This window comes from Fusarium subglutinans (assembly GCF_013396075.1).
Source record: "Fusarium subglutinans strain NRRL 66333 chromosome Unknown NRRL66333_c0000040, whole genome shotgun sequence".
Taxonomy (NCBI): domain Eukaryota; kingdom Fungi; phylum Ascomycota; class Sordariomycetes; order Hypocreales; family Nectriaceae; genus Fusarium; species Fusarium subglutinans.
Genome location: NW_023502103.1, coordinates 1 through 135,662, shown reverse-complemented (window position 1 = coordinate 135,662; position 135,662 = coordinate 1). Strand labels below are relative to the sequence as shown.

Genomic DNA, 135,662 nt, shown 5'->3' with positions numbered 1-135,662 from the left:
ACTCATCGCAATACCTCGCGTTCTTTAACTTTACGCCCTTCCTTACGGTTTCTTTCCTCAACCCTCGCCACATCACAGCATGTAATGCCATGATATTTTTATCCTTATCTCAGCTATTGCCCCTTGTTCAAAGCTACGTTCAAGGCTAGCAATAGTGACCGCCAACTCGAAACCGCAACCGTCTGCAAAAGCAACAATTTAGCCATCATGGACCGATTCCGAAATACTGCGGGCGAATATGAGGACTCGGCCATCATGGACGATTTAAAGGCTGTTGGATATCAGGAAGTTACTAGATCACAGGAAATCCAGGCTCGGTCGCCATTGACGAAAACGCGGTCCATGTCCGATGGGGGAGGAACCCCCTCTCTCCTCTCTCCCTCACCACGCATCGTCGAGGCATCTCGACGGACCTCAAAAGACGACACTAGTATCCCGACTCCTCAGCCAGTGACGCCCCGACGCCCCAACTTCTCCAACCGTGGCTTTTCCATACAGATGCCTCCTCGAGAATTTACTCCACCAGCCGCGAACTCATACGTCAAACCCGCACCTTTATCACCTAAACTGGACCACTCCCAAATATACGCATCTCCTACCAATATACTTCCTCGTCGCTCCCGTGGTCTCGACTTCTCTCGCGCTGCTACCAGTCTACACCACTCGACTCTCGCCGAACAGTCTTCTCCCGACTCATCGCCCACCGCTGGTGGCCGGGCAATGAACATACCGAGCCGAAGAAGTCATTATGCAGGCCCAGAACAAACATCGACGTCTTTGTGGTCCGTCATGGGCAATCAGGAAAAGATGCACATCAGCAGCTCGCTTGGGAGCCAGGCGATTGGCTCTGATTCGTCAAGTACTTCTGATGACGATGAGCTGATGGACGAGGATATGGACGAGACCTACGTAACAACTCCGCAAGTCCGTAAGATTGGTTCAATTCTCGGTCCCCAAGGGTCTGGTGGGACCTTTGGATCCCCTGCAATGAGCAGCCTCATGAGTTTCCAACAGCGACAAAGACCCCGCAAACAAGCCAAGAAGAAGGCTCGTGGGCCCTTGGGACTGGGATTCAGTGGTGCATCTCTATCCAAGTCACCACCAACTAATTCTTCTCGAGCTCGTCGCGAGAGCATCAGTTGGCAGGCTAATCAATTGCATATTTCTGGTGCAGATTCCGATGAGACACGAGCGATGGGCGACGTGGATGGGCTTGGAGATGGGCAGCGCAATGTCATTCGGAGGGTAGTAACAAGACGGGGAAATCTTTTGGCAAGTCACTTATATGCTTTAATACGAGCGTGCAACTAATACTGTGCAGCCCAAGACAAAAGGATTCGCACGCATTCGTGCTGCGCTCATGGAAGAAAGCACCCCCGCTGAGTCTGAGTTTCGTCGAGAGGCCGAAGTCGTTAAACAGGTTCGTGATTGCGATATGGAGCTTGAGCCCAGGATCCCACAATCGAACTTGGAATCAACTCAATCAACAACAGCGCCCTCTTCGCCCAACTTGACACAGCAAGAAGGCCTGAACGACGTACCCGAGGATGATATCATGGGCGACATATCCATGGGTCTCTCTAGCAGTTTTAAGCAACATGCTATCAAGAACTCCAAAGGTAAGACGTTTTGGGACACCTTTTCTGAGTCTAGCAGCACCGGCGGCGCCAGAACCACACCGCCTCCTGCCGCCTTTCTCCCTCGAGGCTCATCCTCGGGTATCAGCGAAGACGTGGCGATGGACTCACCGTCAGTTGGTGGAGCTACTGTAAGTGCACCCTTGTCTGGCCAAAAGAAACAACAAACTGATGTCTTGGGCCCTGCAGAATGGTGGCACTCAACCACCAACTGCTGCAGAAATAACTCGAAGGATTAACAGTAAACGTCGCCGGGACGATGATTTTGATCCTGTTAGCTTCAAACGTCGAGCTGTCAGCCCTGGGATGAGCGTTCACAATTCACCCGTCATGCAGAGTCCACTCCAACGAGACGGTATGTCGTGGGGTTCTCGTCCCGGTAGTAACGGCGGCGATAAGGCCGGTAGTAGTGCACCAAGCGAAGCCGGCAGCACGCCAGGAAACCTATCCGGTAGTAGCTCTGCGGCAGGACGGCTTAACAGCAAAGGCCGAGTTGGTTTCCAAGGAATGATTGATACTCACGACGGGATCATGCGTATGAGTATAGAGTAGCCTATTTCTTTCTGTTGGGAATATTGGAGTGCCTCGAAGGAATCGAGTCTTTGCACCATGGAACGAAAAGCATATGGAGGCGTTATGAGCTATGGCGTTATTTGGGAATGGATTGGTATGGGGTCTTCAAACATCAAATCTCTGGAAGCGAGTTTTATTTCTAATACCCTCATCTCGAGCGAAAATATTACGTATCATCAATGTCTCTGATTATATAAATGCCGTCTCTGTAATAGACAGGCCCTAACGCCTAAGAAGAAGCCTTTCTCAGATCACTCCTTAATTATCCATCATAACAAATCCCAACGCCATCTATGCCAATTCGCTTGTACCAAATATGATGCCATTACTCCACGCCAACTCCCTCCTCTGGAACAGTGAGCGTGCCAAGTTTATCGTCAAGCCAACGAGCTAGCTCAGTGGCATGACGGCGAAGTGCAGTTACTGCAGCGGCAGAGCCTGCGTTGCTCTCGAGACTAGCTGTTGTCTGTCCACCAGTGCTCAGAATACTGTCTGCTCCATCTGGACTGCCAACATGAGAGGACTCGCCAGTGGGAACATGGAGATCATGCACATTGGGCACACCATGCTCTGTGGCATCTGGGTTGGCGGGTCCGACGCAGACGAAGAGAAGACCGCACTTTAGCCTACGGATCACGACAGTCCCGCTCGTGAGTTGAACCGTGACAGTAGCAGGCTTGATGCCACGTCCCTTGCCAGACTTATGTGAGTCGAGCTGCTGGCTTTGTGATAATCGATCTGTATCATCCTCAAGGTCATCCTCTTCAGGTGGCGAGCTTCCGATCGGATCGGGTGTGCGAGAGCCGGGTAGAGACGCAGCGAGGGCAGGGGCCGAGGTGGAGTGTATGGCGAGGAGGGATGCGGCAACGGTAGCATGTGTTCGAAGAGCGGCTACAGGATGAGGGCTTGCGTGTGCGAGAAGCTTGCCGTGGGGGCTTGTGAGAAGAAGCGTGGGAAGCTGGGAAGTTCGGTTCGCGTTGAGGAACGCCGTAAGGCGCTTTGTGAGGAGAAGAGGAGGCGTTGGGTGGGAGATGGACATCGTGATTGAACGATTGGCGATTGATAAGTTGATAGCCTCTGCGGACTTTTCCGAGTGCAGAAATTGACGTGATTCTTCGATAGGATATGGAGACAGAGTCAGATTATTATAAAAGAACGAGAAAAAGACCCGTTCGTTGCTTGGAAGAAAAGAAGAGTCAAGCCTTGATGCGTGTTAAGGTGGAATGGGGAAACGACGCAGGTCCAGGCCAGGTTCAACTTGTTCAAGCCTTGTTGATGGCGGGGCCCGAAGTGCTTGTGACTGGGTTTATCTTATTGGCTCTGAAAATTGACATGCAGTCGTGTAAGATCATTGGCTCTTTGATTGCTGGTCTTTAATTTGAGGTCCATGACAAAGAAGAGCATGATTATTGTGAGGCACCCAAAGAGATTATCCGGGTTTCTAAGAGTACGAGTGATAACAAATAAAATATTGCGATGAGAGCCTGCTACACTTATTTCTGCTTACTGACACTCGCTCTCTGAAGCAGGTCATCCTCAACATCCACGTAGAGTCTCCCCTCCTCTGTCTCTTGCTTCCACTGTCCATATGCGAGCTCCACCATCTGCGCAACCTCTGCCATTCGAACCCAAGGCTCATCTCTCTGTGCAGGATTGTAACCCAGCATTACCATGATCATGGCGCGCAATGGTTTGGTGTAACGAGCTCGTGCAAGGTACGAATGAATGTTGATGGTGAACTCGGAGCAATTATGCCAAGCTGGACAATCGGGCCATCCCGAGACCTCTTCCTTACACTCCGTCTGACCTATATGCTCACAACCACCAAGAACGCAGTCACATCCTTTTGCAGTGGCCTCTTGCTCCAGACAGCCACCGTCTTCGCAGAAAGCGACATGTGAACAACCGCATTCCTCACAGTAGTAAGTTGGAGCCTGCCCAGTCATCATGGTGAAAACCGTCGCACCAATAGACCACATCTCATCTCCGAGGGTATAGGGTCGATCTCCCTATAACATGTGAGTTAGTGGTAAGTTATTGATCAGCATTGGGTACCAACCTCGTTCGGAATCGACGCTGGGGAGACACGATAGTCGGATCGAGTATCCTCTAGTCGCCACATCCCCGCCTTTGTAGCTAAGGCCATCCCATTCGAATCTGAGTGAATAGTGTCAGGATTGAATTGATCATCCACAATGTGACATGTGACAGCTGCGTTGCTAAAATCGCCTAATTTGCATTGGCCATAGGTCTCATTGCCTCGAGGATGCTGAAGCCAGACATTCATAGGCTCGATGCAACGATGCAGAATTGGGAACCAATCGGTGTTGACAGAAACCCATTCCCTGACCATGTGACGACCAAGTTGCTCTGGTCGGTAAATAAGTCGTTTACCGTCATGGAGATAAGTCACTGCGCGAACCAGAGAACGAAGAACGTGCCAGCAGAGAGATTCCGGTAGATAGAACTCAGGACTTTTGCAGGGATAATGGCGGAACAGAGCGCTGAGGTTACCAGCATCACCAAAGTCCCAGACAAGCATCTGGACATTGTTTTCCGGGACAATGTCAGAGGTTTGTGACCTGTTGAAAGGCCAATTTTCTATGACACCAACGATGGAAATGAGGTTTTCGTGATTGAGGATCTGGCGGATAGTGTAGGCTTGATTATGCGTCGAAAGAAGTGTGTTGAGAGCTTCAGCCTCTCGATGTGCCTTCGTGACATCGACAGTACCATTAGGCTTCACTCCGAAAGGGCTGCTAGGACTGGCGAGATACTTCTCTCGCCGCGGGTCCCCTTTTCTCGTGACGATCCAGACGTTCTTCTGGACCTTCTCGACGAGCTCAAATGTTGGTTTCTCAACCTTTGTGCTGGGACTACCGAACATCCTAATATCAGGATTCGACGAGTATTCGCAAGTCATGATGATGGCAGAGACGGCGTGTTCACTCGAGGCAAGAGAAAGATGTAGTAGTTGAGGGGCTCAAGATATTCCTGAGAGAAAATGTTTCTCTTGTCATGACCTCTGCCGCCGTTTCTGGAACGGACAGACAACAAAGAACCCAGCTCCGCCACATGTTGGATGAAGCCAATGAATGCCTCATTTCTTTGTTCTGAGTGAATGCGAGGCTATTTGCGCTATCCAAACAAAGAGACGCCTGATTTTGTCACTTATTAACTCATGTGAGTAGCCGGGAGTAGCACATAGTCTCATGTATAGGACCATTCGTTGCTCGCACGACCCTCTTAGAGTTGTTTCGAACAAAGAAAAGGTGGGAGTGAAAGTTTGTAACGTCATAGGTGAATACTCAGCTCACAATGGCCAACTGCCGTCGATTGCGTTATTTCTCGATATTTGAGGCAGCCAGCAGCCGGCAATCAGTAATTGTCATTGTGGTCGCGGTGGAAGCAACCGAGGCAAGCTGCAGTAGTTCTTTGATCATATGAGGCACCTCGTCTCGTCAACTCATGCGACGCCAGTGAGTGATTGTGAGTTTATGGTGTTCCTCGGAAATGAAGATTTACAAGCGGGTTTCCAAAATGCCGAAGACCCAAGATTGCCACCAAGTTAGCTCTGGACTTTGTGTGCAACTGTCTCAGTGCTTATGACATGGATTGACGCGGGGGAGGCAACCCGACCACTATTAGCATGTTTCACCCATTCGAGGGACCCGAGAGAATTGGGGGATTTGTTGCGATGCAACCACGCTGAAACTCGATAATTCGGGAGCACCGATCCAGGTTTCATTTGATGATAATGTGCTGTTCTTGTTCTTGTCTGTTCTGGTTACACAGCTTTGTTGTTATCCAGAATTATTACCGCTGAGCATGGCGGCTAATTCGCTGTTAGTGTCTGGCGGGATGGGATTGGTCGCGCCGTCTTCTTGGGCAGTCAAAATTCCAGTTGGCGGTTGGAGGATAGGTAAAGAAAACCAGCCACTGAAACAAGAGAGATGAGCGAACACCAGCGGCAATGCCCAGTCTTCCCCATCCAAGGCCCGACAGAGACAGAGGCAATAGGCTCATAACCACTGAGTTCTTGTTGATAGTGGCCTTCTTCCTCGCCGCAGCATCCCCACAGCCAATCATTGGTCTCGATGAACCCTCAAGATAATGCTCAACGTTTGGCGTTTGGTACCTGCAGGTAATGGCGCCACTAAAGACCAGGGTTCTCGTAGCGTTACACTTGCTGTAGACGTTGATCTCCGCTCCTTCCTGTTTGAAGTCAAGTCAATGCTGGATAATAATGCGATTTAACTGCTACCTTATTAGCCCGGGGCGGCACTTCCCTCTCATTTGAAACATCCTTCCCATTTCCGCCGTGTCTCATTGTTCCAGACTCTCTTTCATTCATCTTCCAGCCTCCTACTGCTATTGTATTGTACAGTAATTGTTCTTGCCACAGCTTTGACGGCTCTTTTCTTGGCTTCAGTACAATCTCTTTTGTGTCGGTTGCGTCAATCTTTCATTCCATTGTCTCGAATCTCAAACAATATATCGTCATTCAACCACCGAGAACAGCCGTCCTCATATGGCTATTGTTCTCTACGTTTATTGAACCTCTACCAATTTCACTCATCCCTTAAAGATACCTTCTTGAATATTTCGCTTGTTGAACAACAAAACCTATCTATCTAATCGAAAGTATATACAACATTATCAACGACAGCCATGTGTTCAACTTTACACTAAACCCTCACTTATCGCGCACCGGTTGCAGCACGAAATTATCACGATCGCTTATTTTGAGTTTATTTTTCGACGTTCTTGCTTCTGTTTCATTTGTGACAGCGGTGTATTCGGTCTTCGCTGGCGAAGGAACCCGATAATCCGTCACTCGACAGCCTTTATACCCATCGACGACCTCTGTTTTCGAAATAGCTTCTCAAGACTCTCACAGTTCTCATCATGGCTTGCTGCGGAAACCGAAAGAAGCAGGTTGTGGGGATTGCTGACCAGAAATGGGAATATATCAATCTTCGCGACTTTAAAAGCCGTGGATGCGGAACTATATTCGCTTATATCTACCTGTGGCTTATGCTTCTCGTTTCAGTTGCTGTCTATGTTGTTGACAGTTTTACTGCCGTCAACCTACTCGTGTTCGATCGTTGGTCTTCAAAGATCGATCCTGCCATCTCTTTCGACGTTACGAAATGGATCTTCTCTATTTGCATTATTCTCTCATTCATCAACCTGGCTTACGAGGGTTTCCGCGCCTTTCGGGTTATCAGACGAGGCAATGTTGCGGAATCCTATCTTGACAGCTTAGCTGTTCGATGGGAATCAATTCGACTTGGTTCGCAAGGTTGGAAAAGATTCCTAGTCTTTGCTGAACTCACAAAAAGTAAAGAAGGCGCACAATACATTGCCCTTTTCACATATTTCAACTTTCAAGGTAAGCTTACACGCCAACTTGTCAGTCACTCTTTACTAATTTCTATAGCCTGGATCCGAGTCATCATCTGCTCAGGTCCTCGTCAGGTCCTCAATGCTTTCACACTCAAGTCAGTGTATGAGGCGCAATTGACGCCTACAGCAGACAATGTGGGCGACTCCATTACTGGATTCTTCGAGAAGATCAAGATCCTTGCCGAAGAAGATTATCAACAGGCACTTATTCTTTCAGGAATGTGTTTTACTCTAATTATCTGGGTATTTTCTGCGCTTTTCCTTCTCGCTGCCGTTCTGTTTTGGTTATTCTTTCTGTACCATTGGATTCCTGCGGCCGACGGTGGTCTTTCTGGATACTGCGAGCGAAAGGTCACCAAAGCATTGATGAAAATTGTCACAAAGACCGTCAACAAAGCTCTAGCTAGGGAGGAGGCCAGCCGCTTCAAGGCTGAAATCAAGGCGGCCAAGAAGAATGGAGAGAAGCCTCACCTTGACCGAGCTGCCACCCTACCAACTTTGCCAAACGTCGGCCCAGTCACCAAGATGGACCACCCGCCAATGCTCAATCGTAACGACACCATGATGACACTGCCGCCTTACACTTCACGCCCCGGTACGCCAGGTGGCATGGAGAACACACCCCCAGCTTTAGAACGAACTTTGCCATCTAGACAGGGCACTACGGCCTCTATCGCGAGCTACGCATCCCGAGCCACTTATAGATCTGGAGGTGGATATGGACGCATTGCATCCCCCGTGCCTGATGTGCCTCCCATTAACTACCAGGGACAGACTCAACCCCGATCTATCACTGACAGGCATGAAAATTTTGGGCCTTATCCTCCAAATCAAATGGCGATGGATTCAATGACAACTCTTCCTGGGCGATTTACAGAGAGTCCTGGTCCAATAAACTCTGACATGGCGCCTTTCTTCCCTCCCCCGACTCGCGCTCCCAGCGCTCGCCCTATGGATACCTTTTCGCAGCCCATGGGAACATATCCTTCGGCTCAGGCACCCCAGTACCAAGCTTACAATCCTGGAGGTCACATGAGCACAGCATCATCTGTGAACTCACATCAGGGCGGAGCCGCAATGCAGCGGCCCTTCAATCCCCCAGTACGAAGTGCTACAGGGCCGATGCCTTTCCGGGGACCTCCGCAAAGGAACTTGACGAACCCAATGCCACCTCGCGCAGCATCTGCGAGACCCGAAAGGGCTCCTCCGTATAACTATGACGTTGAATCTCAAAGACCAGGTGGTTGGTAAATGATTATATCAAATATGTTGGATTATTAATGAATCACGAATCAATAATATCATGTTCACAGGTGGACTTTTTGCATAAGAATCCTGAATAGAAGTGAAAGATGACCATATTTGACATGTTGCAGGGAGTGGCGTTGCCATGCTGACTTAGGCGTTCTGATTACTTATTATTCGTGCTAATGTCGCGAGCAATCCTGCAGTGTGGTCAACTACGCCCTTAAGAGAGAAAAGTCTGTGGCTGATGACTTGTCGATAACATGAAGTCAATCTTGGTTGCTGACATACACCGATGACAGAGAAATGACTAACGTTAAGTCAGAAAGTTTTAAGGTGGCATGACGAAACTATTTCTTCTGAACATTCTCTTTCACAGTCTTGCGCTGAGCTTACAATACGCATTTTCAAGTCATTTACTACAATTATACGGATCCTTTGTCAATAACAACATGCCCTCGGCGACATCAGAATGGCACGATGGCGAACTAGCCGTGCAAAAGCAACTCAAAGTCCCTACAAGAAGAAACCCAACATTTCCAGGTTTAGCACCCCAGTATGGCATGCGAGTGATGCAGTCGCCCTTGGTAGCCCTCGGAACGCTAGATAGCGAGGGTCGCCCATGGACTACAGTATGGGGTGGAGACCGGGGCTTTGCAAGACCAGTAGCTGAAGGCGTACTCGCGTTCAACAGCTCGGTTGATACTCGCCATGATCCTGTTTTTAGAGCTCTATGGGACGGGATTGACGATGACGGGGTGAAAGAAGGTACCATTAACAGGCCGAATGGAGGCGAAGGAAAGGGAATGTCAGGATTATCCATCGACTTGGAGACCAGAGATCGCGTGAAGCTAGTAGGAAACATGATTGCTGGTGCCACAGTAGAGGAAGGCAAAGCAGTACAGATGGCCATGGCTGTGACTGAGAGTCTGGGTAACTGTCCGAAATATCTCAACAAAAAGGATATTGTGCCTAATGAGATGGCACCAGAGCTTGTTTCGGACAAGCTGCCCTTGTCACAGGAGGCCCTAGAACTGATTGCAGGGGCAGACATGTTCTTCTTGTCGAGCACAAATGGGGTCACAATGGACACAAATCATCGTGGAGGAAGTCCTGGATTCATGAGGATTATCAAAAATGAAGAGGATGGGCTGGACCTGATATATCCAGAGTGTGAGTTTTACATCCCCCTGTTCATGAACAAAGCTAATGAAGTATCAGTCTCGGGCAATAGACTATATCAGACACTCGGAAACTTCAGAGTGAATCCACTGGTTGGCATCGCTATTCCGGATTATAAAACAGCCAACGTTCTTTACGCCACAGGCAGCGCATCAACACTTGTTGGTGATGAGGCTTCTTCTTATCTTGCAAGAACAAAACTTGCGGTCAAGATCTCAGTTACTGCTGCAAAGTTCGTCAAGTCGGGACTGCCTTTCCGAGGTGCACTGGGCGAATACTCGCCTTACAACCCTCCTGTCCGTCACTTGCTCTCAGAACACGATGCGCATATTGTCGAGGCCTCATCAAATGGTATCACGGCAAGCTTGACTAAGCGTGAAGTTCTTGCGCCATCCATCGACCGATACACCTTTGAGCTATCTTCAGCAAAACCTATCAATGCATGGCACGCAGGACAGTATATCACCCTGGACTTTGAGCAAGAAGTCTCGAGTGGCTACAGTCATATGGCTGATCACGATCCTCAAAGCATTAACGATGACTATGTCCGAACGTTTACTGTGTCAAGCCCACCAGAAAACAATAAAGAGGTACAAATCACAACGAGGAAACATGGTCCGGTAACGAACTTCCTGAGAAAGCACAACCCTCGTGTGCCTTTGGAGATACCAGTGATTGGCTTTGGCGGCGAAGAGGGTTTCCGCATCCCTTTGGAACCGGAAGGCCCGCAATCTGTCTTTATCGCAGCTGGTGTAGGAATTACGCCTGTCCTCGCACAGGCACCAGCTGTACTTCAACACAAAGCTCCATTTGCGCTGCTCTGGACTCTACGCTACGAGGACTTACCACTCGCGAGTGACACGTTCTCAAGAATTCCAGGGCTGTCAAATGTGACTACGCTCTTCGTCACTGGTCAGCTGGACAAGGTGGACTTGTTAGAGGAGGCTGAGCGGGCTGGGACACGGGTAGTAAAACGGCGAATAGGCGCTGATGATGTCGAGAGGTTCAAGGGCCAAAGCGCTCGTTTCTTTCTGTGCACAGCGCCAGCCCTGCTAGCTGCTCTGGAAGGCTGGTTGCTGGGAGAGAAGGTTGTCTGGGAGGACTTTGGATATTGAGGATAGTGGCATACAAATTGAAGTACTTTCCTGGTTCCGGCTCATTTGTTTCCTTGGGCACATGTCTCACACCTCGGCCCGCCGGAGGTTCATGTTAGCCTACGGCGGTGCAAAGGACTGTAGAAGAAGTACCGTAAGGTCAAACCCCATGTTCCCTGAAGCTTGCCTCTTGTTGCGGGGAGCGTTCCACTGCCGAGTTAGTCAAGTCTGGGGTTGAGGAGAAGAGCTGAGCTTCTTGAATTGGATTTGATCTCCATCAGCCTCTCATTGAGAGCATAGACCTAGCAAAGCAGATCAACGCCGCGTATGCCACATCATCAAATGAAAGCGAAACTGGGCTGTCTTACGAGAATCTCCTGAATCGAGAATAAATTGGCAAAGGCTACTTCCGTAGTCATCTGATCTAATGAACTCGTTTCCCCGCAAACATGTTCGGGAATCGGGAGTGCGGAACCGCATTATTTGTCTATGGCGGAGAGACTTGTAAATCCAATATTATTAAGCTCAAGTGGAATATTTGGCTTTTCCTTGATCTGGTAAACAGTGGTGGAGGTCTCGGGGTCCGAAAGAGACATATCCCTTGTTCATCTCGTCAACTTGGGCATGAACTAAGGCCAAAGCTTGTAGTGGATTGATCAAACCCATAACATTGTGAGAATGTTCCCAAGTGCAGAACTCTACAGCCTCTTATGTATGAGAAAACTCAGGTTGTAATATGTTGTCACGGTGTATTTCAACTCTTCTCGCATACTGTAACCACGAGGGTTCTCATAGCCCTTGGAAAAGCCGCCACAAACCAAGTGATCCTGAAATTGAAAACTTCTACTATAAATTGCCCCAATTATCAACACCCAAGCCTGTGGATCTCCTCTTTTTGAAGGTCCCGAAGTCATATTCTCCCAGAAACAACAGGCTCCAAGTCAATGCCCCATGTCTCGACTATGTCCAGATGAATGGGGTTTTCCCAAAAAGAATAGCGAGATACATCTATTTTCTCGGATAAAAAATTGACGATGATGACACCGAGTTTCCGAGGATTTGCAAGCTGGTCCGCTGTCGGCGCAGGAAATGCATCTCTCACCTAAAACGGACAGGCTAAAGGCAGCACTATCGTGGCAGAAACAGCTTCAAGCCGGGGGCAGTGGGCCTCTTTCAACTCCCTCCAAAGTATCAATTGGTCCGCTAAGTAGCTCAGAGACATGCGAGTTTTCTCGGCGTCTGACTAGCAACGAGGCGAGCTGTTGTCTGTAACCGTCTGGCTAAAAGAGAAAATACCTGGTGTTAATATGAGTTCTCGGTGTAGAATATTATTGCCCGTGACTTTCGACAGTTCGTTCAGCTGTGGGTTTCAAAAAGATCGAGTGTAAGTTAGAACTTGGCTGAAGGCATAAGAAGTCAAATTTGATTTTACTGCTTCTATCATTTATTGTCAATGAGGCTGACTGGTGGTTCGATGTCAATCAAATAGAGAAGAACTATCTACTTTAGTAGCTAATGTCGTAGGAGTTTCTCCTACTTCTCCGCCAAAGGGCACGATATGTACGTAAATTATGCATATTTTTAGGAGACCATGATCTGATTGCCTCTTGAAAGTCACAGCATGCAAATTGGCTGTGCTAAATCCGAGAAGCGGTGCATTTTTGAATCACGAGTCAATATTAGAGGCCGTAGAGAATGGTGGAGAAACCTCGTTTGTAGTTCCAAGCACATCCATGTTATATGTCCAAGGGATGAGCGTGGAGTCAACTGCTGCAATAAAGCTTTGACTACAATTATAATGAGTTGCTGTTTGAGAGATTTAATGGATAATCCTCAATGTTGATCGGGGCGAGTTCAAGACACCGCCGGCTCAATTTACTAAAGTTCACACAGTTATGCCAATCATTTATGTAATTTGTCAATCAAGAAACCTTCAGCGTAGGAGTTTCTGACAATCAAAGATAGCTAGAATCACCCCGCATTTCCTAACAGGGATTGGAAAAAAGTGATTGTCGTCGGTATGCACTCTGATTGATGCATGGTGCTTACAAAGACGTCTTCGTGGCAGAGCAATGAAATCAGACTGGAAGACAGGCCAATCTCTGAGAATGGCAAATTCCGTCAGTTGTAAAAGGAGCAGATCTTCATGGCCAGCCGAGATATCTTGCTTTGAGTTTGGTCTGCATGCTGAAGTTTGCGGAAACTTATGATTTGTAGCTGTACGCCGAGTTGATAACCATGTTGATTTATGTATTGAAAACCCCAGCAGCAGCACAGCTCCAGAGACCAATTCGATGAGCTTCGGGTTCAAGACAGACCAAGGCCGACAATGTAACTTTACAGGGAATCTATTGGTGCTACCGTAGAGCTTAGGTTCATGTCCCTCTGTCCCTGTATCACGTTCCCTCGAGCCGGCTTGGTGGAGTGGCTCAGATCGCCGTCGTCATACCCCGCCACTAAGAGTTGGAACGGGAATGATTTAGTGAGTAATCAAGACTTCCTTTGAAGCGAGCAAGGCCAAGCATGGTGAAGATTAGGGAGAGAGAAAACCTCAAAGAGTTCGATGGTAAGGGAATCGTGACATAATTGGAGTTCCAGTGTTGCAGATGATGGGAATTGGGAACGAGCCAGTGGGGGGAACTAGGTAACCATTCCAGGAGCCATCAGGTGTAAAATCTTCAACAGCCAAAGCAAAACAAAAGGAACACAATAAAAGCAGTGGCTTTATTGCACTCTGCTGAGGTCGATGGCGTGCGAATGGTGCGTCAAAGGCCTGGACTTTCGTATTTTGTGGGTGCTTGTGCGTTCAGTACGGAGTACCTCTCATGGGGGTTTAGTTGAGTTAACTGTCCAAGATTGGTGAGTGGGGTGTTCGCGTGGCTTTGGATTCTTTAGCAGGCCTGAAACTGACCTACCACATTGCTCAGCACAGGAGTCTATTCCCTCTGTAGTCCCACATTTTCCCTTGCTAAGGCAATGGATCTCGGCGCATGCGCAGCCCAGCACTTGCCCACCATCTTTTGCCTATGCCTGCCTGCCCTGCCTGGAGATTTGAATCCAATTCTCGCAGAAGGGCCGTAATAAGGAAAACCTTCTTTCTTCTACTTCTACTTTAACTTCCCTCTTTCATCTTCTTCTCTATTCCCGCCTAGACGAACACTCACTCGTTCACTTACTCGGACCCTCTCTACACGCCAACAGCATCAGCCCAATAAGCGATAATACCTGCGAAACTCTTACTGTATCATCATAATACGTGCAATACTTGCTGATTTCGGAACCCCCGCCATCGCCGCCTGCCTATCCATTTCGCCAGACTTGCGCAGTATTAAGTCAACAACAATCGCAAAGTTGCCACATCTCTGTTTCGACCATCTTCTGATCGCCCCGACGACTTCAATCACAGCGACTGGTCGGATCTGCCCACTTTCAACGAGTCGGTCGTAATTCGGTCTCTGCGCCGATACTGCCGTGTCCCTCGCTTCCGTTCGCCGTCAACTACCGGCGCCGGCCGCTGTTGTTCATCGGATCGCGAAACCCCTCGTTCCGCTCAACTCGCCACTCTCATCTCAGAAACCGATATTCACTACACAACAATAGTCGAAATGGCTTGCGACTACCAATACGTTAAGGAGCACACGAGGGAGGATTACGTCTTTCCCTCGCACCGCTTCCAACGGTCATGCCCTCCGGACAAAACTCCGCTATGTCTCGTTGCTTGCGGCTCTTTCAGCCCAATCACGTATCTCCAGTAAGCTTACCCTCATGATTATGGCTCTTTTGGCAGGGCATCCGATCAAGGTCGATGCTCTCGATAATTGGGCAATGATGAAATGTACCAGTATTTGGACAAGCATTCGCTAACTTTTGAGCAGCCTTCGGATGTTCCCCATGGCTCGGGACCATGCTCACAATGAGAGTAGGTTGCGCGCTCATTGCTTCTAAAGCCTCGCTGACGTTATCAGATTTCGAAGTTGTTGCAGGTTTTTTGAGTCCTGGTATGCGAAAATCCTACCTTATGAAACATGCCTGAACTAACCGGATATCAGTCAGCGATGCCTACAAAAAGAAGGGCCTAGCTCCTGCTCATCATCGGATTGAGATGTGTAGGCTTGCGACGGAAAACAGCTCTAAGTGGCTAATGGTCGACCCTTGGGAAGCTGAGAGCCCAACTTACATCCCAACCGCCAAAGTGCTTGATCACTTTGACTATGAGATCAACGAGGTCATGGGCGGTGTTGAATGCACCGACGGAACTCGAAAGCGTTGCCGCATCGTGCTTCTTGCTGGCCTCGATCTCATCCAGACCATGTCGACTCCTGGTGTGTGGGACGAGCGTGACCTTGACCACATCCTGGGCAACTATGGCGTATTTGCTTTGGAGCGTACAGGAACTGAAATTGATTCAACCCTGGCGAATCTGAAGCAATGGGAGAAGAACATCCACATAATTCGTCAGGTAGGGTGTTCAAATCATTGTGTCAGTATTGTGATACTAACGATAGTACAGGTCGTCACCAATGACATCAGTAGCACCAAGATTCGTCTATTGCTCAAACGCAACATGTCGATTGACTACTTGATCCCTGATCTTGTAGTGAGCTACATTTTCGAGAATAATCTTTATCGCGATCTCGATATGCCTGACTCGAAGGGCAAGGAGAACGCCGTCACGAATGGGCCCAATGCCGGCACCAGCACTGGTTGATTGTCTCAGTCCTTACGGTAAACGATATAACCAGTATCCCACCCAGACATCGATCCCGATACCGCTGCCGAGTTTTGAGCACGGTAATCGAATCATTGAGAGCTCACCACATAAAGACCAGAGCCCAGGCTGTGAGCGAGAACAGCTTCTGATCTGATGTTCGAGTCGTTGCGATTTTCAGGGTCAAAGGATCAATGTTAGTCATCGCAATGGGCCACAATAGTTGAGTTGCCCTAAATGCCTCGAGTGTGGGATTGAGAAGGCGTGGTGATGAGGAGGTGGACTTTTCACTTTCCTTAATGACAGGACGTCGCTCTTGACGCAACCTGCTTTGTATCAGCGGTTGGATAGAGCGCACTTTTGAGCGGAGATATTTCCATCAATTGAGGCATACAAAGACGGGGCATCCCGCTATCTTGGATCCAATCTGTTACTATCCATGCCTAGCAACTCGCCGGGTTCGTCGGAGGTCTCCGACTATTGATATGCACGTGTCCTTGAGATTGAGGACGAATTGTAGGTCTTTAATTGGAGTTACCTCGGCCCGCTTCGATAGTCGTTGTTGCCTTGGGTTAAAAAGAGCCTTAAGTTTAAGCTTGTTGGCAAGCCATGATTTTATAGAGAACCAGTCGAATAGTCGGCATATGGAGTTTTAGCTGGATAGATACCCGTTCATTTGATTAGGACCAGTGATTCAATTTATTGTTTTTCAATGGCTGTGGCCTGAAACCTGAGTGATTTCAATTGGACGAATAATAAATCAACTGCCGCAATTCTATGAACCGCCAAGTCTTCCGTCCTTTAACGGACGGAAGATAGCTCTCTGAGACAATATCTCCGGCTCCTTCTTTCTCCGGCAAGATTGCACGAGGACAAAGTCAACCAATGAATGCTTCCAATCTGTTGATGATTTACAGGGGCCAAGACGAAAGAGCAACAAGGCCTCCAAAGCTACAAAAGGGACCTGCAAAAAAGGGCAAAGCGTGAACCCCCCCGCGGTCGCGCAACCGACGCTGACTGGCCACCTCCGATTTGGCGCATAGATAAACGTGCCAGATCGATAGGGCATTTGGAGGCTTGGCGGCGATACTGGACAGTTATGGCCATGGCAAATTATAGGGATAGACCTTTTGCCAAGGGGAGAGAACTCAGCGCGGAATCGATTTCGGTGACCTTTTGGGTCTTTTGCGCCGGGGCCAAATTGGAGTAGAACCAGGATAGGTAGGTGACCCAAGTCTTGGACTCTGGAGGCTATCATGAATACAAATAGCTGAGAGCGGCCCTGTCGATCATTTTTCGAGAGCAGGGCAGTTCAAGTGTGTCTCTACTCATCTTCATCATGAAACTTCAATACCTCGTCTCTTCCCTCATCAGCCCTCTTGCTGCGGCGTTGACCATTGCTGAGATCAATGGCAACAGCTATCTCTCTTCCTACGCTGGCAAGAATGTGACTGGTGTAGAGGGCCTCGTCACGGCTGTTGGCAGCTCTGGCTTTTATTTGCGATCAACCAAGCCTGATCGTAACTCAGCTACTTCCGAGGGACTGTATATCTTTGGCAAGTCGGCTGTGAGCAGCGTCTCCGTGGGAGATGTCGTCACACTCGATGGCCTCGTTGAGGAGTACAGGTGAGTTTCGGCAACTCAAGGATGGAGCATTGCTAACCTAGTCAGGTCCAACAAAGACTATATCTATCTCACTGAGATCTCTTCTCCCAAGAACATTGTTGTCAAGTCCTCTGACAACAAATTCAAGCCCAAGGTTATTGGCAAGGATACCGGTAACCCTCCAGGAAAACAATTCTCCAAGCTTGACGACGGCAATGTTTTTGCTGTTCCTAACAACGAGTCACTTATCTCGGTGTCTAACCCCAAGCTGCAGCCTAACACATACGGTCTTGACTTTTGGGAGAGTCTTGTTGGTGAGCTTGTCACTGTCCCTAAGGCGTATGCTCTCAGCCGGCCCAACAGCTTTGGAGATTTCTGGGTCAGGGGCAACTGGAAGGTTTCTGGTCTGAACAAGCACGGTGGTCTTACTATGGTCGGCAACGGTATGTAAAGCCTCAATCTGAAGTGCTTTCTTGACTAACAGTATAGATGCTAACCCTGAGGCCATCATCATCGGCTCACCTCTCGATGGCACCAAGAACCCGAGTGACACTAAACTCGGCGACTATGTTGGTGACATCACTGGCGTGGTCTCCTACGCCTTTGGCTTCTATCGCATTCTTCCCCTGACTGCCACCAAGGTCAGCAAGCCTTCCAACGCTGAACACCCTGCCGTCAGCTTCACCAGCAAGGGATCTTGCAAGGGCATCACAGTTGCAGACTACAACACTGAGAACCTCAACCCTGCTTCTGCTCACTTGCCTCTCGTCATCAAGCAGATCGTTGAGAAGCTGCGAACTCCTGACCTGCTTTTCCTCCAAGAAGTTCAGGACAACAGCGGTGCTACCAATGATGGTGTCGTTTCCGCTAACCAGACTCTCGCTGCTCTGGCCGATGGTATCGAGGATTCTAGTGGTGTTGTTTACGAATGGGCCGAGGTCGAGCCTGATAATAACGAGGACGGTGGCCAGCCTGGTGGTAATATTCGCCAAGCTTATCTCTACCGTCCTGATAGAGTTGAGCTCGTCAAGCCCAATCAAGGTGGCCCTAACGACGTCAACGCCGTTGTTGATGGTCCCTCGCTCAAGTTCAACCCTGGACGCATTGACCCTGCCAACCCCGCGTGGGATGATAGCCGCAAGCCTCTCGTAGCCGAGTGGAAGCCTGTCAAGGGTACAAAGAAGTCTTTCTTTACTGTCAACGTCCACTTTGGTAGCAAGGGTGGCTCAACTTCCCTACATGGCGATGCTCGCACTCCCGTGAACAAGGGTGTCGAGAAACGCACCAAGCAATCCGAGATCACTGCTGTAAGGATGAATCCCATTATACATGAGACCCAACTGACAACGTGTAGAACTTTATTGCAGAGATCCTCAAGAAGGACAAAAAGGCACACGTTATTGCCGCTGGTGACTTTAACGAATTTGCCACCGTTGCACCACTTCAGACTTTCGCCAAGACATCTAGTCTTGTTGATGTTGATGAGGCTGCCAAGATCCCTGAGACAGAGCGATACACATATCTGTTCGACAGCAATTGCCAGGCTCTGGATCATATGTATATCAGCAAGGAGTTGCGCAGGAGCATCAAGTATGAGCATCTGCATATCAACACTTGGCAGAACACGGCTGGCGAGGTCAGCGATCACGACCCTAGCGTCGCTATGTTCGATCTGTGCTAGATGAAATGATAAAGCATATGATTATATAAATAGGCAGTTAAATCCGCTTGCATCATCCATAAACATAGATTTTGCCCAATGAGTGTATAATAGCCATGGGCTTTGACTAGTCATCACCACTGTCTTCGCCGTCGTTAGACTCTCCTTCTCCTTCTCCTTCATCCTCATCTTCATCACTGTCGTCATCTTGGCCAGGGTCCGGCATAACGATGCTATTCAAAAATGAAACCTGAGCTTGTCAGCTTGTTAATCAATGAGATTGACACATGTCTTACGTATCCAACCATAGGGCGTATAATCTCGCTGATCTTCTCTTGCGCATCATCCTGGTAGAAGATATTGTCGTCTATCTGTGTTCCAACAGTAAAGTTCCTCAACTTCAGCAGCGCAATATCACGATGTTCTGCCGTAAAGCCTTTTGGCTTAGTTTTAAGGGCATTCTCTTTGTTCTTCTCCGCAAAAGCAAGTAGCGCTGCGTTAGGATCGGATTTGTTGGCAGCTTTTGGCAAGAATGTGCGCTTAAAGGCCTCGTCGTTGAGTGCGCGGCGCCATCGATCGGGTCGTTCGTCAATACTGGCGCGGAGTTTCTGCATTTGGTCGCCGCTGGGACACCATAACCCACCACCGATGAAAGATCTTTTGGGCTCGCAGTGGATGTAGTAACAGGCGTACGGGCCTTTGCGACCTGTTCGAGACCACGCAGCGGAGAAGTGAGGCTATAATTTTAGCTTCCATACGTATTTTGGGTCAATTGGGCTCGTACCTTGTATGGTGTAGGATCTTTACTGAAGCGAATGTCTCTATGGATTCGAAAAATGACGTCTTTGATGGGAAGCTCGGGAATCGTTTCATCGGCTGATATAACGGTTTCGGATGCGCACTCAACAAAGGAGTTCCAATCCTTCAAAGCGCGACGATACTCTCCATCATGCGCTATGCATGTCAGTAATGATTTGGCAGTAAGTGAAGGATGGCTTCTTACACTTCAGCCAAGGTCTCTGGTTGTGGGCTTTAAGGTCTCGCAAGAACAACATGGTATTCTTGTGTAATTTGAAGTCTTCATATTCTATACCATCTGTGTCTCTCAACTTCTCCAATGGAATAATAGTAACTTTTGGAGGCGCATCCTCGTCATCTTCGTCATCATCGTCCTCTTCTTCTTCTTCTGGCTCCTGCACTAGCTCATCTTCGTACGGTTCCTCGGATTCTTCTTTTTTAGGCTGCTTCTTTGGTGGTCTTCCACGCTTCTTTGGTGGTGGCGCATCACTCTCTTCCGTACCCTCACTGCCTTCGAAGTATTGACTTTGAGTGGTGGAGACTCTCCGCGAGCTTCGCCGACTGCTGGTTATTTCCTCTGCGGAACGTTTTCGAGGTGGCATATTGCAAATGCTGTGATTTCCACAATGAAAGAGTTGAATGACAGAAAGTGCCACTAGTGGTGTCAATAGATGTTCTTAGACAAGGAAAGGAAGGTAATGTCGTCATTCCCATTGTCGCGCCTGCCGACGCGGTTCGAGACGCGGGTTCACGTGAGTCTATGCAGGAGTCACGTGTCAATAGTAGGATGCGTCCGTCCATGATGTGCCCGTCGACTACTCGTTCTTGTTCCCTCACGTCAACGACCTTGGAACCACTGTTGAAGCACAGATAGGCAGGTAATTATCTATATCCCTGCCAACAAAAGTCATTTGAAACTTGAAAACAAGCAATTTTTCAATTTAGACACTATATCATCTTCATTTTCGGCCCAATGAATGGCCTCTGCTGCTATATCATACAGGGCATATCTCATTAAGTTTCGTAAACCAAATGACGAGCCATCTCTACGTCAATTTTGGCTTCTTATATCCTGGCCCTGCTTCATGTCAACAGTGCATCCATATCGCTCAATCTCTTCCTGGTCCCCTGATCGCCCCAAGTCGGTCCTTGCACGCAAACAGTTTCTCCAGAAAGCTGATATCTCCAAGTTTCTCAATAAGCCACATGTCGGTATCCTCCTGGTTACCCTGTTCCTCTGGTTTGGCAGTCATTTCGATCAGGATCGCACACATACGGGCTGCAGCCTTGAGGCGCTCCCAGCACTGGCTCTCCATGGCAACCTCTTCCTCTGGTAGGTAGATGATCTTGCCGACCTTGAAGAGCCTTCTAGACCACAGGCAATCAAACAACCCCTTCTTCGTTTCATCCGTAAGCTTTTCCTCGTACTTCTTCCAAGCTTCGATGGGAATAAGAGACCTCTCTTGCTCCGTTTGGGCAATTGCTATGCTTAGACGCTTCAGTGCCTTTTCATGTTGTTCTGGTGTTGGCACTTGGTGCATTTGACCCAGCATCTCGAGAAGCTTTGGTTTGAAGTCTTTCCACTGGTGTTCCTCGATGCCCTCAGCGGCTGCGACAACTTCGAGAATATCCGACCTACAATATGCAGGCAAAGTCTCCGTGTCTGCATCATTCATGTACGTATCTTCTCGATCTTGTGAAGGCCGCTCGGCAACAAAGTCATGGCGCTTTTGCCCCTCAACTGTACTCTGTTCCCCGTTCATCTCTTCTCTTTTATCTTGAGACGAGGTAGCGCTAGAATCAACATGCATAGGACCAAGCACACTGGCGCTGTCATCGTTGACCGTATCCTCAGGACTGGGGAGCTCAGTGGGAATATTGTCTCTTGACTGATGTACAGTACTGAAAACTGCAGGCCCGGAGACATCGCTTTTGTTCTTGCTCGTGTTTAGCTTGATCCGTTTTCTTGGGCTGTCATCAGTTGCTGACGGGGTCTTGTTCGCAGCCTCTGCCTCAAGGCGTTTCTGGGCGTTGTTCGTAGGGCTTTCCGGTGGAGTGGCATTGGATCTCTTTCTATTGGATCTCTTCTTTTTGCGACTTCGGCTCTTCTGTTCACTGAAGACGGTGCCGATGATCTCGATAAACTCCTCGGCAGTGGCTGCAGCATCCAGCTGAGGGCGCTTCTCAGTAATATCGTGGCTCGACGGGAAGAAGGCAACGTGCGTCTTGGGTTCAGTTCCATCAGTGAACTTTAGATTATATTTCGCTCGGGTTTTGGCGGTAGTCAAACCGTGGCCGCTAGCCATAGCGATCGATTCGATGAAGGTGATGAGGCTGCTACGCAGGTGTACAAACTCGGTTTTCGCGTCACGGCCCTTCGCGCCAGCTTCAGAGAAAAGATCTTCTAGCGACTTCATGAAGTCGTTACCTGGGATCGCCATCGTCAGGAGCGTGTATGGTAAGTTATGGAAATTATTCTTAGGGGATCCCTTCGAAGCCGTGTATAGATGGTGTTCGAATGAATGGTTCAATACAAAGGAAGTTTACAGCGTGCTGCAGAAAAACAAATGCATCAGGAATGCGTTATCGAGAAAAGGCAAAAATAGAGAAACACTGTCAATACAGCCATGCGTCGTCGTTTTGTTATTGTTAAGGTGCCTGGCACTGCACTGTTCGTCATACCAGTGACAACTTGGACTCTTCACAAGCACAGCACGTAACAGAAACTGATATCCGAAAAGATATAATTGGTGAATTAGATAAATGAAAGTGTAAGACTTGATGCGCGAATCCTCCATTAAACACAATATGCTCTGGCGATGTTGGGTCCTCTCACGCTTAATACACCATGATCACTGCAGGGATAATTAAGGTTCTTCACGAAAAGGTTTGGCCAATATGTGATTCACTACTCCGTACCTGCCTTAGGTATTTTGCCATTGGCATATTGATATTAACCTTAGCTGCTTGGCTTAATTCTTTGACAAAGCGCTCTGGGTATTGACATATTAGGGATATGCGAGGAGACTGTAAACGACCAAGGGAAGAGTCATGGTAAAGGTCAAGTCAAACCTCATACTACTTGCAGGCTAGATCGAAAGTGATGAGACCCTTCAGAGGCCATGTAGCTTTACATCGTGTCGCCCTTTGACCCACCAAGTTTTGTATTGATAGACACCAAACTTGTCATTCACTTCTGGATTTCGTTCGACATGGATGGACTAGGCGCGCACGATTATTACTCAACGGCAGATAGGACACAAAGTTGGCTGAAAATCATGATATTGCGCTATCTACTTTACATCCTGCGCATCCCAGCTCCAACCAAACACCGAAACAAGGAGTTCATTTATGTTCTTTTCCCAAATGTCAGTCTATGCATTTAAAGCTCATCATGGATGTTGTCATCCTGCTCGCCACCAGCGCCACCAGCGCCCTGGTACATCTTGGAGGTGATAGGGTAAGCGACGTTGGAAAGCTTCTCCTTCTGCTCCTCGAAGTCCTCAGCGGTAGCGTCAGCACCGTGCTCATCGAGCCACTCGTTGGTCTCCTTGACGGCCTCGAGGATCTGTAAAAGTTAGTATATGCATTTCTAGTGTGCCTAGTAAAAGAACTTACAGTCTCCTTGTCCTCCTCCTCAATCTTGCCACCGAGACCCTCCTCGTCGTTGACCTGGTTCTTGAGGGAGAAAGCGTAGTTCTCAAGGCCGTTTCGGGCCTCAATGCGCTCACGGGTAGCCTTGTCCTCCTCGGCGTACTTCTCAGCCTCAGCGACCATGCGCTCGATCTCCTCAGGGGTAAGACGGCCCTTGTCATTGGTGATGGTGATGGACTCCTGCTTGCCGGTGCCCTTGTCGTGGGCAGAGACCTTGAGGATACCGTTGGCGTCGAGCTCGAAGGAGACCTCGATCTGAGGGACGCCGCGAGGAGCGGGAGGAATACCGGTAAGCTCGAACTTGCCGAGGATGTTGTTATCCTTGGTAAGAGATCGCTCACCCTCAAAGACCTGGATCAGGACCACGGGCTGGTTATCAGCAGCGGTAGAGAAGATCTGGCTCTTGCGGGTAGGGATAGCGGTGTTACGGGGAATCAGCTTAGTCATGACACCACCAGTGGTCTCGATACCAAGGGTCAAGGGGTTGACATCCATGAGGACGACACCGGAAGTACCCTCCTCACCGGAAAGGACTCCGGCCTGGACGGCGGCACCGAATGCAACAGCCTCATCGGGGTTGATGCCCTTGGAAGCCTTCTTGTTGAAGAAGTCCTCAATGAGCTGCTGAACCTTGGGGATACGCGTGGAGCCACCGACGAGAACGATGTCGTCAACGTCGGACTTCTTGAGCTTGGCATCCTTGAGAACCTGCTCAACAGGCTTCATGGTCTTCTTGAAGAGGTCAATGTTGAGCTCCTCGAACTTGGCCTGGGTAAGGGTCTCGGAGAAGTCCTTGCCGTTGTGGAAAGCTTCGATCTCAATGCGGGTGCTCTTCTGAGAAGACAGAGTACGCTTGGCCTTCTCGGCCTCACGCTTGAGCTTACCCATGGCCTTGAGGTCCTTGGTAATGTCGACGTTGTTCTTCTGGTTGTACTGCTTGGCGAAGTAGTTGATAACTCGCTGATCGAAATCCTCACCACCGAGATGGGTGTCACCAGCGGTAGCCAGGACCTCGAAGATACCGTCATCAATGGAGAGAAGGGAGACATCGAAGGTACCACCACCGAGATCGTAGACGATGATCTGTCGCTCACCGTCGGTCTTGTCAAGACCGTAGGCGATAGCGGCGGCGGTGGGCTCGTTGACGATTCGGAGAACGTTGAGACCGGCAATGATACCGGCATCCTTGGTGGCCTGTCGCTGGTTGTCCTGTGAAGGGTTAGCTGGCTGGTCAGCTCGAAAGAGGAGAAAGTCAAACTTACGTTGAAGTAGGCAGGGACGGTAACGACGGCGTGGGTGACCTTCTTACCGAGGTAGCCCTCAGCGACCTCCTTCATCTTGCCAAGAACCATAGCAGAGATCTCCTCAGGAGTGAACTGCTTCTTGGCGCCATCAACCTCGACCTGGACGACGGGACGGTCATCACGGTTGACGACCTTGAAGGGGAAGTGCTTGATATCACCCTGGAGGGTCTTCTCGGAGTACTTGCGGCCAATAAGGCGCCTAAGCAGTTAGCATTGTGCCGTGCAATCAGAAGAATATAGGTATGCATACTTGATATCGTAGATGGTGTTCGTGGGGTTAGCGGCGGCCTGGTTCTTGGCGGCGTCTCCAACTAAACGCTCGTCCTCGGTGAAGGCGACGTAAGAGGGAGTGATTCGGTTACCCTGATCGTTGACGAGAATCTCGACCTTGCCCTTCTGCATCACACCGACACAGCTGTATGTGGTTCCAAGATCCTGAGCCAGTTAGCGGGGTCATGATGAGCGCACAAGAAGCGGTAAACGTACAATACCGATGACGGTGCCGTAGTTATCGACCTCGTCGGCCTGAACAGTCTGGACGAAGGCCAGAGGAGAGAAGAGGAGGGCGATCCAACAAAGGAGTCCCAGGCCAAGGGCCATCGAGCTCCTTGAACGAGCCATGATGAGCTCTCTGTAGTTGCTCTGCTTTTGAAAGCGCAACAAGACTCTGAAATGGAAAATGAAAAGAAAAGTGATCAATCAATTGTAAAGCAGAGGCTTCTGAGTCTCGAGCCTTGCACACAAATTGTTTGGTATGGAGGAGAGAGGGGGTATCTTTGAATGGTTGAAGGAAGAAAAGGAAAGCCCGACAACTTTATTAAGTAAGGTGCTTGTCTACCAAAAAAACAACTGTCCACTATCAACGAAAAGGCCAGATTTACAGGATACTTCACCATGGAACCAATTTTCCCCACACGTGACAGGGGTCTCAAGGTATACACTGTGCAAGCCGCCATTTCAGAGTTCTCTTGAACAAGTTTATTGGAGGGTTTTAGGGCAAGGCTGTTGACCCTGGCACCTTAAACACCGAGCGCCTCAATCTACAGGGACAGTGTGTCATTGCTGGCCTCCGCGCAAGACGCCACTTGTGTATCACTATTCTAGCATTGAAGTTATTTGTAAAGAAGGTGTTGGAACAAAGGATTGCGTGGGTTTTCTATAGGTTTCTACGCATCGTGAGTCATGCGAGTCCTCTGCCTGGTTTGATTCTACCGAATGTGACAAAGATCGAGGTGAACCTTGTAGGCTGAGATGCTTCTTTGCTCAAAAGTACAGTTGGCTTCTTAACTTTGCTTCGAGAATATTCTCAGCAGAACCTGGTCCTGGTTCGGAGCCTTGCTCCGAAGGTGTCCTTTTGGATGAGTGTGACAATGACGGAGGATCCTCATATCCCTTAATATCGCCAATCGCTAACGCAGGCACCATCGACGAGCTATCAAGAAGTATCCCTAAGTGCATTATGGTTATCCGCATCAATGGTATTGCCCAAGTGGTTGTACGTGATAGACCACGTTGTAACTTTTCCCCAAGTGAATGATTCCTTGAGCCATGATTGGGTGAGCCAAAGTTACCCCGCCACCCTAGACAGTCATCAACCATCATGGATGGACTTTCATAATCCCTTTGGATTACACGATGCTTTCTCCCTTTTCCAACTTTAGGCTGTTTTATGCTCTTATGATAAGATAGGCAAAGGTGAGACGTATACTTCGATTAACATTTATCCTTCCTTCGAATTTCCAATGCGAGGCCCATTGGATTCTATTGGACTATGAGTCTGAAGTTTTTGTGGTCAGAATTACACATAGAAAGGTGCTAATATGATTCTTTGCATCCCTTCCCGGTCTTCCCAAATGGCCACCTGAAGAAGAAGAAGAAGAAAAGAACTTAGCAATAAGGAGCCAAGAGGAAGACACAACGGTAGTCAGCTTAGCCCACGTCTCTGATGACAGTACTACAAAATCGAGGGGTTATACCTACATAGGTATTATGTACAACATAGATACCAAATAGAGTAAAGAAAGCACCGTTCTCATTCAGTTGAAGCTTCTACAAAATGAGATACATATTTTCCAAGACGTTACATAAGATATTTGCTTGGCCATCCCTTCTAGGGTGATATTTCTAGGTATTTCTGTCTCCACAAGCTCCCTTTAAAGTCCCAGTAGATGGAATGACGCTTGCGAAGTGATGCACATGTTAACAGACACACTGGCTGGAATTAGAGCCTATGGTTACTAGAAAAGACAATTTACAGCGACTTAAATAAGCTCTTTGCCTCTCACAGATAGCCAGTTCCATCCACAGAATGATAAACAATGAGCTGGTGAGCCCGGTTAGTTGAACAATAGCGGCTAACACTAGGTATTTACAATTTGTTGGAGCTCGGAATTTAGGATAGATATTTCAAGTAAGCAGGACTGGAGTCCCTGGGCTAGTGCTTCCCATAGTAATTCCTTGCCTTCCATTCCAGCGCTCTTTCGACTGAGCCTGGCCTCCGGATTTGTTCTCATCCTGGAGTTTGAGCTTCTCATGACACTTCTTTAGAGCGGATGGGGATAGAGAAGTTACCTTAGGGGGGGGGGTTGGATATCTACGAAATGGAGGAAAGACTGTCCAAGTTATTTTATTACCCTGGACATCCTGCTATATGAGGCTAACATGATATTATTGACCGAAAATAACCACGACAGTCTTTTCTGTCTACTAACCGATGTCCAAAAACACCCCTCTCCCGCGTAGGTAGCTTGATAAACTGCACCATGTCAAATTCACAGTTTGAAGCACGTTTCACCTTCTATAAGGAGTCCATTCAGGATCTGGTCGAGCATGAGCTCCGAGAGTCAGGTTAGATCTGGGCCACGTAGTTCCCCTGCAATCGCTTGAGTGATACATTCCTTTATTAGTCTGCTGAGATCACCAAATTCATATCCCCACTAGTTACCCTATAACATAGGTAACCGTTAACAGAAGGTTTTCTGATGCTTGTTGTGATAGCTATTCCGGGATATACATTGAATAACAATAGGTTGTTTATCTATAGTCTGCTATAAGCTTAGGTAAAATAGGTAAGACTAAATAAACTTAAAGAGTTCAATAGGTGAATATAACCCTTGTGTAGAGAGGCTGTGTGCTGAGGCATAAGAAGCCCGACCCAAGAATTCTTACTCGGTTCGAGAAGGGTTCAACTAGGCTCCCCGATTGTTAGTGACCTATAGACCTAAAGAGTTGCCAAGAATGCAGATACAAAGGTTAGCAGTCTACCGCGAAGTGTCGAAAGAGCCTGAGCAAAGGAGAGGGCGTCGCCATGTACAGAATCCCCTTACACAAATGGGCAGACTGAACCGAGGGAGGCGCTTGAAGAAACAAGGAAGAAAAAAAAAAGAAAAGGGCTAGCCATATAAAGGTGGCCCGTGTGAACTGTGATTCAAAAGGTGGCAGTTTGACAAGCATTTAGAATTGCCATTTCTCTACACCATGTAACATGAATGTGTTGAGTGTATTACGAAATAAGAAAAAGAGCTGGAAACCGACAAGGTTCAACATGTAGATCTTCGTGAAATTGTGTAGTGGTTCCCCTATGGTAGTACTCAATTTTGCTGGCTCATTAAATTGTAGGATATAGAAGAGAAAAGTCGTTGATCTTGCCCAGGTTGTTAAAAATCTGAGCGTCTCGATCAATGGCTGTCAGCAACCCAGGCACACTTCCAACAGTGCCAAAAGGTCATAACTATAGGTGTAAGAAGGGGCAAACAGATATTGGGGGGGCTCTTTTCTCGGTATTTGTGTTTGAAAAGTTGGAGCTACAGTTAAATATGGCCTTTGTTACTCCTCGCTTGTGCATGGAAAAATTTCCGATGTCAAATACAGTCTACATCAACTTCTTTCCCAACTCATCAGGAATTCTATAAATTTCCCCAGTCTTGTCATCCTGAAGCCAATGTTGTTCTGGAAGAATCGTTGGATTGGGATCTTTAATCGGCTGGATCAAGGTTCGATGCTCATGGTAGTGGATGGACCGCGTACGCTTGGGTTCGTAAATTGTATGAACATGAGGCCTAATATGCTCATGAACAACCGGGTCTTGATTGTGAACCGTTCTGTCAAAGTCGATGCTGTTCTGGAGGTGAAAGTTGGTCTCGTTATTGGTACCGGCGCGGACTTCCTCGTTGATACGATCAAACTCGGCGTTCCTAGGGTGAATAGCCTCCAGGTTCTGGCGAATATTGGCTTCTTGACTTGAGTTTGACTCGAGGTTGACGTCTGATTCTTGGGATAAGGGCTTGATGTGAGTCGCTGCATGTTTGGGCCCTTCTTCACCAATTGCCAATTGTGAGAGCTTTGTTTGAGCAGGATTGGTGTCTTCGTCAAGGTCGAATGGAGTTAAAGGGTCGATATCTATCTCAGGAAGTGTTGGCTCATTCGGAGAAACGGTCAGCCGAGACAACCTCGCTTCAAGTTCATCTGTATTCTCTGCTTGGCTTGGCCTCGCTGTCTGGTATGTAGTGCCCTGGGAGTGTTTTGGCTCTGTCGAATACCGCTGGGATTCACGATAGGATGCATCTTCAGCAGTTTCATCCCCACCACAGCCAGTGGCATCTTCGGGCTCTACACTGGGGCGAGGCCGCTCTAGTCTAGGAGTTCTAGGCGTTGGATCTGCTTTCAACGGTTGAATTGCTGGATGAGCTAGAAAGTCGTCTGTGTTCGGGTCTCCAACCGTAGGCTGTACCTGTGAAGCATCAGGGCCGTTATGCCTCTCAGTCTTTAAACTCCTGCTTAGTAGACTGAGAGATTTCCGATGCCGGGGCTGAGGGTTCCTATTCGACTCAGTCAAGCTGTCCCTGTTGCTTGCTGAGTGCGATTCTGAACCATCGGAAGTGCCAGCTCCATGGAAAAGACGAGATGCCCTCTTCTTGATGGCATTTTTAAGGCGGCCCGCCATGAGACCGGCGCGTTAAAATAGACGTGCCCAACAACAACGGGACAAAAGATAAGTGACAGAAACAGGAACAAGGGTTGGAGAAATCTGAAGTGTATTAGTGATATTACCCATAGTTTACAAGCGTGGTCTCTACGACCTGTGATGAAATGTGACTGTTGTGATGTGATTCGATTCAGAGACACCACATTTCATCATCGAGATATGAAGCATCGTGGTTACAGCATCTTTACGTCACATCACCTTATTTGGCCATTGGCCGAATCGCGAAGTCGGCCGGGATCTACGGACAGGATCTGGTGGAAGTTTGCGTGCGTGTGTGAGTTGAGGCACGATGACGCCGTCCATTTGCAGATTGGCAATGCTAAGCTTCACTAGCGCGCTGTAGGCTCGATCTTGTCTCAGCTCTGCTTGGCAGAACCTGCTCATCATTTCCTGTTATCTCACCCATTCCGTAGACTTTCGGAGAAATTGGACGAGGTTATCACCAATTTCGACACGTCAATGCTCCCCGGTTGCGGATCATCTGCTCCTACCGGCTGCGGCTCAACACGCCATCGACTCGGAAGTGTGAGACATGCATTGAGCCTCTCCCTTGTCTGCTCATATCGTTCTTCGATCATGACGTCGATGAAGGCCTCTTTCAGCTGTAGTCGAGCTGCAGGTGTCAGGCCGCACTGACTCTGGAGCTATCGCTTCCGTTGACGTGGAGGTAGCCGTGGGGATCAAGATACGCGCCAAATGAAGATCGCGGGATGACATGGAAGGCTTGAGGTCATCATCATTGGAGCTTCGATGCGATCCTCCACAATCTCGATAGCTCGGAGCTCACGTTGGAACTCACCGTTGGCTAAGGCCTTGAGATGACGTCCATGATGCTGCCCATAATGAAGAGGCGGGTAGTTCGGGCAACGAGACGACGCAAAGAGTATTCAAGTATATAAGCTTAAACATATCTCGACTTCTTTGGCAATATTCTCATTCTCATCAGCATCATCAGCAGCTTATAAGCCACAGCGAAACAATCATCAACCAGCAATTACCCCTGAATCCCATACACTTATAACCCACAACCCAAATTATACACAATGGAGAAAGCAAAGCAGGCCGTTTCTAGCTTCCTTTCCAACGACGGAAAGCATAGAACTACTGTCGACGAAGATGTTAAGCCTCACGTCACCCAGGAGCACGTTATGCCTCATCAGCATGAACAAGTGACCACTGCCCTTGACAAGGAGGTTCATCAAGAGCATCATCATACGACTGTTCAGCCTATCACTCACAAGGAGACTCTGTAAGTGAATTTCCCGCCCCCATATATTCGTAACTGCTAACAAACTCAGTCCCGAGCAGCATCATCACAACCTTGTCCCTGTAGAGCACAAGACTTTCCACCACGGCAATGAGCAAGACACTCGGGCTACACTCGACCGAGAAGCTGCTAAATACAGAGACACCACCGAGACTCACAGTACCACTCACTCCACTGAGACTGCTCCCGTTCTCACTGGCGAACGAAGTAAGTCACCCAAATTTCATGTCAGCCTGCGGCAAAGCTAACAACGACAATCACAGTTCATCACCATGTCCACGAGCATGTACAGCCCGTAATTAATAAAGAGACTGTCCAGCCGCACGTCGTTCATACCACGATACCCATTCAGTGCGTTACATATGGTGATCGTGATGAGGACACTGAGCTAATTTGATCGGCAGCGAAACCCATCACGCAGCACCCGTTCATCATGGAACTTCTACTCTACCAACTAAAACTCTGGAAGAGTTTACTCAGGAGCGTGGTGGTCTGAAGGAGCGAGCAGCTCAGAAGCTCACCGAGTTTGAGGGGTGTCCCAAGCCATACCGACGAGAGCTCCAGGGCGAACAACTGGAAGGTGATAAATCCATGCACCTCCACGGCCATGGAGACAACTACGGTGAAAACCAGGCTTTTGCTGGCCGAGAGGGCCAGAGTATGGGACGTAACACTGAAGGGCTGGCCGCTGGTGCAGCAGCTGGCGCCGGGGCAGCTGCAGCTTCTCGCAAGCACCGACACGGTATTGGCCACAAGGAACGCCGTGGATCTGCCTCTAGCAGCAGCTCAATGAGCTCTAGTGACGAGGAGTCCCGTGGTTTGGGCAAGTCGTCCAAGACCAAGCACCGTGGTCTTGGTAGCTCAACTGGAACCGGTGTCGGAGCTGGTGCTGCAGCCGCCGCTGCTGGCGCTGCTCATTCTCATCACCAAAACCGCGAAGGTGCTGCAGCTGCTCCCTCTACACTTGAGGGTAACCGGGTCATTGGCAGTAACACTAACACTGCCGGTCTTAACAAGCCTCACACCGGCGAGTATGATCAGGTCAAGACCGGAGGTCTTCACAACGATCCTTTGAACAATCAACACGTAAGTCATCTCAACAGTCATGATTTGGAAAAAAACTAACATGCATAGTCCCGTGGCGACTCTGGCGTTGGTATGCAGACTGGCAAGAAGCCTTCTCTGATCGATCGTCTCAACCCAATGAAGGATGCTGACGGTGATGGAAAGAAGGGACTCTTGGACTAAAGCCTTTGCTCAGTGCTCGGAGGAAGGTGTAAACCGACTGTACGATTAGTGATACATGATTAGTTATGCATGACGCATTCTAGTTTAACTTAATTGTTCTGCATTTACTAAGGTTTCTCAAGCTCCTTCGAAGTATCATGCCATATAGTGTACTTTAGTCTCCATAAAATTGCCTTCTGTCAATTTCTTTGAATGTGATTGATATAACAAGATTTCCTGCAGATGCCCTTGGCACTCGGTAACTTACATACCTAGCTTTTCTACAACGTGGATTATTGATTCGTTGTTCATCATCCCGCACGTTCCCCATGTATGACGTAACCTGTTATCTAAACCCGTATATGGGTGTGAAACTGTCAGTAAACTTTGTTAATGGCAGGATATGTAACTACTGATTGCGATGAACACTGTACGTCCCGGAGATGGTGCAGAAAATATGGACGTCATAACTTGACAACTTATTGCCTGTCAAGAATGGTACCGGCTTCGTTAGCATGCTGATGAATAAGAACTCAACCCAGTATGGATGATCGCAGCTGAGCAATAGGAGAACACTACTCTTACTGAGCATTATTGAGCCCTAGGGAGTAAAAGGCTTTAGAATTTGACTTGGCAACTAATTTAAAAAGGGAAAAGTCCCAATAAGTCTATTAGTATCTTGCAAAGGTTCATCCTCAAGTTATCTAAGTCTTTTGACCACTTAGAATAGAGGTCTAATATTTCCCTGGACTCCCTAATAGTTGATTGCAGGATTCACTGCGACTTCGCTTTCAAGACATTAAACGTACAATCAGTAGTATCTTTTCTCAAACTTTATATGAATATTACTACTCTAATAAACCAGCAGCGACAGTTTCACCTCCACTTCGAATCACAACTCTTTGCCCTGACTCAAGAGGAACCTTGGCCGCCAGTTTGATAACTACTCTCGCGACACCACCAGGCTGCACAACTCTGGGTTTCTTCTTGACAATTGCCCCAGTGGCCTTGTCCAAGGTTGCTGTGATCGAAACGATCTGTCCAGCTGAATGCAGCCGTCCCCGATGGAGATCAACAGGCATGGGCATGAGATGCTCAAACGCCATGGCTTTCATGGTGAAAGTATCACCACAGCTGATAGGATCTTTGGTGTGGCATAGCATATCGCCAACTCGAATGTGAATGGGGTCGATGTTAGTCAAAGCAACACTGACACTTTGTCCAGCAACAGCCCAGTCTTGCATGTCCGAATCCACCATTATTGACTTGACATATGCTTCTTCTCCACTTGGCTGCACTAATAGAGCATCGCCAATCTGAACAGAGCCAGAGTCAACTCGACCAGCAATAGTCGTTGTGCCAAGCTGCGATCTGAAGACCTCAGAAATAGCCATTCGGAACGGGTTCCTCAGAGCGCGTGTTGTTGATGGCTCTGAGTTTTCAAGAGCCTCAATCAGGGTAGGGCCGGTGTACCAAGATGCAGCTTTGTCTTCTGTTCGACGAACAAGATTGTCGCCATTAAGACCAGAAATAGGGATGAAATCAATGTTTTTGGGTTGGAAGCCAAGACCAGCAAGAAATGCATTGACCTGCTGGGCAATTTCGTCAAAACGCTCCTGTGACCAGCCAACCATGTCCAGCTTGTTGACGGCAATGACAAGCCTCTGAACACCCAGACTTCGTAGGAGAAACACATGTTCTCGGGTCTGCCCCTTAAGCCCCTTTTCGTAGGCTCCTGTATTGGCGTCAATGACCAAGATAGCAAAGTCAGCTTGACTGGCACCTGCGATCATGTTGGGTACAAAATCCCTGTGGCCAGGTGCATCAAGAATAGTGAAGCTGGTCTTCTCTGTCTCAAAATGGTTTGTTGCAATGTCGATAGTGACACCTCGTTCTCGCTCCTCACTTCTTTGGTCCATTACCCATGCCAGGGCAAAAGACTGTTTGCCAGACTTTTCAGCCTGCTTTCGGTATCGATCAATAGTGTGCTTCTCAACAAACTTAAGTTCCAGTAACAAGCGGCCCATCAGTGTACTCTTGCCAGCATCAACATGCCCTATTCGGTCAGCAGAGAACATAGGAGAAGAAAAGTAAACTTACCGACTACAACAAAACTGATACTTCTCTTGTTGGAACTATTTTCATATTCCTTCAAAACATCAAGCCCCTTACTTTTAGGGGGCGGAGCCTCAACAACATTCAACTCCGCAACGTCCTTTTCGACTAGAGAAACGTCCCTGTCTTTCTCCTTTTGGGCCTTTTTAGGAGCCTTGGCCACTGGCTTTTTCCCCGCTGAATGGAATTAGATTAGCCGATTATTTCGTCCTTGCAAAACTCGAACCTTTCGCCTGGGCTGCAAGCACCACGTCATCGGGACTGGGTTCGGCGAAAGCTTCGGCGACATAAATGGGAGACGATGTATATGGCATAGCAAAAATCTCGTCAGGCTTTGGGACTTTGGACGGAGCAGATCCAAAGAGCGTCCTGGCAAAGGCGGATGGGGCAGCCCGAGGCATCATGACTGGAAGGTCTTCGTCCATAAGCCATCCCTTGGGAGTAGAATCGATATCTTTCTGGTTGTCGGTGATAGTTGCAACCTCAGTTGATTCCTCTTGGGGTGGCGATTTGACTTGAAGCGTAGTTTCAGGAACCTTGCGAACTTGGCCCAAGATTGGCTGGTTCTCTTTCTGTGGCTCATTGATGGAAAGTCTTTCCAGACCCTTTCCGGCTCGTTCCAGCTCTTTTTTCTCTTCGGTCTTCTTCTTCCTAGCGGCCGCAAGAGCTTGAAGCTTTGACATCTTGGGAGGCCCCTCGCCACCTCCCAATAAGCCACCACGAGGACGCTCTGGCTCAATAAAGACAGCCCGACGCTCTTCAGGTATGCTCATCCATGGCATGTCGTCAAAATGCCATGCCGGAACTCCTAGAGCGGGCGGAAGATCCATGATAGACGTATGCCCGGTTGGCAGACGTCCGTGGTCTGCTCCAGTCCCAAAAAGGCGTTGCGAAGCAGAAAAAAAGACTGACATACCTTCTGGCGCTTTCTTTGCTGGTTTGGGGGCCGGAGCAATGAATGTCTTCATTAAATATGTGACTGATTTGTCGATATCGTAGTAATAGTGCCACAAAGCTTCTTCGATTTGTGCTTTTGTCACTTTATTGGCTTCAGTGCCCAGAGCCCGACGAACCTCTGCTGTTCCCTCCTCCATGGCCTGGCGATCTTCTGGACTGAGCTCGTCTTCTGCTTCATCTTCATAGTCATCTCCGTCGAATTCGGATACTATGTCGTTTGCATTGAAAGTGTGGACGATTCGATGGCGCGACATCTTGTCTAGCTGGGCTGGTAAGGCAAAAGATGGGTTCGGTTGGAAGATGTGGTCTGGCTCAGTTGCTCGAGGGTATTGTTAGAGGGAAGAGTCTGAGGACGGAGAACAGATGATATCGGGGGCTTTTATAGCCAGAAAAGAAAAAGGAGAAAGTGGAATTTGAAGCACTCGCAAGCAGACTTCTCGATCTGCTTCGGAGAGTTTGTGTTCCCAGATTAACTTAGGATAAGGTCTGATTGTGTTTTAATGATGCATCAACGATTGGCACAAGCTGGTAGTGGGGTTCACGCTACCACGACTTATGATCTCACTAAACCAACTGCTGGAAGCCTACCTAAGGTTGTGGCGGGGTCAACGCCTTGAGCCCCTTGTTCGGACTATCTTGTTTCCCCGCGCCGCGCATCGGTGTGCAAGGCACCCAAATCTTCAAAAAATTGAGGTGGGAGACTCGATCAAGAAAACGATAGAAGCTCCGGGCTGCCACCATATTTCGTGGGACTTTTTCGACATCGCCGTAAACGCCTTTAATCTAGCGGATACAGCTCCCCACAGGTGGACAAGCCACAGTCAAAATGGATTCATTGAGTGAGTCCTGCACAGTTTTGTTAATGAGGGGCGAGGGGTAGCTAACGAGGGGACAGATTTGGATGTGTCGAATGGTAATTGCGACGACTTGCCATGATGGTGATTTTCAGCTAACAACAACAGCGGCGGTGATGAAGGATGAGCAAGGCCGACCTTTCATTGTCGTCAGGGAGTAAGTTGACCATCATTGCAGCCTCACCGTTATTTCGAAACCCTTTTAATAATATCTTTTAGTCAGGGGAAGAAGAAGCGCCAGTTTGGCAACGAAGCCGTCAAGTCCCATATTCTCGCCGCTCGAACAGTCGCCAACATCGTCAAGTCTTCTCTCGGACCTCGTGGACTCGACAAGATTCTCATCTCCCCCGATGGAGATATCACCGTAACGAACGATGGCGCTACGATTCTACAGCAGATGGAGATTACAAACCACGTTGCTAAGCTGCTAGTGGAGCTTTCCAAGTCTCAAGACGATGAGATTGGTGACGGTACCACTGGTGTCGTTGTCCTCGCTGGTGCTCTGTTGGAACAGGCTGCCGATCTTATCGACAAGGGAATTCACCCTATTCGAATTGCCGACGGTTACGATCAAGCTTGCGATATCGCTGTTGCCGAGCTCGACAAGATTTCAGACACCATCGAGTTCTCCCGAGAAGAGACCTCCAACCTTGTCAAGGTCGCCCGAACAAGTCTGGGCAGCAAGATTGTGTCCAAATCTCATGACCAGTTTGCCAACATCGCCGTTGATGCCGTCCTCTCCGTTGCCGACCTTGAGCGAAAGGATGTCGATTTTGAGTTGATCAAGGTTGATGGAAAGGTCGGAGGAGCCCTCGAGGACACCCTTCTCGTCAAGGGTGTCATTGTCGACAAGGACTTTTCTCACCCTCAGATGCCTTCAGAAGTCCGAGACGCCAAGATTGCCATTCTCACATGCGCGTTCGAGCCCCCGAAGCCCAAGACCAAGCACCACCTGGATATTACCAGCGTCGAGGAGTTCAAGAAGTTGCAAAACTATGAGAAGGAGAAGTTTATTGAGATGATCCAGCAGATCAAGGACACAGGCGCTAACCTGGCTATTTGCCAGTGGGGTTTCGATGATGAGGCGAACCATCTCCTCCTCCAGAACGAGCTACCGGCCGTCCGATGGGTCGGCGGTCCCGAGATTGAGTTGATTGCTATTGCTACCAACGGCCGAATTGTTCCCAGATTTGAGGATCTCACAGCCGAGAAGCTAGGCAGTGCTGGCATCGTCCGTGAGATGACTTTCGGCACAACACGGGAGAAGATGCTTGTCATCGAGGAGTGTGCCAACACCCGAGCTGTTACAGTATTTGTCCGAGGCAGCAACAAGATGGTGAGTTTTATTGATAGTCAAAACGAAAATAATGCTAACATACCCAGATCATCGATGAGGCTAAGCGATCGCTGCATGATGCCCTTTGCGTGGTACGAAACTTGGTCCGCGACAACCGTGTTGTCTACGGTGGTGGCGCTGCTGAGATTGCTTGCTCTCTGGCTGTTGAGGATGAGGCTGTCAAGACACCCGGTCTTGAGCAGTACGCTATGCGTGCCTTTTCCGAGGCTCTCGATACCGTTCCCATGACCCTAGCCGAGAACAGTGGTCTCAACCCCATCGCTACTCTGGCAGAGATCAAGAGTCAGCAGGTCAAGGCTGGTCCTGAGGGCCGAGGAAAGCTTGGTGTTGACTGCATGGGACGCGGAAACAACAACATGAAGGACGCCTTTGTTATTGATCCTCTTATCGGCAAGAAGCAGCAGCTTCAGCTCGCCACACAACTATGTCGCATGGTCCTCAAGGTCAACAATGTTATTGTGTCGGGAGCGGATGACAACGACTTTTAGATGAAGATAGATGAGCAATGAATGAACACATGCTTGTCAATCTCACCATTGCGAGGATTGGTTATGCAGGTAGATGATATCCATGTATGTATAATCAAAAGTACTGTATATTCTGCGTATTTGATGGTTTTGTTATGCTCAAGTTGATCTGCATATTGGCCATTATGATTGGATGCCCTGTAATGAATGATGTCTGACAGGGATCGGAGAAATTCCAGTTCCCTTGGCTTACGTGCAGAGTAATCCAAACATGTCAAACCTCTTAACAGAATTTATGAATGCATCTTAACCACGAATAAAGACAGATATCAGCCCCATTCAACATCCTCTATGCAGCCTTCTGAGTCTGCGGCATCTGCCCAGCCAAGTTTCTCAGCCGACTGCAATACTTCTACTATCGCCACCAAGAGGCGTCCTATCCCTCGAAAAGGCCATACCAAGTCTCGAGCTGGCTGTTCTAGTTGCAAACGGAGAAGAGTAAAATGCGACTTGACCGCACCAGAATGCAGTGCCTGCGAACGCTTAGGCCTGGAGTGCGAATACCTGAATAGGCCCAGGCATGGTAGTCAAAACTCAACGGCTGTCATCTCACGACCACTGCGAACTGACCCGGTTATGTTCGATTACAACGATCTGAACTTCTTTCGACATTTCCTCTTTGAGGCCTATCCTCCTCTGCCCATAGATGGATTCACAGTGTGGCAAATGGCCTCGCAGCGTTCACATACAGTAAGCCCAATACTTGCCTCGATTATCGGCGTTGTGACTAATACGCAAAAGTATGATTTCTTACTGCACTCCATGCTTGGGCTTGGAGCATCTCATCTAAGTTTAATTACTCCTAATGGGTATGAGAAAGCGGCCTTGAAACATCGAGTTCTAGCAATCAGTGCCTTGAATAAGCACCTCGCAAGACCAGGTCTCACCAATCAAGATGCCGAAGCAGCGTTTGGAGCGATGCTTAACTTGACTTTCCAATCTGCATACATGAACGATGGGCTCATAGACTTTCTCACGATGGTCAGAGGCTGTAAGTTAATCCTCAGCAAACTCTACAGAGCCCCGTTTGCTCATTCCTTCAAGGTTGGCTCGTCGGTACACAACCTCATGTTGATCTGGATCATACCATCTTCAAGACATTCGGCCGTGTAAGCTACCTCGAGAGAATCAAGGCCCTAATACAAGATGGCCATGAGACGAATCATTACCTGGATAAAGTCGTCGCCGAGGGGTTCTGTCAAAGCGTGCAGAAGCTTGGCCCGTTGTGCCACAGCGTTGCTGAGTTGAAATACTTAGCCCATATGCAAAGAATCGCCACCTTAGCATCAACAAACCCTGCCGAAAGTTCGTCTCCCTTATTCATTGGCAAGACTATTGCTAATTTCTAGGCTACCATGAACTCGCTTTCCTATATGATGGGTTTGGAAACCTAAGCAGTAAGGACTTTGCTTCATTCATCGATCCCACGAATTATACTTCACAGCTCGTCATCTTGCACATGCTGGTTCTTGAATTTGTTATGAGCAGGAAAGCAGTTGAAGGAGACAATAGATCTGCATCAGGGAAGAAAGGCTACTACTGCAGAAAAGCTATATCCAAGGTCTGGATTCAGCAGATTCTCGGGAAGCTTCCTGTCGAGTACTACGAATATGGCGAGTGGCCCCTGAGGTTCATCAACAGTCTTAATTACTCGTTTGACGACGAAGACCAAGTTTGGAAACCTTTTTTCCTAAGCCATGGGAGAACACTTATACCAGCAGGAGAGACGCTTTCCCTAGCTGTAATATAGCTTTAAAGTCTATTAACACTACCGAGTACAGTCGTGTTTCTAAAAACAACCGAACCACGGTTGCTAAACCAGCCAACCCAACCTAGATTTGTCTTCTATGCTATCAAATTAATCGCGGAAAGATTGTGGACGAGAAACCTATCAGATATCCCAGTCGACCCTTGATCAATCGACAGTCTATGCGAAGACTATTTGGTCCCCTGAGCAAGCTCAATAGTATCGTCAGTCCGAACAGACTTTGACTGAGCGCCATTTGTTCGAAGATATCGACCAGGGTGATAGAAGCAAAAGATACCTATAGCAACAGCCATCGGCAAGCTTTCAAAAACCCAGAAGAGCCACTCATGGCTGAATGCATATGTGTCTCTTCCTCCAGCAAACTCAACAACACGAAAGATGCAACGAACCTGCCACGTTAGCTTGTGTTGCAACGATGTACAGACGGCTTACCATTATCAAGATACTCGAGATGTAAACTGCAAGGACAACTTTCTGCCAATCCCTAGGAGCATCCTCAACAGCCATACGGAGGGCTAGGACATGGAAGCGTCTAAAAACGCAAAGAAAAAGAGAGAAGGCGGCAAGCTGAAATGCCAATCCGACTATGAGAACCTTGACCCCAATATTCTCCATCTCTCCTTGCCAGTTATCCGAACTTGCGATACCAGAGCCGCTGCCTTGAATGAGAAAGGCGATTACATCGCAGAAAACAAATATTGGGGTAAGGCGACGGCCTGGAATTCGGAGGATTCGGTGATGGGATGTAGGAAGAACGGCAAGTATCAGACGGCTGATTAGAAGGTAATTTCCAGCAGCAATAAGGACCGGAGCGAGAACCGTGTAAGTGAGCGTCAAGACGAAAGGCGTCTGCCGTGTTCGTTAGAGGTGAAAGGAGACTCGACAGCAACGAACCAACTCACGATCTCTGACTGGTTTTGAACAGAATGTATTCTGATATTATAAGCGGCAACTTCAATGGCTGAACCTATAACGACAACAATGAAGTACCAGGCTCGGTATTTGATCAGAGTGAGATATACAATGGCAAGGAAGATTATGCCGTAGACAACAGTACCAACCACAGCAAGTGGGAAGGATGGATCATACATCCAGATGGAATCTTGATCTTGCATGTTGATTCAGTTGTTCAGGCACTTAAAGGTGGTATAAGAATACTGATGCTCATATAGATCGCTGAGTTGTCTTGCTATGATCATCTTTCTCTCGTCATCTAACATCAATTCTATATACATTTTTACAATAAAGAGGCCACGAATTCCATCATTTCTGAATGCGACGAATACGTTGACAATGTTGGAGATATCGTTACCCGGAGTCTTTGGATGCTTATCCCAGTGTCTAGGAAGACTGTGGTTGGTTGTCCAACTCCCTGGATTGCGTGGCCCTGGAGATCGAATGCGATCAATACGAAATGATTTAGACGGCAACCAATTATAAAGATTTCCAACAGTCAAAATGTCCTCGTTTTGATGAGTAAGACAAATAAGAACAGAGCAAGGGTTTCAGGTTATAGTTAAGCTTGTTTTACAAGGGTGCTTTGTTGTATTCACTAACCACTGTTAACCTAGACCTGCAAAGTGATGTTACCAGTTACTGACGAGAACAAGATTCTTTGAACAGCTCTAAATGGCACATTGCCTCTGACAGCCTCGGATGATAGCATAATTTCAACATGGGTAAAAGGATCGGCACAAGGAACAAGGCATTTGGAACCGAGGTGACGTTGGCCCTCACGAGATGAGGGCATTCACATGGACACGTAGCAGTTGCAAGATTCTCGTACGTGTTGTTCATACCTCAAAACACCACATGATGCCATCTCGATATTGACAGCTGTAGGGATTTCTCATGATCGAAAGGCGTGTGAGACAAAAGTGTACTCAGACCCTGACTTGATCGATTGAGGCAGATGATTAGGGTCGGAACGCCATCATGGCATGAGAAGCGTGACCTAAAATTGGTCACGCAAAAGGGAATAAATTTATTGCATCGGGCTTCTCGGTTGATTTACTTAGCGAGTGTAAACAGGCGCTTGGATCTGAGGCTGAGACATAGTCTGATCGCTCCAGAGTCAGCAAGACATGTGAGTTCGGCTTGGATAGAGAGACAATGAAGTTATCATGTCTTCTCTGGTGTAACCGTGGGCGCCTCAGCAGGTAGTCTCACAGCGGCGGAGCGTTGTACTGCCACCCACCAGCCGCAGTTCTCTGGCGCACTGTGACTATTGGATCGTATGTTGTAAATTTATCTCACTTACCGCCGATTAATACACGGTGCTCCGTTATCGTGACTTACCAGGAAAGGGAAACGGGCCGTCAGTGTGAATTGTGCCCCCCCAAAGCGCCTTCACCGATGTTCTGAGTTCGAGGGTGATTATTCTCGCTGTGAGACTCGGAGATGAATGGGGCACCATTGTCGCTGAATGGTGTATGTGAGTCAGTTGAGGGCTTGTTGGTGTTGCATTGATGCGGACGAGATGCTGTACATTTGCATGTAAGTGATAAGTGACTGACCGTGGGGAACCAAGTTGAAGACGGTGAAGAATCGAGATGAAAGATTATTTAATTGAATAATAAAATGTAAATATCTGCTACAGGAAATGCCAACTAAGGATTGGTATTCATATCAATACAAAGTGTATTTTAATAAGATATTATTATACTGATGTCCAATGTCAAGCTCGTGAGTTGGTGAGACACCAAGCAGATGAATTGGCATGGAAGTCAGGGCGTCGTGTGGTTTGCATGATCACCGCCAGATCTACCGTTTGAACCGTATCGACTGCCGTTGAAGATAAAATAAAATTAAATTAAATAGCCAATAAATAATTCGCATTTATTTTAAAATCCGTAAAACAAATAATCCAAACGGTACAGCACCTATTCTGCCTTTCGTCACTCACACAGCACCGGGTTCCCGGGCCTCACCGCCCACTGTGGTCGCTTTAACAGGCCTTGCACGGTCATATGGGCACTCAACTTGCTTCGTTGTCATCCCATCCTCCACTCCCTCACAGACAAAGGTCTTCTCGGCATCCATCACTTTCACTTTAACGCGCACACCCCATCCCATCCACCCACCATCTCTAATAATAATAAGGCGAGGCCTGTCGATTCATGCCATACCATAAACCCCAACGTATAACAAATAAAGATGGATGTCTCTTGCTTCCCCGGGCTTACATGAGACACTCTCCAAATACAACACAACACCAGAAAAACAATACCTAGTAACTTACAGACAGGCCTTCACTCCATTTCTCATGTTTCAACCCGCTTGTCGCACTCTGGCCCTTCTGTTTGCCTATCACGGGTCAACAAACAACGCCCTCATATGCGACGAGCCGTTTTTGAACAAGGAAAAAGGAAATTCTCAAAGACATTGCATTACATGACTGACGGCGGATATATCTATGTCTATGTCTATGTCTATGTCGACCAAGTAATCAGCTTCCATCCTCATAATGGCTTGCTTTGTCCTACATGCAATGCTACGTGATGACCAAGGCCAGGCCCATCAATGCACGACTGTCAAGTGTCAATGTCAATTGATGATGAATCTAGTGACTTCTCATCTGAATTTCTTCTTTTTCCCATTGCTTCTTTGTTGCGGTCAAGTAGCCACGTTCTCTATCTGGTGCTCACCAGATCAAATCAAGTTTGACTGATGGTCTTTCTTCTGGTGCCACGACATCACCGCCTCGTATTGTGATATAGCCATATCCATCACATTGACTGACTGCCTAGCTTAGGTGTTCCTTCATCGTCTGATTTGTTTTCAGGCTCTCACAACGGTTCATCTTGAGATTATCGGGCAGCATCACGGACCCCTACTCATGAATCGATTCGTACATGGCAAAGCTCGGTCATTAATAGACTTGTGATAGATCTCAGCCACCACGGCTTGCAACATGCACGCTTTTAGCCTGAATCCCCGCTGATGACTTCCGAGTGCTATTGTCCAGGCATTATGTATGCTTGATTATTGACAACTTATATCTCGTAAGTAACGTACCGTTCACCGACGTCGATCTGTCAGCCACAGCCCCCGCGAAGCGCAACCCGTGACTTGTCTCGAACGGGCATGTCAATAGATCTTCTCTCATCTCTCAGTCATCTTGTGAATTTGTCGAAGTTGCTCCAATCATCTTGACCCATCATCTCACGAGAGACAAATGTCCAAACGGACGGCCTTCCGGGCGCTTCATGTCGTTCCCCGTCTGCAAGCAGGAAAACCAAGCAACCCCGATCGTCGATGCGGGGATGATCTTGGGGAGGGACTGCAGGCGATAGTTTGCTTCTCCTGTGTGTAAGACAGCGGCAGACGCAGTTGTAGGAGCTGTTACAGTCACCTCCGCCGAGTCAAACAAACATGGCCTCGTCTTATGTGAGTGTCATCCTCGTGAACCGTCTTGTGCACTTCAAAGCTGGATCAACCTTGTACTGTAACACAGGTGGCTGGCTTTGACATTGGCAGGCTTTGACATTGGCAGGCTTTGACATTGGCAGGCCAAAGTCCAAGTGCCAAGAGTCGATGTAGTCAAGCCTTCGCGGGTTGCCCCTGAAAGACACGCATCTTGGCTTTGTCTACACTATCTTGGAAGAGTTTGGGTTAGTTAGGGTGTGCGCTTCCTTGCCCTTTCTTTGTTTTTAGACGTGCCACAGGGCACGCACACGGGATAGCCGTCTTGAACTTCAGAGGACGAATATTTGAGCCAGTGGAGAGCTTATAGAAAAGCTTGGTTTTGCCTTGATTTCTCTATTGGACTTCTTCGTCAATTCTTGCATCTGCATGATTATGATTAGATGCCGTGACTGGGCGGACTACGAAGCTGGTTTCAGCTGGTGATACTGCATCTACCTAGTCTTCCAAGATTGAGTCATCATGAATTAGTAGACAACAAAATGATATGGAGTATGAGTCAATATAAAAACTGTATCAATCATCGAATAGGAACATGGCAATCTCAGTTGAATGTCTTCATATGGAAATGACAGTGACGCCCCATGAGTCACTGTCGATTTCGGGTTAATGTATTTGATTCTGCTCACGTAAGGAATCGACCCCAGAGACGACACAGTGGAGAAGCTCGCCACTCCATCAACATCACGATAAAAACACGACCGTCTCTCTATTCCTATTGATTCCCTAGTTACAGACCATAGCCATTATTTTGAGGCTGCACAGTATTATTCTTTACCTGCGCGGTGTTTGGGTTCATTTTGCATCAATCGCTAGCTTCGACTTCATCCATCGCCAAAATACCACCATTAACTGGCCAGCAACAGCCCACCCTTAAAAACGTCATGATCTCTACCAAAAAGCCAGGCTCGCCACAGACCCGTAAACAGGCTGTGGCTGAAGCCTCTTCCTCTAGAGTCGTCCCAAAGCCTGTGCCAGAATCGCAGGCTCAGGATCCTAGGACATATCAGATCGATCAGCTGCGGCGACGCTATTCGCCAAAGGAAACCACCGCACCAGGCGGTGCGACTTCATTGCTGTTCAAGATTAAGCCCTCGGATCCTGACTTTCCATTTGAGCTGGCTGCCCTCGAGTGTGATCTCCGTGTCCCGCAGGCATATCCGGATGAGAAGCCGGTGTTGCATGTGAAGAACAAGGACATCCCAAGGGGTTTTGGTATCAATATCGAGAGAGGATGGGATGGGCTCGTGGAGGAGAGACCTGGGGCTACGTTGCTCGCTCACACACGAGAGTTGGACAAGAATTTGGAAAAGTTTTTGTCTGAGCAAAAGGCCGAGACAGTCAAGCTCGTGACTTTTGGAGACACGAGGCATGTGGAGGCACAAAAGCCTCAAACAAACGAGCCAGTGCAGTCCAAGCAGGTCTCTGAGCCAACTCCGCCAAAACCTGCTCCCATGCCCTTCAAGTACGTCCCAGAGCCGTCATACACAAGAGACGAAATCGCCGCTGCAAAGGAACGACGTGCTCTTGAGATTCGTCAGCTCGAGGCGCGTATGAAGAGGACACCCGAGTATCGCCGTTCTCCTGACGGCGTTGTGTACACGCTGCCGTTACAACCACTGAAGCGCTCGGAGCTTTCACCAGGACTGCAATCTGTCAGGAGTCTTCACCTGATTATTCCGCTGATATATCCCCTGCAGAACCTCCGCATTCAGCTCAACAATGTCGAGCCTGAAGATGCGGAGCCCGTGGAGGACCTATTCTGCGAAAAGGCAGCTGAGCAACAGCAGATGTCTCTCATGAGTCATCTCAACTACCTCGCACAAAACATCCACAAACTGGCGAAGCAAGCACAGGCACAGGTACCCAAGGTCGAACCAGCAGCACCAGTACCTGAAGATCAACCCCAAGATACAAAGGAAACAGTGCCAAAGTCTGAAGATAGTCATATTCATGTGATTCCACGACCCCCTGAGTGGAACCACGTCGATGGAGATGAATCTGAAGACAGCTCCAGCTCTGATGATGCTGATGAAGGCGGTGCTGTGTTAGAGAATGAGGAGAAGGAACCGCAGGTCGCCATGCCAGGTGAAACCCCTGAACGTGGTACCATGCTGTCGTTTCCGTCTATTGAGTTGCACGGTATTGAAATACTTCAGCTCTCCATCTTGGGTATCAGTGTGAAGTGCGAGCGATGCAAGACAGTCAACGAGGTCACGGGCCTAAAGCCTGACGTCGAGAAGACGTCGAGCTGTAAGAAATGTGCAACTCCGTTTGCCGTCAAGTATCGACCTACCCTGGTTCATGAGCATTCTACTAGGGCTGGGTTCCTTGATCTCGCTGGATGTAAAGTGGCCGATATGCTTCCCAGCACATTTGTCCCAATCTGTGAGAGATGCTCTACTCCAGCACCTGGTCTTGTCTCAGTACGGGGCTCATCTGTCACCAATGTCTGCCGAGACTGCCATGGTCATTTCACTTTCAAGATCCCTGAAGTCAAGTTCCTCTTCATCACGCCTGGTTCGCGCCCTCCGCCTACCGCAGGGCCGCGGCGGAAGCAGGAGAAGCTAGGGCTTCACGCGGGAGAGCAACTCCCCAACAAGGGCGCATGCTCGCACTACCGAAAGTCCTACCGCTGGTTCCGTTTCTCGTGCTGCAGCCGGGTTCATCCCTGTGACAAGTGCCACGATGATCAGGAAGATCATATCAACGAATGGGCCAACCGTATCATCTGCGGCTGGTGTAGTCGCGAGCAAAACTATTCTTCAGCAGTTGAGGCGTGTAGATACTGCGGCCGATACCTGATAGGCAGAAAGGGCCGGGGATTCTGGGAAGGGGGCAAAGGGACCAGAGACAGGAGAATGATGAGTCGGAAGGATCCGAGAAAGTACAAGAGGATTGGTGGTTCGGCAGCTAAAGACAAAGAGACCTAGAATAGGCCTTGGTTGGCGGTTCTTTGTCACAGCTGAGAGGCGCCAGGCTGAAGCCTTCTGAGTGAGTGTGCCGTATATTAGCTGTCAGCTTGGATGTAACCCCAGATCAGCTGAACGATAATGCTCATTGCCACTGGCCATCTATGCCCTTCTCAGCGGTTACGAGCCGCCAGTATTTACACTTGATGTAGATCTGTAACCATGGCGATAATAGAAAAAGGTTGTCACCGTCTCGCAAATAAGAGTACCCAATCTTGGACATGTGAAACGTGTAAAGAGTGGGGGTTACGCAGCCCATTTGTGTGCATCCTGAATCTATTCCCGTCGGTATCTCGCTGTAGCGACGATATGATTTGAAGATGCGGGAATGGAGTGTCACATTGAGTTACGAGGCGTTTGTGCCAGAGCAAACGGCGGCAATTGATGGGGAGGTTGCTATTGGTGATTATTATTATGCTGAGGAGAAATAAATGGCCGAGAATAAAGAATAAATAGGCAAATAAGATGTGAGGATTAAATTGATACCTAGTAATTGGTTCCTGTTACATCCAGTCGGAATGGGGGGATGTAGTCAGCACAATGCTTAACGAATACTTACGAATATCTTGATAAACTTAGTACCTAGGTAGTTACCTGTAAAGTATGGTCATTCGAGAAGGGTCTTTCTATTTAGCGACACGGCAGATTGATCGGGAGATACTGTTATGAGTTCTAGAGTGCAATCAAGTCATCTGCCTTATCTTGTGTTGTCTTCCGTGTGGTTGTTGCGTGCATTTATAAGGTCTGAATGACGATACATTGGCGAGCACCCCCGTAAAGATGATGTTGATGGATGTAAATATTGATTGGATGCAGAGTTTTCAGGGTGTGCATTGAATGAAGTTGTACTCAGCCGCTGGACATCACGCAATTCTTCATCACTCTGCCATTATGTACATACTGCAGGGCATGCGCTGTAATGCTGCTGCAACTCACATGCATCCTGCGAACTGCTGTTGGTATGTGAAGCGAGAGAGTTTTCTCAGCGGTATCGGACGATATATCCAAGATATTGTATTGCTGATACTGGCGACATCGGATGTGATGGAGGTTGAGACGCGACGTGCTGCGCGGGATCTGTTGGGGTTGGGGATGGGAGCGTGGGATGTGGTGAGATGATTTGATAAGGTAGATAACAAGTGAACGTCCTTCTGGAAACTGAAAACATGTCACGCGTGAAGATGAAATCCATGTTAAACTTGTTTGGGCATAACAAGTCGTGACTTGCTAATGCTAATGCTCTGAGCATGACAGGACGACCAACGAACGGTATGCAGGTAGTCAGGTACTGTAGCGCAAGCTGCCAAAGAACATGGTCCACGCACGATTGAACAACAATGAACCAATGTCTGAGCCTTGTCAAAGCACAATGTACTGTGAGTCGAGTTGAAGCCATCGCCAAATAAAGTGATTCCATACCTAACCAAGGCAATGCTGTGGCGTACCAGTTTACCCCACAGTCCACTCTGAATCATGGATGGACCCTTGTAAAATGCATCACAGGACGTGATCTAGCTTCTGGAGCTGAAGTGTATTTCTGGCTTCTTCTCTCTGCCACATGGGGAATATTGAAACAAACACAGACTTGTTGCCCCTGACCTGACGCCTTGACAAGAGAGTGCACTGTTTGCTCCACTCCCCTTTCTCTGATACTATACTTGGCCGAGTAATGAAAGAATGAAAGAGGCGCCTGAATGACCGCGGATCAACGGACAGACGCGCCGGACCGTCGCTGGTGCCCATCACGGGACCTGATTATGGCTTGACGGGGATGAGATCCGTCGTTAGTTCAGTGTATTGTGAAACTAAAAGAGAGAGTCAGTTGGGTTGAGGTCAGATCATGTCAGGGCAGAGTTCAATGGCTTTGACTATGGCTTGTGAGAGGTATTTGGCCACAAAGCTTCGACTGATCAGGATCAGTCTAATACCTGCTCTAGTCACACCCTCTCTCTAACTGAACAATCCGTCTGTTCCCTTTGTCGAGTATCACTTAACAAACAGATGACCTTGATATGAAACAACTAAATATATCAATCATCTCGGTCAACCTTGTTAGCATAGTTTTGGCCACGGCGCCCCCGGAGACCAGACAGACTCACACGTGCGCCATGACCCCCATCCTCCAAGGCTTGTTCCAGGCTTCATCCCATGTCTATCATGCCCTTTCAGGCTCCTCATCTCATTGTCCCTGTGCCAAGCAAACGTTCCCGACTCAGGCTTGCCCCCGCGGGTCTTCTTCCGGCGCCATAGAGGGCCCCTGGAAGTGACAGACAGGGGGGCCTAAGCCCTTCTAGAAGGTCAAAGCCGGCATGGCTGATATCGTGAGCTGATACCCAGTGGTGTATTTATTTTATTAGACAAATGATAATATTTCATTCCATTTTATTATTTTAGTTGACTTGTTTAAACGGTCGTTTATTCCATGGCTACTAAACGGTGACCGTTTACTTCATCACCAGCATATTCATTTTATGTAGTTGATAACGGGTGATCCCGATACTGCGTTAATTACCAACTTATGGATGATGACCACAGTAGCTTCTGCCATTGGCTTCAGTCCACAGACTCAACACCGCATCATCCATTCTATCTCACACTGAGTCAATATGGAGCTGTAACTGATACGATATTCAATCGATTTACGGTTTCCCAACTGTCTGCATTAAATCAAAACATTAAACCTCCAGATTCACCATTGAAACCAATTCGCGTCCCAGAACCCTTTAGCCTAAATTCGTCATCCTGGCGTCGTTAATTGCTTGTCTATGGCCCCCCAACCTCAATCTACAACTCGCCTCCCTGATCTGATGAGACTTACCGAGCTGCACTCTGCACCCCGGGACTCTCAACCCATGGTCCCCGCTATCGTATCTCAGCTTCTGTCGGAGGTCAACCCGTGAGACCGTCAACCCCATGAGGAATTTTTGCATTGGTAACGAATAGGCGAATTCCTTAGGCTTCAGCGGATACCCTGATTGGATCTTCTCAACACAGTTGCTCCGTCAAGACAGCAGGGCATGGGTATAACAAAAAGAACGGCGTGGATTTGGGCTTTAATCCTGGGGAGTGCGCTCAAACGATCGACGAGGCTCATCTCGACCCTTGGCTTCGCTTCCCATTGTCTTGGAACTCCATAGATATCGCGGCTAAAGCAAGGGGTATGTTGGGCATCACCAACAAACGAGCTTCCGCAATGGCTAGTTCGGGACGAATAAACCACCGGAGCTCTGGTTTGATTGCTCCGTAGCCTTATGGAGAATCTTGCCTGAGAAACAATACCAGACCCGCCCTATCGCGGTATCCGAGAAACGACTTTCCGGTATCAGCTCTGCACTGACTGGACCATCCGGATCCTCTGGAAGTTTCGGGCACCTTGCAAACAGACACAGGATCATGGCTAGGCCAGCCAAGATGCTGCCTGTCATCCAGAGACACTGCAGCGCTTTCGTCACAGCGCTCATCATGTGCTCGTGCTGGCCAAGGCTTCCATGTTCAACAGATGTTTTGATCATCTTCAAGGCATTGCTGATCTGAGCTGTGTCGAGGCCTAGCTTCCCGAGCTCTCTTTCCAGCTGGACGGAGAAGACCGCGATACCAATGGCTATTCCCATGCATTGGCCCATCGTCCGAAGCAGATAGATCATGCTGATTGCATGTCCAGCGTCCTCCTCTCGGACCGTGGCTTGTACACCAATGTTCATGACTGGAATAAGGAGGCCTATTGCGATGCCCAGGAACAAGGTCATGACCAAGATCACCCACGTCGGGGTGTCCTTGTCAAGAATTGTCAAAACTCCAAACATGGTGACCATAAGAGCCCAACCACCAAGCAAGAAGCCCATGTATCGTCCTGTCCTGTATGCCACAATTCCTACGACAGCCGCCATAGGAGCAACAGTGATAGTAGCCGGAAGTGCCCATACACCAGCCATAAGCGGTGCCTGGCCTTTGATGCCAAGAAAGTAGACGGCAAGATAATATAGAACCATCCACATGAGACTGCCGTGGATGGTCGCACTAGCAAACTGGAGGACTGTCGATCGATGTTGGAACAAGCTCTTTCGAAACATGGGCTTTTTTGTCGTCTTCTCGTAGAATCCCAGCCCTAGGAATGCGAGGGACGAAACGACTAGAGGAACGATTACTGCCGCTGATTTCCAGGGGAAGCGTGAGCCACCCCAAGTCAGAGGGAGTAAAAGACTGACGCTCGCGATGATATAAAGGAGAATCCCCACCCAGTCCAGGTTCTTGATGAGACGCAAGTTTCGCTTCCCTTTGTCATACCCTAGGAGAAACATGGCTCCTATCAGGCTACTTCCGAGCAATGGAAGGGTGCACCAAAAGATCCATCTCTGCAACAATTAATATCGGGACATGTGGTGTGGTAATGAGGGATACAAACCCATTGGGAATCTTTATTCTGAACAACAGCTCCTCCAATTAGGGGTCCAGCAATAGTTCCTAAAGCCCAAGAGACATGCTGATACGACATCCATCGAGAACGCTCACGAATCGCGAACATGTCGGCGTGGATGATACCCGACAATGCCTGAGGTCCTCCCGATCCTACTCCTTGCACAGCTCGACCTGCAAGAAGCATCATACTGCTTTGCGCAGTGCCGCAGAGCACCGTTCCAGCGATGAATATGACCAGGGATGCCATGTATGCTGGCCTTCTGCCCACAACATGTGCCATTTCGGCGAATATGGGCTGGGCTATAGCTGTCGCTAATAGGAACACGGAGCCCATGCTCAGGCTTTCGGAAAAGGAGGCATTCAGTTCTCTTGCGAGCGACTGGACCTCTGTGTTGGTGATTGCTTCACAACTGGGAGGGGCAACTTACAGGAAGGGCAACGCAGATGCAGGTCGCGTCGAATGACTGAACGAGAGAAACCGTATTCATCACAAGCAGTATACTCACCTTTCGACTATGACTGAGCTCTGCTTTAACTCCATGTTGTTCTTGGACTTCGGCTTGGGAGGCAAGAGGTGCAGCGACCTCCTCGATCTTTTCAGTCGTCGTGTTTGCCATGATTGAACAGTTGCAAGGATGGAAGAAATTCAATTACGACATCTCACGCAATACATCTGGAGTTTATAAGCAGGTCAAATAGCCAATACCTCCTTGACAAGAGCACGTAAAGTTTCGGGGCTTTTGTTTACAAAAGGTTAAATAAGTAAATAAGGACAGGTATGATCACGGGGACGTTTGGGGTTCTCCATCTTTACATACTCAACTTTAGAAATGTTCCTCAAAAGTCTTTTCCTATTCATCAGAAACAACAGCCATGGAACACCTTAGCGGCCCCGTGATTCTTTCTGGATTCCTCATGTCCAGTGTTGTTTACTGGCATGTTTACTATCTTGCTGACTACCTCCTCCGCAAGTACGCACCAACAGTCCACGAGCGACTCAAGCAGGAAGACGAAATACGGAAGCTTATGCCTCTCGTGATCACACTTGCTCGAATGGCATTTGGTCTTACCGTGGTTCTGCCGTCCTGTGTCCAAGCTACGAGAACTACACCATGGGGAGTTGATCAGCCCCTGAACAACGCAGGGAAAGTCTGTGTCGTATCACAGCTTGCAGTGTGGTCCAACGAGTTGCCTCAGGCACGGCTCTACTCTATGGAGCTGTTCGTACATCATATTCTCTGTCTCGTTGCGACATCCAACATCATTCTTTCTCCACCAATACACCAGATCAAACCCCTTTACATCTACTTTGGGTCACAGTGTGGTGATATCGGGCCAGGATCTGTCATGATACTACGAATGGCTGGCCATAAGCTCAAGACTTCGAAGTTGTTGTACAATGTTTCCTTGGGATCCACGTTACTGTTGATCTTTGGTCGCGTCGGAGGCTCTTTGTACACCCTCACCCAAGTCCTCACCGACCCCTATAACCTCGCCGACTGGGTAAGCGCCCTCGGAATCTTGGTCTTTGGGTCCTACTCTACATATAATGCGTTTCAACATCTGAGACGCCTCGAGATTATCAGAGTTGATCCCGTGAGGTACAAGGTCACCTACTTCTGCCAGTTCGCAGTGCCTGTATCGCACTCGTTACTGGCAGTCGCATGTAGCATTACGCTTCTCTCAAGCTTGTTCCTATATGGAATCTACCTTGGACGGCCCTTGAGGCCTGGTGAAACACATCGACTATCACTTCACACCCTTATTGCTGTTGCACTTGGCATGACGGGAGCTTTGGTCGCAAGGCTCGCTTACCCGCATAATGCTTCCCGATCTAATCCATGGGGGCGTTTGTACGTTCCGTTTGGCGCGATTTTGGCGGTGTCATGTATATCAGTCATCAGCACTTTCACGAGCTATACGGACCAGAACACAGTTATGGCATCGATAGGGGTCAGCTTACCTCTGTTCTTCAGTCTAGTCAGGGTAGCCCAATACTACGCAGCCAAGGATGTAGAAGTAGTGCGTGATGCGAAGCTATCTCCAGGCGACAGCTTCATAAGGAGACACGTCGAGGTAGCCCTTGAACATGCTGTCATATTCGCCATCCTTCTGGGAATCTTGGTCATCAACCTCCTGAGTCTCCCAGAGGCAGCCCGTCTTTCCATTGCAGCATGCCTTGTCGTGCAACTTCGATATCGTTGGAACATCGCACCTCTAGCCGCTGCAAATATCCATGGGCTGGCAGGCGCTTTGCTGGCTATCTTACTCATCGTGTTCGAGCCTGGCTTCATTGCTTTTGCCACGGCTGGAAGATTCATCCGCCTTCAAACTTCCTGGTCCGCCATTTTTCAGAACTATCTGCTTCTAGGAGGAACTGTCATGGCTGCTATCTCTGTGCCTAGAACCGAGACTGCATCACGGCCATGTGAAACTGTGAAGAAGCCTTGCAGGTCGAAGAGGTTTCACCCTATCACCATCATCTTCGTCTTTTTCTGCATTTTGCAGGTAATGCTGATTGCGAAGTACATGACTTTCGATGGGAAGACCCCAGAGGCTTGTCCTGGTTTTGTGAACTTTAGATCAATCTTTTCAGACGTTTACACTTGGGTGGGCGCACTTCACATGGCTTCATTGCCCGTGGTTGTTTTACAGCAGTTGGAGTAGAGGAAGCATGAGGTACCTCTATTTCAAAGGTCACAGGCGGTAAGGCAACCAAACGTATTACTTACCTACCTAGGCTCTTGATCAAGCTGGGCCCTCATGCACTCATGCACTCACCCGTTATCCTATAATTCGTTCCCTCTCCACTGCTCGTTTGGCTCCATTGCCTGACACCTGCCGGGCACTGGCAGCTCAGCCTGGCCCTTTCACCTCGTCACTGAATCAGTGGCTCAGGTAACTTTACTATTCTCTCTACCTTACCCACTCCCTCTCTCTTACTTCGCCATTTGTTTATTCCTTTCATCTCTGCAGTGCGTGACCGAGACTCCTCCCATTTCTTACGCCTCCCAAACTCTCGTCATGTCGGCAGAACAATCACGGGAGGACACTCCTTCGCAGCGAGAGAAAAACCTCTCTATAAAACTTGAAAAGGCAGAGTTGGCTCTTCAAGCCAATTCGCAACGGGAAGCCGAACTCCTCACTGAACTTCTTCGAGCCAAGGCGACACTCCTGGATGAATCCCAGCAGCGCGAGCATCGCCTTTCGGCCCAGCTGGAACAAACCTCAGCAGATCTTGATGCGTCTCAGAAAAGAGAGCAGCAGACTTTGACTCTTTTTGAAAAGCTCACTTCCGAGTTTGAAGCCTTGAAAAAGAGCGCTGGCGGTCCATCGTCGGAAATACTTGAGAAAGAGGCCGCTCTCGTTGCGTCTCGACAGCAGGAAAGACAACTGTCAATGGAGCTTCAAAGTGTCAAGAATGAGCTTTCCTCCTGCAAAGACAGCCGAAAGCCTATCGAGAGAGAACTTGCAGACACAAAGAAGGATTTAGAACGATCGCGAAACTCCGCAACAGAGCAATCAGCTCGCCTCGATGAGGCCAACAAGAAGATCCGAGAACTTTCGAAAGAGGCAGAACAGTCCAAACTAAAGATTTCCGAGATGAGCAAGGCCAGTGAGCAGGCAGGCCGTAGCTACCAGAGCCTTTGGTCTCGGTACAACAGACTACAGGAATCGAACAAGAACAACCGTTATTACCAGCAGTCAACATACCACTGGCCACCACTCCAAGCACCATCTCAGAGCTTTCGATTCGACGACCAGCCACGGAATGTAAATCCTATGTTTAACTTCAACCTCGGAGCGAATCAGCAAGGGTCGCAAGTCAATGTGGCACAGAGGTTCGGAACACAGTCACACTCGACGACCACATTCGGCGCAGTAAGTGCTATACAGCCAGGAGGCTCACGGTCGTTCAGTCACAACGACAGCTCTCAATCAAAGTATTCTTTCAACGGTTTTAGACCTGCCACACTGAAGCTCTCTAATCCCCCCAATGGACCCGGAAACCAGAAACGGCAACAAGATAATCAGATCCAGCAAGGCGCAGCCGATCCCAAGAGACTCAAGAAGGAGACATGAATTTTCAGAATGATTTATGTCGAGATAAAAAGCTTTTCAACACACTTCAAAATTGCGAAACGAATGATTGGTGTCTTTCCCTGACAAAAGACCGGAGCTGGGTGTGCGATATACCAAGTCACGCATATAAAGGCATTTTATACAATGTCTATGGTCATTGGACGTCGGGAAGGATGTTGAAAGCCCAAATTTTTGAGCACTACGGATAGTGGATGAAAGCAGGGTGTAAGGAACACATGGATGGGCGAAAATAGACAGATATGCTGTCAGGATCATGGCTGCGGATTTCAGCGATATGTGAAGGACGACTCCATAGAAAGAGTCTATATTTACTGGCATTTGTAATTTTGATGCTTTCATGAGTCTCGATTCAAGGTTATACTGAGAGGCTTTCTTCACAGTCCACTTGGTGGTTCCACTGCGATGATAGCACACTTGCGATCTTTTATATGTTTTGAACTTCCTCTAACAATGTGCATCAATTAGCATAAAAGGCATGTCGTCTTTGCTCTCAAATGGTACAGTGAGATTCAACTGAATATCTTTCCCAAAAGAACCATGTATTATAAACAAATAAAAGAGAAATCTCCATTTACCCAAGCGAGCTGATATCATCACCTCTATTACCTGAACGGCAAGGTTTCTTTGCATCTGCAGAGACTGTGTGCTTCACAGCGATAACCGCCCTGCTATGCTTTTCGAAGCCCCTTGCTTGAAAATATTGCATGTCTATTGAACTTATTCCGAGTTTGGTCACCTAGTGAATGACCTTTGGTGATACAATTGGGGTCTTGGCCTATGGTTGAGTAATCAAGACAACCATTCGATTTGTATTGTCGACTTGTCAATCTTGCGAGTCATATCATCCTGTGAAAGACTGACTATTAAGTCAAGTTCCTATAGTATTCCTAAGAAAGTGACATCGCGTGAATGACTTGACATCAGTGAAGATCGAAACCCTATCGCCGATCTTTTTATAATGCAATGGATACTTTTGGCGAGCCGATTTAGCAACTTTAGGAACAGTAGAGTCACATCTAACATCGAGGATCGATTCCTGGATATTAAGTAGGGAAGACAATCAATCGACTTGGTCGCGAGTCGAGCGTTTACAGTATGTATGTTCCTCTGCACACTCCTGAGACTGATCATAACCAGTTATCCCTTGGCAAAACAATGGTGTTTAGGAAAGTAGGGGGCCAATAGAAATATTCCAAAATCATTGAAAAGATTCAAGAAGTGGGTAGTGAGATTGATTATGTGTCTGGTATGATAGTCAATACAGCTGTGACATGTGATCGCAATCGTATATAGTACCTATGTATGTCTATGGTCTGATCATACATCTACATAACCAGGTAGATTATACAAAGACTTTGTCATATGACCAAAAAAGGACGTTTCTCGATTACGGGACGAGACTGAGTGAGTGTCATTTCCATAACTGGCACCGTTAACTGACGATCACTCTACTTACAGCCATAATCATCTGAGATCTATATAAGGGCAACGCGGAGGTTGTTCCCTATGCCACCCTCCAGCAACACAACCCGTTTCAGATTAAGCAATAAAGTATTGAGTATTCGACAAGGTTAAAGTCTCTGACATCATATCAGATCTTTTCTTGACCGAGGTAGCTGAAACGGGGTGTTTCATTGTCCATTTTCGGCATCACGTGGGAGTAATTTGCATCAGCGATGATATGTATGTCAACTCTAGGCTGCCACTCGACTTTCATATGATCGATTGTTATTACAGACAAACCTTACACCGACTCTGGATCAGGGATGCTCTGCTCTGACATTATCACATTGTGCGTGCCAACGCATCGACTCGGCCCGTATGCCACCATCCTCATGGCCACGGGCCGTGAGATCGACACCTCCTTCTTGTGGTGAGGTAGTGAGGGAATACCGCCAACCTCCAGGCACAGCAAACTGCTCAAGGCCCGGGCCCGCGGATCAGACCCTCGATGCATCCGCATGAATGAGATGGCCAGCACCCAGGTTCTCCGCATCAGCCCATCACCAGGCCTCCCTCTCTGGCCATCACATGTCGCCTGTCAAACCAAAAGGAGAAGCTGCCATCTTTTATCATCTCCCTCTTTGATTACCTTACGGCCCTCCGATCCGACCAGGTCTTCCGTCTTCGTTTGCACGGCATAGTTTCTCCGTCGGCTGACCCCTACTGTCTTCCCCGGAACATGGGGGTCCTTCGGCTTCTCAATTTCAAACCCACGCGGAACCATTTGTTTGGGAAGTTGGGGAAATTCGGACGAATTTGGGGGTCGACTTGGCTCGGGAGGGGGTGGCAACTTGACAGTGACAGTTGACAGCAAAAAGCCAATGGCCTGGAAGCTGGAGGCTCCCCGTGGCATGATCCCATGTCAGCAGGCACAGGGCCCTGCAGGCTATTATGCTTGGTAAAACCTGGGGTCTGGGGTAACAAGAGTTTGGTATGCACGACCTGCCCGTCGCAGCAGAGGCGCAGTCGGGCTGCTGATTACCAGTAAACGATTATTAGTCAAGGACTCTGGGTAAGAACTGCAGCGATTTGCATGTTTTGTGATAATCTCGTCTTATCAGCCAAGTGCATTGGGTAATTTACAGCATCAGAAGACACCTTCGCCTACACTACCATCCAAATCCCTCAGCTGTTACACAGAGCATATCGCATAGGTAGGCATGGGCCGATGAGAGGCTTATTCTTCGATTGATATGATGCTAGAACCACACTGGTGGTACTTCAAACTACTAAACAGCGAGTCTAGGCATTTACTCCAGCCATATCTGGCATGTTTCGGTATATCAATGCTTAGCCTCTATAATAGGATGTTGATAATTCAGCCGCTCACGCAAGAATGGTCGACGAGTTGCACACGACAGTAAACTTGGCGTTGTAAACACAACATCTCAACCATACCAAGGCTGAATTCAATAGCCGTCAATGGTCGACATCGTTCCATCCCCCCAACTTGAATCAATTACCGGCCGCGGCACAATGGCTTTAAACTCTCGGCAGAAGATACTAAAGGGTGAGTGCGGAGAACCTTCACCACGTGGTACGCTGAAGAAATGGTGGTAGCCTGTAGGTACATGAGATACCTCCAAAACGCAGGAAATTGACATCTGCTCAAGTTAAGCACTAAGTTGAGGGTGACAGTCAACTAAAGTTACCTACCCAGTCGGCTTGACTTTCGGCAAGTCTAAGCTTCAAAAGTTGTTCTCAAAGGCGACTCTTGTCGGTATCCAATTCATCTAAGGCTTACAAGACGCGGCTGAACAACCTTGAGCGGAAGCGCAGATACTAAATCAGCCAAGCCACTACAACAGATGCGGTCAGTCTCACTTGAATCGTAATTCGCATCCTGCACCATCTCCAACTGTTGTCCCCTCATCGGCAACTCCGTTGATAATGGACCTTGAAACGCATGCCCATATGGCGATTATCGAAGTATCTCATGGCAGACCCAATATTGTCGACTTTGCCTCCTCATGGCTAGGAATATGACACATCCACGCGAATTTCACGTGTCAAATATGTCAATGAGTTAGTGAAAGTAAAAAAAGCGATCCATTAATTTGTCACAACAGCACCAATGAGGGAACATCAAATACCCTGCCATTATCGGACCGACAGAGGCGGTAACGGTTCAACTCATATCAATGGCGTTGAGAAGGGCCGCGGCGAGACAGGCAAACGGTGATGAATAAGGGTCCCGTCCGAGCAAAAAGGCATTATTGAGGGGCCGAGGAGCGCCGCAAAGTCGCCGGGAACAAGACGATTCTTATCAGTGGAGATGTGATGTTGTTGGAGTTTTTTTTTTTTTGGAGTTTGTTCTGGAGACCTTCTGGGTCCATTTTGATCTCACGATATCTCATGAGTCGTCTCTGTCTGGCTGATACCGGGGCTCAGCGGAGTTTGATGATGCAAGAGCCAGATTTTGATGCCCAACCATAACCGTTTGTATTAGAGTTTACAAGGCTGATTACAGGGACACCAAACTGTTCCGTTTGAGATGTCTTCTCCACTATGGATCCGAAAAGAGATTTGAGTGGAGATGAGGGATAAAATACGGAATTAAATTACTGATTTCTTGATTTTCTCATTCGTCGAGAGCCATTGTCGGGTTGTTGTCGAACTAACAAGACCTCAAGTTGCATTTCACCGCGTGATGTCTTTGACGAAATGCCAGAAAATACCGCGTTGTCTCTTTAGCTTAGAATCCTCATCTGCCGCATCGTCAACAGTTGCCCTTTTCAGCCTCAGCTTTAACCCGCGCGTGATCGAGAGAAAATTGATGGAGGTGTGAGGTGTCCTTCTCCACGTGCGGGAGAAGACTTCTAGAAGACCTAGAGGTCTCATGAGGGTGACGGGCGATTGGTCGGGGCACATCTGAGTCAAGTCCGCACACCACCAGCCATAAGAGGGATAGAGTGATGGCTCGTGCTCGTGCTCGGACAACACCATCATGGGTATATGGGATACGCAGTGTGAGCCTGAGGTGTCAATGTCGATGTGGATCGTCAGATTACCGCGCTTGTGTTCCCAAGTGCAAGCGCGGTTGTCCATGATGAAGTGTCTAAGTATGTTATGGCTGTTCTTGTGGCAGATGGTCGGTACCTATCTGACAGCTCTTCCCCGTGGTCAGTTCCCGACCTGAAGTAAAACATATGTCTCATTTCCGGTTCACTATTCGGTCATAGACGGGCGAGATGACCTCGTCTCGACATGCAAACAACACAACCCGTTTGCATCATCGAACAACGCATCAACACCAAAGAATGCGAAAATCTCATTCTCATGGCCCAGATCTATAGCCGCGTGATGTTCCAATGGGGGCTCTTTGAGAGCAAGATCTGCGAGATTTGGAGATTCTGGGGTGTCGCGAGAACGCCCCCAGAGTATGACGTAGCGGCACCCCAGATCTCGATGGATCTTGGAGAAGATAGAAACATCGATATCAACTTGAGTTTTCGATGTTGACCACTGTTTAAGTTGCAGGCTGCAGGACGGGATAGCAGCCCTGCATACCCGTCGTGACGTTGTTTATTTGATCAGCAGCCTTGGCTCGTCAAACTTGTTGTTTTGGCGAGAGGACAATCGCGATATCACAGCATGTGCCTGATTTTTGTTATTGCACACCACAGCCTTTTCGTTTTGTGGTTTCCTTCTCGATGGCTTCTCCATCGTTGATCTCATTACATACAAGGTGGACCGTTTTAGACATTGTTTCCCATTGATACATGGACATACAGGCTCCAGTCAACAGGTTCTTGGGTTTCAATACACGTAGAATACACAAAAAACGGTAAAAGCCCAGCATCTCGACGCTCGGTGGGTTTCCGGTCAGTAATTAAATAGTAAGAGTTAAGTAAGCACTCCCGAATCTTGTTCGTGGCTACTACCTGATATCCTGTAATTTCTTGTGTCAGTGGATGACGGTTCCGCAAACCCCAGTGAACCCTTTGTCATTAGTCGTAACCCCGTCTGGGGAGGATCAGTAGTAAAACTCTAACGGTGACTGGGGTAGAAAATAATGGGAACCAATTATTCAATTTAATTTATTCAATATCAGTCAATTGAATTAATTAATTCCCAGTTTATCTAAACGGAATGCATTTTTCTTACTTGACGCCGAGACTTAGATTCGGGGCTTGTACCTAGATACTTACGACTCATGCATGCAAACGATGTCATAGGCCACGAGGAGTATGCTTCCACTTGAGGCAAGGCGAATTCAACAAGGCTTGCTCCGGCTAAAGGTTGATCAGGTCACAGGGGCAAGTCAACTTTTGACAGGTGCTGTAAAGTGTACCTACAGTAAGAGACGCTCGCAGCGGAGGCTACAGCTCTTAACCCACGTGAGGCCCTTCTGATGTCAGCCATGACCCGTCTCTAACTTAGATCCGTCGGCATTCCTTTCGATTCAGAAACCTTGGCGTGCTGTAGATTCGCTGCAAGTGACCATTAACTTGGCAGCGAGGAGGATCTACAGCTTATTCTGGAGAAGGGTCGGTTGACTGGATGTATTGCATCCCCAAGCTCCTGTTTGCACCCTCTTGTCCGGCATCAGATGTGAAAATTCTCCTCTGCTTGACTCTCTAGCGAGCACGCACGCAATAGAACCAAGCGGTGAATGAGCGGCATTAAACACCTGAAAGACGGTCAAGCGCCAGCTCAAATTTGAGCACAGCATGCACGTCAAAAAAGACCCTTGTTACATGCATTGCACGACATTTTATTGTTTTGCCCGGATAAAAAAGCCCTCTTTGCGTTTCCGAGAGCATAATAAGCCGGACAGTGGAGTGGACACCCGACGCCCGCCGGATGGAGGCCCCACTTCCGGCGGATGGGGCCCTGAGACTGAGAGACAATGGACCAGGTCCTCAGAATTGGATGCCGAATTCGACCGACATTAGATCCATGGCTGCCTGTCTGTGCCGAGGAGAGCTTCAACGAAATGGAGCATTGCCATGGCACATGTGAGCTGCGAGACATGAGAGTCCCGAGCTTTCGGAGCGCTTAACTTAGTTTAAGGTGACCAGGAATGCTATAGTCACGGTTATGGATGTGAGGCCGGAGAAGAAAAGCAACCTGAAAAGCCGCACGAGCTTGGCCCAGCAGTCCAGAACAGGCGGGATAGCATGCGGCCTTGGAGATCTCCAAGGCAGCATTATGTAAAGCCCTCGGCACAGTAAAACAGGCGGCATTGGGTATTAAATATCCGACAGCTTTGAAGGTGGCTCAAACCAACACAAACGCAAGCTCTCAGTAAACTCATGCAGGGTCCTATTTCCCACCCCGATTTTCCGATCGGCAATTGAGCCAATCTGACTCGTCTTATTTCCGCTACTCACTCCCCCAGCAAAACATGTATTCCCAATTCTCATTGGTCAGAAAACACTCACCCGCCATTTACGAGACTTGGTCTCGATTTTTCCAGTATTCGGTTTAGCCTAAAAACGATATCTTCTCCTCTGACAGCGGTTTTGCTCTGCTCTTCTTTCTGACTCAGACTTTAAACACTCCCTGCCCCCTACCAGTAAGAGACTCCCGACGATGCGAAATCCCTTTCCTGTCAGCCACGAGACAAGGTACATGCACGCCCCCCCTCTTTGCTAACATCTCCAATTGGTCTAGTTTCGTTTTCTCATGACCCGAGACGTGCTGAAAACTCCAAGCGCACATATCGCAAAAAGCAAATTGGTAAATCGGTGGGGACACAATTGCAATTCGTTAAAGCCAACCTGAACAACACCATGTGATCTCACCTGAAGGCAAATTTGGTACGCGGAGAGAAGAAAAGGATAGTCGGATGACCACATAAAATTCTCCAGATTCTCCGCAGTCAAGTCAGCAACATGTGGCTCTCATTTTTTCTGGGGAATTGAACACGTCAAAGCTTCTTGAAAAAGAGGGGAGATGCTGAGATTTGGTTTCCGTCTAAACGCCATTGACGCTTAGAAAAGTATGTGTTGAATACGAGTGAGTCTCAGCTCAGGCACACAGAGTCGATGGCTTCTGCTTACCTACTGTAAATGCATGTGGGACGGAATGCCTCTCTGCCTCTGTGAGGCTCTGTCACTGACCATGGGCTTCCCCGGAAAATCACAAAGCGGGAGAGGCGTCGTTGTCTCTTGTTGCCTTTGCCTTTCTCAATGCCTTTGAAAGGTCTCTGGTTCGACTTCCCCACACGCAGGGAGGAGTCATATGTAAGTGAAGCAATTGACTGGCTATCATTGCATCTCTGGCACAGCTTGTCAGAAATGACTGGTTTCAAACACGTCTCCTTATCCAGCCTCCTTTTGCGCAAATCCTTTTTGAAACAGTCCATTCTCAGTTACGGAGTATGAATCCGTCCTCCTCTCATTTGGTTCGTGATGTGGCGCCTCTGCGGCTCCGCAGGATCAGGTGTCCTCCACAATTTGGCCGTGAGCAGACTCAGCAGAGTGAACCAAAAGACGCATCTCGATAGTTCAATGGTCTAGAACCGGAATTACATCGTGCTGGCGTAGAGCTGATGGTAGAATGCAGTAGTTTGAATGATACGAGATGCACGTTGGGTTGCTTCAATCATATGTCAATCGCATCTCTCGATGTCTGCCATATTCAATTACATAAAGAACTATCATTATGCACATGCAGTCAGAGTTAAAAACTCAAAATAGCTAATTATGGGTTGCCGAATGCTACATTTCCCATTCGTGGCTTGTTGCTGCAACCCATACATACATACCCTTAAAAACTCCAATTTCAGGTCAGGAACGCAAGAAGAAAAGCAGGCAGAAAGATCCGTCTGCCCAGGTATATTCCAAGGAATAGAACCCCCGAAGTCTAGTATTTTGGCCGAGGGCGGAGATCCAAGGGAGTCGTTTGGAGGAGATTGGACTTACGCGTGTTGTTCTTAGCGTCCGGATGTGCCCCTTCAGCTTACACTTTGACTGATTATTGACCAGAGGTTGGGATCGGTTTCTGAATACCGATGCCGGACACCCTTTCAATGAGATGAATGTACTCCGTAAGAACCCATGCAAAGATAGAAAAACTCAATGGTGCGTTCTAGGTCCCAGAAGAGAGTGCCGATGGCTTGGCAGCCCTGGGGATGGTGTTGGGGTTGTCAAGCCAGTCGTTTTATGTCAATGGTCATACTCCGTATTGTAAAACTTGTTGCTAGAGACGGCTCACGACGGTTCTAACTTGACCTCGTGTTGTTGACCTTACCTTGGAGTGCCCTGTGTTGTTTACTACTATCTACAGTAACTGCTCTGTGCTAGCTTGCATAAGGTATCCCCAACAAAGACAGCACTGCCCTACCTATGCTAGAGCAAAGACTAGGAGCAGCAGCCAGTATCAGCCAGCACCTATGACTGACCGCTCGATCAGACAACGGGTATTATCGTAGGGTCCCATGTTCCTTTTTGTCTAGCGACTCACGCCATTTATTACCGACAGTTTGGTTGGCTTGCCAGTGATTGCCTTGAGATGCAGAGCATTTTCATAGAGTTGACAAGACCGAATGATGAAAATTGTCTTAAAGATTCATGCTTTGACAATGTGCTCAAATCTGACTCTCTCTCTCTCCTCTCCTCTCGCAAAAAAACAAAAACCAATTGATCAAGTCACGGGCTCTACAAAGCCTGCAGCGCTGGCTTGCTTGGTTGGGTCTGCCACACTCAAATGGCCTTCAAGGCTTGGGGCTTGTCCTCCCCGAGCCAATGGGATTTCTGCCTGCCAGCGGGCGCTGGGTTTTGCTTGCAACCCTCAGCTCTGAAGGTGCTGGCTAGGCCTGGCTCAGTGTTGAAAACACCCGGAATTGATGACGTCCATCCTGGGTCATGTCTCCCAGCAATCCTTGAAGCATCCAGGAACCTTGGAACCTTTCTGACAACTCACAATGCAATGCGACATTCCATCACAACACCACACACATTGCGTCTGGATGATCGATTCACTCACTCACTTCACTCAATTGGGTCAAGTCATTGATTATTTTGTTTGTTCAACGTGAAAAGTTTTATTCATGTTTTTGCAGAAACCTCTTTCTCATAGACAATTCGCCCTTTTTGCGAGTTTTTTTGCTGAGTGACTCGTTTACTCTTTTGCTTTCCCATCTCAGTCCCTCTTCTCTCCCTCATACATTGCTTTTCGCTTTCGCTCTGCTCTCGCTTGTCATCATCCACTGCTTTTGACTTTTGTTTTCGCCTTTTGCGCTTGCTCGAGTAAAACCAATGACCGTATTTCGTGACCCATGCTCCGCCTTAACTCAGGTTCCCTCCACCTCAAACTTTCATAGTGAAATCATATCCTCAGGTTGCCCCAGAAATCTTCCCCATATGAACTACAAGTACACGTGCCCCGAACCAGGAAATGACGAAACAAGAGCCTGCCGCGGCCTTGAAAAAACACGATTTCATGGTATCATAATGTTAAGAGTCCCCGCCATGAGTGATAAAAAAGATAAAATACTTTGAGTTCCGTTTCGCTAAACGACTTGTAAAACAAATGCTGCCAAGTGCAACTAAAAATAAAAACGCTCAATGCTGATGTGGTGATGCCTTTCGTGCGCCGTCCAATGCACAATCGTAGTGGGTATAGTTGTGTCCGTATGGTATAGTATGGTATGGGTATCATTTACCACCCCTTGGAGTGGTATCCATCGCTGGCCTCCTTTGAGAAGTATTGGTTCCAGCTGCTCGCGTTCACATCCTCGCTCTTCTTCATGCAAGGCTTCTCGGGGTACTGCTTCAGGTTGGCCACATCGTGTGATGTATGTCGTCGCTTGAGGACGGCATTGGCTGTCGAGGACTTCTGTTGTCGCTCCCAGAGGAGGTGACGTCGAAGAGACTCAGTCAACTCAGTCGCCAACATATTACGACGAGTAGTGCGAGGTGACAGCGCAGTTTGAGGCTGGATGTGGTTGGGGCCGGTCATGATGGGCTGAGCACTAGACCTAGGGACCTCATGAATAGGCTTGAGACCAGGTCCACGCATGCCCTTCATCATGAGGGGAGCCTCGTCAGAGTCATTAGGCGAGGCACCCAGTGACGGTCCGTGGGCCATACGAGATCGTGGAATGGCCGAAGTCGATTGGGAAGCGTGGTTACCAAGAGTGCGTGCACGATCGTTCTGAGCAAGCATGAGAGTAATGAGCGATCGTCGTGAGGTCAAGTTGGGCTTGGAATCCACGCGCTGGAAGAACTTGTCGTCCATGCTGGATTTGCCGCTCTCTTCCATAGAGTCCTCCCAGTCCGAAGAGTCGTCATCGTCATCAATGGCGCTCTCGTCGATGTAGTCGTCGGTGTCCGAGTCGACAGCGGCCTCATCATCGATGGTTCGTGTCATGACATTGTTGCTGAACGAGGCCTGCTTCTTGCGTGCAGAGAGCAGCGAGCCAGGTCGTGATGAAGCCATGGCGCTCTTGAGTGAGCCGTCCTCTTCAGAGGAGCCGCCAATCTGGAACACAGGCTTCTTGATGATGGGAATGATGGGCTTGCTGTTGCTGAGGCTCTGGTCCTGTTCACTAGACGAACAAGAGCCACCAAGCGCAAAGCGAGCGGGCTTCTTTGATTGCACAACCTTGGCAGCAGGCGACGACTTGGGCTCAGGAATTGCGTCTGATGATAGAGCAGCACCGGAGATGGTTCGAGGAGTGGGAATCTGGGAAGGTGAGAAGCCACGCACAACAGTGGTGCGGGGGAGGCTTTGTGGTGAAGGTTGTGGCGAACCCTCTGAAGCTGTGATGGACTTTGCAGGCGATTGAGACTCGGTTGTAGTTGAACCAGAACGCTCAAAAGCAGGAGGGACTGGAAGGGACTCCTTGGGGACAGGAGCTATATGAGGGGCCGACAGAGGACCCTTGTCCTTAACAATAGAGACAATCATCTTCTCGAAATCGTCGGAGCTGATGTGGCGTTCGCGCTTGCTTCGGGTGCTGGCGCAAGAATCTTGACGTCGTACACGAGGGCGGGCGATCTCAAGCGGTGTTGATAATGAACTGAAGTCGACGGCCTCTTCGTCTACAAGAGACTCAACACTGCCAGATAGTTGAGGAAGATCGGATATCCTTGACTCGGAAGGGATGTTCTGAGGGAGAGTTTGTGTAGAGGGTGCTGTCTTTTCTTCGTTGTCGACGACAAAGGTTTCTCTTTGCCACAGTCGCCAGCTAAGGTTCTCTAGTCTTCTACCTTGTTCAACTGAGTCTGCGCAACGAGAGAAGACTGACTGGTCAGCATATAAGCGGTGACACAAACAAGAGACGACTTACCAGTCCACATGCTATAGAGATTGGCGGGATTGCCAGTATCGACTTTGTGGATGACGTTCGCATCCACTGTCAAAACGTGAGTGTCTAAACGATAGGGCATAATGTGTCTTGGACCTGTCGATTTATCGACTGGGAGAGTGGCGAGGGTGAGTGCGAATAAAGTCGGACGAAGTGTAAGTACAATCGAAGCGGTCGACAAGTTCTGTATAGGTCGTCGGCGAAGTAGATCAAATTAGAGCCGACAATGCGCCAGAGCGTAGTAAAGAGGTTGAGATTCGAGGTGGAGAAGGCTTAGTCGCGGGCGGAGAAGTCGAGGGAGTTGAAGGTCAATGTAAGCGAATTTGGCGTGTCAGTGCGATGTCGAGGTGGATGCTGCGTTTCATGGGGATCCTCGAGTAGACATATACTGTCTGTGTAAAGACGATTCCTGGTGCAAGGTCGTCCTCTCAAAATCCTCTGCAATGGATGTTGGGTGTTGTTGTTGCTTGGTGTAAGTGTATGTGTATGTGGAGGAGAACGAACAAAGTCCGGGGGGATCAAACGTAGTTATTCTTGTTTGGTCTGTGGGAAGAAGGACGGATTGGGGGAAGGGAGTCGCGGTGTGCGCTATGTAAATGGAGTCTAAGGTACCTTAGCACAAGCACGAGTGCACGCCAGGCCCAGGGGTGTCGGACCGCAGGGGCGTGGGTTTTGAGGGGGTGCGAGCCACTACACTTTGGCCGGGGGTGGCTCAGGTACGTACTGAGAGGGGGGCATTGGAAATAGCGGGTACCACCCAAATAGCACAAGCCCAAGTCTCCCAGTACAAGACGGAGGTACCGCGGCGCGGGAGAATTTTCGCTGTTAATGGACGCTTAAGTGAGTTGCGGTTCACTCAGGATGAGTCCAGTGATTCTTGATTGATTCCTGTGGGGTGCCATCTCAACCTTACACTTTTACAGAGGCGTGACCAGACGAATTCAGTTGAGAATGGGGGTTAAGGTGGCGGCACCGCGCAGTACAGTACAGCACAGAACAGCATAGTACAGCAAAACGCATGACAACAAAGACAAAAGAGCCATTCATTGCTTGTCCGTATCTTTGACTCTCTTCCCTCTCTGAACAAAGAGATCCTCTCGAATCAAGAACCTGCCCAATGTCATGTCCACGCCAGGGCACAGGATGACAGAGGTGGAGGTGGGAAGGCCTGGAGGCTGTTCGACTTCGGCGACACAGCAGACAAGGACAGGGCTTCTGTCAGGGGGAGGAACACGGGTGGAGGTGGCAGAGAGGGGGAGGCAAATTCTTCCTGGTGACCAGTTTCCACGGGTCTTTACCTGAAGAGGCACTTATTATGTTCGAGCAGCGGGTCACTATGATACCCAACGGAGTTTAGACTCAAAGACTTCAAGCCAGTCCTCTTTGGGCTATATCTGAATTACCTGATCAGGTAAGTGGCCCACCTGAGACAGTTACGGAGGGAGCACAGACGAACGCGGTCTCGGGAGTGCAAACGGTTCTATCTCTCGGTGTCCCCTAACGCTCCCTAATGGGGCCGCGGCCTCCTGTAACGGAAAGCAGATCCTGCTGTCCGTTTGGCGTTCTGGAACGTTGACAGCTTGTCATGTGTCCTGTCCATCTCCCTTGAGCGGCTCCGTTGTGAACTGAGACCGAATCGGGCATCCGAGTCCAGAACTGACGACCCTGATGTTTGCCTTGCCAGGTCCAATTCCCCCACTGTCATTCTCTGTCTCCCGCGGATCAAGCACCCTGTAACCCGCTCCTAATCAGGGACCTGTCTGAGGCCCCATCACAAGTCACGTTGGTGATCCAAGCCTCGCTTTGTGTTGTTCTGGCCCGGATTAACCGCGGTCTTTACTTCACCAAGGCATTTGATCCTGAGAATCGCGAGACTCGGTAAGGACGAACGGCTCTCTTGGAAGCCATTAGCTCGATAGTTTCAAGGCACATGATAGACCCTGAGAGAAGTTTCGCCGAGCATGGTGTTGGAGACCCTGACCGGTCATGTCAATGGTGTTTTTGGCATTGAGCTTCAATTCCAATCCCAACCCAACATCGTTAACAGACGCCCGTGTTTAAAGCGTCAATTGGTCCGCTTGCAATCCAGGCTTCCACTTCAACGGCGAATTGACGTGATTCTGGGCGATCTGGGATTGCAAATGAGAATCCTGCTAGTGATTCTCGCCCTGGAGAAAGCCCCAGAGGATCGTGGGGATTCATTGACTTGACCCGTTCTCAGTGGCATAACCAATATCCGGTGACCCCGTGATAACAACGAGCCCCCAGATTGTCATCCGCACGCTGCACCTCGCCTCCGCAAACGGCCACCGGCCTTTGAGTGATCTCGCCTAGAAATTTATCTGTCGACACTGGGAAAGTAAGGAAAAGGCCATATGCGGTCGAAGTTCAGACGGTAACGACTGATGACTGATGACCGTGTCCTTACGCCTGACCACGGAGCTCATTCCGACGGGACGAAGTCGAGTCGAGTCACTGTGGAGGTGAGGTTTTTGAGCCATAATCTGCATCTATCCCTCTGCCCATAGTCAGTTGGGCAGGACTTGCCTCCCGTCCGTTCTGCTGTTGATGCGCCCGACATCATGGGATAGGCGTGACCACGGACATATGCCGAGCAGATCAGACGAGGACCTTGCTACCGGCTCATAGATGAATATCCCGAGGCTTCGGTGACGATACCTGGGGTAGGTCACCTGGCTTGATGTTCCAGGATCCTCGGCACCACTCATTGTCGAGAGGCTTAAACAGTCACAGTCGGCAGTCAAGGCAGCTTCAAGGGAGGCAGACTTGAATTGAGCCTTGTCAACCTGGGTTGCGATGAGCTGAGGCCCTGCTGAGGCCTCTGTCGTCATGTTCAGGGGCGCTTCTTCAGGGTCCTGGCGACTCAGCGCTTGGCGCTCTAGGTCAGCAGATGCGCTGAGTCGCATCAGGCCAACCATCCATCCCAACCGTTGTGAAGTGACGCTTGCCAGCGCATAAAACAGCATCTACATACAGCCATATGACTCTCCTGAAGGGCTTTCTATTTTCACATTTTGGCCTCTCATTTCCTTGCTTGCACCGCCGGGCTGTAAACACAGGGCTTCAGTGGTGGACGCCTCAGTTATCCTCACAGCGATCATCACAGCCCGTCTCTCGGTTTCCAAGATGACTGTCAAGTTTTCTCAATGACTGGTCAGATTTCAGAGCGCCGACAGGCTGGTGACCCTGGAGTTCGCATCTTTGCCTGCCTCAGATATATTATTGGAAGACATATGTTCATACCAAAGCAATTATGCGTTCTAGGCCCCTTTTAGTCGTAAAATTCAACTCATGCTCTTGTCAAAGCTCTATACCATTGGATTGTCTTATTCACATGATGGTCCAGGGTATTCAATATGGCAAGATGATGTTCGGCCTTGGTAGCTTTGGCTCTTCTCGTCCTTTGGTAAACTACCTAGTTGATGAGTGAGTTATCTCATTACTCAAGCATCCATCCCTTCTGATGGCGATAGACATTGACTTCAATTTGAGGCGTTTTCTGAGGCCAGCGATTTTGAGGATGACATGGGCATGTAGCGACTGATGGCGTGTTTGAAGTCGCATACGATGTGAGGTGAGCAGCCATGTAAGAGCCCCTGACAATTGATTAATCAGGACATCTCGATCGCCTTTTGGTTCTTCGATCTTGCAGTTCAGCCTGCCTTACTGCCTTAACAATCACCTGTCATGCGCTGACGATCTGGCTGCCGTCATTCAACGCACTCTAGCCCCGCGAACCACTACATGCCAATTACCTAACCAGAGCTAAAGTAGCAGATCGCGGTAGATCATATCAAAATTTGATGCGCCGATAGTGTCTGTGAAATGAACAGATGTTGGAGAAGTGCGTTGAGCATTTAGGACAGACAGCCCTTTTATTCAGCACCCTGACATTCATGATTCAAATCATGCAAAACCCCCTCTTGTCCGGCCCGCTGGTAGACAAAAAGAGTGAATGCGGCTTTATGACGTCTCATGGAAGCGCCCCGTCCCACTGCCAATGCTGTTTCTGTACCATTGCGTCGTCCAATGCCACCGGAACGTGGACCTGATAGCATGAATACCTCAGGAATGCGGTATTATTCCAATAGATTCGATTGTGCGTGCGGTAAAAAAAAAAGAAGAGGGGCTTGAGGGGATTATCGCAGCTGGCAATTGGCAACCAGACAAGCAGGCAAGCATAAAACACCGAGACTAGAGGGACAAGAGGCTCCAAAGTGAGGTGAGTGCTAATAATTCACCTTACGAATCGTAACATCATAACCCACCTGGGCCAGCTAAAAGCTCACCTTGGGTCAAGACTGGCACCTAAAAAAACCAAAATCTGCCCCCCGCGCGGGCCGATAAGCGATAAGAGCTCTTGCTTCACGCATCATACCCTCCACTTTGTTAGTTGGTTGGTTCCTGGCCTCCCTGTGCTGCCCCTCGCTACTGTACGTAGGTTACTTATCCTGACCTCCAGCTGCGTCACCGACCGACTGTTACTGCCCGGGCCAACTGGCGCCATAATAATTTCCCCCTTCTCTTCAGGAAACCTGGTGAGACCATATTCTATCAATATCATCCGTTGAAGCCGGCGCTTCTCTTCTCTTCTCCTTATCTTCCTGTAAGTAGTGTGTTCTCCCCAATTGTTGTGCCCTCGTTTCTCATCATATACACTTTTAGAGCTACACTATCTGCCCCGCCGCGCTTTTTCCTTCTCCGGACGGCTACGCAGTATCTCAAACTTACTTCAACTCGGTTCTGGCAAACCTTGAATCGAATCATCACTCCTAAGCGTTCTTCCTATATTTTCGAATTCGCCAAAATGGTCCCCAAGAAGAAGATCGCCGTCATGACCTCGGGAGGTGACTCCCCGGGCATGAACGCTGCTGTCCGAGCTGTTGTGCGCATGTCCCTACACATGGGTTGCGACGCCTACTGCGTCTACGAGGGATACGAGGGTTTGGTACAGGGAGGCGACTTCATCCGACAGATGCAGTGGAACGATGTCAGAGGCTACCTCTCTGAGGGTGGTACACTTATTGGTACTGCTCGATGCATGGCTTTCTACGAGCGTCCTGGTCGGTTGACGGCCGCCAAGAACATGGTTCTGTCTGGCATTGATGCTCTGATCATCTGCGGTGGTGACGGCTCCTTGACTGGTGCTGACAAGTTCCGAGCTGAGTGGCCTTCTCTGCTGGAAGAGCTCGTTTCCAAGGGAGAGCTGTCTACAGAACAAATAGCACCTTATAAGCATCTCAACATTGTCGGTCTCGTCGGGTCCATCGACAATGATCTCACAGGAACCGATGCAACCATTGGTTGCTACTCAGCACTCGCCCGTATTTGCGAGATGGTCGATTACGTCGAAGCGACTGCCTCTTCACACTCTCGTGCTTTCGTAGTCGAAGTCATGGGCCGACATTGTGGTTGGCTGGCCCTCATGGCCGGTGTCGCAACTGGCGCAGACTTTGTCTTTATCCCTGAGAGACCTCGTGAGCATGATTGGCAGGAAGATATGAAGGTCGTTGTGCGAAGGGTAGGTCTGATCACGGAAAATAGCTCCCAATCACAGGCACTAACGACTTACAGCATCGAAACCTTGGAAAGCGCAAGACCATTGTCATCGTCGCCGAAGGTGCTCGAGACAAGGACGGCAACAAGATCGGCGCCGAAGAAATCAAGGACATCCTAGCTGACAAGAGCGAGGGCGGTCTTGCTCTCGATACTCGTATAACCACCCTCGGTCACGTTCAAAGAGGCGGTACTGCCGTCGCATATGACCGAATGTTGGCTACCCTGCAGGGTGTTGAAGCAGTCAAGGCTGTCCTCGAAGCCACACCAGAGACCGAGACTCCTTTCATCGCTATTAACGAGAACAAGATTGTTCGAAAGCCTCTAATGCAAGCTGTTGCCGAGACCAAAGAGCTCGCCAAGGCTGTCGATGCCAAAGACTTTGAGAAGGCCATGTCTCTTCGTGATGCCGAGTTCGCCGACCAATGGGGTTCGTATATGTTGACCACAAACGTCATGGTTGACGATTCTAAGCTGCCTGAGAAGGACGTAAGTCTGACCTAAATTTGAACTACTGTTTCCTTGCTGACAATTGACTGCTTAGCGTATGCGAATTGGCTTCATCAATGTTGGTGCCCCTGCTGGTGGCATGAACGCCGCAGTACGTGCTGCTGTTGCATACTGTCTCTCCAAGGGCCATGAGCCTCTCGCTATTCACAACGGTTTCGCTGGATTCGCGCGACACCACGATGACAAGCCTATCGGCGCTGTCCGCCCATTTGACTGGCTCGAGGTTGACAGTTGGGCAAGCAAGGGCGGTTCCGAGATTGGTACAAACCGAGAACTTCCTGGCGAGTCTGGTATGGAGTTGATCGCCAACCTGATCGAGGAGCACCACTTTGATGCTCTATTCCTTGTTGGTGGTTTCGAGGCCTTCCACTCCGTTTCACAAATGCGCAAGGCCAGGAAGGAATACCCTTCTCTATGCATCCCCATGGTTATTCTGCCTGCCACCATCTCCAACAACGTTCCCGGAACCGAGTATTCTCTGGGCTCAGATACCTGCTTGAACGAGCTTGTCAACTACTGTGACAAGATCAAGCAATCAGCGTCTGCTACCCGTCGTCGTGTCTTCGTTATTGAGACTCAGGGTGGTCGCTCAGGCTACATCGCTACCCTGGCTGGCCTAGATGTTGGCGCCTCCGCTGTCTACATCCCCGAGGAAGGTATTTCTCTTGAGATGCTCAACTCCGATGTTAACCACCTCAAGGAGGTTTTCAAGAAAGACAAGGGCCAGTCCCGTGCTGGACGTCTGATACTCGTAAATGAGAAGTCCAGTAAGGTCTACAATGCTAAGCTCATTGCGGACATCATCCGTGAAGAGGCTCACGACCGGTTCGAGAGCCGAGAGAGCATTCCTGGTCACGTCCAGCAGGGTGGCGTTCCTTCTCCTATGGATCGTTGCCGAGCTGTTCGTCTGGCCATCAAGTGCATCCAGCATCTTGAAGGCTTTGGACGTAACGCTCACAACCACGTTAAGAAGGACCCCAAGAGTGCCTCTGTCATTGGTATTCAAGGCTCCGAGGTCGTGTTCAACGCAATGGAGGAGCTAGAGGAGCACGGCACAGACTGGCCCAACAGGAGACCTGCGACTACCCACTGGTTGGGCCTGTCAGAGGTAGTAGACATGTTAGCTGGCCGTCCTGATTACCCTAAGCCGGAGAAGAGTTTAACGGGGTTGATCGCAAAGGACACAAAACGTGGTCTGTAGAGGGGCGTCATTTTTGGCTATAAGGACATCTTCAGATTGACGTTTCCTCACTTTTCTCTTACCTTTATTCTTAATGATAGCTCAGTACGAATGAAATCAGTTTTAGGCGTTTAAGTAAGTATTTTTATTTTATTAGTCTTAAATGAAAATCTTATTAATATATTCTTTTTACAGAGTATATTAGTTAGTAAAGTACCTGTACTTAAGTAAAATACTGCCAATGCTTCTGGACGGGCTATTGAATATAAGAAATAAGAAAAAAAAAGTTATAAAAACTATATCTCGAGATCTGTTAAAGATATCTCAGAAGCAAAAATACGAGTTGGAAGGCATTGGGATTGCTCCCGCCAGGGCTTGAACCTGAGACCTTCGCATTACCGGATACTCGGAATGAAGTATTAGTACGACGCTCTAACCAACTGAGCTACGGAAGCCGTCCAATTCGATGACTGTGAGCTTCGTAACTGAGTCTATGTTCCTCGGTTTCAGGGTCTCATTCATGAAGAAGTTGGTGTCACTGTATACTTGACCTGAAGTTTGATAAATTATCCTGTTAGAAGAATTTGAAGCAAGTAAACCCTTCAATGAACCCTTCAATAATTCATTTCCTCGATATCAAGTTTTGAGAGAACAATCTAGACGAATCCCTCAACCCTATGTACGTACGCAGTCATGAACCCTGCCTGCCCGGCACCCAAACTTAGTAGGTACCTGGTCTGTGCAGCAGCATGTTACATGTGACAGATAGCCATAGAACCATGGAAGAACGGCAGATGCATCTGCCCAGCATTGATGCCTCAGCGACTCCAGAAGGCTTCGACTAGGAACTGACAGCTGAGGAATGGCGGCTTATGGGGTTCGAGTTCGACGCCTCGTTGGGCTCTCAGTGCGACTTTGGAAGTTTGGTGCGATGTTTCTCAAGGATCTTCAGTAATTCTTTGAGACCCCAGTCCCAGTCCATGACGGCACCACTCGTTTTGAGATTCAATGCCCAACTGAGCAGTACAACGACTTGGACCTCCATCGCCGATCATAAGGGTAATGATTTGCATGCAACTCTATGTGACAGAGATAGACTTGCAGCATTCGCAAAGCTCAGCACTGTTGTTATCTCTCTGGCCAGAATTAACATCTGTGCCATCTCTGTACACCTCGCCGAGTTCCATCTCGAGCCTACACGTTATTCGCCGATGTGGACTCGTGGCGCCGCAGGGGGGCAATCTGAGAGCCCTGCTAGGGGAGGAAAGAAAACACAGGCCCTTGACCCTAAGCAATAAAAAAATTTAGGTAAATCTAGCCTAAGCTTAGGGGGCTCTTTACTAAGTTTATTTTGACACTCTATATTAAGGTCTGGTGTTTTCTTGCTCCCCGAGGCCCTGTTCTGGCTCCCATCTTGCAGTGCACTGGGGCCAAGGACCAGAAGATGCCGGGGTGAGCTGCTGCACTATTGCGTCAGTAGATCTCCACACCACAGCCAGCTTTGGATGCCAAACAAACGAGCTTTTGTTCATCAGAGAAGAGCAGAGCAAACACGGATCGATAGAAATTAGGCCCAACGAATGCCCAGAATCATACAAGGCAACGGCGATGAACTCTATAACGGGAAAACGGGATTGTCATTGATGGGGCCTTGGGCAGAGACAACTTCTGGGTAGAGTTTGTCAGGCTGGTAGGTCTCATGTCCTTTTCCTGGCTGCGCTTGACCCTCCATCTGAATGCTTCGCGTGGGAGGAGGGCCCGTCTCATTGGGCCGCCATGGTAGACTCATCGTGTTTGGGGTCGTAAGGCAGGCAGACTGACTTGCTTCCGGTACTTGATGGATCATTGGACGGGGATAGGTACTTACCTACTGTCAGTCAGTCTGGGTATTGTGGTCATTCGTTGATGTCCACACCAGGCAAGATTCCTCTGAAGTTGTCGAGTTTGCCATCAACGCTTGGATAGAGGCTCGACCAGACTTGCTAATACTATTCGACGAAAGTGTAGCAGGCGAAAAGATCATCGTTTATGTTAGTTCTCCCGTTGCGGACCGCTGCCACCATCATCAATCTTGTACCTAACCTTGGAGCAGCAATCCCCGCTTTGCCCACTACAAACAGCTTACCAGGTCTCCATCTTGACACTGGATTGCTCAAGCAGCCCAGGCCCAGCACTGCCCATGCCCAGCCCCTCCATTAACTAGAGTAAGGTCAAGGTCACGGCTGACACCCTATTGTTGGCGGGGGGTTCCCTCTCATTATTCCTGTCGGATGACGACGTTCTGCTTTGCTTCCATGCTCCGTCCTTGCTCGTCTGGGGCCTGATTCTTGCGGCGCTTTGCGGCTTGCACGCCATCAAACCCACCTGACGCTCATAAACTCTTTTTTCCCTCTCTTCCATTTCTCTTGGCTACTGCCTTTCTCCTCCTCTCTTATTACCTCAAAAACATCGCATTCTTTTGAGTTTGTGGTTTGCAGCTTTGCTTCTCGCCTGGCTCGTAACAAGACTCACCAAGTCTGAGCCTCCCCGCTGGAACCCCACCTTGTCTAAAGTGTGACGACATACCCTTTTGCAACTCTTTGTCGCAACCCAACAGCCTGTTGAATTGAGTTGGCGCCCTCGAAAGTGCACCAAACTCAGCATCGGTATATACACATCCACAAAAAACCGCACTTTATTACACCAAAATGTCCCGTGTAAGGGCTACCGACTTCGAGGAGAGAGATTACTACCCTGCTCCTCGACGCTCAGCTCCGGAGGGGCTTGATGAAGTCGACTATCGTCGTCGCACCGTTACCATCAGCCCTCCCCCACGAGAGGAATCTCGCACACCCGCCTTTTTGCGAGAAGATGCTCGCCGAACAGAAGCTGGTCCCATGGTCTTGCGTCAGCGTCAAGTAGAGACCATCGACCGACACCGACCCAGAAGTCCCAGCCCAGTTCGCGTTCGAGAGGAACGCATCATTCGAAGACCCCGCAGCATTTCGCCCAGCAGCCATCACTCGCACGACCATGAGCATGAGCGTTCTCGCACCAGAGTTTACGAGCGAGAGCGAGTCAGAGAACCCTCTCAACCACCTCCCAGACGAGCTCCTTCCCCCGCCCGTGTTGTCAGATATGTTGAGCGACCAAAGTCGCCCTCTCCTCCGCCCGCCCCTCCAGTTGAGGAGCGAGAGCGCATTCGCACTCGTATCATTGAGCGCGAGCGGGCTCCTTCACCCCCTCCTGTCCCCAAGCCTTCTCCTCCGCCTCCTCCGCCCCAGACTATCCGCGGACCAATAATCGAACGAGAGGTTATCACCCACTACCGGGATATTGACCATGGTAAGCAAACCAAAGTTCTAACCAAATGATTAAAAACACTAACGGTTGCAGGCATGATCAAAGCTAGACCTCCTACTCCTCCTCCCCAGCCAAAGCCTCAGCCTCGTGCTCCTTCCCGAGTCCGAGAGCGTGAGACAGATATCGACATCTCTTTGTCAAAGAACAGAACCGAAGTAGATGTCACTCGCACATCGCGCACTCGTTCTCAAAGCCAAGAACGACGATCCGACTACCGCGATGACGAACTCGTAGTTCGACGTGAGTCCGAAACAACCCGGCGACGAGCCCATTCAGCTGCTCCTCTGCCGACGCCCAGTGCTGTGGACGAAGAAGGCGACTATCTCACCAGCAAGATCGACTCTCGCGGCCGAATGGGTGAAGCCTGGGGCGGTGCTACCAAGGACTGGACCCTCGTTGATGTTCCTCCAGGCACTGAGCGCATTCGCATGGATGGAGTCGGCGGTGGAAGTACCGAGACAAACTGGACGAGGTACAGTGGTTCCAGGAAGAGCAAGTTCATTCCTGAGAGGGATGGCGCTCCTTCGCCTGCCCCTGCGCCCATGCCAAAGCCCATACTGAAGGACCCGTCACCCGCAGACACTCGTGACCGTGTCAATGTTTCCATTTACGATCGCGAGAGGGAAATTGACATTGAAAGAACACGAGAAACACGTTCTCGACCCGCACCTCCACCGCCAAAGGATATGTGGACTGAGATCACCAAGGACCTCGTTATCCGTGAGGCTATTGAGAGCTCTGGGTATGAATACGAGGAGACCAAGGAGTTCTACTACATCATGGACTATCTCAAATACGTAAGTTGTCCCCCCAAAACGACAAGGACCGAATACTAACATTTGCAGGATGACGTTCTTCGCCTAGTTGACGTCTCCGATGAGATCCGACGATCTCGAAAGCAGCGCGCGAGAGAACTGGAGTATGAGAGAGAATACCAATTCGACTATGAACGCGATAGTCACCGACACAGCCACCCTCGCTGGGACGAGGTAACGGAACGTGAGACGTTTTATGACACGCGCCCACCCCGGGGCTACCTGCGTTAAGTCTGCTTTTTTTTACTGGCGTTCTCATTCATGGCCACCTTTTAAAGGGCAGCAGAGGTTTTCTTTTTGGGTAATGGATACCTTTTTTTCCAAAGCAACTACAGACATGTACTGGTGTCGTGAATGATGATTCATATTGGGCAACTATTGGTTGTACGAATTTACGAAATCAATCATATACAGCGGATGAAACGAGATGAGTTAGTATGGGATTGTATGGATGTATGTAGATGCTTGGTTGATACGCATAATTACGACTTATGACAAGAAATAAATCACGACAAGTTTTTCAATAACGACATTCATATCTTCCCGTGAAGATGCTTAGGCAGAAGTCTTGTGATTGAGGGGCGGCCTGTGACCTCATGTCTTCGGACATCCCGTCCTATCCCTCCCTCAAGGGGCATAGAGTAAACAAGAATGATAAATTTCAACTCTCTTTACTTACGGGAGTTGATTCAGACTAAGTAGTGCCCAGAGGTCCTTCATCGCGAAGCCAAGTTATTCAGGATTTATTCCTTTCCGGCATGCACAAATGCCGGTCGGTGAACGAGTAATCGGTGTTCCAATACAGGTACCTCACTGGGATTTGACCCCTGGACTGAGAGATGCCATTGCCCTGTTATCCTGGCCAAATCGAATATCTGATGTGACCTCGAGTTCCTTGATTCGACCCTGTAAGACTTGTGTTATAGGGCTCTGCGTGTAGGCTTTCAAACGGCTGCCGGACTTCACAGTCTGGCGCTTGTCGCAAACGAGGACAAAGGTCACTTTTTTGGTAGGTGGCTAGGGCTCAGGGAGGAGAAACACTGAATAGAGACTTGATGCCATTATTGTGTTGGCTTATTGCATTGCCCTCCTACGATTAAGCATAAACAAGCATCATCGTACGATGCCTACAACTCAAAGTGAGAGAGCATGTGGTAACGCTGAACATACTTGCATGGCCACCAACAAAAGATTGTAGTGTATTTACTTAAGCTACAGAGTAGAGCGGGACTCTTAGGCAATCATACCTATTGCTTACTGAATAACAAAGGATATTTCTCTAAAAAAAGACTTGCTTATACATAGTAATGCAGTTTGCATACAAAATCACGCTCCACTGGCAATGTGACATTTCTCCAGAGCACAAAGCAGAGGCTGAAAGCCTGACTAATCCCTTCAACAGCGGGCAGAGACCAAAGGAAACCAAGCAAGACAGCCCAAGACTCCATCAGTTCACTCACTTTAGAGCTGTCTATCAGTTGTGCAGTAATGATCCCGTTGCCCAACGAGCCCATTTCCACCCGCGATCTAGGTAGTTGTTTGATTCGCAAGTACCTGCCCGTGGACCTTGTGTTCCCCGATGCTACGAAGGGCACAGATGTTTCCAGACAGGGAGACAGAGGTTGACTACCGAGTCAGCAGCATTGGAACCAGTGTACGTTACAGGAGGAACAAGCCGACTGGCAGAGTACGAAGTATAAAGCAACAGGCAATAAGGCAACCTGGGCTATTGTAGAACGGTTTTGGTTGGGAAAAACAGATATTGTCAGTGCTCTCATGATTAATGGCCGTGTACTAAAGTAGCGGGAGCAGGGCCCAAGCAACGAAATTTCCCCAGACTGGACCCCTGGAAACACATGGAAGATCCAAATCCCACAACGAAGCGAACATCGAACATGAGCCCTAAATCTGACAAGTCAGCTTCGTTTTGATAGCGGCCCAAACTGCATCCGCCGTGGAACTGGGTTATGAATGAGTTACCCAGCGTGGCAAGGCTGGCGGCGTTGGTTGCCATGGAAGAGTGGAACTATTTACTTGTACAAGATCAACACAAACAGAAAGAAAAGAAAAACTAAGGAAAGGAAAGGGGGGTTGGTCAGATTATGTGTGAGCTAAGTGAAGTGACAATTTCAAATATAAAATGAATATCTTTAGCAGGAACTATTCGAAGGGATGGGTTTGTGCTATGCTATGCCTAACTTTAAACTCCCGGCAAAGGTTGGTAGCCAGGGCCCTATTGTCCCTGGATGGCATTTGTTTTGGCTGCCTGGGCTGAAGTACCGCAAGGTTCAAACTTCACATGGAAGCCCTGGAGGGAGATACCTTGCTTGCTCTTGATTGGCACTGTAAAAGAAGCCTGTGTGAATTTCTTCACCGCGGGGCACTGTACATAGGGCGTACAGTGCGACTGTTAACATATCTATAGATTAAGCGAAGTTTTCCCTACCTCCCAGTGTATGTAAGTAATGAAAGCAGGTTTGAATTATGCGTTCATAGTGGAGGCTCTACGCATTGGAACTAACAGCAGTCCAGTACCTAAACCTGAATTAACACAAGCGACAGCGTGCATAAGAAGCTAAGGTCACGGGACCCCAAAGGCAGCCCAGAGTCTCATGTATCGTCTCATAGTAAACAAAACAAAACGAAACCTGCTGCAGATATATTCGCACCAGTCAGGAAAGTACAATGGCTTTTGTCGCAAGGTCCCGGAGTGAAAGAAGGGCATGGCCGTCGGTGTGGAGGGGTCCTATATGCATGCATAGTGGGGAAAGGCATTGGATGTAGGCACAGTAGTCACAGTGAGGCTCAGGGCTGTGACGCATCAGCAGGTAAACTACAGGTGATGAATCACAGCATCCTCAGTCCTGTTCGTCACTATGATTCTCACTCTCATCGATAACTGCAGTCTGTTAGTTAAACACATGCCTGCATCTCTTGTCATTACATTCCCCTGAACATCAAATCAGGCACCAAACGTTGCTGCTTGTTGGTGAAAAATAACCGCCTCTCACAGACCACCTCTGCACAGTGCTATACAGTGTGAAAATAAGTGGCGGTAGCGACTTTGAAGGCAAGAGCGGGCTGCCATCATCAAACCTTTGATCCAAGAGGTTAACTTTTTCCTCCCTGTAACATCAAGCCGTAGAATATCAACACTTCTTTTGTCTAAAGTCAGGACCTTCTCTTCCTTCACCACCGCTTTGCTAGCAATCAAGCATCTCAAAGCCCATCAAATCAAACGAGGCCCCGTTCCATCGGTTTTTGGCCCGCCAAGCTCGTTCGACCCTCATACCCGTTCTTTTCCTCTCCTGGCCTGAGCCCCCCGTCGTGGGAAAAAACCCCCGCCTCTCCGCCTCATCCAGAACAGTTCTCTCTTCCATCTGCCAAACTTATCGACACGTGCGCCTAACCAAAGGCTCTATTTTTTCCTTCTTCTTCTTCATTCTCACACATTTACGCCTTTCTGCGCCTCACTCATTATTCATACCTCCCGAAACCGCATGACGAGCCGTTCTTAAATCTCAAAAATGTCGAGCTCAGAGATAAACCAGGTGCTCGCAAATTCGCTGTCGCCTGGTCAGTATCCCGCGCCCTCCCCGCCGATTGAAACTTGAGCAGTTATCTGCGAGTGAAGTGAACCAATGCTAACTTTGGTTAGATGCGAACCTGCGAAATGCTGCCGAGCAGCAACTTACCCAAGCCGCTGAGAGCAACTTTGTATGGCACCCCTGATCCTCCCTCCGCTCGAATGACGACTGACGATTTACTAGCCCCTATACCTCGCAACCCTCGTACAAGAGTTAGCAAACGACTCTGCCGATGGCTCCATCAGAGCTGCTGCCGGTATCGCCCTCAAGAACGCCTTCACAACCCGAGACTTTGCTCGTCATCAGGAATTGCAAGCAAAATGGCTCCAGCAAACAGACGACGAGACCAAGAACAGGGTCAAAGAGCTTACCCTCCAGACTCTTAACTCTTCCAACACTCAGGCTGGCACTGCCGCCGCCCAGGTCATTTCTTCTATTGCCGCTATCGAGTTACCCCGTGGCCAGTGGAACGATCTGCTACCTTTTCTTGTCAAGAATGTGAGCGAGGGTGCCGACCACCAGAAGCAGTCTTCTTTGACCACTATTGGCTACATCTGCGAGAGCCAAGATGCTGAGCTGCGCGGGGCTTTGGTAACACACTCAAACGCTATTCTGACTGCTGTTGTGCAAGGAGCCCGAAAGGAGGAAACAAACATCGAGGTTCGCCTCGCTGCCATCACCGCCCTTGGTGACTCGCTCGAATTTGTCGGCAACAACTTTAAGCACGAGGGAGAGCGAAACTACATCATGCAGGTCGTCTGCGAGGCCACACAAGCCGACGACTCGAGGATACAACAGGGCGCCTTTGGCTGCCTTAACCGAATCATGGCCCTTTACTACGAGAACATGCGATTCTATATGGAGAAGGCCTTGTTTGGTCTTACCATTCTTGGCATGAAGTCCGATGACGAGGATGTCGCGAAGCTGGCTGTTGAGTTCTGGAGTACCGTTTGCGAAGAGGAGATCTCCATCGAGGATGACAACGCCCAAGTAGAGAGCTCTGACCAGATGCGCCCTTTCTACAACTTTGCCCGCGTTGCTGCCAACGAAGTCGTACCGGTTCTCCTGCTTCTCCTCACCAAGCAGGACGAGGACGCCACCGACGACGAGTACAACCTGTCCCGCGCTGCTTACCAGTGTCTGCAGCTGTACGCACAGGCCGTTGGTGCTACGATCATCACATCCGTCCTTCAGTTTGTGGAGGGCAACCTACGTCACGAAGACTGGCATAACCGAGATGCTGCTGTATCTGCTTTCGGCGCTATCATGGAGGGTCCTGACGAGAAGGTCCTGGACCCTATCGTCAAGCAGGCCCTGCCTATCCTCATTACCATGATGGATGATCAATCCTTGCATGTCAAGGACTCGACTGCATATGCCCTGGGCAGAATCACCGAGGCATGCTCCGAGGCTATCGACCCTCAGGCACAGCTCCCTACTTTGATCGAGTCGCTCTTCAAGGGTCTTCTCAGCAGCGCCAAGATGGCGCCCTCATGCTGTTGGGCCCTTATGAACTTGGCTGAGCGTTTTGCCGGTGATCTCGGCGCTTCTTCTAACGCTATCACCCCCCACTTCAACAATGCCGTCAGCTCTCTGCTGGACGTTACTGCTCGCACAGAAACTGAGACCTCAGTGCGAACCGCTGCTTATGAGGTTCTCAACGTTTTTGTGCAGAACGCTGCTTCCGAAAGCTTACAGCCAGTAGCCTCTCTCTCTGATGTCATCATCAAGAGACTCGAAGAGACTGTTCCTCTTCAGAATCAGGTCGTCAGTGTCGAGGACAAGATCACCCTCGAGGAGATGCAGAACAGCCTGTGCACTGTCCTCCAGGCTATCATCTCTCGCCTTGACAAGGAGATTATTCCTCAGGGTGATCGTATCATGCAAATTCTTCTTCAGATCCTCAACAGCGTCGGTGGCAAGTCTAGCGTTCCTGATGCCGTTTTCGCTACCATCAGCGCTCTTTCCACTGCTATGGAGGAGGATTTCGTCAAGTACATGGATGCCTTTGCCCCATTCCTGTACAACGCCCTCGGAAACCAGGACGAGCCCAGTCTCTGCTCCATGGCTATTGGTCTGGTCAGCGACATTACTCGATCTCTGGGCGAGCGCAGCCAGCCTTACTGCGATAACTTTATGAACTACCTCCTCAACAACCTCAGAGTATGTACCCCCCTATTTGTTTGTCTTGATATATCTAACCAACCGCAGAGTACCACTCTGGCCAACCAATTCAAGCCTGCTATCCTGCAATGCTTTGGCGACATTGCTGGTGCCATCGGTGGTCACTTCGAGACATATTTGTCCGTAGTTGCCCAGGTTCTCGAGCAAGCTACAACTGTTACCGCTTCTCCCGAGGGCCCCTACGAGATGTACGACTATGTCGTCTCCCTTCGTGAGGGTATTATGGATGCCTGGGGCGGAATTATTGGCGCCATGAAGGTCAGCGAGAAGAGTATGTCGTCCTGTCTGTCCGGCATGCAAGCGTTACTGACACATCATAGCACAAGCTCTTCAGCAATACGTCCCTCTCATCTTCAACGCCCTCAGCATTATCGCTAGTGATATGAACCGAAGCGAATCCTTGATGCGGGCTTCCATGGGCGTTATTGGGTAAGCTATTCTGGCCCAGCAATTTGCATGAAGTATGCTAATTCGAGCAGTGACCTTGCTGATGCCTACCCCGACGGCCAACTGGTTGACGCTTTCCGCCAAGACTGGCTCACTGTTATGATCAAGGAGACCAAGACCAACCGGGAATTCCAGCCCCGAACCATCGAGACCGCCCGCTGGGCCCGCGAGCAGGTTAAACGCCAACTGGGTGGCTCTCAGGCCGTCATGGCCAACTGATCTGGCACTCAGACTCTTATCTCAAATCCAAGGCGAGCGATCGCCGCCACAAATAAATGCTCCCTTCCCCCTCCCCAGTCATAGCACGATCCCCACGACCATTGCATGTATATAGACCCCATACGACACTACAGTAATTCAAATACCCCCTTATGACGCTTCACCTGGCATATTCATCGCTACATGATGTATTCATTCCCCTATCATATCACTACACTACACTACACTACACAGTCCATTTTGTTTTATTTATTCAGATGCAATGATGGAATAGAGAAGTCATGTATGCCCTGCGAAGATGAAAAGCGGCGGCGGCCCAAAATTCATGTAGAGGATAGGGAGTCAAGGCGGTCGGTTTATTACTTTTTTTTTGTTCTGCTTTTGCAGCCCTGGTTGTCACGGCCCATGGAGTCTGTCTTGGATTCCCTTTCAAGTGTTAGGGAAGGCTTACGACGGCGTACTCGGACAAACCACCTTTGTGGAACACGGTGGGATTCTTGAGGAGTAGTTTGAAAATTCGGAGTGTGTAGGGGACCCTTAGAGTTGAGCGAAGACACATTGAAACGTAACCTTCGGACTAGAGTATCAAGTGAACTCGTCTGTAGCTGTCGATAGTCAAACAATCGTTGGCTCTCACACAATCCATGAACCCACGGACACTTGCAAGACGATGTGAAATGCCATCTTCCGCTGATGAATCCTAGCTAGACGTAGCAATTACCACAAATGAAACGCAGGCTTTACATTTGAACCTGTTTATCAAGTGTGGTTCTAAATCATGGTGAAATTCACACTTCATATATCGGATCCCATGATAGGTCTTGGCTATGAAATGAACTGACAAGCTATTGAACATTTTTGCCTATTAAGATGAGAAGAGTTCCATTCAAGTGTGAGAAATGATCCCCGTGATTTTCAATTTTATCTGAATTTGAAGTGTAAGGAACATGACTAGATTTGGAATTAGCATACCCTGCTGTAAAAAGTGTGTCAATTTGCTGCCTGGTCTGTCCAACGTGATGGAATGGAAGACTACCACTGTATTGCAACATTTCTTGCAAGCATTGGATCCCAAACAGCGTTAAGACAAATCACTTGTTTTAGCCTTCGAATAAGTTATTTGTTGGTATCCATTCCGGGGATCCGTACGAATAATAGTTCAACTCGTCCAAGAAGCCGTCCAGAGGAGGGTTCAGTGGCCCACTGGTGATATCCATAACTGTTGAGATGCTAGTTGCTAACGGAGCGTTGCCCTGCGATGCCATCGGATAAGCTTGGACAACATTGGGGTCGAAGCCCTCCAGGACCATGTCAAAGTTGGCAATATTATTAGGACTCATGTAAAGCTGAGGCTGAAGCTGAGGTGGAACAAAAGCCTGCTGCTGTGGTATTACCGATAGCGGTGGCTGATGAGGATGGGAATGAATCTGTAGATGCTGTTGGATTTGGGGTTGAGAAAAATGAGAGGCCATAATATGAGTCGTAGATATGGGTACAGAGCTATCGTTTGGAGGTGAAGAGTGCAGAGCGATGGAACTTGAAGCAAGGGAATTGCTTTGTCGAGTGTACAAGGACGAGGTAGGAGACGCGCTAGATGATATCGGCGTGGTCGTAGGAAGGCGAGTCAATGGGTTGTGGGTTGGGTCTCTGCCATCCGCCATTCCATTTTCGCTTTTAAATGAACTGTTAGGATCATGAGAAAAGCGGCTCAAGGCATCCACCCAACGAGAAGCAAGAGGCCAGACCTCTTTGCATTCCTTCAGAATATCCATACTGCGTAGAAACATCTTTTCCCCGTCATACTTGATGTTCTGGACTGGATGAAACGAAGAGAATCAATACCCAGGGTATACCATTTTCGATCAGGTCAACTTACAGTGAGGATAGCGCCAAAGATATATGGAAAATAGGCCGCAGGTGTAGACGCAAAAGGCGGCCATTTGTGCACCGACACTTTCATCTGAAGAGCGACCCGTAAACTGGGCGACGATTTGTTCGTAAAGTCTATGAACATTGTTGAAAAGATCGCATGCTATGTGGTCATAGATCGACGGCCTCTGGCGATATTCGGGTGGTGAAGTCAGGATACTACCGCATATTAGGCCTGGCACTATGTGCTGCTTGTCTAAACTTACTACTCCAAGTATGGGCGACGGAGAATGATATTGCAAAGTCGCGGAATCATTGTGATCCCGAGATATGCCTGGACTGTTAGTGGCTTGGTTTGCTACAGAAGGGGCCGCATACCAGATCCTGTTCTTTGGCCTTGTACTCAGAAAGTCTGTCCATACTCCATTGATGCTTGGGAGGCAAGCTTCTTTCCCACTGATCAAGTTTTTTCGAGACTTTGGCAAACTTGCTCTCTGGGTCCCATGGATAAGAGTATGGGGTATAGTTGACTGCATCCCGTGTGACAACGCCCCAGAATCCGTGCGCTTGAATAAGAGTACCGAAAAGAGACCGGTTTGGATCGTTGACCAGGCTTGGGTCCTTGATAGCACGTGGAGTGCCTTCAAGAGCAGCTCGTGAAGGAGGCTCTCGCCCATTGGCGAAGTCTTCTTCATCACAAGGTAGTAGGGCGTCGATATCCGAAGCAGCGAGAGAGATGGGCGAGGAAGAGCATGAGTGTAGCTGATCCTGACTATGTAACATCCACTGAGCACATTCTATTCAGCTATATCGCCAACGTTTGTTTATTTGGAATGACTTACCAGAGTCCTCCGTGCGGATTCGCGAAGAATGATGGCATTAGGCGTGGGGTTTGAAGTCTCATAAGCATAAGTCTGTTCCAAATGCAGCTTGATTGCAGACGCAATTCGAAGAGCGAGGCCCATGCTCGTCTATTAAGTCAGTAATGAGGCGGGTTGTTCAAGTCTTCCACACGTACATGGCTCTCATCCTTGAGTCCATTCCCTTGTTGTGCGATGCTAAGAAGATAAAAAGCCTGGCAGTTCTCGAGGGTATTTTTTGTCGGAAATATCTCGCCGAGTGCAATTTCTGTCGCCCGTTTCATAAAAAACTCGGATGCCTTGATGCCGGATCCATACCGCCTTGATAGAGGACGACTGAGGCGAGCTGAAATGCTAAGAATACTGACAACGAGAAAGACGCTGACAGACGTGCGATCGTTGAGCAGACGCCGGGGAAATTGTTCTTTAGGAATGAAACCGAGTTGAAAGTAGTGCCGTGTGAACTGGTTTATACCATCAACGATTTCTGGTGGCGGAGGCAGATTTTCCCATCCGTTACTCAGTGTGCCTGGAGCAAGACTCTCACGTTGTAATCCTCCTGGATCCTGTCGAGTTGTCTTGGCAGCCCTTTTGCCAGCAACGCGCGGACGCCGTTTATTTCGATCATAATCTGGGAGGCCTCGTGGCCTGAAGACGCTATTATACAGAAATTCAGACAAAGTTGCAGAAATACGATCTGAGAAGCCTACCATTTCTCAACCCCTGCGTCAAAGCAGGCCTTACAGAGAGGCTGGCTACGATCGCGGACACATTTACTTCTCATTTGCCGGCATCTGTGGCATAGGGTCAGCAAACGAGATCGCAAAAGACACGAGACAGGCTCATCTACCGGGAACAAGCAATTGCAGCTCGTCGCCTGACGACCGGGACGGAGGACTGCATGTTTCCACTCCGGCAAGTGGTGAGATACAAATAAACGATAGCAGTCACTAGAGCTCTAGTAGATACCAATGTGTGCGCCGGAACCTGGTGTTGGTGTTGGTGCTGGTGTAGATGCTGGTGCCGCAACAAGCAAGGTTACAAAAAGGCAATCGAACGACAGAATGCACTGTACTCTAAACGCCAATGGCTGAAGCTGATGCGGAAGCTGATGCCGACGTCGTAGCGTACCAATCGTGGCCAGTATCCTGGTGAAACTGAACCCTTGTGCCTTGTATACTGTGTTAGATTGGATTTAGTGTGAAGAACTTGCTGAAATCGAGACCGAATACCTACTTAGGTAGACCGAGGGAGCGGGAGATTGGCTACAGGGCAAAAAGTATTGTAGACAGCCCAGCCCAGGCCAGGCAAAGTACGCGACGCCGTCCAGCCAACAAAAGGCAATGCGTAGCAGCAGGTGAGCACGAAGCGGTGCGCTTCACTTCCACCCTTCAAAGCAGTACAGATAGGTCGCTTAGGTAGGCAGGAATACTAAGTACAAGCGCAAGCGCTTATGAGCAGAAGAGGAGAAGGTATTAAGGTATGCCTGTGGAGATCGGAGGGTAGGATAGGTAGATCATGTGAGGCGATTGGCTCATAAGACGAGGGTGTTAAGGGTATTAAGCTGCCCGATCAGATTGACCGGGCACAGCTGATCGGCAAGGAAGCGTTGATCTGCAGTTTAGTAGTTGGCACCAGCTCTGTGGCACTCGCGTCGTGGCTTTATAAGTAGTTTGTAGTCCAGCCAGTTCCTCCTTGAGGGCTGCCCAGTACAAGCTGGGCCGAGGAGATCAAAAACAGGCACAAGGAGGAGGCTTAGAACGGCCTCGGTGAACGGGCATCACAACAAAAATGGCCAAGACGAACTGCGTGGGAGCGTCTGGAACTCTGCGTGATGTTGTTTCTATGTTAGCGTTACTTGGCTACGCGAATCTGATGATCAAAAATCCAAAGGAAGACCCGTAGCGCAAAACTCGAAATATGATGTGAACAGTCGGTGAAGATGATAATAGGTGATGAGGCAAGACCCTGGGGATGTTATGGGTGCCTGACTGGCAGGGGCCTCGCCCTCTATATAAGTAATACCTGGTTGTTGAGAATGAGTGAAGAGGAGACATTCTTGCTTGTTTGCTTGCTTGCTTCTGCAGCCGCGCCTAAGAGACCTCGAAGCAGTTACGAGACGAACGGAACGACCGTGATTGGTCAAAGAACGGCAATGCAAGGGCACAGGGATTGGCCGGTTTGACTAGGATAATATTTAGACCACGACCATGGTTGAGCTTTGGGCAATTCGCTCGCTATCTATGAAGCTTGGGATGTGCTTTGACGTAAATCAATACCAAGCCTAGGCACTAGGTATAGAAGCCAAGAGAAGAGCTGAAAAATCTCAAAATTGCTCAAGATATTGTATTGGTCTCGTGTAGTGCGTATCATCCGCCACGAACCTGATCAATTGTTTCTATCTTTTCAACCCCCCACACGCTTTGCTGCTGGAATCCTGTTTGTTATAGGTGAGTGGTACGCAATTTGATACGCAGCAGCCAATAAACCCCCCCCCCGAAGCTCATCCTAGAGCCTTCAAGCACAGTAAAGATGTCTACTCTTCAGTTGACTTCCTTGGCATGGTCTAAGGGACTCACGGTCACTCACCTACCAACTGAATCTCGAAACAAGCCGAGACGAATATAGGATCGCTTTGTATTCTTTATTGGCTGATCGCTGATCCTCTACGTCGATGAGTTCCAAGCACACCAGAGTTGCCACACAACTCCATGCCAAGATTTGCATTGATGAAATCGTCGATTTGCGACTGCGGTACCTAGGGTACATCGGTGATGGGCATTTGATCAAGACACTAGTCCATCTATGCTGACATCGACCTAGCATCGGTTGAGCTTAAGCCTTGCGCGAAGATAACTAATACGTTAGTCTTGTTGCCACAAGAAGACAAGAAGTGAAGCTTTCACAAGATTTCATTTCTTTCCTCAAGATCATGCAGTCCCAGTCAAGTTCCGCGAGCATATCCAATCTTGCCGCGAGTGCCTTGAAATGCTGTCTTGACGGAGCAGCGGATCTATCACAAGCGTGAGCCACACTTGGAGACGAACATGGTGCGACTAGGTATGCAGGTTGACGTCCAGGCATTCTATCTCCCATTAAAGCTGGAACTATCCCTAGTTGAATCCTGATTCCCATCAAGTACCGGACTCGAAACATGATCGGCATGTTCTTCCCCCGGCCAGATCCCGCGGACGATGCCCAACCCTCGGCGCCAGGGTTATATTCGACCCTTTGTAAGAATGGTTCGAACCAAGCATAAACGGATAAGAAGTGCCGATGGTTTTATCCAAAGTCAAGCTGTGATATTTATAACATACAATGTTAAGACGACTCGCTTTGGTCCACTTTGATCGGACAGGTCCTGAAATATAAGCCAGTGTGGGGTGTTTGATTATTTGGCCTTCTTTGATTTGATGACATACGATTAAGGATGGGCAGCGTGGTCAACAAAATGCCATCAGCTTTCAATTCCCAGGCCCTGGCCTTTATAATTGGTGTTACTACATTAGTCCGAATGGGCTGATACCAATCAACGATGGAGGAACCATTCAATCTGATTATAGCAATGTTCGGGTTGTCTCACCCTGGAAAGCGTTTACAAGGGAATAAGCGCGGAGAAGAGCTTTAGGAACACCATCTTGCCTAGCAGCTGTCATCAGGAATCAGTGACATATGAATTGCCGGTTATACAGTTTTGATACCAAACTTGTAGCCGTAGGCGAAAAGACAGACTGCCCGGTAAATGCACGTAGTTGCTTGGAATATCTAAACCTACCTAACTACTACGCACGTAAATGCCGAATATATGCTTTTCGGGGTGGGTTCAGTCTTTTATGACTTCGTAAGCGATCCATACAATTCTTTGTTACTCTTCAGGTAGTCATGACACAGAACTCATCGGCAGGCTCTAAGGTTTGACACAACCCTTGAAATATGATATATCTAAATTATTATTACACAGGCCTGGCAAGAAATACTCCTCTCAAGGCTTAAAAAGTGGCCCAGTATCCCCTGTACTGAGAAAACAATCATTCGTATTAGTAATGTTCGAGGGAGGTAAGTTGGGGTATTAACTTAGACAGATGCTGAGTTCATGAACGAGTCTGCCACACGAAAAGACAAGAAATTTACTGTGATATATGTGATAAGGTCCTTGCCATGATGACTATTGACATGTCGGTCTATAAACAGCCTAAAACATGGCACAATGCCCATCTACTTGTACCCTCTTATATGCCTAGTCCAGGGCTGAAGATGAGTTCCCATTCAGGCAGGAGATCAAGTGGAAAGCTTTTGACGCACGAGCCAGACCAGAAACATTATTTTGAACGAGTTACTCGCGTATCGGGCCGTTTGCTAATATCTAGGGCTGGAGAGAGTCTGAGCTTTAGTATTACGACGTTTATGAGATATCAAGTTTATGGAGGTGGTATCCTCATTGTTTCAACTGAGAACCAAACTCTGCAGAACCCTTTTCCCCCTTTCACAAGCTTCCAAGACATCAGAATTCTAATTGATGCCTAATTAATTACTCCCGTTCTCCGGCTTATGCACATTCCTGTGGCAGGGATGGGGAAATGAGTAAAGTGGCGATACTGAGGCGCCATGCAAACCTTTTGGAGGCGGGCAGCACATCAACAAGTTCTAACTCAGGCTGGCTGGAACGGTATGCGATACATGGCAGTTCTCAAGTTTGTATCTGGAGGCAAACTTGAGCTCATTCTATTAGGTCTGTGACTTTAACAGCATTCTGTTAGACAAACGCTAGTCCGCCTGTACTGAATGCATGTTTTAATGTTATGATAGAAAGTATGTATCTTGAACGTCTGAGGGGAGTGATATTCTGATTTGGGCACTTAAATGCACAGTTCTCGTGATTAACCTTAGGGACGGAAACAGAGAATAACATATCTTTGAGCAAGTTAGGCAGTAGTCAGAAGATAGGCGCCGAATTTGGCGGAAGCCAATGGTGTCTTGAGAGTACTGGCTGAGACTTAAAAGTCCAAGAAGTCGAATGAAAGAATGATTCATCTCATAGGGCATATATTCCCGGAGCAAGAGGACCCGAACAACTGGTAGATGAACGCATGTGACCCGTCTGATATAACAGGCGCTTTTGATCTAGAATGCTGCAATTCTTAACACAGATTTACAATGAGATCGCGTCTTGTCTATTGCACTCATATAGGAACATCGTCCAAACCAGGCTTAGTATCGGATCCAATGTTCCTGCCTCCCTTTGACTACTAATGTTGCCGGAGACGAAGGGAAAGTGGATATCTTAGTGTGCGATCATACCATTTTGTTCTTGTGAACACTGGCAGTGCGATTCGAGATTCATAAACTGGATAAAATACATATACTGGCCACCACTTTGTATTCTAATGTTGCTCCATTCGTCTTTATACTCGCGAAACTCGTGGCTAACTGTATGAAAGTTGCCATACAGTTTGATACAGATATGGCGATCACGAAAGGAACTCGACCTGCTTTGAAGAAGAAACGATTAAGAGCAAATTCATTATATCATGGTAAAAGGCAAGCCTTTGAATCACATTTACTCATTCGAAATACTCACTCCAGGTAATTTACTGAACAATATTGAAGTATGGATGAAAGCAAGCCGTAGCCAATAACATCGTTGGAGTGGAGTCTTGTGAGACCGTGCCGAAAGTGTCCTTTGACACTGTAAAACACTGTACGCGACTCGTTCTTGTTGCCCCTGTCAGTAGGTGTGATCGGTTCTTGTTCAGCTATTTTATGAGGAGGAATGCGTCACAGGTGGAAAGTCTGCTTTCGCATCAAAGACTTTGGTCAGCTGTCTCTAATGGCGAAATCGCACTGGCATATATCTCTATGACTCAGTGGAGAAGCTTTCCAAGATGTATCCAAGTCACAAGCTAAATTTTTCTCCTCACACTTTCATCACCTCATCATCAACCTGCTCCCTTCAGGTATCATCACAACCGTGACTAACCCTGGCCACTCACGAATTGACTTTATTCCAGCAAGTCAAACTAATCAATTGTAATCCACCGAGCTCAGTCACAATGTCTGCTTTGACGGAAATCTCGCTCCCAAGCTTTCAAAAGATTGCTTCGGGCAAAGTGCGCGACCTGTTCGAGCTGCCAGACAAGAACACTCTTCTCTTCGTGGCTTCCGACCGTGTCTCCGCGTACGACGCTGTTCTGAAGAACCCAATCCCTGACAAGGGCAAGATTTTGACCCTCGTCTCGGCTCATTGGTTCCAAGTTTTGACAGAGCGCATTCCTGGTCTCCGCACCCATTTCATCAGTCTCGATATTCCCGAAGGCGTTACTCCCGAAGAAGCAAAGACCATCAAGGACCGTTCGATGGTTGTGAAGAAGCTTTCTGTCATCAAGATCGAATCAATTGTGTACGTCCCCCGTCATAATGCAAAAGTACCACGCGAAACCCTCCCCTGCATATGAAATAGGTCTTCAGTTTCGTGCTCTGTAGGGACGTTTAAGCACTAACAGTCCAACAGACGAGGTTACCTAACAGGCTCAGCTTTCAAGGAGTACAAGCAGAAGGGAACCGTTCATGGCATTACCGTCGAGCCTGGCATGGAAGAAGCCCAAAAGTTCAAGCAGCCTCTCTGGACTCCAAGCACCAAGGCTGACGCTGGAGAACACGACGAGAACATCCACCCAGATGACGCTTGGAAGGAGGTTGGTGATCGTGAGACTGCAGACCGCGTGAAGGAACTCTCCCTCAAGATCTACGAGGAGGCCGCCAAGTACGCCGAAGAGCGAGGCATTCTCTTGGCCGACACCAAGTTTGAATTTGCCAAGGATACGGAAGGAAACATCTACCTCGTCGATGAGGTTCTGACCCCTGACTCTTCTCGATTCTGGCCAGCAGCCGGCTACATGCCTGGCCGCGACCAGGACAGCTTTGACAAGCAATTCATCCGCAACTGGCTCACTAAGGAAGGACTCAAGGGCAAGGAGGGTGTGGAGCTACCCCAGGATATCGTTCAAGCTACAGCAGACCGCTACCGAGAGGCCTTCCTCATGTTGACTGGTAAGAAGTTCGAGGATGCTGTTAGCCAGTAGGTGGCAGATACAAGTGCGTATCAAGATAAGGTATCAAATCATCATCACTCGGACTGAGGTTTGATTTCTAGCGTGATATCAAAGCTACAGTTCCTTATATTCCTATGTGTGCTGGCTGGCTGTATTCTACCTCTAACTTTGAAATTTCTGACACTTGTCTGAATTTGCCCGTCATCAGTTTGATTATCTTTTCCTACTGCCATTCAGGCTAAGATATCGCTTTATGGATTCTAGAATTATTAGCATTGGCACTTGGTCTTTAATGCAATAACCATCAACGTACCTCCGAAGCCCCTCGGTAACTGTTCTTGGATCTTGCGAATATACCATTCGGAACCACCCCTGCTCGATAGAATGCTCCTCGCGAGGGTGCAGAAACACACCCATCTGGTGCAACCTTTTCGCGAGAGCAAATTCTTGATTCGACTCTCCGTCGAAGTCGGATGGAAGGTATGGGGATAGGTCGACCCAGATAAAAAACCCTGCGTTGCTGCCGGGTAAGTACTTGATACCCATGTCACGGAGCTGGGACGTGATATGGCGATGGGCTTGTGCAAGCTTTAGCCGTGAAGAGTCAATAAAAGCTCGACACCACGCTCGATCCTCAAGCATAGCACTTCCGATAGCCAAGCTGGCTCCAGAGGGGTTATTGAATCGCATGGCCGCTTCGATAGCACGGAGGACAGGTTGGCTGCGAGTGATTATGACACCAAGTCGAAGACCAGCCGCACCGAAGTCTTTGCTAAGACCATAAGTGACATGAAGAAGTTCTGGATCTATAATGCCAGTTGGATTAATTGAAAGTATCGAGGTGAAAGGGGCTGCCGGCTCATCTGAGTCGAAAACAGAGCAGGCGTATATCTCATCGCTCAGTAGATGCAGTCTATGTTTCTGGCAGAATTGCATTATACTGACGAGCGTTGACTTATGGTAACAGCGGCCTGGGAATTATTAGGTGATTGGGCGAGGAAAGTACAAACATTTTCTCACCAAGGGGATTATGGGGATTAACGATTAGCACCATCTTGACATCAACCCCGGCCTTGCGGGAACGCAGCAACGCCTCCTCGAACTTTTCGACAATATCATCTTGGAGCGCTTCTTCTATCTTGTTGCCGGAGTACACGACTCTGACTTGAGACATGTTACCGAAATCAAGCTCGAATCGGCCATATATAGGCCTGCTGCTCAATACACCTTCCCCGGGATTCGTGACTCCCCACGCGAGAATATCATGCATTGCGGTAGCCGCACCAACGCACCGAATCATATCAGGAGTTACAGGGCTATAAGGTTGAAAGTATTCATTGAGGTGGGCCGCTAATGCTTTGGGGAAGCGAGAACCCCCTGCATGACTACCTCGGTAGAGGAAATCTTCCTGTGAGATGGTGACCTATGTGCGTGGGTTATAAGCTACTCTGGTTTCCAGAATTGGCAAATGCGCTCCTACGTTCTTGTCTGTGAACTCCTTCAAATCATTTGTCACCAAAGCCTAATATGGTCAGCATTCTGAAGCACTGGCTAAAAGGTTCTCGTACATTTTCAGCTGTGCCAAAGGATATCAAACCATTTGGGTTATGGTCTGCATCATAGTCTCCCCTCGGTGCGAACCTCCATGGAAGATCTAGTCCGCCAACTGCCTCTGTGGCTCGTTGTGATAGAAAACCCATCTTTGAATCGGAGAAGTCAAGGTTTATCAACATGGTGAAGGCTTCACTTGAGAGATGTTGTCTTGCAACAGCGGGGCTGATGAGTCAGCTGCCCAATGCAAGATCTGCAATACTTGCTCAAACTGACTCTTGCTGGCCTTTGGAGGTATTATAAAGTTATATATTTGGTTAATGGTGGGAGGTTGTTGATTGAAACAGGAAGTGATATATTGGCTGTGAGATACGGATAGTTCTTGTATTATCCCCGCTGGCGTTGCCAGCCTAGGCATATTATATACGCATTTCTTAAGATGAAACGCGGTATTGACGAAGAACCTTGATGGGCAGGTAATTGAGCAGAGCTGGTCCACGATCAAATGTACACGCGCTCCAGGTCCTTTGAGGTTCTTTCGAGTGAGCTCGCGTTGTTTGATACCAGAAATGGGTAGATGGTGGATTTGGCATTGTGAACGCCTTGAAGAGCGAGCAAGAGAACTTCTGACCCTGAACTGAGGTGCTGAAAACGCTTATGAAGGCAGTCTAGAAGACTACTCAATCTATCATAAATACATGCCAGACTCTTTGTCATTTAGAATAGAGATTGTAAATTTCCTTGCCTCCTATTTGGCTGACGTCAGGTGTAACGGGCCGGGCCGAGCTATCAACCCGCTGGCCGAAATGCCGCAGCACTGAGCCTCTTGGGTACAGATATATAGCCCTATTCTCTTTTGGAGTGGTAAAGAATCCATCGCTAAAAACTAATGAATTAAATGCCAATAGATGGTCAAATTGGCATATTTCGGTTGAATGTTGGTTTTGGCCCAGTTCTTTCGCGTGTCGCGCTTACCCATGAGACGCGTGCCACTTTTGACGTGTGACAAACTCTAACCAAGTAACTTCTTTCATCGCATCTTGTCTCCTACCTAGACATGACATGACACTTTACACCCCAACATACCTTCGGGATGTTACAACCACAACACGTCATCGAAATTAGTGATGACGATGATGACGACGCGTCTGAAATTGAAGAAACTGACTGGAAGAAGAAGCTGTTCGCGTCCCTGAATGCCATTCAGGCAGAACCTAAACTTGTATGCTTCAGAAGCTACCAGGAGTTCGTCAACCCAGGTCTCAAGATTGGAGGGCAGCAAATAATACCGCTACCTCTAACAGATCACTATGCCGATATCATCAAACAGCTGAGCCACTCGGTTCAGGGTACTGACAACAAGGCCCAGAATGTCTGGGAGCTTGACCGTGCGCAGTTCGACTTGATCAATCCAGCTTGGCCGTCATGTCTGGACAGGATAACACAGGAAATCACCAAGGAGCTGGACATAGAAAATGCCTTGCTGAGTCCCACAAAGTTGACGCTTCAAGGGCTGGGCCCTGTAGCCGAGCAAGACCAGCGTCTTGAGCAATCTGATCACATTGTCGGCCACATTTCCGTTTGTCTGCCGTCTGAGCATCAGGGTGGAGATATTGGTGTATCTCTTGGTGGAAGAAGGACAACTGTATCAACTGCAACTTCATCGGCTCTCGACCTGTCCGCCATCGGTTGGATTTCTCCTGCACACAGTTTGGCCACGGAATTGGTCTCCGGATATCGTCTCACTATTTCGTACATAGTCCATCGGTTCAGCGATGGGCAAAGCACTGTCCCTCCGTCATATGTGGGAAGTGGCCGTGTGGAAGAAGTTCTTCAGATGTGGCAGCGCCGACATTTTAGCACCAAAAAGATACTGTATAAGTTGGACGACAAGGAAGGCACGGGGGTTCTTTCTCTCCAAGAAGCAAAAGGCCGGGACAGGGCGGTTTGTGATACTTTGTCCACTGCTTGTTCAGAAGCTGGGCTTTACATGCTGTTTGCTGAAATCACGCAGGAGGTCACTTATAATACCCTTCGAAAAACTGTGGAAAGTTCAATCAACGGACTCTTCACGCCTGAAGGTCAATTCTTGGCAGAAAACAAAGAGCTTGATGCAGAAAACGAGGTATTGGGCTTTGACGTGGATCGGCAATGGGAGATTGAACCTGCCAGTGATGATGACGAGGGCATGAGTAATGAATATCTCATGGAAGAGCACGACATGACTCGCCGTTGGCACGACCATGCTGTTATTCTGATACCTAAGCAAGGATTGCTGGAGCTGGTGAGACCAGATGGTAGTCCAAACACCTCTCGGCGGCCAGGACTACCTATTCGAGATCAAGAGACCCATCATCCAGGTGTGGCACCTGTTGTTGCGATGGTCGTGGACGACTTGGAGAAGAATCCTGCGGGTGCAATCAAGGTGGCAGAAAACATAATCGACAAGCTTTGCGACCCTGGGAATGATACGCAAGTGCTATGCACATGCATCAACCCCATTGTGAACTGGTGCTTGAGGTCTGGTTATATGCCATTATATACAACAGCTTTCCGGAAAACACCCATAACTGTAGTGCATGTACTTACAGAGTATCTTGCAAGCAAGTATGAAGGCTCAGAAGATTCTATCGATTGGAAAGAATGGTATGTTTCATGCGTCTAAAGCTGTGCATTACCTAACCTCAGTACAGGCTTGACGATATCACAAAGAAGCCCATTGTGGAACTTGGAACATGGTATCGCGACTTTTCGCGTACTATCCTGGCTGTCAGTCCACCTGTATGGAAATCTTTCGATGAATGGTCCGAGACAATAATGGACGAGAAGCTCAACACAGAGCTCAATTGGGAGTATAAAGATCTAGAAATGATTCTTGACTTAATACGGCTCCGTGGCGACAGTACTCAATGGATTGTCAATAGGTTCGTCTATCTTCTTTTGCCCACCGTTACTTACTTAAGTCGATTTGGTGCTCATGCGACGGTTTTAGGCTGCTTCCCAGAGTTGCGTCTGGGCGTCACAGCGAGAGCCATAGCGCACTTTTGATTCAACTTCTATTTCACATTTACCAGTTCAGAAATGAACCACAATTTAAACATGCAAAGAAAATGTTCAAAGGCATTATAAATCACAGCGATGGTGAGCTCAACTTCTCACCCCTTAGGCTTGAGCCTACGGAAGAAGCTTGGTTGGTTGAGACTCCAAGACACGATTTGATCTGCGCCCCTTTCATTCGGCTCATCACTGAGTGTCACGCTATAGGAGCATTCGTAGAAGCTTCTAGGGTAATTGAAGAGACATTTTCTCTCTTTGTGGCGGAGAAAGCGAGGTGGATTCTTGTCAAAGATCCATTCGGCATTATCTTCTGCTTGATCACCCCCCTCATTCGTTTGGCCGCAGACGGCCTGTGGAGGAAAATACCAGCTTTGTTGGATACTCTCGAGCTTCTTGTGCGCAAAATTATCCGCCTTGACTTGCCCAGGCAATCCCAGGCTGGCGGCGGATTGGTTTTCCGAGAGCGAGGTTGTGGGTTCTGTGAGGATTGTGCTGAGCTGGATCGATTCCTGACTTCGCCTCAGAATACTGTCTGGGAATTCAACGCACCAAAGACTCGAAGGTTGCATATCGAACATGCTATTGGGGTAGAAAAGTCGCTCCAAGCCTTAAGGATATTGGATCAGACAACCGGCACGTGTGAGAAGCTCAAAGTGACCAAGACGGCGGTTCAGGCTGAACCTGACTTGCGAAGCTGGATTTACAACTACAATGGCTTAGAGAGAGTTCTTCAACCTCTCCGGGGTGACTTCATGAGGAACGCACTTGGTGAGCAACGATACCGTGAGATCATCTTGCTGGCGGGAGTAAGTCCATACGGACCGCCACTGAACTCCCCTGAAGTAAGAAGGCCACCCACTGCGGACGAATCACAGCCTGTTAAACGACTTTGCACCTCCGAGATGGGCGGCATAGACCAAGGTTTGCCGCACAATCAAAGAGACGGTCAAACAGCAAACCAGACAGAAGCGGGCAACGTTTAGCGCCGCGGACAAACAGGTTCTTGTCATGATTCGTTTCCCACATTTGGTCTTATTAGCAAGATGGTTTGGGTCCCTGCATTCACCTGTGCCTTGTGGCAACTGTTATCCAACGTTGCACACGGATGGCGCAACGGCCATTTCCAGCGGGCAGTCCTACCTGTTCGTCATCCTTGACAAGATACATCAACCCTTCGCAACTCCGCGATATTACCGAAACGTCGACCAAAGACCCAAGTTTGGTCAAAGTGACGAGTTCGACCATACCGTGTCTGCCTATTCAGATGAGAAATATGCCGATGTAGTCGCACGGGCTTGACTCAATCACATCCACCAGTGAAATTGGTACCTTCGATACTTACACTGAATACGCGAATACAGGTCTTGTAATCGAAGGGCATCGTCCTATCCGCTTACCACTGAAAGACGATGATGCGCAGGCAATAAAAAATGTTTGCCAACGGGTGCCGGCAATCTGAACTCCGCAACAGGATGGTCGTCGACACTACGGCACGCAATACATGGAAGCTCGATGCCTCGAAGTTCAATCTCGTGAACAAGAACTGGTTCGAGGACTTTAGCTCAAGGATACTGCGTGATACGGCCAAAGGACTCGGTATGTTCGAACTACGAGCAGATCCTCACAAGCTTTTCCTCTACGAACTCGGATCGTTCTTCCAAGCCCATAGTGATTCGGAAAAGGAACAAGGCATGGTCGGAACTCTTGCTGTCTGTCTTCCCTCGCAACATGAGGGCGGTGACGTTTGCTTGTCCTTTCGATCTCAAAAACGGCGTCTTTAAATAGCCGAAAACTCCGAGTTTGACCTCACAGCCATGTCCTGGTATTCACATGTGACACATGAAGTCGAGCGACGGACATCTGGATATCGACTTGTCCTCACCTACAAACTCTTTGCAACGGGGGAGGATGAACTATCGGCCTGCACTTTCTTCCAACGAACCAAGGGCCTCAACTGCTCTCTCGAAGGTCTCGCACCAGAGACGAGGATTATTTCTTGACAGAAATGGTTTATTAAGATCTTATGAAGAACCGAGATAATCCATACTCAAGACAACATGCTACATCTTTCACGGAGAACGCTTTGTATATCAGCAGGCCATCCCCGCTTAATGGTAGAGCTCCAGGTCTTATCTTGAAGTGTGCTTTGGAGCTCTGGAACACGAAAGATATTTCTAGAATGTTTAAGAAAGAATTTCCGATCGGACGGCGAGGGCATTAGCCGAGGGTTAGTATTTCGTCTCAGAAAGCACTTCGATGGCAAAGAGCAAGCTATCAATTGGAATTTTTGGCAGGGTCGAACTCATTATCGCTTTGCAGTGAAGTTTACGATATTGACATTAGCACAATAGATCCCAAGAACTTATCAAAGACAATATTTTAGCTGATGACTTGGGTTCCATTTGTGCTGTTTTTAAGTCATTGGCGACGCACCCCCTCTACTCGAGAGTTCCCAGGCCTGGGCAGAATCCCATTCGCGAAGAAAAGATACAATATCAGGCTTCGTGGGAGAATGAAAACGCAAATATGGCTCCTATCGAAAACCAAAAGATATGTAATAAATTCCTAGAGCCTCTTATCAAGGTTCTGGAGTCCAATAAGGCGCCTACAATTCCAGCAGTGCAGGATTTTGCGAAAATCGTACTGTATGAAGTACTCCATTATCCGATTAATTCTTAGCCGGACGAACTGGTAGGATAGGCTTGCAAAAGTCCTCCTGTTAGACCTGGAGCAAAACAGAGTGCAAAGACTTCCAATGGCTAGATACTTTCCTTTAGGAACCTGAACAGCAAGAATAGGAATGCTCAATCGATCGCGCGCAACTGGATCACCTTGGGTATCGTCTAAAAGATCCGATCTACTCACTCAAAAGAACGAAGGTTGATTCAAAGGTTCAGCTGATGATTACAAAGCTTGGGACCAATTTCGACAAGGAATTGTGTGAGCGGCAAAAAGCCTTTAGAGAAGTGGAGAGCAAGCTCTCTGGGTTGAGAGGTGACTACTTGAAAGGTCTTTTGGGTGATGAGAAGTATAAGGAGCTTTCCCATTGGAAAAGCATGGACACAAAGCTTTAGCAAACAAGAGACCGTTAGTGGAGAACGGCGATGCACCGCGATGTGTTTACACGAAGCCCTCGCGTGCAGAGCGAATCCAGATTGGATAGCAATGATCATTGTTGATATGAGTCTATGTAGAAGTAATATCCAGAACTACCCAACTCCGGCTCTATAACCCTTGTCATGCCCGCGTAAACTCCAAACCAAATCATATAGGATATCATGAATCATGCTTGCAAGGCCTCAAGGCCGACGGTGAAATCTTCTATCTCCATCCCTCTAAATCCTTCTTCAACGACCCAAGCTCGGCCCTTTTCAGGGGTGAAAAGAGTCTCGCAAGATCGTCCAACAGCCAAGAGACCTGGAGGCCGGCTACCCTCTGTCTCAATAGCCTCAGCAACATGCTCAAGTGTGGTTCTAATAACCCGCTGGTCGGGACAACTGGCACGCTCAATGACAGCACACGGAGTGTTGCGGGGCCAGAGTACTCTCTTGCTCTCGCCTGTTACGGGCGAGACTTGAGTAGGTTCTAGGGGAGGAGGGAGTTGCGCCGAAGCAGCCTCTTCGTTAGCCGGGGCGAGAGGCTCGAGCTCGATGTGAGTGGTCAGCTCACGAATGAGGCCGTTGATTCGGTGAAGGGCCATGAGGAAAACCACAGTACGACTGGGCACGAACTCTGGTGGTGACGGAGACTTGCCTTTCTTGCCCGTGCCAGTGCATATCAGGATCTGGTCAGCAACATCACGTTGCGTAGGAGGGATGGCAGCGAAAAGGGGGGCACTAAGAGCACTTGTCACGCCTGGGAGAACCGATACTCTGTCTCCAAAGCCGTGTTGACGGAAGTAGGCAACCTCTTCACCACCACGACCGTATACATATGGATCACCCTGCTTGAGACGCAAGACTGTCTTGCCCTCTTGAACTCCAGCGAGAGCCATTTCGAGAAGCTCTTCTTGGGCGCGGTCTGCGTTACCGGGGAACTTACGAGCAATCTGGACAGGAGTGCGACGGGGGATAAGGTCAAGGACACCAGAAGGCACCAGCTTATCAGCGAGAATAAGATCAGCGGTCTTGATAGCTTTATGGGTAGCCTGGGTGAGGAGATCAGGGTGACCAGGTCCGCTACCGGCCAAGATAATGGTACCAACACGCTTCTCTGGTGTACCGGGATGGCGCTTGATATCGGGACCGTTGCCGGGATATGACTTGAGAACCGTCTCAACATCATTATCGGTAATAGCAGCGAGACGTTTGAGGGGCCAGTATTCACAGACTTGACTCAACCAACGCACCCTTCGGTTCTTTGCATCCTCCTCAGTAATCAAGCGGTTGAATTGAGCGTTTTGATCGTACGAATCGTCGAGAGAGGCGGGGTCGTCTTGAGCACCTAGGGAATCCTCATCATGGATGCGACGGCGGACGTCTCCAAGGCGCGTACAGGCAGCGCCGAGGTTGACGGGGAGAGAAGCGGCAATATCACGACGAATTCTCGAGGCTAGCTTACAGCCACGACCATTTGTAGTGACGCCGATCTGGAGCGGCCCGTCGGTATGTGTGGAGAGGAGAGAGAATGTGCAGAGTTGGGGAGCGTCAACAACGTTTACGGGAATGCGATATCGTTTACAGAGGGCAGAAATACGAAGGCCTGGAGCAATAGTTAGTATCATCTTTGTAGTTTTGGTAAAAGACCTACTTTGGGGGTCTCGTGGTCCTGAAGTGACAAAGACAGCATCGACTACACCATCCACTTCCTCGCGGCCGAGCCTTAGCAAGTCGGCGTCTTCGAATTTCTTCTTGTGCCATTGGACACTACCATCGTCGATCTTCTTTTGCAGAGCATAGTGAAGTTCAGAGCCTTCGGGGGCAATGAGGATTGGTTTTGCGCCAGAGCTTAGAGACTGGGTACATCGAGTCGCAGCGAGCGGGTTGGTGCCGATAACGAGATGAGTATTGCCTCTGCAGTTGAGAGCTGCGAGAAGCGATGAAGGTATTATTGATGTCATTTTCGAATAGAATAGACAAACTGAAGGTGTCTGCTTATACAGAAAATCAAGAAAATAAAATGTTTCACCTCAACAAAAACGCACCAAAATATCGCGACTGCGAGACTCGGTCGGCTTATAAAAGAGCTCCCTCATGAATTAGTTGAATGAGACTAGACCCTGAACCCCTGCTCTTTCCCTCATGAGCAGATGGAAAAAAAAGTTACCCCATTGCCCCTCCCCCTCCAAAGACTCCAAATCACGGTCGTGTCATTGGCTCAAACTCACGCCATCAATCTAATCGGGCGGTCGGCGGACACCAAAGAGACCCTTGATAACGCAATCGCCGACTTCCGCGGGCCGCAACCGGAGATGTCAGAATTGCGATAAAGCACGTTATTTCGAGTCCGGGCAGCGATAAGATGATCTGATGCAGGAGCATGCAATTCCGTGGTTTTGGTACTTTAGACGGAGATGCAAATTTCGAGAAAACCATCCGATATTGAAACACTAACAGAACAGCCATGATATGGACTTCCTATATACTCCGTATTTAGCAGTCGAATCCATGTGATGATGAAGGAATAGCAAGGCCAATTATCACAAATTGTCATTCATTAAGGGGAGACAAAAAGATAGTTTTGTCTTTCTCAAAACGCATCAATTATCGTGGAGGCTCACTCCAGAAACACCACCATGACACCGAAGCTCACCCAACTAACCATCACAGAACAAAAATAACTCAAAAAAGAAAGCCTCGCAAACGCTCGCAATCGAATTTATAGGAACAGCCCGATGCGCCCGATGCGGGGGTCGAACCACCTTGAGATCGCGTACTCGTAAGAGTCTCACGCTCTACCGATTGAGCTAACCGGGCGTGGCTCTTATTGTTGAAGTTCATCGTCGAAACGGCGTACAAGAAACAAGAAGTCAACAAGCAAGCGGACCGATTTGGACAACATTCAAAATGCTGTTGGATAGACTAGTGCCTCACGACTGTCAAATGTGATTCGAAGGCTACAAGGAGCACGCTGCATAAAGTCGTGTCATTATCTTGTTGTTTTGGTGTTGAGATCTATCATCATGCCCAATATCGTCATCATGACTACCTGGCCTCGACTCGAACCAGTGTTGGTACATCTATTTTACATATAATACATCCACCTATGATCGACCTCTTCTGTCAGAGTCGTCTTGCAGTTCAGCCTCTACTTCTTCATCCATTTGCTTGGCGATTATTCTCTCTTCCTCTTCCTCCGCCTCGAGAATCTCCTTGATAAGGCGGCTCTTCTTGTCCATCTTGTTCTTTCCACGACGCTCACGAGGGGCGTTCTTCTCATTGGCACTGATTCCGCCAGGTCCCATGACAATCTCGACCTTTCTGGGCTTCTTGCCTTGGCCGGCTCGTTTACCACCGTCGTCGGGTCCCTTGCCAACACGAGCGTTACGTGGAACTCGCGTTTTGGCTCCGAGAGCCCAAAGGTCGCCCCATCGTGACTTGCGAGCATCGTGGTATGCGAGTTTGCTCTGGCTCTTGGTGACGGTCCATCTCTCAAGCTTGCCTTCTGGTGTACAGAAGTCAAGGGTGACATGGCCCTTCTTCTTCAACGGAGGCATAATAGATCGTGGCAGGCTCTGCATATCGGGCTTTTCGTCAGAGTCTTCGTATCCTTCGAAGGCTCGGTTCGCAGCCTCTTTGCCGCTTATAGACCGCTCCTTAGCAACACCCCGCCTGAAGGCAACATAGCTAAACTCGACTTCACCCTGGTTTCTCGTGCTGTTTCCAAGCATTCGAGAATAGAACGCGGGACGGACAAATCTCTGGCTGAAATGGCAGTAGTCCTTACGGCCTTTACTTTTACCAGGTGTCTGGTACATCGGGCACAGTCCCTGATTAGTACAGGGAGCAACAACGTATCCGGGCTCCTTTTCGCGTTCATAAGCAGGGTTGAATGCTTCATTATCAAGCTCTGGCTCTCCGGATTGAGGCAAAAGGAACTGCCGAAGAACGGTGTCTCGAACATGAGCGACAGCCTCAAACCCTCGAGGATGAGCCTTCTCTAGGACAATAAGAACACCTCCATCTTTGTTCAGTAAAGACCAGAGTTTGTTGAGGACTGCTTGTCGGTAGTGGTCCTGTTCTTCCTTCAGAAATAGGTGGGAGGCGATAATGACATCGTAGCTCTTGCGAGGTTGAGGCTTGCTACCCGCATCTAGATGCTCACCCTTCATCTCTCCTGAGTGCTCATAGTCGGGAAGTCGAGGGAGGAAAGTGGTGTTTTCCAGGAAAGTCTTGGTGCGGTGTCGTAAACGATCAGAGCCAATAATGACAGTGCGCTTGCCGGGAGGTTCGTCTCCCTTGATTTCACCCTTTTCCTTCAGTAGATCCCATTCTGCTCGCACAATCTCGTCCCAGGCAATCAAGCCTGCGCCACCAGACCCTGCGTCAAGAACGCTTATACCACTGCCATCTTTAAGCTTAGACTGGAGCCACCTGCTTCCGACTCGCTTGCGAACTTCTTTGAGGGTAGCCATTATTGAAGCATAGGCTGGCGGCATGAAGCCTGCCAAAAAAGCATCGCCTTCAATCTCAGTCATGTGTCGCTGATCTGCTGGAAGGCCAACACCAAACATATTTCCATTCCTCTTGGCTTCAGGTGTCGCGGGAGACAGGGGAAGACCTGGACCGCCAAACGCTGTTTCGGCGGCACTCTTAACGTGATCGATATGAGTTCGCTGTAGAAGATCACGAATCGGCATGATCATTTCGTCCTGTGGCAAGAGAATCTCAATGGGGCTTCCCCAGAAGCGACCCTCCAGAGTCAAGGGATGAAAGCGTGCCTCCTCGCCAGTGGGTCGCTCGCTGGGCTCATACTCCTCAGGCCAGGTCGCTTTCGTATCTTCCTCCAGCTGTTCCATCTCTAGCTCTTCCTGGGCTGCCGCTTCATCTTCAGCTTCTTGTTGCTTCTGCTGTGCGACCTTGAAGTCCTCCGAAAGCTTCTGTAGTGCATCGTATTCCCGTTGGCTTCTGGCAACTAAGTCCACATAGCCTGGCACCACTTGGTCGATTGCGCGGTCCTCCAAGTCGGGTTCCGGAATCGGTTCGTGGATGTCTTCGACACCCTCATTTAGAGGAATTTCATAAGTGACCTCCTCAAATTCGCCACCCTCCAGCTCTCTCAATATAATGCCTTCGTTATCTGGTCGTGGGGACTGTGGTCCCATGTCTGCATGCTCTGGAATACCGACATCTTCAGGTCTCGTCTCACGCAGCGGCGCACCGTATAATCGTTCGTATACCGCATACTCTTCATCGTTCAGATATCCTTTTGGTAAAGTATCTCGAAATCTCTGTTTAGCGTCTCGGACAATTTGCTCAATTTCTTCTGGCGACGCCTTTCCCGTTGTTTCTGTGTCTTGTCGCAAATATCTTGACGTCGAAAATGCCTGTGTAATTGCAGCCTTCCTATTGGGCTGCAAGTAACGGGAGGAAGAAATACGTTGCGAGCGAAGTAAAGGCGTGGAAGAAGAATAAAACCGTGAAGATACTGTTAATAAGGAGGCACTACACCTCGGACAAGCATTTCGGATTCTTCTGGAGGACAACATTTTCCGTCCTATACAAAGTTGAGGTTGGAGTGGAAGTTTTCAAATCGTTGGTACAAACTTGAGGTTGGAGTGATCACGTGACACCGTGACACGCTACAACGAAAAATATATCAACGGGTCGAATGACTCTAGAACTGTATAGTAAGTTCGCCTGAAGATATTGAATAATGATGCCTATGTAAAGTCCTATACCAGTGAACGCCATCCCCAGAGTCTCTCTTAATCGCCACCAAGATCTGCCAAGGTCTTGAAGGACGAACGTGGAGGAGCTCTGGCACCACCAACGCTCTGCGAACCACCAGTGTTTCTTGGTGCTGGTTTACGATGAACATTGAAAGGGCTCTCTTCCGCTGACTTATACGGGTCAAACTACCATCTAATTAGCAAAACCAGTATTTCACACTGAAAGACCGCCAGTCGATCACTTACCGTTAGCAAAGAAACAAAGTATAGCCCAAAGAACGCTATTAGAGCATCGAAGACGGCTTTCAAGTTCCACTGCTTGGACAGCGAGGCAGATCGTGACTCGCCACCGAGCGTTCGCCCGGGAGTCTTGAAAACATTGCCAGTGGGTGGTCCGCCAAGCTTGACCGCATTATTTATAGCTGCCGTAAGAGCAGGAGGGTTAGCACCCTTGATGGTCTCGATGCAGGTGCCGTTGTGGAAGATCTTGAAGGTCGGCATGGCGGAAACACCTTGGGCTCGAGCGATGCCGGACTGGTTATCGACGTTGACCTTTGCGAAAGCAACCTTCTTCGGGCGTGAGTGTTCTTTGGCGAGAGCTTCGAATGTAGGAGCAATCATCTTGCAGGGACCACACCAGTCGGCGTAGACTAAGCAGAAGTCGTGTTAGTGATGATATGGACATTTGCGGAATGTTCGAACGTACAATCTGCGATCACCACATTTGTGCCCGAGAGGAGACTACTCCATTCGGACTCGGAAGCAATGTTAATGGGGCCGCTCATGGTTGCGATTTCGTTATTGTTGAGTCTGTATGCTCGTCGTGAAAGGCCACATTTGTCGCATCCTGTTAGCCATCATGCTGACGAAGCGTGGGCGAGCCTCGAAAGCTCTGTGTTAGGCAGGCGGTGGCCAAGGCGGTGATATTCTGCCGGACATTCGGCCCCACTATCACAACTTTTTGCTAGAGTTTGGCTGTCGCAACTTTACCTCGAGAGGATCTACATTTTTCAGATCTTATCAGTCCTTATAATTAACCACAAGATGTCTTACTCAGAGCGCAATTCTAAGGTATGTTATAAATCAGCATCAGATTCACACCAATAAATGTATTAACTTTTCCCAGAAACGCAAAACCGAACATAATGGTCGGGAGGGAGGTTCCGCCAGACCTTCCACGATATTTGACCCAATTGAAGGTGGTCGGCCATGGACCATCTCCGTTGCCATTCCCAGCAGTATCCTTTCAGAGTATGTATCTTGTTAATGTTAGCTACCCCCTTACTAACCAACAATCGCAGTCTCGCTTCCGCTGACCAGCGAATGAACCAACCCGCCCGCATTGCTCGTGCCCTCGCTGCTTTCTCTGTCGACGAAGTGGTTGTTTTCGACGATTCTCCTCTCGCGACCCGTCCTCGTCACACAGATACCAGCATTTACACAGGCGACACCGATCCATGCCATTTCCTCACGCATATTCTAACCTACCTAGAAGCGCCGCCATTTATGCGCAAAGCCCTCTTCCCTCTCCACCCTAACCTGCGACTCACTGCCATGTTGCCCACTCTCGACATGCCCCACCACCCAAACCCCAAGGACTGGATCTCTTATCGAGAAGGAATAGTCATCCCTGGTGAGACTAGCACAGGTTCTGGTTCGCTCGTTGAAGTTGGCCTGGGGGAGCCTGTCGAGGTTGAGGCCAAGATCCCTCCAAAAACACGGATAACACTCAAGTTCTCCGAGGATGAGACCCAATATCCTGAACCTGTGCATCCTGCTGCACCAAGAACTGAGGGCGGCTACTACTGGGGATACAATGTCAGAAGGGCCAGTTCTCTCTCCAAAGTTTTCACTGAGAGCCCCTACGAGAACGGTTACGATGTCAGTATTGGCACATCTGAACGTGGTGTTCCGGCCTCTAGGGTTTTCCCGCCATCTAAGAGAGTCAACTTCAACCATCTTATCATTGTCTTTGGTGGCCCGCGAGGCCTGGAGTTTGCAGCAATGAACGATCAAGAACTCAGCAGTATGGACATCCAGGGTCCCAGGACCAAGGAGTTGTTCGACCATTGGGTTAACGTTTTGCCCGGTCAAGGATGCCGGAATATCAGGACAGATGAAGCTGTGTTCATTGCTTTAGCAACATTGAGAGGTATTTGGAATTCTAGTTAGTTTACTGGTATAGCGCTCGATACCCTTATTAAGCTTCCCCCTTTATTATCTGACATCAAAAAAGCATGTCAAAATGCTCATGATACATACAAAGCCAAAGTATCTGCGAATGTACTGTTGTTGTCACTAGCCGGAGCCAAATCCACACCGTCTCGATGCACCATGATCCTGGTGCCCACTGTAGTCAATCCTAGAAACTTCGTTCCAGGGCTCATGCCTTGAATGCTCAAAGTTCTTGCTTGGCAGAATCCGGGAGATTTGTTGCTAGCACAGGTATCGTTGTAGTTCGTGAAAAATGAATACAGCCCTGCCCCATAGACGGCAACGTTGCTGGAGTTGAGAATCCTCATGCCCCATCCCATATTGCATCCTGGATCAGGGTCGTTCTGGCAGTCTTGCTGAAAGTTTGGATCGTTCAGTTCTGGTACAACAGGGAATGGGTACTGAGCCACGGGCATGGGTTGAAAGTATGCCTGTTCTGTTTGTGCGTGGCCAATGTAAACATCTCTGGTGTTGGCGAGTTGGTATTGATACAGAACATGGTGTTCTGAACCAGAGGCACTGAGCCAGATGCGGCCTCTCTGTGCCTCCACAAGAACTCCTCTTCCTGCAAAGATAGAAACACGTTGGTATTTTTGATCCTCAAGATCGTGATCTGCGACCCAAAACCAGCAATTTTCTGTGAATAAACCCCCAGCGAAAGCCGTTACGTGGAAGCTCATGTAAGCTGCCAGACATCTCGGGTTAACAGTGTTTGTCCCTTTGATAGCAGGGCAGTCTGGAACTTGAAGATAGGTCCCAGCAAAGCCTCCAATTCGAGTGTGTACATCCCACATGCCTGAGGGGGCTCCAGGAGCGAACAAATTATACTGAATTAGGATGGCACCTGCTGTTGGCCCACGGGTTGATACTACTGTATCTGACCACTCGATCTGGCCAACATCACCAGGGCGACCTACTTGAACGACAGGCCGAGGTTTTCTCAGGTCCCCAAAGTTGGGTCCTGTTCCCATGATGATCGACGCCAAGGCTTCACCTACAATTCTGGCATTCGGTGGGATGTGTACAGTGTCTGAAACCATGTAGTATCCTGCATCGAGATATGCAATGAGCCCTTTGGCCGCCGTGTACTGGAATAAGGCATTGAGCGCCTGGGTATCATCATGTGATGCGTCACCGTATGCACCATTTGCTTTTGCTGAGATGAAGGAGCTGCCTTGAACTTGCTCGTACTGAGGCTTTGATCGCTCGTAGTAGATATTGCGATCAAGGAGATTTTGACTCCGAGTGAAAGGGAGCGGATAAAGAGCCGTCGCATCGAATGTGCCTTCCATGTTTGCGTAGTGCCCCTGATTCCGTTAGCAATGTTCACAGTTCCGCGAGTTGGCCTACCATCAGGAAAACAGCGCTGTCTACTGGTGCTATAGCAGAACGTGCCAGATCAGTACCTGCAGGGCCCATGAGAACGCTGTTCACATTCTGAAATTTGACATTTTCCATCGCCAGAGAAGCTGCGCTGCTGATACTCTGCGAAGTGTTGCGTGTTGTAGCGATAGCCACATCGACATTCTCGAACCAACTGTCAAGGATTGTGATAGAGCCAACGCCAAAAGAGGAGTCGTCCATCTTGATGCCCACTCGACAGTTTTTAAACACGGTACTCTTAAAAGTCCACCCCCAGTCCCAGGTCATCCATATCGCGACATCGGCATTAGAGAACCAGAGGTTACGTGCTGTGAATTGTTGATTACCCAAAACTGTAGCGTTCCCCCCACCAAAGAAGTAAAGGTCATTTAGAAGCCCCCCTGATCCCTCTTCGATGAGGAGACCTGTGTGCTGATTTCCAGGAACGGTCGACAGTTGGAATACGCAGTTGGTTATAGTTGTTGCCTGAGATGACGGCCAGTGTATACCCACAGCAGGAAAGTCTGGGGGAAGGGCAGTTGTATCCAAAACCAGATTACGAATTTGGCGAAAAAAGACGTTTGTCGAGTTCCATGCGAGGGCGCCAGTAGATAGATATGGATTCCCATCAATTAAACCGAAGCTTTGCTTAGAAAAGGAGGCGGAAGCTTTGATGACAGGTCGGTTTGTAGGGTCACCAATGATTTGCGTATAGTACAAATCAATGAGTGAGTTGCTGATGAGATACGTTCTTTCTCTGTTAGCAATACTGAATTCGCGATGTTATTCGGGGCACTCACCCAGCTGGGATGTAGACAGTCGCGGGTGAAATAGTGCTTCCTTTGCACACACCAGGAATACATCGAACACCTTCACTGATTGCTGCATTTATAGCGGCCGTGTCGTCCGCGACTGTTTTGTTAGCTAACAATGGAAATGACTCCGAGTGAAGTACGAACCTCCATCGCCAATAGCACCAAAGTCTTTCACGTTGCGAAACACGGGGTAAAGCTTGTCGGGATAATAGGGAGCACTTCCACGGTGTTCGATATCCTCAAGCCAGTACCTCGCGTCGGCACTACCCAAAAGGGTGAATGGGAAAAGGAGAAGGAACTTCATAATGAAGAACCTGACAAGAGCGCAAGTGTGAATATATAGGTAGCCCAAGTCGAAAAGTGTGAGTTGATCAAGAAAACCAGAGTCGAAAGAAAACGGTCGAGAAGTTGAAAGTACCTTAGATATTTGATGGACGGGATACTAAGAAGTTACGGCCGAGCACCTCTATGATTAAGAAATGGGAAAGAGCTTGTTCGCTGTCGCTCTGCTCTTCCCTTGCATGTGTTCAAGAGTACGACTGCGCCTTCCCCATGGCAACCAGATTAACCATCCCAAGTCCGAGATGTAGGTAGAGCGTAATGTGATCACAAGATACGATCATCTGTAGTGGAACAAGTCTAATGTAGGGCAGTGATTCATCAACTCCAACTTTCTACACAAGAGATGGAAGCCCCTCCGGGCAGTGTCAGCTCATGACAAGAGCAACTTCTCATCATCCCACTACAAATATCAGGTAAGATAATCAAGTAACTCCGAGTCATGCTTGAGAATCACTACGAGAACATATAGGGCAGGCTCTGTGATGGGTTGATCATATAATCAGATTGTGGGTGACGTCGTTCCTGTGATGAACGAACCTATTCAGAGGAGTTCAGTTACACAGCAAGGAAAATATCAGAAAAGCCACCACGTTGACATGCAGATAGTCGATGTACAACCCGCTAGGGGTGAGTGATTGTATTGTATATGAGTGTGCGACAAGGTCGCAGCAGCCTTGTTGAAGGCCATGCTTTTCTAGTTGAATGTTTGACCCTATCCCAAAACGCCTTCCGATACGGTCATAGCCCATGATTATTTAGTGTAGTGAGGTGTGGTTGAGGTGGAAAGTAGGAGTACAGTGATCTTTTTAGATCGTCGACTGTGTTGAGTCGAGGGCAACGGCTTGGCCAAGGCTTCCAGTGGCCATAGCCTTCTCACCGGAGCGCTTGCGCAAAACATTTTCAATAAAGGCTTCACCAGCCTTGTATGAAGAACGCACGAGAGGTCCACTGGCACAGTACAGGAAGCCCATGTCCAGAGCTCGCTTGCGCCACATCTCGAACTCATCAGGGGTCACGTACTTCTCGACCTTCAGATGACGCTTGGTAGGTCGCATGTACTGGCCGAATGTGACAACATCAACATCAGCCTTTCGGAGTTCTAATCACTGTGAGTTGAGTTACATAGCATTGTTGTAAAGATTGTCTTACCCTCTAGCGCTGCCATGATCTCGTGCTCCTGCTCGCCAAGACCAAGCATCAGACTGGTCTTAGTAATAGGACCGTCCTTGCCCATAACATCCTTGACATGCTTCAACACAGACAAGCTCTGTCTGAAAGTAGCTCGGCGGTCTCGCACATAGGGAGTGAGGTCCTCGACGGTCTCAACATTGTGCGCATAAACGTCGAGTCCACTCTCAGCCACAACCTTGACCATATCCAAGTCTCCTCGGAAATCACCAGTCAAAGCTTCAACGAGCAATGAAGGCTTCTTCTGCTTAATTCTTCGGATTGTCTCCGCAAAATGTTTCGCGCCACCGTCTGCCAAATCGTCACGGTCCACGCTTGTCAGCACAACATAGCCAAGACCCCACCTGGCCAGGGCCTCTGCGGTGTTCTCGGGCTCGTGAGGATCCAATGCAGCAGGGTTACGATTTGTCTTTACACTGCAGAAGCGGCATCCTCTGGTGCATGTGTCGCCCATGAGCATAATAGTAGCTGTCGCAGCATTCTTATCTGAACCGCCCCAACATTCTGAAATGTTGGGACATCGAGCCTCCTCGCAGACGGTGTGCAATCCCAATCCTCGTAGATCCTTCTTGATGCTCTTGAAGTTATCGTTACCGGCGGGGATCGGTGTCTTTAGCCATTCTGGCAGTCGTGTGATGGTTCGCTTCTTACCCTCAGGGCCGACTTCGGCGGTTTTCAGAGAGTAAGCCTCTGCTGGAGACAGTGTCTGGGCTGGGGAGGACGTCGCAAGGAAATCTGAGAAGTCTGAGACTGCTGTATCCTTGAAATAACTCTTTCGTCGAGGTTTGCCGGGCTCGCTGCCACTCGGAGGTACAGTGGCGAAGGTTCTGAGTGTAGGCGTAGCGCTCAGCGCCTTGCGAAGAGGGGCATGTGCCCTCTTGAGGGATGGAGCAAGAGAAGCCATTACAGAAATACAAAGGAACAACGACTTCTATCTCTCCGAAAGAAAAATATAGTGAGAAACAAGAAGGCCGTTGGGCGTTCGTGGAGGTATGGGGAAGCAGACTTCGAAGGGAGCGGCAGCTTCAAAGAACTCAAATTCCTAGACTCGGGGGCAAAGGCCGATGAGACCCGCACATCCCGGGCCGCATCCGAGTGACGAGCCAATGAAAGGACATCGCATTATCCTTATTTCTTTTCCCCCGAGGAGGCGAAATCATCGGTTAGGAACTTTGAAGCCTGCAGAATCATTCATTGACTTCTCTATGGTTAAAGACTAGACATCTGGTATTAGACCTCATCTATATATACATTTGAAGCAATCTATACAACAACACTTGATGGACAGAGACAGAGAAGAACCCTGGCTAAAGTTCTGTAACATTTCACGCTTGTTCAGATTAGTCATCGGACCTTGATTTCCACGCCATTTCGAGTTGGCATTGTGGCAACACCTGGTCTCTCGTTTTTACTTTCACGCAAGGTTCAAGCATCGTTGAGCGTGACAAAGTCTATTGCTCTTATACTATCTACTAGCCATCTATCATGGCTCATCATCGTTGGTCCAGTGCCGGACACTCAAAAATCACCAATCCTCCTTATTCATGTAAATCGTATCCCACCCCTTCCGAATTAAATCAAAGCCATCCTCTAAGCTGCAAACCATCCTCCACGGATCAAGCAGAGCTAGATCCTGGATCACCTGCGCCGTCGTAAAAAGGGGGTATCGCCAAAAGAGAAGTATAGTAAAACCAGTTCATCCGAGAAGCAGAGTTACTGAAGTGAATATGGATTATTTTCCACGTCGCCGACGTCGTCCCCGTCTCTTTGGAAACGACTCTCTACATGGCAGCAGAGTCGAGTGAAGAGATGTTGACTGAATAAATGTGGTAAAAAGGGCTCCAGCCAGGAGCATGTGCCAGCTGTCGTGGTGAGAAGGGGATATGATCTCAAAGCCATTGAGTGGTTACCAAGCCTGGGAGTGATATCCTCAAGTGAGGAAATTTGGAATTGTGATTTGTATGGCGAAGTGAACAAGCTTGGGAACATCAACGGCTACCCTTCAACACAAGTGACAACTCAAAAGGGTGAACCAAACGCAGCGTAGTCAACGCGCTGGGAACATGCTGCCGGGGAAGAAAGAAACAGCAAGAGTTGAAAGCCCGCATGTTTTGTCAATGGAGCGGGCGTGATGAAGCGTAAGGAAGCAGTCAAGCTATCCAGGAGGCAGAGTCTCAAGACTCGTCAAGGGTGAAGCAGGCAACAAGTGTCGGCCTGCTGTTGGTATCGTGGCGTTTCATCATAAAGAACAGGCCGCGCTAGTGGCCAGGGTATAAAAGGTGAATGGACAAGAAATGGAAGATGGTGGTGGTTGTCGACTTTGATGCAAGTCGACACTCGTGAGATTCTCAAGGAAACCCATTCCATGCAGAACGCGCTTACAGAAGAGCAGCGGCAACCATACCAGCAACACCGACCACAGCGAACTTGCCGACGGCGACAGCAGATCCAGCGTTGCCAGGAACCTCGGAGGGCTCGGACGAACCACCAGTGGTACCAGCTGTGTTAGAGGCCTTAGGGGTAGAGACAGGAGTGGTGTTGTTTTGAGAAACAGGCCAGAAGGTGGTGGTCTCCTCAATGAGAGCCGTGGAAGTAACCTCGACGGAAGTCTCGACAGCAGTGGTGCTCACACCAGTCGCGGTAATCGTATGGATTTGCGAGAGGTAGTAGGTCTTGGTAACGACGGCGGTGGATGTGTGAGTGGTGGTACCCTCGTTAGCGAGAGCGAAGGCAGGCAGAACAGCCAGGATGAACTTGGAGAAATGCATTGTGTTGGTATTGTTTGTTGTGTAAGTGCTTTCAAAGCGTTTGCGGTTGGTGTAAGTGAGTGAGCGAGTTGGAAGTGAGAACAGATGGATGCTCTGTATCCAGACAGCGAGAAGCACAAGCTAATAAGTAAGTAACTTATGTATGTATTCAGCGAAGAAATGTACGAGCGAGATAGACTCTGCCAACGAAGTCTGTGGACCGAGAACAAGTTTGTTTCGAAGCGTAGAAGGGTGGCCTGTCACAATCCGGGGGGAGAGGACTTGAAATACTACGAGGAATCTGAGAGCAGAAGCAAACAACACAGAGAAACAGCAACTCTCAGCTTCTGTAGCCCACACTAGCAGGCACCCTGACTCTAGACCAAGGCCAAGGCCTGGCAATGACAGAGCCAGAGCGCAGGCGACGTTTGGATAGGAGGGGCGGACGCTCGAGCCCATTAAACTGGTACATGTAACACGGACAGACCCCTATTCGTCAGTCATGTCTCAAGTACTTGTGACCTGACCTGGCCTGTCATGCTCCTCGAGGGAAATTACAGCGCATTTTGCTTGACAGCTTCAGGTAGTCTGACCGAGCAGGCCTGTCAATATCTGGTTGCTGAAACTTGGGCCTAGGCCATGTCTACTTATTAGACCCTTTATTCGAATCCCTTGCCATGCAGCCATGGGCCATGGTATTCATCCAGGCTCTCGGCTCTCTAACGCTTTGTGCGGCAGAATTTGATACTCTGGAGGCACAAAGAGGGTTTCACCGAGGATCTGAGACCCTGGTCTCCCGTGTGATGGATGGATGGGAAGAAAACTCTGCATTCTAGGCATCATGCATTGTTCCCGTTGGCTAGCAGCAGAGACAGGCGACGAGGATTGTTGAGTGGCGATGAAATCATTGTGCAGCCCACTCAAATCAAGTCAATGACTGGGAAATGAGGGAATAAGAGAAAAAGACGCTCTGCCCTAAAAAGTCATTAATGGTTTCTGGAGAAAAGGTGGCGCTACTCGTGTAGATAGACTAACAGATGAGCGGTTGAGGAGGCGGGTTAGAATAAGGCGTTTTGGAGGGGATTTGAGTGTTAATTGGTTGTCTGCAGGTCTCTGTCCAATCTAATCAGCCCAATGACCCTGACTTCAAGTGTCGTGCACTATCACAACAGCGAAAAAGTAAAATTAATTTCATCGGTCGTCGGTTGGCTGATTGGCCACGATCAAGAGTCAGGCACACCCGCCGGCCTTGGTTCCTGCATCGTCGGGTTGTGCCTCGCGCCTTACCTGAATTGGTGCCCCCAACACCAAACGACAGCCGCCAAGAGACATCACCGAGACACAAGCTGCGCCGCTACGCAAAAGAACATTGAAAGACCGTCGATCATTCTTCCGTGGAGCGCTACTACAATGAGAATTAGTTAGATGAGTCTAATTTTCCCATGTAATTGCGTTTCTCTCAAGTCTCAATAACAGCTTTGTGTTAGTCATAGCCCCCAACAACGAATTGCACAACCCAAGGTAGCATCCATCAGCTGCATCTCTCCCAACAACAATGCCTTGTGAGGCTGCTTTGTTCTCCATTCCCTATGAATGCTTTGTGCTCTTTTTCTTTTTATGCTCCTCTACCTTTGTCTCCGCTGAACTGAAACCCAACGGTCGTTTAACATTTGGCTGGCGCCATTCTGCCAAAATCCCTGGAGCTGGAAAAATAAGGCACGGTCATTATTTACAAAGAGCCTGGATGTCAGCGCTGATCGGCTACCCGCCCCGGATTTTGGATAACCGCGTGGGTGCTGTGGGTGCCATGTGCTACTGTACGCACTCTATGTATGGTACATCACTACATAACTCTGTAAAGATACGCTCTTCCAATGCCTTGGTTTTGCTTCTACACCGCTGCGCTGTGTTGTTTACACCACATCCAATCGTCACTACCATTGATGATTGACGTGGCCACGCTGTGCGACGCCCACGCAAAAGGATTTTATCCTTTTCTGGTGTAGCGCACTTGTCTCGTCGTCAACTGTCACTGCACCATGCGGGTCGCGTGCTTTGAAGCGGCAGCTTTCCGTTCCTCAATTTCTCGGCTACGACTAAGACCCTGTCTTCATGGTGGTCAGCCCTGCAATGATGAGACTTGGCCGTGGGGAGCAAGAAAACTTAAGACTTTAGAAGAGGGTGCTAAAATAAACTTAGTAAGAAGTACCCTAAGCTTAGGCTAAAAGTACCTAAGCCTTTTTGTCTCTTAACTGCGTTGACGTCGAAGTTTCTCCGTAGCAACGGATATCGACTCCAACTTCGATGCTACCTTAGGCGAACAAGTTTGCCAAGCCCTAGGACGAAGGAACACAGCGGCTTTGCTCACTCAATCGCTTGCATCAAGTGTAAGTTCCAACAAGCCCAAGAGGCTTTGCCCATGCGTATGTACCTTCAGTCATCAATACGAGGTTACGCTGCATATGAACATGTGTCACCACAATGATGATTTGTTGCCTTTGGCCTAAACGTTAGCAGCAAATCAATTTATACCCTCATGATTTTCATGGTGTGAATCCTTAGCTGCATGCCAGCGCATTGAAATCAAGGTCCTGGAAGTAATATAACACCAAACTGCAGCGGTTGATGGCAAACCACAAACAATGCACCTAACGGTCAACAATCTAAATCGGCTGTCACAGACAAGAGCCTCGTTTTATTGCATTTGTCCATAAAAAAGAATAATATGTCCAGCCTTTACGCAAGATTTGCTCAAACTTAGTATCGCAAAGAAATGTAATAATACATTGTAGCTTTTACTTACCCTAAACTAAAGTCTATCGTTATACGCCTGCAAATCGGTATCAAGGAAACCAAACACAGGGATCAATAATCATTCTAATAAGGTGTGGGCTGAAGTAAGGCTTGATAAAACTTTGTTGTATAAATGAGGGAATATTGCTGAGGGACATGGTTTTCAAACAAAAAGTCTGCAATAGTCTTGGTTCTCTCGTGTGCGCTGAGGATTAAATCGTCGGAAGCCAAGCACTCTAACAATTCTAGGCAACACTTACACTCGACTGTATAAGGTATAGAAACTAACCTAATAGTCGTGCTAGTATTGTGTGTATTTCCATTAGGCAGTCTACCATCACTTCAACAGGTACCAATTTAAAACTGTGCTACCCCCAGTGATTGTAAAAGGGAGAATTCATATGTCTTTTAAAACTGCTAAAAAGTGGAGCTCCAGACTTTATCGAAAAGCTAGGTCGTGACGTCGCAATCAACTTCAGCCTGTCCACGATTTCCTACAGCTCAAAATTATCCAGGCGCAGCGCTTTCATTCCCGTCTTTGCATCCAGAAGTAATACAAAGAACCTATTTGAAGAACCGCGCATTGAACTTCACAATAAGCATCGCCTTTGCAAGAATAAAAGCTGTCGCGATATAGCTGCAAGCTCGCAACTATGACAGACTCACCACCAACGGAGCCCCGAGCTCGCTCAAGATCACCCGCTTCCAAGGACAAGGACGATCGCAAAAGTCGCGATGATACATACAGAGAGAATGATGAACGTCGTCAGCGCAGAGATCGCAGCAGGTCGCGCGATCGTAACAACAACCGCGACCGCAGAGATTCGCCTCCACGCAGACCCCGAGATCGATCGCGATCACCAGCGCGAAGACCCAGAGGATCAGGCGGCTTCAAGTGGAAGGGAGAGCGTCGAGATAATGACAGAAACCGCGACTTCCGCAGGCGGTCGCCGCAGCGACATCGGGATCGCGATAACGGCAGGGACCGGAACTATCGCCGAGATGACCGTGATGGAGGACGGGATAGGCAGCGAGATGGCGATCGGGATCAGAGAAGGGAGAGGAAAGAAAAGAAGGAAGAGAAGCCCAAAGCTCCTGTGGCTCAGGCAGGTGAGGAGATGATCATCGTCAACGTCAACGATCGACTTGGTACAAAAGCTGCTGTACCCTGCTTGGAGTCTGATACCGTGGGCCAGTTGAAGATGATGGTCGCCGCCCGAATCGGTCGCGACCCTGGCCAGATTATCTTGAAGCGACAGAGTGAGAGACCATTCAAAGATCACATTACCCTGGGAGATTATGGCATCTCGAACGGCGTGCAACTGGATCTGGAAATTGATACACGGGACTGAAAGGCATGTGGAAGCACTGTTCTATATGGGCTCTGGGAACAAAATTTTCAACGTTTTACTTTTTGTCTGGCGTTATCTGGATTGCACGACTAAAAGAATACATAATCGAGCAGAAACAATTTAGTCTGGGAATACTGGCGTGAGCCATGCCATATAAGAGAAATCTCATGAAGAGGTCGTATCCAAATTCATCGAAATCGGTAAGAAAAAGCGCCTCGTAACCCGCAACACGCCTATTGGCGACTCAGATCTTGTACCAAGATATAAAAGGAGGTCTATCGACCGAAAGAGTAGAAGAACCAACAGAACTGCGATGCCCTCAAAGTATATGATATATATGCTTCAACATCTTTTTTTTTTCTCGGACAACCAAGAAAATAGCCAAGGAGATATCCAACAAAGACAGGAAAGAGAGAACAGGGTCGCTGGAAAACAAACGAATGATGGTCATAAGAATTACTTCGAGCTTTTTCTTCATTTGAACATGGTGTTGGGGTCCCCATCGAATATCCCTGATTGGGTGCTGTAGCCTGAATCTTGCTCAAGAGCACTGCGGAGCAAGGACGATATTTGACCTTCGGGCTTCAGATTCTGAATCTTTTCTTCTGGCTGATGATGGAATTGAGGCTCTACCATCTCGACAGTGACTCGAAGCTCGGGGTTAGACCCCATGTGGTCAAAGTTCATGTTATTGAGATCATCATACGGCCCATCTAGCCACAGTTTCTCCTCGACCTTGGGTGACCGTTGCATGAGCCCCATGGATTCGCCAGCGGTAGATGGCACCCTTGAAGCAGTGGACTGAACCTGGGACACTATATCAGATAGTGACACTATCGCATCTCTATCGTAAAATGGCGTTGTCATGTCCTGGAACAAATTCGGGTCTGCAGTTGCAGCATCGAAACACGCCCCCAAGAGCATTTTATTTCCATCATTATACATAGGCGAATTCATACTTGCTGGTGCTTGCATGCGTGATCCTTGGCGATCGCTCGTAGCCGTTTTGTGCATCAAGAATGGATCAAAAGACTGTTGTGACAAGTTGTTTTGGGTAGATGCAGGTTGAAGCCGGGTTAAATCGCCATCTTGAGAGGGGTCCTGCGAGAATGCCTGCGAAGGAGTTTGTTGGAATGATGGCTGCCAATTCGAGTAGGGGTAAGAAGGGGGAAACACGCTCTGTGTTTGTGTCTGGGCCTGAGGTTGTGGATGTGCTTGTTGCGACTGAAAGCTGTAACCGGGAGATCCACCTTGCAGACCTCCAAAGGAAGTTGCTTGGCTCACTGGCGAGTAGGGAGATTGAGTGACCTCCTGAATCCCGTTTCTTTGCATGGTCTTCACCACACCTGCGACAAGCTCTGGTGGGGTATTATATATCATCAGGGCAATTGGTGGTTGGGCAGGCTGCTGGGCACTTTGTTGCTGCCATGATGAAAGGTGTGGTGGCGCCGCCTGTAGATTAGGTGGGTTTCTCGTAGCCTGCTGAGGAAACTGGTTGGGCCTCTCTGCCCGTGGCCGGTCTTGGGTCGCTGGAGAGAGTGTGGATGTTAAAGGAGCTTTTACTTTGCCCTGTCCATGGGGTGCTTTTGATACAGCCGGACGAAGATCGCGAGTGGGCTGTTCCGTGGCAGGTCGGCGCTGTGTCTGGTTGTTGTTGCTTTGCTGTCTCTGGTTGGTGCGACTGTACTTGTTTGCCACGCTTCGATGGTTCGACTTGCGCGGTGGCATGTTTTTAGGGGGGCCGCTGGGCTTTACGGTAACTGAACAGAAGGTGGTGTATAGAATGTAGACCTTCTTCTCCTTTGGCTGCTCCGCATTGTAATCACATAACGGTTCAGCCATATGATCTTGCATGCCTTTCTTATCAAACGTGCGCCAGCATCGTAAGCAGAGGGCCTTGCCGTAATGTTCTTGATCTGAGAAATCTTGTCCCTGCCACTCGTGCAATGAGTCGCATTTTCCACAGTTTCCTTTCGCTTTGATGAAAGGGTCGAAGGTTTGACAACTTGTTAGGTATTTACGAGCAGTATAGTATGGATCTCTTCCACGAACAAGACCATGATGATCGGCGGCGTGGGTGACGATGTGTGATATTTCATCCTTGCGGCCTGAGCAGGCATGCCTTTCAGGAGATGACAAGCGCTTTGGGTCGAATAGCCAGAAGAAACAGGTCTCGCAAGCGCCTATGAAATCTTCGGGCAGGACCAGATTGTTTGGGCGCCCATGTACTGGACCGCTTTTCCGAACATTGGATGAATTTGAGCCACTGGAAGCTGATAATGGTTGGATATTTCGAGTTTGCCGTTGAGACTCTTGTGTATCCTCAATCGTTTGCAGTGGCACACTTGTGCCTTGCTGGGGGAGTCTGGAAGGACCAGATGATGCTGTAGATGTACAGTGTACCAATTGGTTCTTGTGTCCAGACCTGTATCGCTTTGCGAGTTGATATTTGCCATTCGCTTCATCGTCGGTTGAGCGACTGTTTTGGCGCTTAGGCACCTTCTTTGAGCCTGAAGATGTGTCTGTGCCAGTTACCGACAAAGCTATCTGCTGAGGTATCGAACCACTTGGTTGCTTATAAGTACCACGCGTATGCGGTCCAGATATGGTAGTGGCAGCAGAAGAACCTTGGGGCGTTGCTAAACCCGGAGGTCTTCCTTCATCATGATTACCATTGTCGGTGTATCTTATTTGCCTGTCGGAAGGGGTACCAAATGGCAGAAAAGATTGTGATGAAGGCCTAGGTCTCTGCATCAAACGCTCATCTATGGATGTAACATTGTTCGTCGGGGTGAAGAACCGACTGCCCGGGCCCGTGGTACTGGGCGTACCAATTGCCTGAGTTGATGGCCTGCGGCCTCTTTGAAGCACATCATCGACACGGCCAATAACTCTGTAGTTATCAAGTTGGCGTTGAGGTAGAGATTGGGAAGTGATGAAGGTATTCTGTGATGGCTGAGAGTTTGGTTGATGATGGAGCCAGGTCGCTACTTGGAGACTGCTTCCGCGACGCTGCTGCTCCTCTAGCTGTTCCAACTCCCAGTCGGTAAGGTCATTCAGTCGTGGGAGATTGCCAAGGTCGATGTTTTCGTTACTCTCGACGTTCTGGTCGCTGTTCGCGCGACCCAAGCCCTGGTTTGATAAACCGTCCATGGTGATCCTTGATGCAAACCTCCCAATGGCGTTACAATGCGACGGGAGGCGGGCTAGTACACCCCGCTCTCAGCCAAACGAGGATGATAGCTGTAGTTATTGATGAGGTCGAGATGGCAGATTGGTGGCGAAGGTTTGGAAGTGATGAAGCAAACGGGGAAAGGATTGGGAGATGGAAGGTGAGGCATAACGGAACAGATTAAAGAGGCCCAACAATGGGAGTCCACAATGGGTAGGTAGGACAATGTGAAGGTATCTCGTACCGAATAAGGCTGCGAGATGGACAAGTTGATTGGCGGTCGAGGTTGAAAAAGGCATCCTTTCTAGTTAGCCCAACTCATTTTCAACCCCCCAGCGAAACTGCGCCCGACGATTTGGCGGAGGGAATATCATGGTGAGTGAGCTCGGGTCGAGATGCTGATGTTGATGTGTTGTTGGAGGTTGAAACATAGTTGAGATGATTTTGAGCCAACGGCGAGGACAATTGAGGGATGAAAACAGGGGAGTCTCAACGGTAAAAGACGTTGTCGGTGTTATTATTGGCAGCCCGTGGTTCGCCCACCTATGCCATTGCCGCCCATACAAAAAGAGGGGTATTAACTACCTACCTAGGTAGGCAAAACCACACAAATGTGTGCAAGATTGGTAGCATTGGGTAACAAGATGACCGAGAGTGTCTTGAGACCTTGTTTTTTTGTATGAGCAACGTTACCTCATGCCGTACAAAGGTACCTTAGCTAACGGTCAACACTCAATGCCAGCATCAGCCCCAAGACGACCAATCGAGAGGCCAAGAAATAGATTGCCCAATACTTGGGTTCCAGCCTATCATTGAACAAATTGACATAGCAGTGGCTGGTCTGATTAGTTTCAGTAGAACAAGAACATCAAATCGAAGCCCATTACTTACACAGTCTTTGATCTTTAATACGTGGGGAAGAAGCGGGCACCAGGTACTTATCGTGGAATCGGGTTGGCTTGCTATTCCGCGGAGTAGAAAGATCGCACTAATTGATATATCAAATCCGGGGAATTATTTGTATATTCGCCAATAAATATAAAGTAACTAAAAGAAATGCCGAACTAGACTACTAAACCGACTAAAAAGCTCCCCCAGACTCTCATTGCTATCTCTAGGGTACCTATTCTTAGAACTAAGGTATGAATGGATGGATGCTAGAAGACATACTCACCCTCTGGCTACCATATACTGGGCAACTGATTATTCAGTTAATAAAAAGTTCGCTAAGCTTATCTCAACCTCCAAAAAAACTTGATTTCGAGGTCTCATATCCTGGGCGTTCCGACAAATCGCCATCATGCTGCTGGTGGATTTTTTGATCCCCCACGAATATGGTAGCAAGACTTGCATTTTACCTCAACTCGTGAAACTTGAGGCGAACATGTCTGTGCTGGCTGTCAGTCACCGGATCACGCATGGAAAAAAAAAAAAGACCTTGAGGAGGAATGGCTCCAGGGCTACAACAGAGCCGCATCCAGCCCTGGATATTCACTATTGGTTATCGTCAATCAATCCATGTAATCAGGCATGACGCCATGAAAAGAAGCCTGTGCGCATACCGAGATCGCGCCCGAGTTAATAATTGCCCAAGATATTACTCTCATAATAAATTTCCATAATAGCATGTCGGTCAAATATTCCCTTTACTCCATAAACCGTAACTGGGCGTGGGCCAACAGATGCCATCCTAGCCCATGGTCTCTAACAGGGCTGAAGTGTTGCCCTTTCCGGCAAGTCTCGGCGCCGGCCACGAGCCTCAACTCCGAGGATCCAGGGCATTAACTTGAAGTTAGGGTTGCATTGACCAACCTGTCTTTGTTAGGAAATAGGCGGCGAGCTTGTTGATCGTGGCATCGACGGCGAAGCCAACCTTGAAGTAAAGCGGATCCAATGAAGCATTGGAGCTTATGCCATGGTGTATGATTTGCTCGTGTTCTCGAAGATCAATGTCAATGCCGCCAACTGATTGATTTGAAGCTATCAACTTCTCGCCACTCGGTGGGATAGATCTGGGCGACTCAATGCTGCCAATTTCCGTAGAAGGAAATATATAGGTAGTTTCTGAACGTCATCGCCTTATATGAATCCCTGCTTGCCCTAATTACAGGATACCCAGGGTGTCTCGTGTAAGAAGACTTCTGATGTTAAATTAAGGTACTAAAAATACCTAGTCTAAGATTATCTAAATCTATACTAAATCTGTACTAAATTATCCCAAGTTTACCTAAGGCTTTTTGTCACTTAGGATAAAGGCCCTAAGTTGTATTGCATCCCCTTGAGGATGTATATCTCATATGAATTCGGAGAGGTATCCGACTGTTGCTCGCATAACTCGCCGTGGCATATGCGCATGCCGAATCGTCCGAATCGACAACTAGTAGACAATGTAACATCCCTCGTAAATCTATTGTTAAAGACAGTTAAAGGGTGTAGGCTATGAGAGTCCCTGAGAAGAGACCAAGACAGCCACCAAGCTTAGCACAAGGGCGTCTTAACCTTGGAGCGTCCCGCGCGGAAGTTGTTTTACAAAGGCCAGAACTGAACTTTTCGATACTGGAAGGAGAATATGGACTATACAGCAAGTGTTGAACTTGTAAGCTGGAGCATGAGTCGTGTTGCAATATCGCCGAGTAGGTAAATGTCGATCATTCTGTGTCGAGGTCTAGCGTCCTGAGGAACAGGATTCGGAGAAGAATACCACGAGCTTTAGACCTTGAGCTCCAACTCCAAAGATGCCTCTATATGTTTAGAATTCAAGTTCAACCGCGAAGCATTCAAGCTCTCAGAGTCTCCAGTACCTGACCCAGCCTTTAGACCAGGCGAATACGTTTCCAAGGTCAAGGTGAAATGTTCCCTCAACCTACCATCACGGTGAAGTCTGTGTAATGTGATCGACGAATCCTTGCACCCTTTCTGAAATTCCCCAGACAATACCCCAGATGTTGAACTTGATTACCCCATGTTTGCGTATTCCCTCATGACAACGTCCCGTCATCGCTCGCATTCTTCATAACTCGACTGCACGGGTGGCGCCGTTGGGAGAAGATAATCGTCACTGCACTGTCTGTGTTTGGCTCAAGGGCGTGGAGAAGAGACTGTCAAAGTACTTGGATTAGGTTTCGGAGCCAAGAGAATTAGAACAGCCACTCTAGTAGTTGAGTAGTTTCGGAAGTTTAGAGAACTGTAGTATTCTTATTAGGTATTATATAAAGTCTGTCATATTCTGATTGAGTCGTGCTTCCTCGTTTCAAACAGTCCCATTAACACTACCTTGTAATCCAACATCCAGCACTCCACATAACCCCTTATTCTTCCATTACTACCTACCTAGTCATGTCTTCCAAAGGTGACAAAATCCTTCATGATGAAGATGAAGGCACTATAGAAGACATAAACATCGTGCCTACGGCAGACCTCCCGACAAGACTCGCAGACAGCGTCGCCTATGGGCCGGGAGGCATCCGAGGCGTTATACAGTCCCCCTTTGTCTTCGGAGCAGCCTTTCTCGCCTCACTAGGCGGCTTCTCTTTTGGATATGACCAAGGCGTTATTTCCATCATCAATGTCATGCCTCAGTTCCATAATGTCTTTCCCAGGGCAGCTTCTGGCTTTGGGAAGGGCTTTATGACTGGTATGCTGGAATTTGGAGCTTTCATAGGCTGTTTCTTCATGCCCTGGATGGCCGATAAGATCTCCCGAAAGAAAGCTCTGGCAGTTGTTGTTGTAATATTCAATATTGGTGGCATACTTCAGACTGCTGCCGTCAACTACGAAATGCTCGTCCTTGGTCGCACAGTTGGTGGAATAGGTGTCGGCACTCTTGCATTGGTAAGTTTCAAATCCATACAGCTTGAAGCACTTGTCTGAGATCTTTGCAGGGCGCTCCTCTTTACATCTCTGAGATCTCACCCCCGAATCTACGAGGTACTCTTCTGGTTCTCGAATCCATATCTATTTGTGCCGGTGTAGTTGTTTCATTTTATATCACTTATGGAACTCGCCACTTGGAGGGCGAGATTGCCTTCCGTCTTCCTCTTGGCCTTCAAATGGTCTCTGCAACAATCGTCGGAGTTGGAATCCTCTTCTTCCCTTACTCACCCAGATGGCTTGCCCTTGTTGGGCGCACAGAAGATACTCTCAGAAATCTATCTCGAATGCGTCGTCTTCCCCCTGACGACTCTAGAGTCCTTACTGAGTATCAAGGAACTATCGCTGAGGCGCAATTCCAGAAAACCGTGCTTGAGCGCCGCCACCCTGGTAAACAGGGCTTCAAGCTTGAAGTCTTGACTTGGTTTGACTTGTTTAGCCCCAAGACATGGCGAAGAACCGCCGTGGGTTGTGGGATCCTCCTATTTCAACAATTCAGCGGAGTCAACGCTTTCATTTACTATGCCCCGACTCTTTTCCAGTCACTTGGTCAGTCTGAGGAGATGTCTCTTACCATGTCTGGTATCTTCAATGTTCTTCAGCTAGTTGCAGTTGGTGTCTGTTTCTTTATCATAGATCGAGTTGGTCGCCGTCCTCTGGCCATCTTCGGTGGTGTTGGAGGTGCTGTTTCGTGGGGAATCATGGCTATTCTTGTTGGCGTCTTCTCCCACGACTGGAAGGCCAATGCAGCAGCTGGTTGGGGATCTGTTTCTATGGCCTTCATATTCATTCTATGTTATGGAGTTTCGTATTCGCCTCTGGGTTGGGCCCTGCCATCGGAAGTTTTCCCCAGTGCAACTCGATCTAAGGGTGTAGCCCTGTCGACTGCAACTTGCTGGATTTGTAACTTTATTGTTGGTGAGTCTTATATAGTCCTTTATTACAAGAGGCGTCTCTAACTCACATATAAAGGTGTCATTACTACTCCTATGCTGGAGTCCATTGGATTTGGTACCTATGTATTTTACGGATCCTGGTGCGCTATGGCGGTAGTCTGGGCATAACTTCCTAGTCCCCGAGACTAAGGGTCGATCTCTAGAGGAGATGGACCAAGTATTTGGTGACAACAGTGGTCAAGAGGAGAAGGAGATTTTGAAAGCAACTGTTGCGCAGGCCCGGAGTGCAGGCAATCCTATTCATCAGGTGTAGTCCGTATGCTACCCTAAAAGGGCACAGTCAATCCAGATTTGGTTCAGATATGAGATTTATGATGATCGCCAATGAAACCTAACAGACTATGCTTTCCTATAATATGAAAAATGCAATGTTTTTATAGCTGGTGAGCACGTAGGGAGCATTGCGCACCTTCACTACCGTCTCGCTATAGTCGAAGCCGCGTATGGAAGTGTTGACCTAGTATCACAATGAAACACTTGCAAAACCACTGGCTATTAACAAGGTATCAATCATTTTCTATAGTTAAACTAAAAATTGTACCTTCCTTACCTCATATCCCATTCTCCATGACCGTAAACATCCCAGTAACCCGAACACCAAAATGCAAATTTATTTTGAATTTAAGCAACCCATTTACGGGCGTTCAAGAAGAGCTGGAACCAAGGACCATATTGTCCCCACTCAGCCAGCTGGCGCTCAGGCTTCCATGAGCCAACGTCGGCCATGATGGTGCGCTCGGGGTGAGGCATCATGGCGACGACACGGCCGTCCCTGCTCTGCACACCTGCGATACCCTGAGGGCTGCCGTTGGGGTTGAAGGGGTATCTCTCTGTAACGGAGCCGTAGTTGTCGACATAGCGGAAGGGAATAAGACCTGAGTCGTTGACGGACTGCAAGTCGTTGGCAGAAGAGAACGCAGCTCGGCCCTCGCCGTGAGAAACGACTATGGGGAACGAGGATCCACTCATACCACGGAAGAAGACAGAGTTCTCGGATTTGTCTTCGATGGTCACCATCGAGTATCGGCCCTCGAACTGGGTGCTGGCGTTTTCGACTGGAAATGGTTAGCTTCCGCCGCCGCGAATACAAGCAGGATGACATACCGAATGTTGGCCAATGCTCGGCTCCGGGGATCAACTCTTTGACTAAAGATTGTTAGTAAGATTGAAGGACTAATGAACGAGGTATGAACTCACGTCGAGTCAGCATCTGACAACCGTTGCAGACACCTAGTGAGAAGGTATCAGGACGCTGGAAGAAAGCCTCAAACGTCTTGCGAGCACCGTCATGCATCAGGATAGACTGGGCCCAACCATTACCAGCACCGAGAACGTCGCTATCGGATGTTAGCATCGCTTCAAGAACAAGCAAATTCCGGCCCAACGCCGATAATGGATTTACTTACCCATACGAGAAACCACCACAGGCAGCAAGACCTCGGAATCCGTCCAGAGAGAAGCCGTCAAGGATATCAGACATGTGAACATCAACAGCGTCAAAGCCAGCAGCCCGGAAGGCAAAGGCCATTTCGGCGTGACCGTTGACACCTTGCTCTCGAAGAATGGCAACTACGTGATGTCAGTATGTACACGATTCATTCAGCACTTTGTGATCTTACCTCTGGGCTTGTATACCAGGCTCTTGATGCTTGTGAGAGCTGGAAGGCTGACATCAGCGGGATCAAACTTGAGCTTGTAGTGTAGACCAGGATCTCTGTTATCTTGAATAGCCTCGAACTCTGACTGAGCACACTCGGGGTTGTCTCGGAGCTTCTGCATCTCGTAAGAAGTGCTGGTCCACCACTGTTGGATCTTGGCACGCTCCATGTCGACAATGGTCTTTGACCTGTACTTGACAAGGAGAGACTGCTTGCTAGTAGGGCGAACATAGCCGATAGTCTTGATAAGACCATGGGGAGGACCACATGTTGCGAAGCACCTCTTGAACTTGATCTCGTCACCTCGGCGGATCTGGAACACAGCTCCCAACTCTTCGTTGAAGAGGGCATCGAGCACCTTGTCCTCAGACTCAGCAAGGTTGTCAAGAGAAATATCAGCGCCACATCGGCCAGCAAACATCATCTCCGCGACAGTTGTGAGCAGGCCACCATCAGATCGATCGTGATATGCGAGGACAATGTTCTCCTGATGAAGCTGCCACAAAGCATCAAAGAAGTCACGGATGATCTGAACATCGCGAACATCAGGAGATTCGTGACCAATCTGACCAAGTGTTTGAGCAAGAGCGGAGCCACCCATGGCGCGGAAGCCCTGAGCAAGGTCAACGAAGACAAGGACAGACTCGCCAACCTCCTCAACACGGCGAAGCTGGGGCGTCCATGTGCTGCGGACATCTTCGACCAAGCTGAAGGCTGAGATAACCAGTGAGACAGGGGCAGTGACAGTCTGGGACTCAGAAGTGTCCTTGTCCTTCCAGGAGGCCTTCATAGACAGAGAGTCCTTCCCGACAGGAATTGAAACACCAAGTTGAGGGCAGAGCTCCATACCGATAGCCTGGACAGCATCGTAGAGAGCAGCACCTTCGCCAGGGTGACCAACAGCGGCCATCCAGTTGGCTGAGAGCTTAACACGCTTGAGATCGCCGTTGACGGGACCAGGCTTGATGTCAGCAGCACCAAGGTTCATCAAACTCTCAACAACAGCCATACGGGCTGATGCGGCAGCCGAGATAAGAGCGAGGTTGGGCTTCTCACCCATAGCCATGGCCTCACCACGTCGCTTCCTGTCATCAAGACTGAAGCTAGTAAGGGTGACGGCGACATCTGCAACCGGAGTCTGCCAAGGACCAACAAGCTGGTCTCGAACAGACAGACCGCCAACAGTACGGTCACCGATAGTGATGAGGAAGTTCTTTGATCCAACAGAGGGAAGATTGAAAACCAACTCTGTAGCTTTAGTGACCAAATCGCCAATGTCAGAGCTGCCGCAGTGCTCGGTGAGACTCTTGACAGCGTCAAAGGGACGAAGGTTCTTCTCAACACGCTGAACATCCTTAGAGATTCGTCGTCCAGGAGGGAAGAGAACATCCATGGGAAGATTAATGGGATCAACGGGAGGCTGAATAGTAGGCTCACGATCAGTGAGAACAAGCTTTGAGACACCACTCTCATCCTTGGTAACGGCAGTTCCGACAACGGAGAAGCCACATCGCTCTCGTCGACAGATACTAGTGAAGCGATTGAGACCATCCTTATTGACGAGAAGAACATATCGTTCCTGAGCCTCGTTACACCAGATCTGAAGAGGAGACATCGAGTTATCGGCGCTCTCAACCTGTCGAAGTTCGAACTTTCCTCCAAACCCAGCGTCCTTCACAAGCTCAGGAAGAGCGTTTGAGAGACCGCCAGCACCAACATCGTGGATAAATGCAATTGGACTTTCTGGTCCAAGGGCGACGCAAGTGTTGATAACCATCTGGGCTCGTCGCTCCATTTCGGGGTTTCCACGCTGAACACTGTCGAAGTCAAGATCCGCTGTGGCATCGCTGCCAGTGTTGGAGGAGGCAGCACCACCACCAAGACCAATCAGCATAGCAGGACCACCCAGGACAATAACATGGGCACCCTCCTCAACATGGCTCTCTTCCTTAAGAGCATGTTGGGGTCGAACGCTACCGATACCACCCGCAATCATGATTGGCTTGTGGTATCCTCTGTACTCTGGAGCATCGGGTCCGGCCTCGTTGGTAAGAAGAGTGCGGAAAGTACCGGTCAAGGCAGGACGACCAAACTCGTTGTTGAAGCGAGCAGAGCCAATTGGGGCCTCCAGCATAATGTCAAGACTGGAGGCGTAGTGAGAAGGGCGTCCAATATCAAGCTCCCATGGCCTCTTGTTGCCGGGAATCAAGAGATCAGAAACCCAGAAACCGGCAAGACCAGCTTTGGGAGAAGAGCCACGTCCAACAGCACCCTCATCTCGGATCTCACCACCGCTTCCGGTTGCGGCACCGGGAAAGGGGGAGATGGCTGTGGGATGGTTATGCGTTTCAACCTTGATGAGAGGCTGGACAACCTCACGGGTGAGCTTCCAGCTTCCGGTGGAATAGTCAGGAGCCCAGTAGTTACCCTCGTCACCGGAAAGGCTATGAGTCAATGTTAGCAAACAAGCCCGAATACTCAATCTCGAACTGGAATTGTATTTATGTAACCAAGACTTACACGGCGGCGTTATCAGAATAGGCGCTGATGACATATTCAGGGTTTAATTTATGGGTATTCTTAATCATGCCAAACAAGCTGTTCTCCTGGCTAACACCGTCAATTGTCCACGAAGCATTAAAGACATGATGCCGGCAGTGCTCAGAGTTGACCTGAGCAAACATGAACAGCTCAACGTCGTTCTACTGAAATCAGTAATTGATTTTCAACGCCGGACTTATGAGTCATACAGGAGATCGACCAAGAGCAGTGTACTGTTTGACCAAGTACTCCATATTAGGTTGGTCGAGACCAAGCCCAGCCTGTTTGTTATGCTCCTGGAGAGCGGCCAAAGGACCGCGCTCATCGGAGAAGATGTCGACGACGACGAGAGGGTTTCGAGCACCATGGGCGAACATGGTATCGAGGGCCGGTGGAGAAAGGCTGAAGAATTCTGTCATGCGATCATGCAGGATGTCCCGGAAACTCAAATCCTCCTCTCCCTTGAAACCATCCTCGAGTTCAATACGGATGACTCGACCTCGTTCGATGCGGTTAACGGTCTTGAGATCGCAGACTAGGGCGATGCTGGTAGCTTTGGAGCTCCATGGGGAAACGTTCCGGGGGCTGACGTAGATATCGATGGAGTTCTTGTTATCGCTGGTTGAGGGAGCATCTGCAGGCTGCTCAATGGCGTCAAGGATCTTCTCAATGCTGCCGAGAACGGCGGCATCCTCAGTCTCGAGGTCGAGGTAGTATTGCCAGGAGCCCGTGAGCTTAGCAACCTTGACGGGACTCTGATCGTTGATGCGCTGCACGAGCTTCTGAACTTCAGAAGCCGTGTAGCACGACTCGCCGATCAAGACGTGGTGCATGGTGAATGGATTTGCGAGTTCAAAGCAAGATACGCCTTGACGCTTGTACGCCGACGTCCTGTAGCAGGAAGAAAAAAGTTTTTGGCGGGGTAGGTGGGATGTCCTGATGCGGGGGTAAAGTTTCTCCGATGATTACGCTGTTGCGCTCTGGTGCCACCTTATCTATAGGCACTGGAGATTAGTGGAGATCTCGTGGAAAGCCTTTTTGAATTCTAGGCATAAAATATTCTTTGGACTGTCTGATATTCTAAGTAATTGCTCACCGATACTCTATGTTTCTTTATATCCGTCATAATCCTGTTGTGACATGCTTGAAGCTCTGCACATTCCCTCAGCGCGAGGCAGGGACTCTTGGAGCTCTCAGATGAGTCTCCGAGTCGAAAGTATCAAGTCAGTGCAAGAGGAACTTATTCGCGTACATGGTTTCTACCCTGTAGAGCGAACATACTAAGGTTACTGAATTAGACCTAACTTCCTCCTACATACCACTTTCTTAGCACCTTTTACTAAGGAAGCTATTAGTAATACTAAAATACAGAACTAAACTAACTATCTAAATGCCCTTATAATACCCCTGCCTATAGCAGGCATATTAGTAAGTAGCCTTTTTAACCTTAAATAGCAAATACCTTATAATCTGCAATCTATTGCTTAAAATGCCTAGCTTATAGGATAGAAGTATCTTCTCTTAGATATAATAATCCCTTAATATAATAACTATAATATAGCTTTTACTACCTTATATAGTAAGTAATAAAATAAAATTACTATACCTTAAGTTACTATAAGTAAACCTAATAGGCTTACTATAAAAGCCCTAAGCCTACTTAATAATAATATCTTTAAATATATAAATATTATAAAAGAAAATAATAATATTAGTATAATTACTAATAATAAAATCTACCTTATAGGCTATAACTATACTATAAATATTTATACTAAGATAGAAACTAAACTAAATATTTTTATAGCTTTCTATAAGGCTATTAATAGTATTAAAAATACCTATAAAAGTATAAAAAACTATACTAAATAGTATACTAATACTCTAGTATAAAGCCTAATTACTTACTAAATAAAGTTACAGGATAAGGCAGCTATAGTACTAAAGCTAGTAAAGAGAAATATTACTA

At 48.7% G+C, this 135,662-nt stretch overlaps 38 protein-coding genes across 38 annotated transcripts; 19 read left to right on the top strand and 19 right to left on the bottom strand.

The window, feature by feature from the left end:
- Positions 1 to 207: 207 nt before the first annotated feature.
- Positions 208 to 2,189, top strand: FSUBG_4421 (uncharacterized protein; the record flags this gene model as incomplete). The annotated part of the gene is made up of 3 exons (XM_036682409.1): positions 208 to 1,248; positions 1,322 to 1,768; positions 1,827 to 2,189. The coding sequence occupies 3 exons, from the start codon at positions 208 to 210 to the stop codon at positions 2,187 to 2,189; spliced, it is 1,851 nt and encodes a 616-aa protein (XP_036540037.1).
- A 346-nt stretch (positions 2,190 to 2,535) lies between these two features.
- Positions 2,536 to 3,249, bottom strand: FSUBG_4420 (uncharacterized protein; the record flags this gene model as incomplete). The annotated part of the gene is made up of 1 exon (XM_036682408.1): positions 2,536 to 3,249. The coding sequence occupies one exon, from the start codon at positions 3,247 to 3,249 to the stop codon at positions 2,536 to 2,538; it is 714 nt and encodes a 237-aa protein (XP_036540036.1).
- Positions 3,250 to 3,703: 454 nt separating this feature from the next.
- On the bottom strand, positions 3,704 to 5,133 carry FSUBG_4419 (uncharacterized protein; the record flags this gene model as incomplete). Its single annotated transcript, XM_036682406.1, has 2 exons — positions 3,704 to 4,219; positions 4,270 to 5,133. The coding sequence occupies 2 exons, from the start codon at positions 5,131 to 5,133 to the stop codon at positions 3,704 to 3,706; spliced, it is 1,380 nt and encodes a 459-aa protein (XP_036540035.1).
- A 1,985-nt stretch (positions 5,134 to 7,118) lies between these two features.
- On the top strand, positions 7,119 to 11,161 carry FSUBG_4418 (oxidoreductase FAD-binding protein; the record flags this gene model as incomplete). Its single annotated transcript, XM_036682405.1, has 4 exons — positions 7,119 to 7,605; positions 7,654 to 8,866; positions 9,277 to 10,037; positions 10,086 to 11,161. 4 exons carry the CDS (start codon positions 7,119 to 7,121, stop codon positions 11,159 to 11,161), a joined length of 3,537 nt encoding a protein of 1,178 aa, XP_036540034.1.
- A 3,892-nt stretch (positions 11,162 to 15,053) lies between these two features.
- Positions 15,054 to 15,848, top strand: FSUBG_4417 (nicotinate (nicotinamide) nucleotide adenylyltransferase; the record flags this gene model as incomplete). The annotated part of the gene is made up of 3 exons (XM_036682404.1): positions 15,054 to 15,138; positions 15,190 to 15,599; positions 15,651 to 15,848. 3 exons carry the CDS (start codon positions 15,054 to 15,056, stop codon positions 15,846 to 15,848), a joined length of 693 nt encoding a protein of 230 aa, XP_036540033.1.
- Positions 15,849 to 17,187: 1,339 nt separating this feature from the next.
- FSUBG_4416 (endonuclease exonuclease phosphatase family) lies at positions 17,188 to 19,134 on the top strand (the record flags this gene model as incomplete). Its single annotated transcript, XM_036682403.1, has 4 exons — positions 17,188 to 17,474; positions 17,520 to 17,896; positions 17,943 to 18,760; positions 18,808 to 19,134. 4 exons carry the CDS (start codon positions 17,188 to 17,190, stop codon positions 19,132 to 19,134), a joined length of 1,809 nt encoding a protein of 602 aa, XP_036540032.1.
- Positions 19,135 to 19,240: 106 nt separating this feature from the next.
- FSUBG_4415 (uncharacterized protein) lies at positions 19,241 to 20,513 on the bottom strand (the record flags this gene model as incomplete). The annotated part of the gene is made up of 4 exons (XM_036682402.1): positions 19,241 to 19,363; positions 19,410 to 19,850; positions 19,898 to 20,067; positions 20,117 to 20,513. 4 exons carry the CDS (start codon positions 20,511 to 20,513, stop codon positions 19,241 to 19,243), a joined length of 1,131 nt encoding a protein of 376 aa, XP_036540031.1.
- Positions 20,514 to 21,020: 507 nt separating this feature from the next.
- Positions 21,021 to 22,352, bottom strand: FSUBG_4414 (uncharacterized protein; the record flags this gene model as incomplete). The annotated part of the gene is made up of 1 exon (XM_036682401.1): positions 21,021 to 22,352. The coding sequence occupies one exon, from the start codon at positions 22,350 to 22,352 to the stop codon at positions 21,021 to 21,023; it is 1,332 nt and encodes a 443-aa protein (XP_036540030.1).
- A 941-nt stretch (positions 22,353 to 23,293) lies between these two features.
- FSUBG_4413 (glucose-regulated 78 of hsp70 family) lies at positions 23,294 to 25,490 on the bottom strand (the record flags this gene model as incomplete). Its single annotated transcript, XM_036682400.1, has 5 exons — positions 23,294 to 23,479; positions 23,530 to 24,774; positions 24,828 to 25,068; positions 25,120 to 25,304; positions 25,356 to 25,490. The coding sequence occupies 5 exons, from the start codon at positions 25,488 to 25,490 to the stop codon at positions 23,294 to 23,296; spliced, it is 1,992 nt and encodes a 663-aa protein (XP_036540029.1).
- Positions 25,491 to 28,740: 3,250 nt separating this feature from the next.
- FSUBG_4412 (uncharacterized protein) lies at positions 28,741 to 29,811 on the bottom strand (the record flags this gene model as incomplete). The annotated part of the gene is made up of 1 exon (XM_036682399.1): positions 28,741 to 29,811. The coding sequence occupies one exon, from the start codon at positions 29,809 to 29,811 to the stop codon at positions 28,741 to 28,743; it is 1,071 nt and encodes a 356-aa protein (XP_036540028.1).
- Positions 29,812 to 30,896: 1,085 nt separating this feature from the next.
- FSUBG_4411 (uncharacterized protein) lies at positions 30,897 to 32,368 on the top strand (the record flags this gene model as incomplete). The annotated part of the gene is made up of 5 exons (XM_036682398.1): positions 30,897 to 31,102; positions 31,152 to 31,327; positions 31,384 to 31,471; positions 31,525 to 32,206; positions 32,255 to 32,368. The coding sequence occupies 5 exons, from the start codon at positions 30,897 to 30,899 to the stop codon at positions 32,366 to 32,368; spliced, it is 1,266 nt and encodes a 421-aa protein (XP_036540027.1).
- Positions 32,369 to 33,195: 827 nt separating this feature from the next.
- Positions 33,196 to 35,673, bottom strand: FSUBG_4410 (elongation factor 1-alpha; the record flags this gene model as incomplete). The annotated part of the gene is made up of 3 exons (XM_036682397.1): positions 33,196 to 34,403; positions 34,448 to 34,639; positions 34,689 to 35,673. 3 exons carry the CDS (start codon positions 35,671 to 35,673, stop codon positions 33,196 to 33,198), a joined length of 2,385 nt encoding a protein of 794 aa, XP_036540026.1.
- Positions 35,674 to 36,245: 572 nt separating this feature from the next.
- Positions 36,246 to 38,118, top strand: FSUBG_4409 (t-complex 1 subunit epsilon; the record flags this gene model as incomplete). Its single annotated transcript, XM_036682395.1, has 4 exons — positions 36,246 to 36,258; positions 36,382 to 36,430; positions 36,493 to 37,609; positions 37,657 to 38,118. 4 exons carry the CDS (start codon positions 36,246 to 36,248, stop codon positions 38,116 to 38,118), a joined length of 1,641 nt encoding a protein of 546 aa, XP_036540025.1.
- A 1,017-nt stretch (positions 38,119 to 39,135) lies between these two features.
- On the top strand, positions 39,136 to 39,907 carry FSUBG_4408 (sterol uptake control 2; the record flags this gene model as incomplete). Its single annotated transcript, XM_036682394.1, has 3 exons — positions 39,136 to 39,148; positions 39,202 to 39,462; positions 39,507 to 39,907. The coding sequence occupies 3 exons, from the start codon at positions 39,136 to 39,138 to the stop codon at positions 39,905 to 39,907; spliced, it is 675 nt and encodes a 224-aa protein (XP_036540024.1).
- A 188-nt stretch (positions 39,908 to 40,095) lies between these two features.
- FSUBG_4407 (RTM1) lies at positions 40,096 to 41,040 on the bottom strand (the record flags this gene model as incomplete). The annotated part of the gene is made up of 3 exons (XM_036682393.1): positions 40,096 to 40,314; positions 40,358 to 40,774; positions 40,828 to 41,040. The coding sequence occupies 3 exons, from the start codon at positions 41,038 to 41,040 to the stop codon at positions 40,096 to 40,098; spliced, it is 849 nt and encodes a 282-aa protein (XP_036540023.1).
- A 4,194-nt stretch (positions 41,041 to 45,234) lies between these two features.
- FSUBG_4406 (uncharacterized protein) lies at positions 45,235 to 47,283 on the top strand (the record flags this gene model as incomplete). Its single annotated transcript, XM_036682392.1, has 1 exon — positions 45,235 to 47,283. The coding sequence occupies one exon, from the start codon at positions 45,235 to 45,237 to the stop codon at positions 47,281 to 47,283; it is 2,049 nt and encodes a 682-aa protein (XP_036540022.1).
- Positions 47,284 to 50,519: 3,236 nt separating this feature from the next.
- Positions 50,520 to 52,355, bottom strand: FSUBG_4405 (multidrug transporter; the record flags this gene model as incomplete). Its single annotated transcript, XM_036682391.1, has 3 exons — positions 50,520 to 51,674; positions 51,725 to 52,117; positions 52,167 to 52,355. The coding sequence occupies 3 exons, from the start codon at positions 52,353 to 52,355 to the stop codon at positions 50,520 to 50,522; spliced, it is 1,737 nt and encodes a 578-aa protein (XP_036540021.1).
- Positions 52,356 to 52,611: 256 nt separating this feature from the next.
- FSUBG_4404 (uncharacterized protein) lies at positions 52,612 to 54,405 on the top strand (the record flags this gene model as incomplete). The annotated part of the gene is made up of 1 exon (XM_036682390.1): positions 52,612 to 54,405. The coding sequence occupies one exon, from the start codon at positions 52,612 to 52,614 to the stop codon at positions 54,403 to 54,405; it is 1,794 nt and encodes a 597-aa protein (XP_036540020.1).
- A 357-nt stretch (positions 54,406 to 54,762) lies between these two features.
- On the top strand, positions 54,763 to 55,821 carry FSUBG_4403 (uncharacterized protein; the record flags this gene model as incomplete). The annotated part of the gene is made up of 1 exon (XM_036682389.1): positions 54,763 to 55,821. The coding sequence occupies one exon, from the start codon at positions 54,763 to 54,765 to the stop codon at positions 55,819 to 55,821; it is 1,059 nt and encodes a 352-aa protein (XP_036540019.1).
- Positions 55,822 to 65,955: 10,134 nt separating this feature from the next.
- On the bottom strand, positions 65,956 to 67,688 carry FSUBG_4402 (uncharacterized protein; the record flags this gene model as incomplete). Its single annotated transcript, XM_036682388.1, has 2 exons — positions 65,956 to 67,523; positions 67,589 to 67,688. The coding sequence occupies 2 exons, from the start codon at positions 67,686 to 67,688 to the stop codon at positions 65,956 to 65,958; spliced, it is 1,668 nt and encodes a 555-aa protein (XP_036540018.1).
- Positions 67,689 to 72,434: 4,746 nt separating this feature from the next.
- FSUBG_4401 (6-phosphofructokinase) lies at positions 72,435 to 74,894 on the top strand (the record flags this gene model as incomplete). Its single annotated transcript, XM_036682387.1, has 3 exons — positions 72,435 to 73,148; positions 73,202 to 73,672; positions 73,728 to 74,894. 3 exons carry the CDS (start codon positions 72,435 to 72,437, stop codon positions 74,892 to 74,894), a joined length of 2,352 nt encoding a protein of 783 aa, XP_036540017.1.
- A 2,666-nt stretch (positions 74,895 to 77,560) lies between these two features.
- FSUBG_4400 (uncharacterized protein) lies at positions 77,561 to 79,261 on the top strand (the record flags this gene model as incomplete). Its single annotated transcript, XM_036682386.1, has 3 exons — positions 77,561 to 78,197; positions 78,249 to 79,012; positions 79,061 to 79,261. The coding sequence occupies 3 exons, from the start codon at positions 77,561 to 77,563 to the stop codon at positions 79,259 to 79,261; spliced, it is 1,602 nt and encodes a 533-aa protein (XP_036540016.1).
- A 3,296-nt stretch (positions 79,262 to 82,557) lies between these two features.
- Positions 82,558 to 85,467, top strand: FSUBG_4399 (KAP95; the record flags this gene model as incomplete). Its single annotated transcript, XM_036682383.1, has 6 exons — positions 82,558 to 82,606; positions 82,689 to 82,747; positions 82,801 to 84,780; positions 84,829 to 85,072; positions 85,122 to 85,230; positions 85,281 to 85,467. The coding sequence occupies 6 exons, from the start codon at positions 82,558 to 82,560 to the stop codon at positions 85,465 to 85,467; spliced, it is 2,628 nt and encodes an 875-aa protein (XP_036540015.1).
- A 1,100-nt stretch (positions 85,468 to 86,567) lies between these two features.
- FSUBG_4398 (general repressor of transcription) lies at positions 86,568 to 89,099 on the bottom strand (the record flags this gene model as incomplete). Its single annotated transcript, XM_036682382.1, has 8 exons — positions 86,568 to 87,283; positions 87,344 to 87,555; positions 87,603 to 87,670; positions 87,715 to 88,104; positions 88,179 to 88,307; positions 88,355 to 88,844; positions 88,907 to 88,990; positions 89,047 to 89,099. The coding sequence occupies 8 exons, from the start codon at positions 89,097 to 89,099 to the stop codon at positions 86,568 to 86,570; spliced, it is 2,142 nt and encodes a 713-aa protein (XP_036540014.1).
- Positions 89,100 to 94,246: 5,147 nt separating this feature from the next.
- Positions 94,247 to 95,275, top strand: FSUBG_4397 (phosphoribosylaminoimidazole-succinocarboxamide synthase; the record flags this gene model as incomplete). Its single annotated transcript, XM_036682381.1, has 2 exons — positions 94,247 to 94,593; positions 94,705 to 95,275. The coding sequence occupies 2 exons, from the start codon at positions 94,247 to 94,249 to the stop codon at positions 95,273 to 95,275; spliced, it is 918 nt and encodes a 305-aa protein (XP_036540013.1).
- A 208-nt stretch (positions 95,276 to 95,483) lies between these two features.
- FSUBG_4396 (1-aminocyclopropane-1-carboxylate synthase) lies at positions 95,484 to 96,978 on the bottom strand (the record flags this gene model as incomplete). Its single annotated transcript, XM_036682380.1, has 5 exons — positions 95,484 to 95,505; positions 95,559 to 96,216; positions 96,266 to 96,668; positions 96,726 to 96,767; positions 96,814 to 96,978. 5 exons carry the CDS (start codon positions 96,976 to 96,978, stop codon positions 95,484 to 95,486), a joined length of 1,290 nt encoding a protein of 429 aa, XP_036540012.1.
- A 911-nt stretch (positions 96,979 to 97,889) lies between these two features.
- Positions 97,890 to 100,836, top strand: FSUBG_4395 (uncharacterized protein; the record flags this gene model as incomplete). Its single annotated transcript, XM_036682379.1, has 3 exons — positions 97,890 to 99,442; positions 99,490 to 99,720; positions 99,933 to 100,836. The coding sequence occupies 3 exons, from the start codon at positions 97,890 to 97,892 to the stop codon at positions 100,834 to 100,836; spliced, it is 2,688 nt and encodes an 895-aa protein (XP_036540011.1).
- A 447-nt stretch (positions 100,837 to 101,283) lies between these two features.
- FSUBG_4394 (uncharacterized protein) lies at positions 101,284 to 101,634 on the top strand (the record flags this gene model as incomplete). Its single annotated transcript, XM_036682378.1, has 1 exon — positions 101,284 to 101,634. The coding sequence occupies one exon, from the start codon at positions 101,284 to 101,286 to the stop codon at positions 101,632 to 101,634; it is 351 nt and encodes a 116-aa protein (XP_036540010.1).
- A 1,502-nt stretch (positions 101,635 to 103,136) lies between these two features.
- Positions 103,137 to 104,912, bottom strand: FSUBG_4393 (uroporphyrin-III C-methyltransferase precorrin-2 dehydrogenase sirohydrochlorin ferrochelatase; the record flags this gene model as incomplete). Its single annotated transcript, XM_036682377.1, has 2 exons — positions 103,137 to 104,554; positions 104,603 to 104,912. The coding sequence occupies 2 exons, from the start codon at positions 104,910 to 104,912 to the stop codon at positions 103,137 to 103,139; spliced, it is 1,728 nt and encodes a 575-aa protein (XP_036540009.1).
- A 1,143-nt stretch (positions 104,913 to 106,055) lies between these two features.
- On the bottom strand, positions 106,056 to 109,468 carry FSUBG_4392 (RSM22-mitochondrial ribosomal small subunit; the record flags this gene model as incomplete). Its single annotated transcript, XM_036682376.1, has 4 exons — positions 106,056 to 108,301; positions 108,761 to 108,869; positions 108,930 to 109,333; positions 109,390 to 109,468. The coding sequence occupies 4 exons, from the start codon at positions 109,466 to 109,468 to the stop codon at positions 106,056 to 106,058; spliced, it is 2,838 nt and encodes a 945-aa protein (XP_036540008.1).
- Positions 109,469 to 109,727: 259 nt separating this feature from the next.
- Positions 109,728 to 110,855, top strand: FSUBG_4391 (uncharacterized protein; the record flags this gene model as incomplete). Its single annotated transcript, XM_036682375.1, has 3 exons — positions 109,728 to 109,754; positions 109,810 to 109,934; positions 109,985 to 110,855. 3 exons carry the CDS (start codon positions 109,728 to 109,730, stop codon positions 110,853 to 110,855), a joined length of 1,023 nt encoding a protein of 340 aa, XP_036540007.1.
- A 77-nt stretch (positions 110,856 to 110,932) lies between these two features.
- Positions 110,933 to 113,378, bottom strand: FSUBG_4390 (beta-1 3 exoglucanase precursor; the record flags this gene model as incomplete). Its single annotated transcript, XM_036682374.1, has 4 exons — positions 110,933 to 112,204; positions 112,248 to 113,010; positions 113,060 to 113,171; positions 113,219 to 113,378. 4 exons carry the CDS (start codon positions 113,376 to 113,378, stop codon positions 110,933 to 110,935), a joined length of 2,307 nt encoding a protein of 768 aa, XP_036540006.1.
- Positions 113,379 to 114,222: 844 nt separating this feature from the next.
- On the bottom strand, positions 114,223 to 115,508 carry FSUBG_4389 (lipoyl synthase mitochondrial; the record flags this gene model as incomplete). The annotated part of the gene is made up of 2 exons (XM_036682372.1): positions 114,223 to 114,515; positions 114,566 to 115,508. The coding sequence occupies 2 exons, from the start codon at positions 115,506 to 115,508 to the stop codon at positions 114,223 to 114,225; spliced, it is 1,236 nt and encodes a 411-aa protein (XP_036540005.1).
- Positions 115,509 to 116,982: 1,474 nt separating this feature from the next.
- FSUBG_4388 (uncharacterized protein) lies at positions 116,983 to 117,372 on the bottom strand (the record flags this gene model as incomplete). The annotated part of the gene is made up of 1 exon (XM_036682371.1): positions 116,983 to 117,372. The coding sequence occupies one exon, from the start codon at positions 117,370 to 117,372 to the stop codon at positions 116,983 to 116,985; it is 390 nt and encodes a 129-aa protein (XP_036540004.1).
- A 3,425-nt stretch (positions 117,373 to 120,797) lies between these two features.
- FSUBG_4387 (ubiquitin) lies at positions 120,798 to 121,496 on the top strand (the record flags this gene model as incomplete). Its single annotated transcript, XM_036682370.1, has 1 exon — positions 120,798 to 121,496. The coding sequence occupies one exon, from the start codon at positions 120,798 to 120,800 to the stop codon at positions 121,494 to 121,496; it is 699 nt and encodes a 232-aa protein (XP_036540003.1).
- A 474-nt stretch (positions 121,497 to 121,970) lies between these two features.
- FSUBG_4386 (uncharacterized protein) lies at positions 121,971 to 124,649 on the bottom strand (the record flags this gene model as incomplete). Its single annotated transcript, XM_036682369.1, has 1 exon — positions 121,971 to 124,649. The coding sequence occupies one exon, from the start codon at positions 124,647 to 124,649 to the stop codon at positions 121,971 to 121,973; it is 2,679 nt and encodes an 892-aa protein (XP_036540002.1).
- A 3,355-nt stretch (positions 124,650 to 128,004) lies between these two features.
- On the top strand, positions 128,005 to 129,747 carry FSUBG_4385 (quinate transport; the record flags this gene model as incomplete). The annotated part of the gene is made up of 4 exons (XM_036682368.1): positions 128,005 to 128,499; positions 128,550 to 129,456; positions 129,511 to 129,549; positions 129,611 to 129,747. The coding sequence occupies 4 exons, from the start codon at positions 128,005 to 128,007 to the stop codon at positions 129,745 to 129,747; spliced, it is 1,578 nt and encodes a 525-aa protein (XP_036540001.1).
- Positions 129,748 to 130,115: 368 nt separating this feature from the next.
- FSUBG_4384 (phosphoribosylformylglycinamidine synthase) lies at positions 130,116 to 134,526 on the bottom strand (the record flags this gene model as incomplete). The annotated part of the gene is made up of 7 exons (XM_036682367.1): positions 130,116 to 130,549; positions 130,599 to 130,640; positions 130,692 to 130,831; positions 130,901 to 131,063; positions 131,114 to 133,596; positions 133,673 to 133,854; positions 133,903 to 134,526. 7 exons carry the CDS (start codon positions 134,524 to 134,526, stop codon positions 130,116 to 130,118), a joined length of 4,068 nt encoding a protein of 1,355 aa, XP_036540000.1.
- Positions 134,527 to 135,662: the final 1,136 nt, after the last annotated feature.